The sequence below is a fragment of the Leopardus geoffroyi genome, chromosome D3 (genome assembly GCF_018350155.1).
Source record: "Leopardus geoffroyi isolate Oge1 chromosome D3, O.geoffroyi_Oge1_pat1.0, whole genome shotgun sequence".
Lineage (NCBI taxonomy): Eukaryota > Metazoa > Chordata > Mammalia > Carnivora > Felidae > Leopardus > Leopardus geoffroyi.
In genome coordinates this window covers 67,589,685-67,733,863 of record NC_059339.1, presented here as the reverse complement: position 1 = coordinate 67,733,863, position 144,179 = coordinate 67,589,685, and the positions used below count along the sequence as shown (strand labels likewise).

General features: G+C 41.9%; 2 protein-coding genes and 1 long non-coding RNA gene across 8 annotated transcripts; 1 reads left to right on the top strand and 2 right to left on the bottom strand.

Moving 5' to 3' along the window:
- Positions 1–27,235: 27,235 nt before the first annotated feature.
- LOC123587494 (protein FAM181B-like) lies at positions 27,236–32,732 on the bottom strand. The gene is made up of 4 exons (XM_045457289.1): positions 32,672–32,732; positions 29,127–29,486; positions 27,529–27,752; positions 27,236–27,296 (listed from the first exon to the last, which is right to left on the bottom strand). The coding sequence occupies exons 1-4, from the start codon at positions 32,730–32,732 to the stop codon at positions 27,285–27,287; spliced, it is 657 nt and encodes a 218-aa protein (XP_045313245.1). The 3' UTR covers positions 27,236–27,284.
- Positions 29,249–106,978, top strand: SMAD2 (SMAD family member 2). 6 transcript variants are annotated; one of them, XM_045459065.1, is made up of 12 exons: positions 29,252–29,353; positions 29,688–29,773; positions 52,954–53,242; positions 81,214–81,303; positions 82,362–82,555; positions 83,652–83,786; positions 86,584–86,658; positions 97,110–97,163; positions 98,361–98,573; positions 101,514–101,651; positions 101,863–102,007; positions 106,417–106,978. In XM_045459065.1, exons 3-12 carry the CDS (start codon positions 53,007–53,009, stop codon positions 106,538–106,540), a joined length of 1,404 nt encoding a protein of 467 aa, XP_045315021.1. In that variant the 5' UTR covers positions 29,252–29,353; positions 29,688–29,773; positions 52,954–53,006; the 3' UTR covers positions 106,541–106,978. The 6 variants fall into 6 exon arrangements, with proteins under 6 accessions (XP_045315025.1, XP_045315021.1, XP_045315027.1 ...); XM_045459066.1 differs by having other exon boundaries at positions 29,293–29,408; XM_045459069.1 differs by lacking the exon at positions 29,688–29,773 and having other exon boundaries at positions 29,249–29,353.
- Positions 106,979–109,567: 2,589 nt separating this feature from the next.
- LOC123588298 lies at positions 109,568–117,132 on the bottom strand. The gene is made up of 3 exons (XR_006707801.1): positions 117,121–117,132; positions 116,148–116,151; positions 109,568–110,147 (listed from the first exon to the last, which is right to left on the bottom strand). It is a non-coding gene; the product is annotated as an uncharacterized LOC123588298 (long non-coding RNA).
- Positions 117,133–144,179: the final 27,047 nt, after the last annotated feature.

Below are 144,179 nucleotides of genomic sequence, written 5' to 3'. Positions count from 1 at the left end.
TGAAAACAAGGTGAGCGCAACGGTATAAATAGCACACTTCCATCCACGTTTTAGATGATATATATTTGTATAGAAATATATATACTTGCGTATTCATGGAAAGATACCCAGAAATCTGACAAAAGTAGCTGTGTCCGAGGAAGGGAACTGAGTGTGAGAAAGAATTATGTTCCACTAGATTTTTTGTTTGTTTTTATGGGTTTTTTTTGTTTTTACTTCTGTGCAACGTGCTTATGTTACCTTTCAAAACAATAACAATAAATTTTTGCTGGTTAGTGGCAAGTACAGGGAAGCTCTGGAAAGGGCAGCCTCCAGGGGATCCCAGGGAGGGGAGAATGCCTGTTTGAATACAATTCAACACGGGCCACAGTTAGCAATCATTTGTGGTGTATTCCTTGTGGGATTAGATTAGTTTGAACTTGAGCTGCCCTCAAATGGATCATAAAAATGAAAAGGTTGTGTCATGACTGTTGGTAAGTAAACAAGCGATATTACCTCGGGTTGTGAGCATTTTGGTCTGATTCTTGTACTCCTGGATGAGGAGTCCAGACACCTGGGTCGGGACTTCATTCTGCCGCCAGCCAACAATGTGACCTTGGGCAAGCCTCTCGTCGCCTCTTGGCCTCCTGGAGAAGTAACAGCGCACAAATACATTATCGAACGCATTCCGTCCGAACCAGGGTGTGTGTGGAAAAACCACTGCAGAGCAATAAAAACCGAAGGCTGGTCTTGGGAAATCAGAGAGCATATCAAGGAAACCACAGCCGAGTTGGGCTAAGCCTCGAGAGAATTACCATATCCTGTTTTCTGTCAGAGTCTCACCGACTCTTGACCAGGTTCCAGTGAATCACCAAATCTCTGTCCCAGACTGCTCCAGGCACAGCTCACCGTGTAGACGGTGCTGGGAGCCGAGCGAGCCTCGGTAGATGGTACATCTCTTCTCTAGTTTTAATCCCACCCAGCATATGCTTAATTGGGAAGAGTATGTTGAATTTCCACAGTACAGATGATTGAAAATCAGTGCAGGAGATGACTCGTTTTCATCTTAAACACACACACACACACACACACACACACACACACTGAAAGATACACATGCGGGTAAAGTGTGACTAAATCAAGAAGGACAACTTTGTTAACTTTTGAATTTTTATTGTGTGCTTAACTGTATGGAAACTGATTTGAACCGAAACGCCACCCTAGATTCTCTTCTGATCTTGTTTAATATGCAAACATCTTTGAAAATATTTATAGTGTTTTTTTATTTCAAAGGTAATGTGTGCTTTTATAGAAAGGTAATTGTATTTCAAAGGCAATGCGTGTTTTTTATAGAAAAAAGTCAGAAAACACGTATATATGATTGAAGACAGTAAACCTTGTGATTGAAAAAAAAGAAGGTACCATCTTAGGGGGACGAATTGCTCAAGTTACACTTAGTTAAGAAACTGGTGTTTCATTGTGCTTTGAAAATACTCTGATATCCCTCATGAGCCCTGGATGATGGGAGCCCTGAGATTTGCTGATGAACAGTGCTCCCACATCCTCTGGTTTTAAACATGCACTTTATTTTTTTTTTAGATTATTTTTATTAATCATTTTTAATTTTTATTTAAATTCTTTTAATTTACATCCAAGTGAGTCAGCATAGAGTGCAACAAGGATTTCAGGAGTAGATTCCTTAATACCCCTTCCCCATTTAGCCCATCCCCTTCCCACACCCGCTCCAGTAACCCTCTGTTTGTTCTCCATATTTAAGGGTCTCTTATGGTTTTGTCCCCCTCCCTGCTTTTATATTGTTTTTGCTTCCCTTCCCTCGTGTTCATCTGTTTTGTGTCTTAAAGTCCTCCTGTGAGTGAAGTCACATGGTATTTGTCTTTCTCTGACAAACACGCACTTTAAATTTATAAATTCAAACTTCTCAGAGATTAGTTTCCCATAAGGTATTGGCTGCTTGGGGACTGGAGTGATCTGTTACCTGAACCTGGTTCTGCTGAAGGGCACCTGCCCCACCCCCACCCCCACCCCCACCCCCGGCCTCTTGGGATCATGTGCTAGCCGCCATTGTCCCAGCCACGAGCCAAGCAATCTAGCCCCATCTTGCTTCTGTGGTCCCCTGACCCTGTCAGTGCCATTGCATTCCCCACTAAGGCATTCGGCTTCCTACAGGTCCTTGTCTTGCCGCCAGAAGGCCATGGAGAACCAGGAGCTCCCAGTTTGTCTAACTGCCCATCTCCTGCCCATCCCACCGCAGCGTCCCTCGGTGCTTGAAGCAGCCGCAGGTAAGTTTTCTTGTACATTGTTTCTGTAGAAATGAGCTCCTAGCTCTAATGGCCTTGGGATTCTCAAGACTTGTCTGGATTTTTTTAAGTTTATTTTGAGAGAGAGAGAGAGATTGCGAGCAGGGGAGGGACGGAGAGAGAGAGGGAGTGAGAGAACCCCAAGCAGACTCTACAATGATGGCGTGGAGCTCGACGCAGGGCTCAGACTCATGAACCATGAGATCATGACCTGAGCCGAAACCAAGAGTCGGCACTTAACCGACTGAACCACCCAGGCGCCCCTGTTGGGACGTTTAAGTGCCTGCCTGGCATGTGTGGAGAGGAAAACAGTCTTTCTCCTGTGTTCGTCCCATCTGAGCAGAACAGGACTACCTTTGGACTCTCCGCTGTCTCTGTGTCATACCTTCCCTGTCCCTAGGTCAGCAGACCTCAGAGTTTAACCATCATAGGGCAGAGGCAGACGATTCTTCTACAGTGGAGGAAAGTGTGTGCTCTGAGCCTTCTTGGATTAGTCTCTAATCTGGTTAAACAGGAGCTATGGGAATTTAGAAATGCTGTTTTTCCTGACAAAATCTGTCTTTCAAGACCTTTTCCATGGTCTAAAACTCTATTTTGGGTATCAAAAGCAAATTATTAACTCTTCCTTTTTCTTTTTTGATTTTTTAAAACTGTTTATTCATATTAGAGAGAGAGACAGTGCATGAGCTGGACAGGGGCAGAGAGAGAGGGAGACACAGACTCCAAAGCAGGGTCCAGGCTCCAAGCTGTCAGCACAGAGCCCCACGTGGGGCTCAAATTCGTGAACCGTGAGATCATGACCTGAGCCAAATTTGGGCACTTAACTGAGCCACCCAGGCGCCCCCTCCTTTATCTTACAGTAAGAATTCTATGTGCCCCTTCCGCCCCCTAGACCCTCACCCCCTCTCCTGTCCCTTCACCTAACACAGTTGGATTTCGTAGGCCGATTAAAATCACATGCGGGGGCGCCTGGGTGGCGCAGTCGGTTGAGCGTCCGACTTCAGCCAGGTCACGATCTCGCGGTCCGTGAGTTCGAGCCCCGCGTCGGGCTCTGGGCTGATGGCTCAGAGCCTGGAGCCTGTTTCCGATTCTGTGTCTCCCTCTCTCTCTGCCCCTCCCCCGTTCATGCTCTGTCTCTCTCTGTCCCAAAAATAAATAAACGTTAAAAAAAAAAAATCACATGCGTAGGACCATTAAGCAAACATTCATGTTAGCATACTTAGAAATATTACTCTAGTTACAAAATTTTTAATGTGAAATTTTTTGGTGAGTAGTAAGATTGAACATTTTTTAAAAACATTATTTAATGTAACATTTTCGTATAAAATGCATTTGATCTTATAAAATGTTTTATGTAAGGACGCCTGGGTGGCTCAGTCGGTTGAACGTCTGACTTCGGCTCAGGTCACGATCTCACAGTTTGTGGGTTCAAGCCCCATGTTGGGCTCTGTGCTGACAGCTCAGAGCCTGGAGCCTGCTTCGGATTCTGTGTCTCCCTCTCTCTCTGCCCCTCCCCAACTCGCTCTCTGTCTCTCAAAAATAAATAAACATTAAAAACTTAAAATAAAATAATAAAATGTTTTATTTAGACAGATGTATCATTCTTACACTTATGTTTCTTTCACAATTGTCTGCTTAGAAAATCTGTCCCAAGACCACTTAAAATATTGACCTATATTTCTCTCACATTTTTCAATCACCAGCATTTTTATGATTTTATTTTTTCCCTTTAATATTTTGTGAATTTATCTTAAAATGTAGTATAAGGTGAAGATCTAACTTCACTGTTTCTAAGTTGCCAATTTTTCCAGAACCATTTGGTGAATATTCTAGAAACATATATCTCTATTGCTGTATTTGGTGCAGATGCATTAGTTTATGCTTTTCATCACTGAACTTCTTTCGAATGGTTAGCATACACAGCCTCTTATATCCAAATGAGCGGTTCCCCTTCTGAGTAGTTTCTTTAGAAGACTACATAATTATTTCAAGGATGCTTCCATTGCTGAAAAGTTCTTTGCTGATTTCCTTTGGAAATTGTTGTTGAAAATAGCTTTTGAGCCACAGAGAAAACCAGTCTTATAACTTAATAATACTTTTCTTTGGACTCAAAATTGCTTAACTGCAGCTTACCTTATTTGCCAGATAACATGGTTCCAAATTGGTCCCTACTCTATCAAAGGGAAAATAAACTTTTGAAGCACTTTGAAGATGGGGAAAGTTATGCTTTAAAATTAGTCTTATACTGGGGCGCCTGGGTGGCTTAGTCGGTTAAGCTTCGACTTCAGATCAGGTCATGATCTCGCGGTTCCGTGAGTTCAAGTCCTGTGTCGGGCTCTGTGCTGACAGCTCAGAGTCTGGAGCTTGCTTCGGATTCTGTGTCTCCCTCTCTCTCTCTCTCTCTGCCCCTCCCCCACTCGTGCTTGCTTACTCGCTCTCTCTCTCACAAAAATAAACATTAAAAAATTTTTAAGGGGCGCCTGGGTGGCTCAGTCGGTTAAGCCTCCGACTTCGGCTCAGGTCATGATCTCACGGTCCGTGAGTTCAAGCCCCGCGTCGGGCTCTGTGCTGCCGGCTCAGAGCCTGGAGCCTGTTTCAGATTCTGTGTCTCCCTCTCTCTGACCCTCCCCCATTCATGCTCTGTCTCTCTCTGTCTCAAAAATAAATAAACATTAAAAAAAATTTTTAATAAAAAAAAATTTTTTTAAAAAGTAAAATAAAATTAGCCTTATGACTTTATAGTTGCACTTGACCAGGTTTGTGTATGCAAGTACATAAATAAGGCTACATCTTCCTGCACTACATATTTGACTGTAACTGTAAATTAAAGTCCACTCTGACAAAGAGAAGCCTAAGAAAGGGTCATGTGCACTGAGGAAAGAAGATGGCCCAGTGGTCTTCCTCTCCTTCCAGGAAGAGCCTCTTTGGACCCCGAGCCCCCTAGAGTTAGATTCGCCAATGGGGATAACAAGTGATTCTTGGAACAGGATGAGCTCAGTAGCAAAGCCCATGGTTCCATTTAATTTTTTCTAGGGCCTTACACATTTCTAACAACACTGACTAAAGGGAAGAAATGCCAAAATTGATATCCTTCCGGATTTTATACATTTCCCAATTTTCTAATTGCTACAGCTACTGCCAACAAAACACACTGAAAGAATGCCCCATGAGGAAAGGTCTGAGAACACACCACAGGATAGGATTGCAAATTTCAGTGATTACAAACAATTAAAGTGGGCAGCCAACATGTAATTTTCTTTTTAGGCATGGACATAGAATGAGAAACTACTTACTGCGTTGGAATAGATAGAAACAGAGCTGTTTCCCTTTGTGTAAAAATCATACTCGATCAAGTTGAGATTAGAGCTAATGTGCTCTCCCCCAATTTGCTTTTAAAATTGAGGGATGTGGAAATTAGTGAAATTAAATTCACAGCTGCATTAGTTGCAAGTCACAAAAAATTCTATTTGATCTTGCATGAGCAAAAAAGAGGAATGTTTTGGCTTGTGGGGAAAAAAAAAAAAAAGAGTTTAACGACCAAACAATGAGAGAGGCAGGGACGCAGCGGAGCCTCCAGGAACAATTGGAATCATAGCCCCAAATATGACCAGAACCGTCTCCCTCTGTTCTGCATTTTGGCTTTTTTCCACACACTGACGTCATTCCGTCTCACTGCACACCAGCGTTCTCCATGTGTCAGAGTCGATGTCTGTCCTAAACCCCTGAATGTTATTATCTTTGCTACTGGAAAGACACTGCCTTGTTGTATTTAGTCTCAAGTTCAAAACTCCTGCCATAGGGAGCCACTGCACAAACCCGGAGGCACCATTCATGCCATAAACATTGTAGATTTCAACAATTTTCTCACAGATGGGCGTAAAGTATCTTGAGGAAGGGCACCTTTTCTAATTTCCACAAAGATGCCATGTGGACTGGTGGTGGCCCTGCGTAGGGTTCTGATTGGCACAACTTGGGCCAGCCAACTATGGCCGTGAGACTGAGGTCATCTAAGCATATGGAAGCCCCTATGGGATCCTTATAAGTGGAAGAGGAGCAGTTTGTGGAGAAGGGAAGTACTGTTTCATGAAGAAAGGGATATGTTGGGGAGGTGATAACATTAATTTTCCAATACAGCGCTAGAGCAGTTTTGTGAGCCTATTGTACATTTCACTCCCCCTTGAAAAAGCTCCTTGCTTCTACTTTCCTTCTTTGCTAAATTTAAACTCCGGTAGGTTAATGACTGAGACTCCATGTGTTCCCAGAGCCAGGGCAAATACTATTTGTTAAAAGGACACATCAAGTCATTTATTACATGGTTAGTCTGAGTATGGAACATTTTCATCGAATTGATTGACCTACTTTCTTTGGCCTTTGTGCCATCCATGCAAGATTTTTTTTATTGTTTCTCTTAGGAAGAGGCCTAGTTCAATGGACTTGGGCAGGCAGTTGGGTTCTAGGCCTGGCTTCGCCTTAGGATGATACCAACTTTAGGTAATTAGATAGCTACCTTAGAATGGGTCCTTCAACTCTCTTAGTCTCTACTCTTCTGAAAAATGGGGAGAATTATATGTGCCCAGATATACTTCAGAAAGGTGTTGAGAAACCCAAAGAGCAAAATTAATGAGTGGGAAAGTGTTGGTAACATAAAAAAGTGCAATTATCTGTGTTAGAAAATTAAGATTAGTCTTCAAGCATTATTTGGTAACATGACTCCCTTCATCAATCCAAGTAAGATCCCTAATTATAGATGTTTATGCTTTCATCAGTTGACTCTTGTCAGGGAACTGTCATGTAGCCATCATTATGTGGGAATTAAAAACTAAGTGGTTGAATTTGATAATCCTATATCACATCAAAGATGTTCGGCTGGGGAAGAGAAATACTTTTCTAGTACCAAATCATATTGTTTTCTGCTGTCATCGTGGACTTGGGTACATCGAGATACGTTTTCCAACGAAATCCTTTGGTCTTTTCTTCATCTTCATTTATGGTAACCCTGCATTATTTTCTACTACTTAATCTTATTAATAATATCTATGGTAATAGTTCACATTTACACGATCCTATAGGTAATATTAATAACCACTTACTGAATATTTTAGATGTGTCCAACACTCTGCTTCATGTATTATTCCAATCATTTCTCCCAATAACCCCATTTGATGAGCACTGTTACTATGTCAGTTTAACAAAGCAGAAAAAAAGGCACATAGACAGAAAATGGTAGAGCTGGGTGTGTCCGATACCAAAACATGTGCTTGTTGTCCTAGTGATGAAGCGATGAAGTGAGGGAGCAATCCTTGGTAAATTGTTGCCAGACCGTTGCTGCCATCTTGCCTCTTTAAAGATGGGTTCTTGGTCGTTGTCTTTGTAATTCTTACAACTACCATCACGCTTTGCACACAGCAGGCACTCAATATGGGTAAAGTACCCTGTAAAGTTCGTTACAGACATTAACCAACAACGTGATTTTCATAACAAAACCCAGATGTATATGTGTTACTATTATCTCTATTTTGTAGAGTTTAGGAAAATCAAAATGACTTGCCCAAAGTGGCTCAGTCAAGCCAGGAGCCTCTGTCTTGAGCTTCTACCCCTCTACTAGGTCCCTGCCCTACAGTTGGCACCTCTGGGACTCTGCCCTGGAATTCGGAATCAGTGAGGCCTGGTGTGCTGCCTGAGGATGCCCCCATGTCCCAAAGCTCAGGCCTGTGAGTGTTTGCTCTAGTATTCTCCCAACCCAGCCAGCAGGGTTCCTAAATAATCTATTGGGTCATATTTCTTAATACTATTATTTCAAGCTCCTATATTCTTTCTAACATTTTGTCTGCTCCATCTAGCAGTTTCGAAAAGAGGCAGGTTATTGTTTTACACCATGAATGCAGATTTGTCCATTTCTCCTTGTGAATGTATCAGTTTTTAAAGGCTGTGTGGTTAGGTGATCATGGTTAATATATATTCTTGTTAGGTTGTTACTTTTATCATTATGTGATGTATCCCTATATGGGCTTTATGCCTTAAAATTTATTCTGTTTGATATCATTACTGCTGTCCTCGCATTCTTTTGGATGGTATTGACATAGTATATTTTTTCTGTCCTTTTATTAACCTTTCTATATATAAAAAATATGGATTTTTTTAGGTGGACCTTATAAGCAAGGTATAGATCTATATAGATGGATTTTTAAAATTCAATATGATAATCTCTGCCTTTTAATATGTAAATTTAATCCTTTTCTATATATTAAATTGTTGATATGTTTGAACTCGTTTCTACCCTCTTCATTTGTATTTTCTATTTATGGTATTCTTCTTTGCTTTCTTTCTCCATTCCTTCTGTATGTAGATAAAATCTTCTATCTTTAAATTTTCCCCTTTTATCAAGCTCTGGGTATTATTTTTATTCTTTAAAGTGGTTATTCTAAATGTTTACTTTGTACATATTTAGCTAATTAGCCAATATTTCTATCCCTCTTTAAAGATGATACGGACATGAATACACTTTACCTATTGAACAATGTGTCCCTAAACTTCCTGTTATTGTTTAGAAGATCAATTTACTGTTTCTTTGTAAACATATATCATTAGTTACTTTTATTTTTATTACAGTCAGTTTTTTGTTAAATTTATAGAAACATACCTTCTCATTCTGTGCTCACAATTTTTTTCTTGTATCCCAGGCTTTGCTTCTCTTTCCTTCATTTCTTCTTCCTTTTTCCTTTCTCTTCTTTGTTTCTTACTTCCTTAAATTAAAAGGTGCAATTATTCTCTTTGAGTGAGGACTTGTGGGTGTTAAATGCTCAGATTATGTGTATGTGTGTACTTTGCTAGCTCCTGAATCACAGTTTAGCTGGGTATAAAATTCTAGCTTGCCAAATATATTTTCTTGCATTTTGATGATATTATTCCATTGTTTTTTGGTGTGTATTATTATCAATAAGAAGCCTCTAATTGTCATTTATTTTTAGGTGATCTATCTTTTTCTCTAATAATTCTTAAAGGTGTTTCATTTATTTTTGATGTCCTGCAGTCTTACTGTTAAGTACCTACATGTGGATTAATTACATTTTTCTTACTTGGTACTTGCAAAAAAAGGACATGTAACAACACTTAATTCTGACAAGTTTTCAACTACTGCCTTTTCAATTATAGCTTCATTTCTTCTATTCTTTCATCTGGAACCCTTTTTACATGTATTGTGTAGTTTCTCAATTTATTCTACATGTCTCTTAACTATTTTTTAACACTTTGTGTTCTGGGTGAATTTTGTGATAAGTCTTCTCACTCACTAAGTTGCTCTTTAAAAGTGCCCAGTGACCTATTAAGTTTTTGATTACAAAATCTATTTGTCTAAGTTTGTTTATTTATTTATTTTGAGAGAGAGAGCACGAGCAGGGGGGCAGGCAGAGAGAAAGGGAACGAGAGAATCCCAAGTAGGCTCTATGCTTCAGCACAGAGCCTGATGCGGGGCTCAATCCCATGAACTCATGAGGTCATGACCTGAGCCAAAATCCAGAGCTTTATGCTTAACTGACTGAGCCATCCACACTCCCCCAAAATCTAATTTTCTTTCAAAATTCTGGATCAATTTCATTGTGTAAAGCTGTTTTTATTTCTGTCTGTCTGCTTTTTTTGTCTTTTTTTTTACGAATCTAGTTTTAGCATACTAACCACACTTATGTTTAAGTCTTTTCTTAAAATAACCTCTAAAACTTATTCCTAATGGAACAATTTGTATTTTTAATTCCTGATCTTGATTGTAGTCTTTCTTTATCTTAGATTTCTTCAAATGCAGTCATTTTAATTTTGCAAACTCATTTTGAGAGGGGGATTTGTTCCTATCTCTCTTCTCTGTTTAGTTCATTTGTGAGTGCTTCTTATTAGTTTCCCCCACCTTTTCCCAGGTATCTGAGTCTAGAACTAGATCTTATGTATATGGGTGGGGGCTCCTGCCCTACGATGATACCGAGGACGTTTTAGATCCTGTCACCAGGCCAGTGGGCAGCTTGTTTTACTTTCTGCTTGTGGGATTGTTTCTGTTTCCTACCTCCCTCTGATTCCTTTCTTCCTTTATAAAAGCTGAGAGCTCACACATTTGCCAACAACAGTTGTCTTTTACAGCTTCCCATCATGGTCAGGTAGGTATTTCTGGCTTCAATACTTAATCTCATGTGGAGCACATTTGGTCCCCATTATTCTGCAGGAACTCACCTCCTAGCCATGGCTGTGCCTCTAGACCAGAAGCCTGGGAAGCCATGGCTTCAGCCCTGTTTACTTTTTGATGTTTTTATTTTTATTTTTTCTGGGTCATGGAAATTTTTATTTTCTTTTTGAACCCAGTTGTGTTATTTTAGTTTTGCCTTGTTATAGTTATCTATTACTGCTGTATTTTAGAGTAAAGGGATGTATTAGATTTGCCGCCTCCATTGGAAATTTTAACCCCATCGTTTGGCAATAAAGAGGCAAAGGGATATTTCCCAGGTTGAATACAAAGTATGCGTGCTTATTTATTTATTTATACTTTGCTCTATTCTCTAAATGATTTGAGGAAGTTTTATAGAACACTTACAGTAGTAAAATATAAGTAAGTCTTAAGGAAAATACAAGTTAAAATAGAATATTAAGATTAGTAGAAAAACATAAAACTCACATATTCACATATAGAGATTATAAGGTCCCAAAAGTTGGGCTGTATTCTTGGCTGTGAGCTTCCAGGTGACCAAAGTGAAGAAACACAATTGATTACTTAGTTCTCTCTTTCCACCAAGAGAACACTTGCCAGTTCTTTGAGAAAAGTAAAGATTTTTGCCCACAAATTCTAAAATAAACTTCACCTGTGTGCATCATAGAGAAGACACTGAGAGGTGGGGTAGACGACGCTTTCAACAGCTTTGCTACAACATAACTTAGCAAGGCTGACTCTCACAGAGCCTCCCAATGAGATGCCAAGGCCTGATGTCCACTCAGCAGGCAAATGGGTGAGTTGAGACAAACTCAGGTACGTGGTTTCCTCAGGTGTTTAAACCTCACAATACTTCCTTCTCTCTAGGCTTGAAAAGATTTCCATGTATGAACTTTGCATTAGAACCCTTTGGCCAGCGTGAGGCAAGAGGTGAACTCCCTTATCAGTTAACTTATTGTTTTTGTCGTTGTAGCAAGTGATAGGAACTCAACTCAAACTAGCTTAAGTAAAGCGAAATTAAAGTTTTTTACAAAAGTCTTACTGAAACCAAGTGAATGATTGTAGAGAGGGCAGGGTGGATCTGACTGCAGAGACAACCGACTCTAGGGAATCAAACACTGCCAGGATTCTCTCTCCAACTTCTCTCTCCTTCTGCCTTTGTGTTGCCCCAACTCCTTTGTTCTCTCTGTTGGACAGTCTGGGTAGCCATAGGCGGCTGTAGCTTCCCAACCTTACACCCAAAGAGGAAAGAGAATGCTTCTTCAATGGATTGAGTTATAACAATCCTTGGGAGGGATTGCTGGTGTGGTTTGGATCATATGCCCACTGTGGACTTCTGTTAACATTTGTTAGGCACTTACTATGTATGGAGATCTGAACTAGCACCTTTGTGTGGATTAGGTCATTTAACCTTCAGAATAATGTTCTAGGAGAGATAGAAGGCAAACGAGAAACAATCAGCCTTCTATGGGCCACTTTGCCCTCTCCGTTCCTTGTTCTCTCACCTGCAATGATCTTACCCTCCACTTCACCAGTCCTCACTCCCATGGTTATACGCTAAAGTTTACCTTCACCAATAACGGCATAATTCCAATTTCAAGTGTCCCACTCTTCAATCCCTACTTCAAGTACTCTTAACTTCAACATTCTTGGACCTCATTGGGCCTTCCAATCCTTTGATCTTATCACCTTTCACTGTCTTATCAACACTTGCTTTCCCTACCCCGCATCATATTCTTAATTCTCTCCCAACCTGGCTTAAAAACTATGGTTCATCATTGTCCTAGTTTGGTTCTCTCAGAAACAGACTCTGAGACAAGAATCTGAGTGTGAGTAGTTTATTTGGGAGGTGATCCCAGGAAGTGCTGAGGGGAGTATAGGGAAGTCCTACAGGGAAGAAAATGAAGTGAATAAAGGGCATTTATTGAACAGGCATGCGGAATAATCCTCAGAGTTATTTTCCCCTCAGGGGCAAGGAAACAGGGATATCCCATCCATCATTGGCTGTAGGTCATTGCTGGGGACACTGACTTACTGGCATTTCTGGCATGCCAACAACACAGATCAACAGGAAGTCCTCAGATAGAGAGTTGCAGGTGCTTCATGTAAAGAGACAACATATGTATTGTTATGGGGAGCACTGAGAGTGGGGAAGGCACTGATGACCATTACTGGCCATTATGCCTTTAGGATACACTCCTGCCCATAATTCCATCCATTGTACTCCCTTAGTACAATCCCAATCCTAGTGAAACCCAATTTCTTCCTGATCTGAGCAGGTGAAGTCATTGGAGAAAAGCACACAAACATGCTGATGGGTCTCACATTGAAAGGTCCACCAACACCAAGTTCATCCTTAATTAATTCCCTCTACTACCCTCCAACACATTGGTTTCAAACTTTCTCATCTCTTGCCAAACCTTGAAAGACCCCCTTCCTCATCCTCACATTTGATTCTTCTTGCTCCTTATTTCACAAAGAAAAGAGATGTTGTCAGAAGACATCTTCCATGTTGCCTACCATGTATTTAGAGAAACACCTCCTCATACACTCTACCTTCTCTTCAGTTATAATAGACAAGTATTTCACAATCATTGGTTTTCATTGCCACCCCCCCCCCTTAGGTAGTCTTTTTAGATAGAGTTTTTGCTAATTGCACAACCTCTCCCATGAGATTTTATTACCACAGATAATACTGTATATCTGTTCATCTACTGTAAGTATATGCACTTTACACCCAAAAAGAGGAAGAACCAATTTTCGCGCCTGTTGAGAATGTATGCAACACGTGAACCGTCCATGCTGCCACCATAGGCTAAAGCTTCCACTGTGCACTGGGTTCCAGCCCCTCTCACCAACTCAAGGGTATCATTCCCACCATCGTCCCCTCTCTCCTCTGCCATTATTTCCGCCATTCTACTAGATCATTCCCTTCAGCCTACAAAACTGTTGTATGTTCCATCTATGAAAATCCTCCCTTGAACCTGTGTCTCGCTTCGTCAGCATGTCCCATTTCCCCGGTACCCCTTATAAAAAACTCCGAAGACATGCCTGTCTTTGCTGCTTTTCTTCCTCTCCCTTGTTCTCCCTTCAACCCTTTCTTGTCAGACTTTCATTCCCATGGCTTTACCAAATCTGCCATTGTCACCATGTCACTGTTCTCCACCTTGCCACGTCCAAACGTCACTTCTCAGCATAGCCTTCCTGAGCTCTCATCAGCATTAGGCAGAGTGGATCATTCCCTCTTTCTTGAAACAATCGTCCTGTTCTCCTGGCTTTCCTCCTACCGTCTCGTTCTCGGCGGCTAGATTCTCTTCCTATCTCCTGCTTCTAAATGATGGCGTGTTCTTCCAGGTGTGTTCCTATGGCCTTCCTTCCTCCTTGGATGAGTTCAATTAGTCTTGTACTTAAAACATCATTCTTCTTTGACCCTTCTTCCTTCAAGGGGCGGGGTCTCTCTCCTTTCTCCTTTGAATCTGGGCTCTGCAACCACTTGATCCATAGCACATCATGACAATGGCACTGTGCCAGCTTCCAAGCCTAGGCCTTAAGATACGGGCAGCTTCCACCTTCTCTCACTTAGGACATTCACCTTGGGCGCCTTGAGTGGCCACGTGGGTTGTCTAAGGGCTCTGGGCTGTGGGGAAGCTGGACTGCAAGATGAGACCATGGCCGGGGTATCGGCTGACAGCCAGCATCACTTGCCAGAGGGAAGGTGTCTCCAGACGATGCCAGGGTGAGCTTGAGTCAGCCCACTCTCCAACCTTGAAGTTCCCTAGCTGGGACCCCAGACGTCATGGAGCAGAGACAAGCCATCCCCACTGTGTCCTGCCCCAATTCCTGACACACAGAATCCGTGACTGCTTTATGCCATTGTGTTTTGATGTGGCTCGTTACACAACAGGAATAACTGGAGTAATCCATCATTGCAATCGCTCCTCAATTTTTTGACCCCTCTTCCAATTCTTTATTTTCACGTGACAAAATCCTACCCACCTTGGCGAATCCAATTCCCCTGCCTTATTCCACACCCGCAGCTTCATAGTACAGCATGTTGGAAAAGCTTGATCTACCCAGGTCGACCTGTGCCTCTACCCAGGAGGCACAATCCTTAACACAACCCGCCCCCCCCCCCCCCCCCACACACACACCGTCTCCACTCTCTCTCCCTTACTCTGCCCCTCCTTGCTATGCCTGAACTGGCTTGCCTGGCACGCTTCTGCCACAGGACCTTTGCACTCATTATTTCCACTTCCTGAGAGCCTCCTTCCCCGGCGAGACATGGCAGGCTCCTTCACCTCCTGCAAGTCTTAGTTCCAATGTTACGTTCTCGGTATAGACTTTTCCAACCAACCTACTCAAAACCGCAGTGGCCCCCCACCCTGTTCCTCTTCCCTGTTTTATTTCTCTCTTAACACCCCTTGATGTTTACCGCTCATCTTCTGTATTTTCTATTCCCCCCCCCCCCCCGGTTGGAATGCAAGCCCTGAGAGAATGGAGATTTTTGTCTGTTTCATTTACCACTATTTGCTGATTTCCAGTATGTAGAATAGCGCCTGACACATAGTACATGCTTAGTAGGTATTTTGGAGTGAGTGACTCTCACTCAGGCCCTGCGGAAATTGTACAATAACAGCTCCCTGGCATCGGCAAGCCTGACTGTCTCACAATCTTCGGTAACTGCTTGCTGGGGACACTTCCATCCCAGCCCCTCTGGAATGCAGCCCCCTGGCCACGTGGCACCTCTCTCTGGACCCTCTGAGCGACATTCATTGCTCCTCTGTCCAGGCAAAAGCACTCTGCTCCCGGCTGCAACTCTGGTCCCTCCCCCCACCCTCCCCACTCCCCTATACCCACACCCCCATCTTGGGGATTCACACAGGTTTAGTTGGGGGCCGGAGGTGGAACCCCGGCCTGCACAGCAGCGTACCTACCCCTGTGCTTCTCCCGGGCCCAGAGGTCAAACCAAGGCCTTATAGAAACACACCCTCGTTTCCCTGGTGGCTGGCTATCCAAGCCCCAGGTTTTTCCATCGCCTTCCCCGGAACTAAAGAGTAGATATGCAAATGAGACCCCTGAAGGTCAGTTATGAGAGAGCTCAGCCCTATTCCTGCCCCGTTGAACTAGGAGTTTGCCCACATGTCTGCACTTGGTGTGGATTTCCTGGTTTTTACCTCGGTTGGAAATGTGTCCACTGTAGCCTTTGATTTTAGGCAGGTTGTTTCACCTCTATGGAGACTTGGTTGCTGGTAAGAAAATCCCTTCTTTCTGGGATCATTTGAAGGTGAGGTGAAATATGTTAGTTTTAGGAGCCTTGGACAGTGATAGAAGGAACGGTAAAGTTTCACTCTCTTTTTTCCCCGGACCTTCACACTGCCTCCCAGATTCTTAGGTGAACTGAAGTTCATTGAGAGAAGGAGCCATACCTGTCACTTCTTTATGTTCTCCATGGCCCACGGAGTAGAACGTTTAATAAATTCTTCTTTATTGTACTCCCGGTGTTCCACCCCGAATTGAACCAGAGGATACAAAAATCTCCAAAGCAAAAATTTCTAAATAACTCTTAGTTGCAGGTCTTTTGGTATAGAATTCTTTTTTTAAAAAAATCATGTGAACGGGGTCTCTTGATTTCTGCTCAGGTCATGGTCTCACAGTTCGTGAGTTCGAGCCCCAAGTGGGGATCTGCACTGACAGTGCGGAGCCTGCTTGGGATTCTGTCTCTCTGTCTCTGTCTCTGTTTCTCTCTCTCTCCCTCTCTCTCTGTGTCTCTCTCAAAATAAATAAATAAACTTAAGAAAAAAAAAAGATTCTAGGGGTGCCTGGGTGGCTCAGTCAGTTAGGCATCTGACTTCAGCTCAGGTCATGATCTCACGGCTTGTGAGTTTGAGCCCCGTGTTCGGCTCTGTGCTGACAGCTCAGAGCCTGGAGCCTGCCTCAGATTCTACCTCTCTCTCTCTCTTTCTCTCTCTCTCTCTGCCCCTTCTCCACTCACGCTCTGTCTCTCAAAAATAAATAAACGTTAAAAAAAATTAAAAGGTTCTATATGAACAGGGCGCCTGGGTGGCTCAGTCAGTTAAGTGTCCAACTCTTGGTTTTGGCTCAGGTCATGATCTCAGGGTTCGTGAGTTCGAACCCTGCTTTGGGCTCCATGCTGACAGTTGGGATTCTCTCTCTGTCTCTCTCTCTCCCCACCCCTCCGCCCAATGCTCGTGCTCACACATACACACACCCTCTCTCTCTCAAAATAAATAAAACTTAATTGAATTATAATTGTGCTAAGGAGAGAGATTAGTGCTGGTGCTCTTTGAATTATTGTGTAATGCTTGTTCCTCTAAATAAATAGTTTCTTAAATGTATCCAATATGCAAAATCTCTTTGTGGGTCTTTATCTTTTTCATGTCTCACTTGATTGACCACTTCTTGCCTGGAAGTTAAGAAACCAGCATTATGAACCATTTTACAGCCTCAGAGACCAGAGTAATAATCTCTTGCACATAAAAGGGTCTAAACACATTTCTTAAAGAATAAGACAATAATTTTAAACATCCCTATTCTTACACATTGACATGAAACCTGAAATTTTTGATTGAAAGAGAAACCTCTTTGCTTCTAATGAGATTACAAATTTGAGCAATCCGTGAGTTCTTTTTCATATTGTACCTTTTTCAATAAATTCTTGTGTTTTTTTACTTTAATTTAATTTAATTTTTTTATTTTTTATTTATTTATTTTTTTAATTTTTTTTTTTCAACGTTTATTTATTTTTGGGACAGAGAGAGACAGAGTGTGAACGGGGGAGGGGCAGAGAGAGAGGGAGACACAGAATCGGAAACAGGCTCCAGGCTCTGAGCCATCAGCCCAGAGCCTGACGCGGGGCTCGAACTCACGGACCGCGAGATCGTGACCTGGCTGAAGTCGGACGCCTAACCGACTGCGCCACCCAGGCGCCCCTAATTTAATTTTTTTAGAGGGCCAACCCTCAGTGAGTGCTTAATTTTGCCGAATTTTGAACCCTTTCGCTTCAGGCTATGGGTCTTCTCTATATTGGCATTCAAAGCCCTGAATGGTACGGCTTCACTCTCTTGTTCAGTTTAATCTCTTTCCACCCCTCCACATGCCCTCCCTTCTCCTTTCTCTTTCCTCTCTCCCATCCACACATGCTCCTCTCACCTCTGGCCCTTTACGCTCGTGTTTTCTTTTGCTTTCTGCCTTCTTCACCTGGCTAACTCCTAGCTGTATCATCTTAGTTCTAGTTGCTTCTTCTTCAGGGAAGCCTCCCCTGATCACCAGGACCAGGTGAGCTGCCTCCCCCAAGGCTCTGTCCTCTAACAGAATAGAAGATTTTGCGGGGCGAGGATCTCTCTCCCCACACACTGCACGTTCCCCAGTACGCAGCAGACTCTCCAGGAACACACAACTCTGTTGAATGAGTGGAAAACCTGGCTTCCTGGCATCCTTGAAAGGAAGTCAGAAAATGTCACTGGAGAGATGATCACTTCATCATTTCATTAAAATATTTTATATGTTGGCAGCCAACTCCAACAGCGGCCAAGTTATGTGTTTGCCAGCCCTTCAATATACATTAACGATACTTTGTAAAAAGCCTGGGAGAATCTCGTAAACTGATAGGCAGTGTATTTAGAGACAAAGCATCAGAATAGGGGAGGAGGGTTTAGAGTACAGTCATTATGATCTAGAAAGTAGTAGAGACACATGAATGTTCATGGCAGTATTAGTCCTAAGAACCAAAAAGTGGGGATAACTCAAATGGCCATGACTGATGAACGTGTTCACAGTGTGGAATGCGCACACACTGGAATATTAGTTGGCCATGAAAAGGGATGAAGTCCTGAGACACCTTTCCACATGGATGAGCCTTGATAACAACCAAAGCAAAAGAAGACAGTCACGTAAGGTCACATACTACATGAGTCCCTTCACATGAGCCGTCCGGAATAGGCAGATTTATAAAGGCAAAAAAAGGACATCAGTGGTTGCCTGGAGCTGGGGTAAGAGGGAGAGTGGGGAGTGAATGCTAATGGTAGAGGGTTTATTTCTGGGATGCTGAGAGTGTTCTAAAGTTAGATTGTGATGATAGTTACAGAGCTCTGTGAATATACTAAAAACCATTGGATTGTGCAGCCTAAATGGGTGAATTATATGGCGTGTGAATTATAGCTCAATAAAGCTGTTTTTAAAAAGTAGTAGAGAACATTTGTGGCAAAGTTATACCTCAGCAGACCGTAAAAAATTATTTTTCTAAATAATCTTTGTTTGGAGTAGTTCTACTCGATGCTTCTTGGTAAGCAAAAAAAAAAAAAAACCCCAAATCTCTAAAACTTAGGCCTTGGAGACCCTGGGCCCACAGGCCAGGCCGCCCCACTCACTGTTGACCGGGCAGTTGGTTAGAAGTCACAATTACAAGGTGCTAAAGGTGCCAGCAAAGCTGATGCTGAAATCGGTGGGGAGGGCTGGACGCGAAGAAAGTGGAAAGACTCTTCCGAGGACACAGCGTCATTAGGAAGGACACCACAAAATTACGTTTATGATGTTCAGTATAAACCCATACCTAGAATCTGACAGCTTGTAGAAAATGGGACTGTTTCAGGGTGGACTCCTTCCCGGCTCGCTGTTACATCTGGGGAGTCTTCTAACTGATCGCCAACTGATGCGATTGGCCTAGCTGGAAGGAGTGCCGATCTGGGACTCAGGACACCCACATTCTCATCCCGGCTCTGTCACTTATTCACCATTCAGTGAACAACTGTTGGAAGCCCACCGTATGCCAAGCATTGCACTTTAACCCTGGGGACCCAAAGTTCAAAGACACAGACCCCCTCAAGCATCTCACTTTTCAGAGAAAGACAATACAAAAGCGTAAGTGTAACAGGAAGGAAGGGACCCATTCCCTCTTGAGGAATGGAGAAAGAAGAGGTAAGGGGTGAGGAAGAGGCTTGCCATGAATTGAAGTCGTATTGTTTCTCCGTTAATTGCTTGCTCTCTGAGGAGCGCGTCAGCCCCTTCAGGAAAAGGGAGACTTTTTGGTCTTACTTGTTATTCAAAGACAGATTTACTGAGACATAATTCACATACCGAGCAATGTATCTGTTTTAGTATGCAATTCAATAGTTTTTAGTATACTTACTGATTTGTACAATCGTCAGCACAATCTAATTTTAGAACGTGTTTACTACCTTGGAAAGAAACCCATTACCAGTTACTCCCCATTCGCCCCCCACCCCCTCCCCGACCCGATCTCCAGACCTAGCTAACTAACCCCTGATCTACTTTTTATACATTTTCCTGTTTGGGATGTTTGACATAAATGGAATCCTTTTTTTTTTTTTTTTTTTCAAAAAAATTTTTAACGTTTATTTATTTTTGAGACAGGGAGAGACAGCATGAACGGGAGAGGGTCAGAGAGAGAGGGAGACACAGAATCTGAAACAGGCTCCAGGCTCTGAGCTGTCAGCACAGAGCCCGATGCGGGGCTGGAACTCATGGACCGTGAGATCATGACCTGAGCCGAAGTCAGATGCTTAACCGACTGAGCCACCCAGGTGCCCCTAACATAAATGGAATCTTACAGTATGTGGCCTTTTGTGCCTCCTTTCACGTTGCACAGTCTTTTCAAGATTCATCTAGGTGGCAACCTGTCTCACCACTTCATTCCCTTTTTTTAAATAAAGCTCAGGGGCGCCTGGGTGGCTCAGTCGGTTGAGCGTCCGGCTTCGGCTCAGGTCACGATCTTGCTGTCTGTGAGTTCGAGCCTCGCGTCGGGCTCTGGGCTGATGGCTCAGAGCCTGGAGCCTGCTTCCGATTCTGTGTCTCCCTCTCCCTCTGCCCCTCCCCCGTTCATACTCTGTCTCTCTCTGTCTCAAAAATAAATAAATGTTAAAAAAAAATCAAGCAAGAAGTATTAAATTTATAAAAAAAAATAAAAATAAATAAAGCTCTTATTTTTTGAGAAATCTCTATACCCAACATAAGGCTCAAACTCACAACCCCAAGGTCAAGAGTCCCATCCTCTAGCTACTGAGCCAGTCAGGCACCCCAGAACTTCATTCCTTTTCGTGGCTGACTAACATCCCATTGTATGGACGTGCCACAATTTGTCCATTTATTAGCTGATGCGTGTTTGAGTTGTTTCCACTCTTTGGCTCTTATGAATAATGTCACTGTGAACACTTGTGTACAAATGTTGGAGCGGACAAATGTTGCCATTTCTCTCTCACATGTTGTGTATCTAGGAGTCCAATTGCTGGGTCGTGCGTTTACTCTGTTTAATCTTTGCAAGAGCTACCGGCCAGTTCTCCACAGTGACTGTGCCATTTTACGTTCCTCCCATCAATTTCTCGACATCTTTGCCAAAGCATGTTTTTTGTCTTTTGGGCCATCGATGTCCTCGTGGGCATGCAGCGGTCACCTTATCCATTTTTGCATCCTGAGTGCCTTAAAGAGAACCTGGCACGGGCAGACGCACAATTTATTTGTTGAGCGCATTTGAGAACATGGTGAACATCAGCCATCTGGGGGCTCTCTAGCATCTGACCCACTTTTCTTTGTTTGGGGTCATCTCATAATTACTGGAAGGAAGCAGATCCCAATTACAATATAGAAGTAAAAAAAAAAAAAAAAAAAAAAATGTCAGCTCCTTGTTGGCCCAGCTCTGCCGGCAACTAGAGCAAGAAACTTACGCTAAGCTTAGTAAACCTGAAGGATCTGCCCCAGGCTTCGAAGAGGGAGCTCTGGTGATGCAGAGCAGGGTGGGTGCAGAATCCATTCTGATGACAGTAACAGGCACTGCAGTGACATCTGGTTTCCAGGGGCAACAGCACTGGTAACGCCCGTGGCAGGGGGTCCAGAGTCCAGCGCCATTGACCTGGAAGTGTAAGCTGAGGTATCCTGTGTTGAATGGTGGTGGCAGTGACGGTCACCTCCTCAACACGTTGTGCTGTAATCTTGGCTGTGACCCTAGCTGCTGCCCAGACTTCCTTGTTCTCGCTTATCGTCTGGCCTGCTTCTGCAGGCTTCTTAGCGATTGTCAGCCACCCCATAACCTGTCACAAGCGCCCTTTCTCCTAAGTCAGTAATGGCAGTTTCTTCTATGACTTGCAGCTGAAAAACCTGACTGTTAACCATGAATACCAGATGGGTGGGGAGGGGGGGCGGGGAGGATGGGTGGGTGGAGGCATCCACGGCTGAATGGGACTTCATGGAAATCGTTCTGAAGTATGAGGAGGGGTTCATCAGGCACAAACATATTCCAGGCAGAACCAAGAGCACAGCATAGGCACTGAGGAATGAGACGGCCCAGTGTCCTGCTGGGAATTCAGTCTGGCTGAGGTCTAAGGAGCAAGGTAGGGAGTGGGGAGGTGTAAAGAGAAAGAGACTAGCCTGGCACAGACCAGGAAGGATCTTACAGGCTATGCTAGAGAGTCTTGATTCTATCCTGAAAAGAAAAAAAAAGGGGGGGAGGGGAGGGGGGGAAACTATCAATATAGTCAAGATACTGACATTATCAGCTTTGCATTTGTAAAACATGCTCTAAGGGAAGTAAATGTTGGCAGCGGGGAGGAGAATGAGTTGGAAGGGAGCAAGGGTGGAGACAGGAGGACTGTAGTTAAGGAGCTAGAGCGATAATTCCCACGAAAGGTGATGTAGCCTGAATCAAGGCAGTGAGCGTGGAGAGGAGGCATTGGTCCGAGGTATGTTGAGGAAGTAGATAGAGCCAGGAGGAATTCTGCCCTTGCTTTGACATGTGGGAATTCAGCAAAAAGGACGATCGTGATGACGCCAAAGTTCCAGTTTAAATGAGTCAGTAGATGGTGATGCCATTTATATATGCATCCATTCATTCAACCAAAATTTAATTAGCAGTGAATAAAACAGACCTGACCCTCCTACTGTTACTGTGGTACTCCCTTTGCTCTATATCAGGCTCTGTTTACGCGTCTTAGATTGTCTGAGCCTCTTGCTGTGTCTCCGCTGCCACCACAATTGACTTAGTTAAGTCCCTTCTGGTTTGACTAAGGCCAACCAGCCACATATCCATAGTCTTCTCACACCACTCCTGGACTCCAGGGCAGGTCACCTGGCTTTCTGAGTCGCTATCAGAGAATATGGATCATACGGTGGGAAGTATGGGAAAGTGAGCTCCCTTTGGGACCAGCTTTGACCAATAGGAGACAGGCGACATGCAGATAAATGTCCTCCCTTCCTCAGATTGCTCTAAGGCATGACTTTTCCTTATTGTCCATCGGAAGATGTCCTGTATGGCCCAGTGGCTGCACCTGTCAAGAGACCGGCTGTATCTTTTCAAGGCTTAGCATGAAGCAGTGTTTAGCATAGTGATGCATCTTTCTGCATTACTCCCCATTCTTCCTTGCTTTTTCTCTTGTGGTCACTGCTCTGGGATAATACCTCCTAAATAAAGCACCGGCATCCTTGGACCAGGCTCTATGTTCCAGGGAACCGGGCTAAGGCACACTCAGAGAGGAAAACAAAAGGAGTTGATCAACTTTCAGTTGATGGTGAGTTTGAGTGAAACTCATCCAACTATTCAAAAATATCTATTGAGGGCCTCCGTGTATGGTTAAATTAGGGATAATGTGGTGAACAAGAGAGACATGCTCGAGTAGGGATACTGTGGTGAACAAAGCAGACAGGCTTCCTGCTCTTATAGGGCTCACATTTAGTGGGAAGGAGTGACAAATGATAGATCAGTACAGAAATAAGTGGACATACTTCTCAATAGAGTTTGGAAGAGAAATTTAAAAAGGTGATAGGATAGTGTGGCTGCTATGCGTGTTTTGGGTGGGTGGTATATGCTAACCTAGACTAGGTGGCCAAGGGAACAGAAGGAAAAGCCTTTTCTAGGAGGAGCAGGTTTTTCACAGGACATGGCTGGAAGGATAGATCCGGAGACAGACATAGAGTCTAATGCTAGGGGTTTAGGTGTGGACAGGAAATGTGTCCCTATTTTCACTGTGAAATAGTTGGTCAGGACATGTGCATAGAAGGTAATGGGAACAGGAGAATTGAAGAGAGCAGCAAAGGCATGGGTGAGGGTAGAGACCAGGAGCAGGGATATGAATTAGTGGGCAGTGTCAGAGCAGGAAAGGTAGATACTGTGTGTAATTTCTGGAGCTAAGTGGCCATCGGACTTTGAAGAAGCTCGGGCCTGGGTTTCTTTATCTGAAAATAAGAGCATTGATCAGGCTCCATGACTGTGTGCATACTTCAAGGCAAGCAGGAGCTGATATGAAGCTTCTATGTAGCGATATAATTTACTCCTTGAAATCCACCATTGACGTCTTTAGGACCCAACAGTAGTTGGCCCTTTCCCACCATTAATGATGTTCTGGCCACTCATCAGCTAACCCAATCGTCAGACTTCTTCAGCAAAATGTCTTTTTCATAGCTGAGGACTGTTTACAGTAAGGACAAACAACTGGGGCTCATTAATTCAATCATTAGGACACTGATTATGCATCTATTGTCTACCCTAGTCAGTTATGTTAAGTAAGCTCTTCATTCTTCATCAGAGCAATTATGCTAACATGCTTGAAATTTTCCAAGAGCGTTATACCTTCATACATTAAACCTGCCTAGCAGCAGCCTGGCTCAGTCAATATTGTCACACACAGACAATTATAATCAAGGCATAAAGCCCTATTGTTGACATATGACTACCAAGTTACCCCTCTTTACAATAGAACTTTAAATAATTTGTACATTGTTCTTTTGGCATTTAGACATGGGCCTTTGTCTAGTTTTTCCCAAACGTATAGATCTTAAATAATATTTAAATGCCTTTATGGGCATGCTCGTTGCATCAAAAAGGTTTTATAATTTACCAAGTAATATTTGAGCAGTCATTAGATTAGCTATCCAATAATCAATTGATCCAATGATTATTTACACTTTTAAATGTATAGATAAGAAATATATTAATTATCAGATGCCTGGAGAACGATGAGACATACGTTTTTAATGTTTTTCTCAACCAGTGCCAACTTCTCAAATACTTTCTCCCTTTAAATCTAAAAACCCTAAACAAATGTCTTCTTTTCTTGAGAAATGTTGGCCATAAAATGAGAATTTTCCACCATGCTTTTATGATAGGCACATAACAGACACCAGATAAATGCCAAATTTAATTCTTTTTTCTTATACATACTTTATTCTCCAGCATTTCCATCAGATGTTAAATTTTTATTATTTTTTTTAATTTTTTTTAATGTTTATTTATTTTTGAGACAGAGAGAGACACAGCATGAACGGGGGAGGGGCAGAGAGAGAGGGAGACACAGAATTGGAAGCAGGCTCCAGGCTCTGGGCCATCAGCCCAGAGCCCGACACGGGGCTCGAACTCACAGACCGCGAGATCGTGACCTGAGCTGAGGTCGGACCCTTAACCGACTGAGCTACCCAGGCGCCCCAAATTTTTATTATTTTTGATAAAAACTAGCATGTGAATAAAGACTGTGTGTACACAGTGGCAGGTACACATCTTCAACATGAATTCGTTTAAAAATTCATTTAAAAATTCATTTCAAAAAGTGCTATTTCGTCATATTGAGATAAAAATCCAGCTGGTGTCAGATTTCTTCATCGTCATTTGCAACAAAAGTAACACCATACCTCTGTTCTTTACAATTTCTACTTAGGTTGTCTCATTTAATCGGTGTCCTTTTAGTTGTAAATGACTGGATCTTTCTTTAAGAGGTAGTAAGCTTGCTGCAATTGCGTTCCACCAGGATGAGCGAGTATCCAGACTGGATGCTGATAGGATACTCAAGAGTTGTGTCAAGGGCAACTCAGTAGATTGGACAAAGCTGTGCAGAATGCCTGCAGACCTTTGACACACACAGAGCATATTCCTGCTACACAAATGCTCTATTTCACCTTTTTTCAATTACTTAGTAATTTTTTTTTTTTTTTTTTTTTTTTTTATCTCCGAGTTTGGGAAGACAACTGAGAACAAGATGCTGTCCTTGTCCTTCAGGAATTTACAATCTACACGGGGGAGACAAAACATACACATGAAAAGTTAAAAAACTGCTCAAGACTAAACTAACTGATCAAGGCATTAATCAAAGCGAACTCATGGTATGTAAATCATTTTGACTACGAGAGAAAATTCAGAGGTGAGTGATATTCTTTGGGCTGGAGTAACCAGGAAGGGTTTTATAGATTTATCAGAGGAGATGGAATAGGAGTTATATCTTTTGAAATATCAGCAAAAGGACAGATTTTTAAAAAACTCAAACTGCCTAAGAATTAATGATGGAACTTAAGTTTTCCAACTTGTGACTCCACAGATCTCTTTCCAAAAGCAACCACCATTACTATTTGTCTTCTGTGTCTTTCCAACACATTTAACTACTTTTAAATTGCTTCTGAATTGATTTTTTTTAAGTTTATTTATTTTGAGAGAGCGAGAGAGCAGGGGAGGGCCAGAGAGAGAGAGAGAGAGGGAAAGAGAACCCCACGCAGGCTCCGTGCCGTCAGCACAGAGCCCAATGTGGGGCTTGAACCCATGGACCGTGAGATCATGATGGGAGCTCAAACCAAGAGTTAGATGCTTAACCGCCTGAGCCACCTAGATGCCCCTGAATTGATTTTGCAACGTCTATCCACATAAAAATAAGACTCAATACAATTTATACAATAGGGACCTACTGTTAGGTCTGTCTTGAGGTACCCCAGTGGATTTCCAAGCTGGTTGTTGCCACGACAATCTCTGATCCATCTGCCTTTAGTTTCTTTTTTGACCCCCTTTAGTTTAGATGCATTTCTAGCAGAGGGGACAGTAGGCATGCTCACACTTTTAAGCCCTTTGGGGACATCATTGTAGTCAGGTTTTCCCTCCTCCCCTTTCCTCAATCCCAGAGGTCCTGAAAAGCTTCCTAAAGGGAAGAGTTAGGAACCCAGATTCTGACACTTCGGAGAGATGGTCTAATGTAGACCTCAAGCATATTACCCATTTACTTAATGTACCCCAAAGCACCTAACTCCCATATTGGGAGCAGATTCTTCTGGAATCCCAGCCACGCTTGCTTTTGTTTCTACTCCTACTCACTCACGTGGACACCCAAGTGCACATCCAGGTCACAAAGGAGAAAATATTTGTGTGACCCAGGGTAGCTTTTTATAAGTTATTTCATATTAAAACTGTTGGCTTGTGTTAGCAGGAAGAAGAACCAAAAATCAAAAACAGCCTTCCTACTTCTAAATGGAACAGCCTTTGCCCTAGACTATCCTCCCTGATGTCTCTGGGAAGTGGAAATAGAAATCTTAGGAGGTGGAACAGCTCCACCAATTGGCTTCCCGGGTCTCCTTCACAAGCTAATTTTTAAAAGGGGTGAATATAGCTGTCTCTAAACTGACAATGGTAGAATCCACCCTGGAGGTAAACTTGTGAAGAATTTCTGCCGAGTACGTTCATCTTAGCACAAACGCATGAAGGCAACAGAAAGGAAGAAATGATAACGACTATTGACTTTCCTTCCACTTCAAAGCCCTATGCTCTTCATGGTCATATTTATTTTATTGAATCACCACGTAACTATTTTTATTTAAAAAAATTTTTTTAACGTTTATTTATTTTTGAGACAGAGAGAGAGAGAGAGCATGAACAGGGGAGGGGCAGAGAGAGAGGGAGACACAGAATCTGAATCAGGCTCCAGGCTCTGAGCTGTCAGCACAGAGCCCTACGCGGGGCTGGAACTCACAGACTGTGAGATCATGACCTGAGCCGAAGTCGGAGGCTTAACTGACCGAGCCACCCAAGCGCCCCATCACGTAACTATTTTAAAAAAAATTTTTTTTCAACGTTTATTTATTTTTGGGACAGAGAGAGACAGAGCATGAACGGGAGAGGGGCAGAGAGAGAGGGAGACACAGAATCAGAAACAGGCTCCAGGCTCTGAGCCATCAGCCCAGAGCCCGACGCGGGGATCGAACTCACGGACCGCGAGATCGTGACCTGGCTGAAGTGGGACGCTTAACCGGCTGCGCCACCCAGGCGCCCCACGCAACTATTTTTAAAGAGCCATCATTGCAGGTGAATTCCACTTGACAAAGCTCACAGATTGGGAACACAGCAGCATTCAAAACTACAATTTGCTTAACTCCAGGGCTTCCATATTGGAGGAGGTGGTAGAAATGAACATCTTGATGGTCTGGAAACCATGCAGGACACAGAGAATGGCCAACTATCTCTCCAAGTCCATTTGAAGGCACGCTCTTCAGGGAAGCTTTCATTTCTGAAAAGAAAGAGTATGCTTCAAAACTCTTGCTGTTGGAAATGGTCACCCGGCCTGTTAGAAAACAGATGTGCACTACCAAGTGTCTCTTTCCTCGTTTGTCTTGAGCTCCCCGTTGAAGCCACAAAGTAAGGATGGAGGGGGATGAGTGCGGGCCATGGAGCCAAGAAAACCGAGTTCCGGTCTTGCTCTGGCACCAACTACCCGTGTAAGACCTGTTCCTTTTCGTCTTTGGTTCTGTGATGCTCCCCGCCAAACGTAGTAGGTGCTTAATAAATACTTGATGTGATTAGCTGGGTTCAATGTTTCAGCATAGGCTTGGGTGTCCGTAGGGTACAAGCGACAACATTACCGAAGTGCGGACACCCACCCACCAGCCTTGGACAGCCAGCAGCTTAGGGCCTTGTATCGCACATGTGCGAAGTTGGGGCCTAAGAACATCGCCTCATCAGTGGAGAATTGAAGAGGAAGGGAAGATAACCCAGCAATTAGGGAGCATCGTGCTAAGCGCTTATCTTTTAGACTTCGCAAGGATCTTTCAGAGCATGCATGACTAGCACCATTTTTAACGAAGACAGAACCAAGATTCCGGTTCTACCTAAATACCTGGCATCCCTTACCCTGGCTCCTAAAGCCCGTAAAAATCCCCTCCTTGGGCTTATTTACATCTCGGACCCCGCCCCGTTTACCACCACGAGGGCCCCGCCCACTCATTCGCCTCTGGGCGGGCCCAGGGTGGGTCGAGTCTTCGGGTTTCTGCGGACCCGTTTTCTGCCCCATCTCGTCCTGGCCCCGAGGCGAACCCCGGGGCCCCCTCAAATGAGCACGTGTCCACTCCCGGCTCGAGTACGGAAGGTGGACTAGGCGGCGGCCCCCACAGGCCCCACCCAATGGCGCTGGCAGGAGACCGGGGAGGGGCCCCGGGCCCAGGCGATGAGTGAGGGGTGGTCGGCAGCTCGGCGGGTTCCGTGCCTTCCCTTCCCCTGATCATCTCTCCCCTTCCCCTTCTCTTCCCAGAGCCTCGTGGGAGCGCGCCCTAGACGTAGTCAACCGAAACCGCGGGCGTCCCACTCCGCCTCATCCTCGGCCGCCCGGCAGCCCTCCCGCCCGGCCGCGCCTCGCCTCACGCTCTACGGGGGAGGCGGGACCAATCAGCGAGCGACGTCTCCCTTCCGATTCGAGGCCCCCGACGCGCGGCTCACACCCCGAGCACCGCGCGCGCTGATTGGCTGCGCGCGCCGCCGGTCCGGCCGGGAGGGCGGGGCGGCCAAAGGGAAAGAAGGTGGGGAGGTAGTGGCCCGCGACTCTCCGAACCCCGCTCGCGCCCCGACCCTTCCCGGGTGCTCGGCCTCCTTCCTTCCCTCCTCCGCTCACCCCGTCTTCCGTGCGCGCCGAGCGCTGCGCTCGGCCGGCGTGCCTCGCGCCCTAACGGGCGGCCGGGGGCGCCAATCAGCGGGCGGCAGGGTGCCAGCCCCGGGGCTGCGCCGGCGAATCGGCGGGGCTCGCGGCCCGGGGTGGGAGGCGGGTCTACCGCGCGGCCGCGGCGGCGGCGGAGCAGCTCCCAGCCAGCAGCCAGCGAGCGCCGAGCGAGCCGCCCGGAGGTGGGTGCGCCGCGCCGCTGCGGCCGGCGGCGGAGGGCGCAGGGCGGAAGCGGAGGTGGGCCGGCGGGAGCGGCGGGGGAGGGCCCGGCCGTCCGGGCGGCCCGAGGGGTGGGGGATGCGGGCGGGCGCGCGCCTGAGGGGAGGAGGGGCGGCGGCAGCGGCCGCGGGACGCGCGTCCCCACCCCCTCCCTCCGGCGGGCGGTGGCCGAGCCCGCGCCCCCTCCCCGCGCGCCGGGCCGCGGGCCGGGCAGTGGCTGGGGGGCGGGGCGGGCCGGGCGGCCGCGAGAGTGTTTTCAGTTCCGCCTCCAATCGCCCCTTCCCCTCTCCCCGCCAGCCCCTCATCCCATTCGGAAGAGGAAGGAACAAAAGGTCCCGGACCCCCGGCTCTGACGGGGCGGGACCCGGAGCCTCGGCGCGCAGGTAAAGCGGTGGCGCCCGGCGGGCCCTCGGGGCTAGGGGTGTGTTTGTGTCGGGCTCGGGTCGGCGAGGCTCGCCGCGTCACATGGCCGCGGGGGCTGGGGGCCGGGGTGTGGCGGGGCCGGACGGCCCGGAGGGGAAGGGGTCGGCGCCCGAGCTGTTCCTCCGGGAGCTGGGGCCGGCCGGGGCCCGTCCCCTCCGCCGCGAACGCGCTTGGTAGTTTGTGGTTCTGATTTTCAAAGCCGGAGGGACGGAGCTCTCGTTTCGGGAGTTGTTGGCAAGCCGTGTTAGGAGCGTGCGATACTTCGCTTCCACTTTCCTCCCCCCGCCCCGTAACCTTTGTTAACCATTATAGTCCCGGGGTTCTGAATTGCTTGTGTGTACTCTCACAAGCACGCACACGGCTGATACTCTGCCGAGATCCTTCTGCATTCACTTGTGAAAGTTGCTCTGCGAGCGGAGCCCATTAGTTTTTATCACACGCCTTTAGGAAAGCACGCTAATTGATTCGCGTATTTCAAACTTGGTTTACAAATTGCAACTCTGTTTTGTTTTCTCTTGGGGGATACTGTCCTTGGGTTGGGTACTTTGGGCTTTTACTTAACCTTTTTGTGGTTATGGTTTCCTTTTGATCCCAAACAAAAGGAAAACAATACCTAGGTTGGTTTTGTTGTTCCTTCCTCTTGACCCCTTAAAAGTTAAATACTACCGGTTTCTTGTCAATTAAACCTTTAATTAGAAAAGCATCTCCAGGTAAAACGAGTTTGGAAGCATTTTTCCATCAAAATCGTGTCTTGTTTGTTACAGTTTGGAGTGTCCTAAATTTTGTTGTTTTAAACTTCTGAAGTAACACATGTAAAGTAACTGTTAATGGATAAATAAGTGGTCACACAAACTTAACTTGGGAGTAATTACATCTTTCAAAAGTGCTCCTTGGAATTTGAATTAATTTATAGAATTCTTCATAATTCTGTAATCTTTGTTCCTTTTCATTTTTTTCCTGGTTTTATATGAATTGAACCTGTATCACTGATCGTAAGGATGTTTTTCCTTGAGCCACATAAAATAATTAATTTGCTATTACTCTGAAAATACATTTGCTTTTCTAGTTTTGACCCCCTTTAAAACGTTTTCTTTAGGTAGAAGTGTAAGTTAAGTAGTTAAATGAAGTTTGAGGAGTTTTAATGTAAATACATAAATATGCGAAGCAGCTATAACAGAGATGGGAGACATAATGTAAAATAGATTTCATAAATGTATACTAGTTTGAGGATTTTTCCCATTTGCTTTAAAAAAACCATACAGGATATTGGAGGAATTTTCTCAACCAGAAGTTTATTTAGCAAACATTTATATTAAATTAGAAAAGTAACACTGATTTTTGTTTTTAAAGTTCCTTAATTTTTGCCATAAAATTAGTCGTGGTAATAAATAAGAATATGTTGAGTCTAAGTGCTCACTTAGTACTCTTAATGTTAAAATTGAGTTTAAAGTAGTTCATTGGCAAGTTTTAATCAATGTGATTGGAAATATCCATTTCTGGGCTTGTTTAGTAAGAAATTGCTCTCAGAGCTTTGCTTTTATGCGTGGTAGTTATGTCTTCTAAAGTGCTTTTACATTGTAGGTGTTCAGCAAAAGTTTGCTTTTTCATGGTTGTAACTTACCTGTGACTAGCCGAAAGTGATCAAATCTACACAATCTGTAAGGTTCGTGTAATAACAGTCCTGTAAGAAACCATGAGAGGTAATTTCCTGTTGTTTGTGGCTTGTCAGGCCTGGTATGTGTTTTAACTAAGTAGGAATTTGGGGTTGGTTTTGTATATTTCAGCAGTCACTCTTTAATAGGAAAAAAGGTTATTTCTATTTCAAGATGGCAAAAGGTCCCCTTTTCATTTTCATATTGTAAATATTAGAATCATATTGTTATAATATTCATGTTGAGGGGAGATATGTGGCTGCATAGCCTGCTGATCAAAGAGCCATTTATTAAGTTTTTGTATTTAGGTGATATTTTCAGTTTTGGCTCTTATAAATGCCTGAATGCTCTCCTTATTCTATTGGTTTTGTACTTTAGGACTCCAAAGGCCTTGTTTTAGAGCAGCTTTTTTTATACAGGTGTTTTTGTAATGCTTATAAAAGCTGTATTTGGCGCAGTCCGGCAAATGGGGGCTCATTCATGTTCTTGGGATGAGAGTCATTTTTAGAGGGTGGAGAGGGGCATGTCTTTCAGATCCCTCGTCTTTTGATGGGAGGAGAGGAACCGTTGTTAAGCTTTTAGTTTTTGTGAGATGAAAGCTGTTTTCCACTAAGTGTTGCAAGGGTATGGCAGAAGTGAGAAATCCAAAGATTTCAAAACCAATTCAGGAGAGGTTATACATTTATTCAACAAATAACTTGTATTTATTGAACAAGTAGCATTTATTCAACAAGTAAAATAGGCTTTGCTGTGTGTCAGGCCCTGGACTCGGCAATAAAGTATCTAACAGGGGACAAGTATACCCCTGTTCCTTAATGGAATTAGAAAAGTAGAAACTCCTTCTATCTCCTGCCTTGTCCTCCAGTCTTCAGAGTAAGGAAATCACTTTATTGTACAAATTGAGGGAGCTTGCGATATGTTACTGAGCCAGTTTCTAAAGTATGCTTGCGTTGCATACTTTACCGTAGAGGACATTACCAGGGAAGACAAGTGTTAACTCATAGCGTCACTGGGAACAGTCTGTAGTTTGGGGAGGAGCTTGTCATCAGTTTTTCACTATCGATACTACTGAGGATGTGGCCAGTGTTTCAGAAACACATTTGTTGCTGAACAGGTGAACACTTGTAGAGCTAAACTTCCTTCGGCCTTAGTTTGACGATCCATTGCCCTTTAGTTATAGAAAGTGGCTGGAGAAAGAAAGCAAACCTGCATCAGACACATTCCAGTGAAAGAATTGGAAATAAAGTGCAAAGACAATGACCGACATCGAGAATAAGGATTGGGCTACAATCTCATGTAGTAGGACGGCCATGGGTTGTGGCATCAGAGAGACAGGCTAAGAGTTGGTTTCTCAGTTACTATGTTGGGCAAATTGCTTAACTCCTGAGCCTTGTTTTTCCGGCTGAAAATGGTTGTAAGGATACCTGCCTCTTCAGGTTATTACGAGGATTAAATGATTGTGGTTGAAGTACCTAGAACATTGCCTCAGACATAGGGTCCTCCCAGGTGATCTGTTGCTCTCTTGTAGCTTTCTTTTTTTTCTTTTTTTTTCTTGAGTTTATTTTGAGAGAGTGAGAGCGGAGTTGGGTAGGGGCAGAGAGAAAGACTTCCAAGCAGGCTCCACCCTATCAGTGCAGAGCCCGACATGGGACTTGAACTCATGAACCCGGAGATCGTGACCTTAGGGAGCCGAGATCAAGAGTTGGGCCCTTAACCAACTGAGCCACCCAGGCGCCATGTCTTCTGGTTGTAGCTTTCAGCAGTTCTTTTTAAGCTAAAGTTCTAGTGATAGGAGAGCCATCGAGACCCTTAATCGGAACCTGGTGGCATTTATTTCAGGTGTTTCTAACAAAGTTATCTAGCTTCTAAACCCACAGTAGATTAGAAACAAGTAGATTGTGAGTAATGTGGGAGGTTAAGAGGAGTGGAGGGGGGGTGGTGGGGTAGGAGGATGGGGAACTGTTTTAGCCTCTGTGTGTCTCGAAAGAAAAAAAACAGATAACAGCCTGGTGAGGATAATAGAGATAATCTACAGGACACAAAACAAATATTCAGAGCCTAACTAGCATGTCTGGGACCATTCAGTGCAGGACCAGACCTGAAAGCGTAGTAATGAATGTTCATCAATTAGCTTAAGCCATGTTTGGGAAAATCTTTTTAAGAGTGCAGTAATCTACATAATATGCTTTAGATTGTCATTTGGGATGATTAGCAAATGTTCTTAAAGGGGTAGAACATTGTGCCATATAGAATGACTTGTTTTGTGAAAGATCCACAGGACCTACTATGAGCAAGATGTTTTTCATTTGTTTCGCTATTTAGAACGCCCCTGTTCGTGACTGAGAAGCCTTTAATGCTAGGCCAGTAGTAAAGAAAGGTGATCTAAGTGCTGTAGCACCCCATGCCACCCCCTTTTTTTGGAGTAGGTCATTCCTTGTCAGTCTTCAGGGGTATCAGCTAAAACATTTCACTCAGGCTTCAAGATAGAGTGTGCTGGAGATTTCGAGGACTGAACAAGTATGGACAGACAGTTGGCTAGCCTGTCTGTTGAGGGCTTCTTGCCTCTAATGTGTGACTTTGACCCAGTATTTAGCCTTAATAATTTTTTTTTTTAGATTATTCTCCTTCCAGGAAGAGTTACTTTCTAAATCTACTCCGTTAAATGCTAATTGGTGACCTTGTAACACATCGCCTTAGCCATTTTTTTTTTTCCAGTAGTACACAAGTAATTCAATCTTAGTCATTTAAAAATGAGTTTGAGGCTTATGGCTTGTCTCTGATCAATTTTGATCATTATTCCAGATTGTTATAATTGCGATGTATTCAATTAGGGGATATTTCAGTGCTGATTCTAGCTAGTCATGTCAAGGATAGCCCTCAGCTTCAGTTTCTGTAATTTCATGTGGGGAGAATATAATTTTGCCAAGCTAGATGGATTTAGACACTGCCTTTGATTTGGCCAGATAGCCAGAAATATTAAGCTAATTCTGTGACTTACATTCTAGAGTACACAGGGTGTACATTCCTCTTAGATGTAACTGAGCCACAGTAGTAGGGCTGGTGCCTGGTAATTTAGATCTCTTTAGTTTGGGCTCTTAAGAAAACAGAGATCCTAATGAGTGACTTTAATCCCATTAAAATTTGTGAGTTTATTTCATTGTAATATGAAATGGTCACTAATTCTTCTAGGTAGTCCTGTGATTTTTCTTTTTCTTTTTTTTTTTTTTTGTCTTTTTTTTTTTTTTAGTCCTGTAATTTTTCAAAATCTGGAATTACTTTGGCCTGAGGATGAGAGCAGCGGAAAGTAAGTGTAGACTTTAGTTGCTATCTGTTCAGTACATGTGCCCAGTTTGCGTCTGAAAACCTGCATTTCCTTAAATCTGGTGTCCTCCTCCTAACTCCCTTCCATTTTGGGGGAGGGCATAGTTTCAGGCTTAATGTGTTCAGTTGGTAAGGAAGAATAATCTTGGGGGGAGCCATTGGAAGTCCATCAAGTTCGTTACCTTGATTCAAAAAAGATGCCATCTGAGCAAGTAACATGGGAAATCTGTGATCTTGTAATTTGCCTGTGTCTAAGGTAAAGTGCATTTTCATATGCTGCTTCAGCTCTTCCAAAAATTCTAGAAAGAGATAATGGTTAGGGGCGCCTGGGTGGCTCAGTCAGTTGAGCGTCCTCCTTTGGCTCAGGTCATGATCTCGCGGTTTGTGAGTTCGGGTCCCGCGTTGGGCTCTGTGCTGACAGCTCGGAGCCTGTAGCCTGCTTCAGATTCTGTGTCTCCCTCTCTCTCTGCCCGTCCTCTGCTCATACTCTGTCTCTCTCTGTCTCTCAGAAATAAATAAATGTTAAAAAAAAAGATAATGGTTAAACTTTTGTGAATATTAAGGAAATGCTCTGTTTTAATCTCATGCTTCTTTACAAAATATGGGGCGGCGAATCTGATTTGCAAAGTTCACAGAATAAACTCCTGATAAATGCTACAATGGAAGTAGGGCCGTGAGCTTTCTCCCTTGATTTGAATGACCTATGGAAACTTTTTTGTTGACTAGAGATGTTCTATCTGTGGCAGTGAATGCAAATTTTCCATGCTTAGACCAGCCTTTTACTTCACAGACAGGTGGTTAGGCAGTAGTTATGTAAACTGGCCATTTAAACTTTTATTTATAAACTGTTTTAAGTATCAGAGGGTTCAGCTTTGGTCTGAGGTTTGTACGTCATTTCTGCTCTAAGCCAGTAGTTTTCAGACTTAACACGTGCACGCTCGCGCGCGCGCACACACACACACCCACCCACCCACCCCTGTATGCGCACAACAGCACCCAGAACGTACAAAACATTATGCAGAATCTCAAAATGTAAGGGGGATGGGCGGTTGCAGAAGTCCTGCCTGCTCAGTTGTCCTCTCCTGGGGGAAACCTTTGAAGCTCCCCCTGAGGACTGATAGATCGCGGAGAAAAACCTTGGCTGTAGACCCGAACTAATATGGTAGACACTAGCCACAGGTGGCTGCTTAGCACTTGAACTGTGACTGCAGTAACTGAGGAAATAAATGTTAAATTTAATTTTAATAGAAAGTTTTGTTGAACAAGCCTACTCTAGACTTTGCTTTGATTGCACTTGCACACCCTGAGGACTGTAAGCGGCTGCTTCAGCAGGTCAGGACTCTGGGAGTTGGAAAGGCATTTGGAGTACTGAATCTTCATGCCGATTTGAGTCTGGCCCAGTGTGGTCTCCTAATAGTTGGATATATATGTGTGTGTGTGTGTGTGTGTGTGTATGTATGTGTGTGTATATATATATATATATATATGTGTGTGTGTGTGTGTGTATATATATATATATATTTTTTTTTTTTTTAATCTGGGAATGATAAACCAGCATGTAATTTTATGTTTACAAGCTGCTTATAGACATATAGATTCCATACAACTCTTTCAAAGAGAAAGGAATGGAACTCCAAGAATAGGTAGTCTCTTTACACAGCAGTCCGTATGTAATGTGGCCTTTCACTGAGCTAATGACCTGCTTTCAGGGTTAAATTCATGCTCTCACTTTAGGTTTTAACAGTCCATAAAATTGAACACATGAAAGTTTTCTATTTGCTTTCATTTAAAAGACACCCATCGTTCTCTAGTGGGGCCACCTTATGTTTCCAATGGCAGGGTCTTCCTAGCTTACAACTTTGGAAAAGAGCATAGTTACAGTGAGAATTGAGAAGTCTGTTTTTCAATGAGTTGTTGTCTATCTTTATATATATTTTTTAATACTTTTTTTATCCTCATTTCTTTGACTAAAACCATTGTCAAAATTCAGGTCATTAGTTGTTTTTTGTTTTTTGTTTTTGTTTTTTGTTTTTGTCTACCTGTGTAGCACATGTTTGAACAGGATTGCCAAAAATCTTATGGTGATTTTGTACTCTTTCTGGAAGGACCTTAGGTGTTTGAGACAGCACTATTACATTTGAAGTATTTTATGTTGAAAAATCTAGCTTTCTTTTGAAATAAAAATTCATATAGGTATTTGGGGAATATTTTGTATTTGTAATTTGAAGATATTTGAAACCTACATTTGCTTTCTATATTTAATCACTTCCTTTGTTCTACACTTGAACCTTGGAAACGTTTTTTGCCACTCTTTCATATTCGCTTCCTATCTCCCTTTCAGAAGTTACCAGTGAATTCTGAACAGCCAAGTTTAGCAGTCTTTTTTAGTTATCATGCTACTTTTTCCAGTGTTTGTCATTATTGACTAAACTCTTCTTTACTTAGATTTCTTAAAATCACACAGACATGCCAAAGCAGACACAGATTAGGCCCATTCCACCTGCTATAAATGTTGAATAAGATGTAAGAGTTTTCCTTGGGTATATATATTTTTTCTCTTATGTATATAGTTGATCTAGAGAGGGAGGGGGAAAGGAAGGGAGGAGAGGGAGAGAGATGTTTCCAGGTACCAGAAACTTGGAAATCAGTCAGTGTTCAGGAAAAGCTGACTTTGGGGAGTTTACTAACGAATCCAGTTGCTAGGGATGAAGTTGTAATGATAGGACTCTGGGAACTATGTGCTAAGTGTGTGTGTGTGTGTGTGTGTGTGTGTGTGTGTAAAAACTACTTCAGTATCATTCAAGTATCTGGCCTCTGGGAAAAACAAGCCTCAAAGCTCTCTATGAAGAAACTAGAAAAACACTAGTCTTTATAGGTGAACTTACATATCACATGAAGACCAAACATGGTAAATAAAAAGATACCAGCTAGATGTAGAATGAGGGGCTTTTAAGATAGGTAATACATTATTACCATTCAAAATTCAAAAGGTACAAAAGGATATATGGTGAAAAGTCTCTTTCCGAGCCTGTCCCTTGCCACCCAGTTGCCTTTCCAAAGGCTAGTAACGTTACTAGGTTTTTGTGTAATGTTCCAGTAATTCTGTCCATATATGAGCAACTTTGTGCATATATTACTTTTTAGGACAAAGGGTCACATATTTTATATAATCATCTTATAGATTATTCCATGTCAGTACATAATGAGTACCCATTTACTTTGGTTTCAGAGTATTATTTTGTATGGGTGCTGTAATGTATTTGACCAGTCTTCTGTTGACGGACATTTAGGTTATTTCCAGTCTCAGGGTATTAAAAACAGTGTCGCAACAAATAAACTTAGTTTATTCATCATTTTACACATACATGAGGTGGGTTTCTAGAAGCAGGTCAAAGGATATCTACGTTTATGTATTTATTCTATGGAATGGACTTTATTCATGTTTTTGAATAGGTAGTACATGAATATGTTGCAAAATTCAAAAGGAACAAAATAGTAAATAATGAAAAGTAAGTCTCCCTGAAAACTCCCACCTCCTACTCCCCAGTTCTACTTTCCAGAAAGGGAACCACTGTTACGAGCTTCTTTCTGGTGTATCATTCTAGAGCTGCTGTGTCCCAACATATGGCCACCGAGCACTTGGAATATAGCGAGTCAGAACTGAGATGGGCAGCAAGTGGAAAATACACAGGAGATTTATAACATTTAGAACAAAAAATAGAATGTAAAGTATTTTACTTTTTAGTACTGATTGTGCATTGAAATAGTAATTTTGGATATAGTGGGATTAAATTATTAAATTATTTAAATGATTAATTTTATATTTTTACTTTAGTTTTTTAATGTGGCTAGTAGAAAATTTACAATTACGTGTGGATGGCATCCTATTTCTGTTGGGCAGCCCTGGTCTAAAGAAATTGCATACAGACATGTATGAATACGTGAGAATTTCTCAGGCAGTTTTTTTCTTCTTTTGCATTGTAGTCTGTGGGAGCAGAAATCTCTTGCTAAGGTGATGGTTAAAAGAGAGCTATTGGGTGGTTCTTTACTGTATCATTTACTCTTAATCATTTACGATGACCATTGTGGGGCTCATCACAACGCTTCCATTGCCTCTTATGATGTTTGTGCACTTTGGAGAGAAGCCTGGCATTATTCTTGGCTGTATATTTTTGAACTTGCTCCAGTCCTAGGACACAGCAGTCATCCTGGGATCCCTCTTCATTCTTGGTCATCTTATGAGGTTCCTTCACCTTTTTTCTTTGTTAGATCCCTTATTCTTTTGGCTCTCCTTCCTTTTAATGAAACATGTCTGTCAAGACTTTCCTTGAGAGAGAATGCACTGGGTGAATATCTGGAGATGTTACCTGTCGAAAATACCTTTATTCTACCCTGGTTGGGTAATAGAATTCTCGGTTGGAAGTAGTCCCCCTGCCCCGAATTATGAAGGCATTGCTCTGTTGACCTCACTTACACTGTTACTCTTGAGAAAACCAAAGCTATTGTGATTCTTTTTAAAATAACTTATTGTTGGGGCGCCTGGGTGGCGCAGTCGGTTAAGCGTCCGACTTCAGCCAGGTCACGATCTCGCGGTCCGTGAGTTCGAGCCCCGCGTCGGGCTCTGGGCTGATGGCTCAGAGCCTGGAGCCTGTTTCCGATTCTGTGTCTCCCTCTCTCTCTGCCCCTCCCCCGTTCATGCTCTGTCTCTCTCTGTCCCAAAAATAAAATAAACGTTGAAAAAAAAAAAATTAAAAAAAAAAATAACTTATTGTTTCTGCCAGGAGACTTCAGACTTTTCTTTGTCATTAGCATTCTGAAGTTTCACAGCCACCAACCTGGATGTATGTGGGTGTGTTCTTTTCTATTGTCCTGAGGTCTTGATTGGCCCTTTAGGTCTTTCGGTTCAGGGAATATTTCTTGATTTCTTTGATTGACCCCTGCCCTGCTGTTATCTCTAATGTCTTTCTGAAGTCCTCTTTGGACATTGGACCTCCTGAATTAAGTCCTTCAGTCCTCTTCACTTTTTCTACTATTTTTCATCCTACTGTTGTACTTTCTGGATTTCCTCTACCTTTCCAACCCTTCTATTGATGTCTGCCCTTTCTGCTATCAAGAACTCTCAAGCTATCCAAAGCTCTCTAATTTTTTTCATGTTTCTTTTATAAAACATGCCGCACTTGCTTCAGGGTTGCTCTTGTCTTCCCTCATTTCTCTAGCTATGTTGATGATTTTTACAATGATTTCTTCTCTCTGTATGGTCTCAAATTTCTTGAGTTGCGTTTTTCAGGTTTGGGCCATTTTTTCCTCAGATAATGAGAGTCATCCTTGATTACGAAGGTAGGGGTCCAAAAAGCCGATTGAAAACTGAGCCTGTGGGTGAGGCTTGTCTCCTTTCAGTTTCAGTGTAGAGTAATCTGTGTGGGCTGTTTGTTGGTAAACTCTCAGTATTAGTATCTGTACGTCTTTTCTCTTCAGTCGAGTCAGGCACCCCAGAGTCTTGATCTGACTAAATGGTAAAGGTCTGGCTGCTAGTATTTTGGGAGCCAGAACCCAGTGGAGGAAGGGATTGGGAGTCTGCATTCAGCATGCAGTGTACTCGCATTCATTTACTCCCTCTCTTTTCCCAGTGATCCCCAGGCCATCTCCTAGTCCAGTGAGACTGTTTTACTTTCTGCTGAGAATAAACATTTAGTCTTCTAGAGAGGGAGAGGAACAGGAACAGGTACTTAGTGACATAGATAGAGTTGGAGAGCAGATCTCAGGATCTAATTGCTTCTCAGATATCTCTCACCCAATCCTGCCTTTTTCATCTCCCCTCTCAGAGCCCTCAATTTTTGCTGTGACTAGTGCTGTCTTTTACTTAACCCTTTGAGGATTCTGCCGTGAAAATCAGGATGTTTCCCCATACCTCGCTTAGAGTTAGTAGAGTAGTAGTCTCTGATCTGTTCATTCATTTTCCAGTTATCAAAATTTTACTTGCTTTCTTTTTTACCCTTCTCTGTTTGCATGAGATTGTCTTTTTCTAATTCCTTTATTATGGTTTTTTAGTAAGCTGTGTTTTCACCTGCAACCTACTGATGAAAGTTTTCCATTAAAAAAATTTTTAAGGGTATCTCCCCACCCTTCCTCCCCAAAAGAATTGGAATTGAATGTATAACTCCAAATGAGGATGAGGGAGTGGAAATGAAGAAATTTGATCATTCCAACAGAAGGCAAAAAAGGAGGAAAAAGCAAAGAAGATGCAGAAGAATTACAAAACACAAAATAAGATGATAGAAAATTGGCCCAGGTATTTTAATAAAGCTTGCTGGTTGAAGGACAGTGGCAACTTAAAAAAACAAAACAAAACAAAACAAAAAAACCTCAAATGCTTTTTATTAGTAGACACAACTAAAAGTATGATGACATAGTTTCAAAGTAAAGGAATAAAAAATATACACTAGGCGTTAGAATTTATGTCTGAATCCATTTTGGTCTGCTGTAACAATTCTATAGACTTGGGTGGCTTATAAAAACAAATTTATTTCTCACAGATCTGGAGGCTTGAAGTCCAAGTTCAGGGCACCAGCAGATTTGGTGTCTGGTGGGGACCTGCTTCCTACTTCTTAGACCGCTGTCTTTGCTGTACCCTCATCTGGTGGAAGGGAACAAGGGGATCCCTAGGGTTTTTGGTTTTTTTTCCCCCCTAGGGTTTATTTTATAAGGACACTAATCACATTCACAAGGAAATGTTTGTTACTAAAGAACTAAAGACTAATGCGTTAACTATACAATGTGATGAGTTAGGAAAAGGAAGGAAATAAAGTTGAGAAACATTAATGAAAAAAAAAAGTTATAATCGGATCGACTGAACCAAAGGTGCCAAGTTGAAAAGACTACGTTTGCCAAGATTGATAGAGGAGGAAAAAAAGGCACAAATGCATTAGAAATCAAAAGGGGATATGACTACAGACAAATTGAGATTTTAAAGCTGAGAACACGGTGAACAGCTTTTTGCCTTTAAATTTGAAAACAGAATGCACAATTTCTTGTAAAATTTGCTAAAATTGGCTTAAGAATAAGAAACTTGACTAGATTATAATTTAAAAACTTAAATTAGACAACTACCTACACCAAAATAAAATTAAATAAAAACCCAAAACCAAGAAACCAAACCCCAAGTGAAAACCCCAGATGGGCAAGTTGTATAGAACATACGAAGAATCCGTGATTTCAGTCTTACACGAAATGTTATAGGAAATAACAGAAAACATGATTTTGTTAGGCTACTGCAATCTAGATACCCCTGATGGGATGAATGTACTAGGCAAAGGGAAATGAATAGGCCACATCTCACTAATGAACATGGCAATAAAAATTTTAGGTAAAATATTAGTATTTGCTTAAAACAAAAAACCATAGCTAGTCAGGGTGTGTCACAGGAATGTAAAGATGATTAAACATAAGAAAACCCATAAATGAAATCACATCAAAGGAAAAAAGCCAAATGATAATCTTGATGGGTGAAGGGTAAAATAGCATATGATTAAATTCTGTACTGATTCTTAGAAAACTAGGAGTATAAGAGAACTTGCTTAATTTGAGCAAAGGGTGTTGGTTAAAAAAAAAAAAAAAAAAACAGAAGTGTACATATGACATGATTCCAATTATATGAGTTTCTAGAACCGGCACAATTACTTTGATGGAAATCAGATCAGTAACGGGTGAGGAGGGTAAATTGAAAAGGGACACAAGAAAACTTGATGAGATGGTGGAAATGGTTCTATATCTTGATTAGGATGCTGGTTATGTGGATGTATATATTTGTCAGAACTCCTCAAACTATACATTTAGCATCTGTGCATTTCATTGTATGCAAACTAAGCCTCAATAAAGTTGATTTTTAAAGCCAATACATAAATACCATGCATTTCTGTATACCAGCGGCAGTTTAAATTTTTAAAAGTCACCATTTAAAATGGCAACACAAACTGTAAAATACCTAGGAAAAAATAAAGCCAAAATGTGTGGGACCTTAATGGAGAAAATTTTAAGGCTCATATAATTATAGGGAGATGTATATACTTGTGTTTATGAATGGAAGACACTATTATATATGTCAGTTTTCTTTCTCGTATATTTGGTGTCATTCCAATTAAAATCCCAGGAGGTGAAAGAAGTCACTTTCTCCAGTATCAAGAAATATACTTTCACTTTAGTAGTTAAGACATGATGGTATTTGCCTTAAATATAGATTAATGGGGAAAAAAAGAAAAGGATCCAGAAACACAAGTAGCATTGTAACTGCTAAGGAAGATTCAATATATAGTACTCGTATACTTGGTTATCTTTGTTGGGGAGGGAAAGATCCCTACCTCACAACATACACCAAAATACACAAAGCAAAACTTGAGACTTTATGACTTTTAAAAGATGACAACATATGGAGGGATTTTTAAGAAGATACCCACGTAGGGGCACCTGTGTGGCTCAGTTTGTTGAGCATCCGACTTCAGCTCAGGTCATGATCTCGTGTTCCATGATTTCAAGTCCCACGTTGAGCTCTGCTCACAGACAGCTCAGAGCCTGGAGCCTGCTTCGGATTCTGTGTTTCCCTTTCTCTCTGTCCCTCCGCTGCTCGCTCGCTTTCGTGCTCTCTCTCTCTCTTTCTCTCTCTCAAACGTTAAAAAAAAAAAAAAACAAAAACCACTTCATTAAAAAAAAAGATACCCATTTATACGTAATATTTAAAAGATTGATTAAATTTGAGCACATTAAAGTGAAATCTTAGTGTAAAAAGCTACCAAAAGTCACTTGCTGGGTGAAGAGATGTGGCAAGTGTAATTAACTAAAGGTTATTATCCAGAATCTATAAATCAATCCCGTGATTTAAGAAAAAGGTGGTGAGTATGAACAAATGATTCAAAGGAATTGAATCCTGAAAAGTCAATAAACATGAAAATATCCTGAGACGACTTAGTAGTCAGGGAAGTGCAAAACATCAGCAACCCTCCGTGTCACACCCATCCTTTTGGCAAAAGTTCCAAGGGACTAAATAATGTCAAATGTTGGTGACGTGGGGCTAAAGAGGAACTCCTACTTCCCTGGTGGGAGTGACAGTTGCTAGAACCATGTTGACAGTATTCGTAGAGTCTGTGTGCATGGCCTACTCTGCAGCCTTTCTGCTCCTCGGCATATGTCCCAAGGCAGTGGCTTTCGTATGTTTTTTACAGACCCTCTTGGAAAATGTATCTTACGTGTGATAAAAACAATTAAAATTTTAAAATAATTAAGTGTACTGTTTTCTATTTTATTGTCTCTTTTTATACTTAATTTTTGTCTATTTTTTCTTTTGCTTTTTAAAAGGAATTTTTCAGAACCAACCAAATTGATTTCACGTTCACCAGTGGTTCACGACACTCAATTTAGAGAAATAGCAGAGGGTGACATACAGTAAAATGTCTGTTTTAATTGAGAGAGACTGATGTATTTCTCACTGCAGGTCTGCTCTTTTGATCAAGAAGTTTGAAAGTTTCTGCCTCTGAACAGCTCTCACATACGTGTAAGAAGGTATACAGACTACTCCTGGCAGCTTGTAAGAGTGGAGAATTGGAAACGATCTAAATAGGAATCAAAAGGAGAATGGACAGTGAGCTGTAATAGTGACACAGTGGCATGCTCTATGACAGCTGAAATGAATGAGCTAGAGTTCAGGATTATATATGTATCAATGTGGCTAGTAATAGTGCAAAAAGCAAAGTGACATGAGCGGTATTAATGTGTCATAGAAATTTATAAAATGTGCAAGAATTTAGGGGTACAGTATGTACCCAAACCATTTAAGTGACAACAGGGGAAAATCAGGATGACGATGATCTCTGAGAAGCAAGGAGGAGGGGAATGGAAGTGGAAAGGGGTAGCTAGGGGGATTTGAGCTCTATCCATCTATCATGTCTTATTTCTTCTATCTGGTCAGAATACCCCAGAATGCTAAGAGTTGACAGAGCTGGGTGGGAGGCCCAAGGGTGTTTCCCTATTTTTTTTTGGTATGACTGAAATATTTAATTTTTTAGATAAGACACCCATTCACAATGAAACCCAAGATACTTGGAAGAATAAACAAATTAAACAAGATGTGTGAGACCTTTCCGGAGAAAATTCTGCAACTTACTGATGGATCATAAGTTCAAAATAAATAGAAATATCTCATTTGCATAAATAGGGATACTCAATATTATAAACATGTTGGTTCTCCACAAAGTGATGTAATCACAATCCTGTGGGACTTTAAAGATAACTAACATACATTTGAAAAACGAGGAGAGAGGGACTCACCCTGCAGATGATCAGCTTCCTAGAGAGCGGTAGGAAGTAAAACATTGGGATTCTGGTGTAGGTGTGAACAAGTACAATAAATAGAACACAAAGCCTGCAGTCAGACGTTGGTTTCTAGGGATTTGCTTAGTGACAAGAGCCACATGGATTATTAAAGGAAAGATAAACTAACGGCCCTGATAAAGTAGGCTGTCCTACAGGAGATGTTTGGTCATTATCTCACGCCTTAACCAAAAGCAAATTCTTGGTATGTTGGAAACTTAAATGTGAAAAGCGGTACTAAAACATCCACAAGAATATCTAGGGAGGGATATCGTTACATCAGGGGCCTTCACACCTCAGATTCCTCATTCGTGAGTAATGGTAGGATGCTTAGAATTGAGTTAATGCTTAATTACCTGATTCTGAGACTAACCTGTTGTGTCATAAAGTAAGCACTAGGTGCTTGGGGGCAGGAAGGAATTTCTTTAGAAAGAAGCAAAGTGAGTCCTAAAAGAGTCTAAAGTAAAAATTTGTGTATTCTAGAAGACAGTATAGGAAAATGAGAAAACATTCTCAGGATTTGGAGGTTTTTTAAAATCTATATTAAGTGATCAGGTTTATATCGGAATAAAAACAATAAGCAAAGAGCAGCGTTGAAGGCTCAAAGAAATGAACTGTAGTTTAATAAAATACGTAGAGAGTCCTATTTGTAAAACTATGTTATACAGTGATTAATAACTTGAAGGCTTTATTTTTGAGTTCAGGATAATCAGACCTTTTACTTAACTGAAACTTTCCAGTGAGTAATCTTTGAATCCTAGTTTTACTGATCTATCACTTGATAAGGTTTCTTATTGAGCTGTACAGATAAAGCCTTCCTGTTGTAATGAATCCTGCTTTGTAAGTCTCACTTATTGCTGGAATTAGGAACAGAATTAGTATCTGAACTTGTTTTTCACTTCTTGCAGATGTTGAAAAAAAAATCTAATTTCAGTACAGAGCTTGCTGCCACACTATGGAAGGAAATCTGTATATTCCGTAAATGACTCATTTTTCAATAACTTGATCATAAATCTAGTTTTCTTATTCCATTTTGTCTTCAACTTGGAGCATATTGACATGGATACCTTGTAAAAATCTAAATTCAGTCTATTAACATTTCATTTCAAGACTGTTGGCTAAATATATCTTAGCTATTTAAGACGTGCAACCGGTTGAAATGTATTATCAGCATTCCTGAAAAATATTTTACCGAATACTTTAAAAATTCTCTGGAGATAATTAGCCAGGTGTCAGCCAGCCCTGGTTACAAAGACATGACGACTGAAGGCTGTTAACGTTCAGTGGTTACATTGTTCCAAAGTGCTCATAACTGTTTTTCTTTTTTTTTTTTTTTAATTTTTTTAAACGTTTATTTATTTTATTTATTTTTATTTTTTTTTTCAACGTTTATTTATTTTTGGGACAGAGAGAGACAGAGCATGAACGGGGGAGGGGCAGAGAGAGAGGGAGACACAGAATCGGAAACAGGCTCCAGGCTCTGAGCCATCAGCCCAGAGCCTGACGCGGGGCTCGAACTCACGGACTGCGAGATCGTGACCTGGCTGAAGTCGGACGCTTAACCGACTGCGCCACCCAGGCACCCCAAACGTTTATTTATTTTTGAGACAGAGAGAGACAGAGCATGAACGGGGGAGGGTCAGAGAGAGGGAGACACAGAATCGGAAACAGGCTTCAGGCTCTGAGCTGTCAGCACAGAGCCCGACACGGGGCTGGAACTCATGGACCGCGAGATCGTGACCTGAGCCGAAGTCGGCCGCTCAACCGACTGAGCCACCCAGGCGCCCCTCATGACTGTTTTTCTAAGACATGGGATGCTGAGATTGTGTGGTTCTACTAGGCCATGAGGTCTCACAGATGACCCAGAATAGGCTTAAACTTTTCGGGTATTTATTCCCATGAAGAAATAAAATTAGAAAGGTTTCACAGAAAACTTTTAGATTCCCAAGAATACATCTGACCTCAGAAACATTTCTCCCAGAAGAAGTGTTTCTGTTACTACCTGTTACTACCACTGAGAATCCCTTTCAGTTTTGCTGATGATACAGTTTAATTTTTATTCATTTTCTTAGGCTGAATTCTCATAAGTGGATTAACCAAGTTCAAGTGGATTAACCTTGAACCAAAGGTATAGATCCTTTCAGACAAATTCTTGTTATATTTTGTTTGTTCTATCAGTTTTTCACAAGGAACAGGGACCCCCTCGTGGAACTCAGAGTTTTGTTCTAAGGGTAAAATGGGTGTGGGGCTGGGACGGACCCGGAGAGTCTTCAGAAACCGAGCCTCGAGACTGGCTGCATCTGCTTTTTTCAGCAGGGACGGTTGTCTGCCTTGCTTGGGCACACTCTTGTCTGTGTGCCGACTACCCTCTCCTGAGCCTCTGCGGTCTTTGGTGCTGCCTTCTGGTCACGTGGGGGGCACGGTGACTTACACTAAGGCCTGTGTAGTAGTGACCCCGTAAGCCGTAGCCTTCAGACTTGCTTCTCTTTCTGGGTTCCAGACAGCAACTCGTGTGCCACTACACGCTCTTCAGTTTGGTTGGTTAGTGGCAGTTGTCTGAGTCCTCCTTTTCCGGGGAATGTCCTCATCGGGGTGGTGAATTGTCTTGGGAATAATTGAAGGAGACTCTCTTTGGCTCTGTGCTCTGGGCTGGCCTTCCCCTCCCCTGCGGCGTGCCTACCACATTGTTTCTTTCTACCCCATATTGTAGCGATACCTGCGGATTTTGTAACTCCTGGAAACTCTTTGGAAACATGCTGAACTTTCTGCCTGATGTTGTCTCTCTCCTCTTAGGCTTCTGCTCTGGTGTCCCTTTTGTGATCCCTCTCCCTTCTGAAGGTTGAATTAATCAGCATGTTCTCTGTGCTCCAAAAAGACTATGTCACGTGGTCCTGAGGTTTACACAGCTGGCTCCCCTTTAGCATGCTTTGTGGCAGAGGAGGAATTCAGCAGAAGCCACAGATAGGCAGGTATACCTTTGGCTGCCCGGTAATCCCAAACATCTGCTTCGGTGGATTATTACATGTGTTTGTTGGAATTTTGTGTGTTTGCTTTATTTTTCAAGTTGTAGTTTTGTGTGCTGGCTTGCTTATTTATGGGTAGTACATAGAGTCAACCACTGTAGACAGCTTAACCGTGCTACTCAAGTTCTCGCTGTTCTTTACTTACCTTGCAAATCCCTAGCTCTGGGCAAACCTCACCTTCTCGCCATGTCTGCTGTATTGCTACAGAAAGTCACAGAATCCTGCTTATTGGCTCCCTTCACATTTTTAGTGTCTAAACCACAGCTGGACTTTCTTTTTTTTTTTAATTTTTTTTTTTTCAACGTTTATTTATTTTTGGGACAGAGAGAGACAGAGCATGAGTGGGGGAGGGGCAGAGAGAGAGGGAGACACAGAATCGGAAACAGGCTCCAGGCTCTGAGCCATCAGCCCAGAGCCCGACACGGGGCTCGAACTCACGGACCGCGAGATCGTGACCTGGCTGAAGTCGGACGCTTAACCGACTGCGCCACCCAGGCGCCCCACACAGCTGGACTTTCAAGAGTGCCAGGGCAGCATTGTTACATGGTTCCAGGAGATGCCCCTAAAGCAATGTACCCATTGGCCGGATAAATTTATGAAATTTGGCATATGGTATTGGCTCTTCTGGGAGACCCTTGGGACAGTGTCCTGAATTGGGGCTGGGGACCTTAACCTCATTAATTGTTCTTCCCCTTTGAGGGAATGAGTAGGATTATTTATTAGGTTGTGACCGTTATTTTCTAGCAAACTGTCCCAAGGCCCAAGGTCTTCAGTTGGAAGACCATTTTGAGAATGGTCTTTTGAGAATCCAAAGTCCTTTTTTGAGAATTATATTTCTTTTTTTAGCAAATGTATACCTTTATCACAGCAACCTTACCACCATGCAGATTCCATGCAGTTTTCCATGGAGACAGTCATATCACCAGAGAATATGCTTCTTTCTTTCCAGTCTTTTATTTTATTTTATTTTATTTTATTTTATTTTATTTTATTTTTGTCTCTTGCCTTACTGGCAAGAGAACATCCAGGGCTTTATTAAATAGAAGTGGCAACAGTGGACGTCCTTGTCTTATTTCCAGTCATAAGGAAAAGGGATTTAATGTTTCATCATTACATATGTTGCTAACTCTAGGTTTTTCATGGATGTCCTTTTTCAGAATAAAGAACTTCTTCCTCTTTTCTATTTCCAGTTTGCTGAAACTTTTTAATTGCGGATGGATATTAAATTAACATACCAAATGCTTTCTTTTTTTCTGCATCAGTTAAGAGAATCGTAAAGTTTTTCTTTTTTATTACGATAAATGAGGTGCTTTATTTATTTGTTTATTATTTTACCGTTGAGCCAGTTTTGCTCCGTGCGGTAAACCCTGCATTGTAATGATGTGTTACCTTTTCTGTATGTATAACTGAATGTGACTTGCTGATATTTGTTACAGATTTCCCCATCTAGGAACAGCAGACCTTTGCTTTGTGTTAGTTCAGGATCTTGAGTCCCAGGCCAGTTTCTTGCTCCTGTGCCAGTGTCCGATAGCTTTTTCTTCTCCTTATTTCTCAGCATCGGTGTATCCTTGTCTGGGACTGGTGGTGACAGTGTTGCCTGCCTTCTTGTAGCACTGGACTGTGGTTATCGTTACAGGGGGAAAGGCTGGTGTGTGTGTAGCAGGTGGGCAAGTAGGTTCTGCCCCATCCCCCAATAGTACCGTGGCTTTTGCTCTGCTCTTCCCCTTGAGGCATGCTCTTTCCCTGGGCCCTAGGTGTGGGAGGTTTTCCTGATTCTCTCCTCCTAGTTGAAGGCTTTTGTTTCATTTGAGATGCTGCCAAGGCGGAAGAGCTCTCTCCCATCTTTCGCCCCATGCGAGTCTTTTTCAAGAGATCTCAGTTGAAGCCCTTGGAGAAGAGCTTATGAATGAGTGCAGGTTCCCCTTCTGTCTGGATCTTCAGTGAAGTTTTAGCTGTCATCCTAGCTGACACTCAGCCTTTATCTTTACTCCTGTCTTTAACATTCAGCCCATTGACTGTGACTGTTTCCTTTGCACTTGTGGGTTGATATCTGCCATCATTTCCAATAAGTTCTTGACCATTATCTCTTCATGTATTTTTTTCTGTCCCATTTTCTCTTTCATCTCCTTCTGGGACTCCAGTTAAACTCCAGTTAATAGATATTTGGTCTCAGATATTCAGGGTTTTGCTTTTTTTTTTTTTATTTATTTTATTCCCTCTTTGATTTTCAATTTGGGTACTGTTTGGCCTGTTTTCAAGTTCACTGTTCATTACTGTCTTTTATTAAATTCATTTAAAGGAATCTTTAATTTCTGTTACTGTAGTTTTCATTTCTAACATTTCCCTGTGATTGTTTCTTTTCTAGCTTTAGTTCTGTAATGAAGTTCCCTGTTTCTTTAGTGTTTTTGTCATAGCCATTTTAGTCTGTTTGATAATTCTAACATCTGGGCCCTGTCTAATCTGATTATATTAATAAATTCATCTTTTGCCTGTGGTTTGCTATTCCCTGGATCTTCTAATTTTTTTTTTTTTTAAAGTTTATTTTTGAGAGAGAGAGAGAGCTAGTGTGTGGGAGCAGGGGAGGGGCAGAGGGAGAGGGGGAGAGAGAATCCCAAGCAGACTCTGCACTGTCAGCGTGGAGCCTGATGTGGGGCTCCCTACCACAGCTGCAAGATCATGACCTGAGCTGAAGTCAAGAGCCGGACACTTAGCCACCGAGGCTAAGAGCCGACTGGGCCACCCAGGCACCCCTGTATCTTGTAATTTTTTACCGAAAGCTGAATATTTATGCAAAAACAGTACGGATTGAAGTAAATACTCTTTACTTCCAGAAAACTGCCTATTATTTCTCATGTTAGTTTAATAGACAGTGAGGTTAAATCCATAAGCTGTGTTGTCGGGCTAGTTCAGGGTTTTTTGCAACTTTGGTTTGTTAGTTCCAGTGTTTTGAGAGCAGGATTGAGACTTGACCTTCTGCAAGATTTGTTGTCTGAGTGTGATTTCAGTTATCTCTTTGTGCTTTATATATGAGCCTTCAGCTTTCTTGAACCTTGGGTGATTTCTCTGCTTTACAGCCCAATTGTCTGCCCCTTAGTCATTCTGCAGTTCTTTTTGCTCTCGTCCTGCCCCAGGCTTTTGTGCGTGGCGAGGTATCTCCGTGCTAGTAACACCATTTCTTTTAGCAGTCCTTCCCTTGGTAGTTCAGTGTCCTCTGGGTGGAAGTTTTGGTCTCTCCTGTCTCACCTCGGCCCTTGGCAGCTGAACGTCTGAAATCTCTGGAGTTGATTTCTCTCCTTTCTGTCCATTCTTTCCCCCTCCTTGTCAGAGGACAGATTACTTGCATTTGAGGGTATCTCTCAGCTTTCCAGGCCCGTCTCCCAGCCTTCAGCATAATTTGGCAAGCCTGCAGTGGGGCCCAGTGGGAGTGAGTGGCTGGGTGGTACAGGTTTGCTCTGTGAAATCCTTGGAATTTTTGTAGATCTTGTCAGCACACATGTTGCTGTTAAAATTTATGAAAGGGTAAGTTGGTTTCTCCTTACCCTCCTCTGTGGTGGGATGATTCCTCCTTAGCCACTCCACCAGGAAGGAAACCATTGGGGGGGGGGGGGGAGGGCTCTCTTTCACGGCTCAACACTTTCTGGAATTTAGTTCCACTTAGGTGGAACTTTTTTTTTTTTTTTTTTTTTTTTTTTTTTTGCATCCTGAGCTTTGACAGGTTCAGAAAAACCATGATTTTGTAGCTTTTATCTGGCTTGTTTTGCTTGTTAAGGTGAAAATGATCGTCTGTTGTCATTTCTTCATCCTGATTAGAAGTGGGGCTCCTCCGAAGGAATACTTTTTACTGTGTAGCCTGGCAAATACCTGATCAAGTGTGCCGCCATCATTCTAGCTGGTTTTCTGTAGATGTTTCTTAGAGCTACGTTTCTAAATCTTCATTCTTCTCAAGTCCCAAGTCTCCAGTTCTGTCCTCAAGTGGTAAATGATCGTGTCTCTTATTTTGAGATTAAAGTCATCCGCATTAAAATTTAATTATGGGGCTTATGAGGAGTGTGGGGAGAATTTATGGTAGGTGCAGAGAAAAACTAAGCACATGACAAACTGAGATAAGAAAGAGTTGTACAAAAAGGGAAACATGATTATATAGTAGTTTACTACCGGTCTCATCAGGTGCTAAACTCCTTTGGGAGATGATTATTAAGGCTGGAGGAAAGTGAGTGGTTGTGGTGTAAATCCTCACGTTCCGTAATCGGTAGATAATACTACCCTGGATGTTTCAGGGGATACCATCATGAGCCTATTACTTGAGATATAAATAGCAAGAATAAAGGGTAAAGATTTGAGGAATTGTACCTCAGTGTGAGAAGAGGAAATGTATTTGACTTTAGTCACGACGCATATTGTTACTTAGACAAAAATGAAAAAATATTTTTACAAAGAGGCCTAATTGAAAGTCTTCTTAAGGGATGGTAAAAGTGAACCAGACCTTGTCTTCACAGACTCTGTTTACCTTTATTTTCTAATTCTTGTTGGTTTACTTCACACTTGATGCCTTTTCCCTTCTTACAACTTTAGGTTTTACTTTATGATACTATGACGTTTTGTTTTTTAAGTTTGTTTCTACCGTTCATTTAAAGTAGTAAAGACCGTTTCGTAGGAGAAAAAGATCACTTCCGAAAGTCCCTGATCTGATTTTCTGCCTCCTTTTCACGTTCGCTTTAGATACAACATTGAAATTATTACTGGAGTTTGAAGTTAGCCTCTAAACCATCCTTTCCGTGTCTCTTCTAGGTTAGATAGAGAAGCGTCTTTTCTCAGTGTGGGTTGCGGCCTTTGGTAAGAGCATGTCGTCCATCTTGCCCTTCACTCCGCCAGTCGTGAAGAGACTGCTGGGATGGAAGAAATCAGCCGGTGGCTCTGGAGGAGCAGGTGGAGGAGAGCAGAACGGACAAGAAGAAAAGTGGTGTGAGAAAGCGGTTAAAAGTTTGGTGAAGAAGCTAAAGAAAACAGGACGATTAGATGAGCTTGAGAAAGCCATCACCACTCAAAATTGTAATACTAAATGTGTTACCATACCAAGGTAAGTGTCGTTAGAGCAGAAGTTCGATGGTCACACTGTTAAATTGCTTAGAGGAATCCGAAGGAACGTCACTGAAATTTTGTTACCTTCAAGTCCCCTGTAAATCGTGATTTTATTAAAAGATGACAGCTATCTTTAACCTGTCGTTTCAGTTTTGTGTGACTAGTTAAGACTGGTTTATTTTACAGATCCTTTTCTTGAACAATGAGGTTTGACCAAGCAAAATAAAATACTTAGTTGTAGTGTTTCAGTCTTCACTGCGTTCATTGCCTAAATGCTTCACTGTAGCTTATCCTTGTGTCTGATTGAATGACATTTGAATAAAGAGTCAGAAAGCTTTTCCTCTCACTAGCGCAGCAGTGACTGACCGTTTTCTCTCCCCTTGGTCAAAAATTTGGTCAGGAAAGAGTTAACGGAAGCTGCTAACACAGTGATGAATTTTACTTCCGTAATCTTTGCTTGAGTTGCAGCATGGCTTCTTAGAACAGTCTAGGAGGCAGCTTCTTAGATGTCTAGGGAGTCCGAACCTCACTCAGAGACCTACCTGCCTCTCGTACTGGAAGGGCCTGTTACTTAAGAGGGTGAAGTTTTATTAGCGTAAATCTAATTACTCGATAAGTACCACTGTCAGAAATACTGTTTCTTTAACAGAGAGGGTGTTTTTTAAGTGTTTCACTACACTCGTATGCCTTGCAGGGTTTGGGGAGTGGCAGCATACAGCATTTCCTAAAATGACTTGTGGCGGTGTCCTACGTGTAGGCTAGCATAAATAACGTGACCTCATTCTACTTCACAGGTTTCCCATGAGCTCTGTGTGGCAAATGCAGTCAAATGCTTGTTGATAATAGATCCCAGTAACACCAGCCTCTCTTCTTGCAGATACTAACAGTAGGATGTTTCCTGCCTTATTTAGTCGATTAATTAATTACCCGTTTCTTTTACTTTACCTGTTTCATGTATATCTTCCAAAGAGTCACTCTTCTGGTTTATGCGTCTGAGTGCCTGCTGAGTGCAGGGCACTGTTTCTAGACCCATGGGGATACGATACAGTATGACCAAAACAAAGTTCCTGCTCTTCTGAGGGATAGGTCCACGCAGAAAGCAAGTGGACAAATTGTAGAACTTGAGACGGTAACGAATGCAAAGAAGACAATGACTGAGGGATAAAAAAGCTGCTTTTGATTGGCTTGTGAGCCTCAAACCGGGCTTTGAGAAGTAGCATCTAGCTGGAGGAAGAGTCTTCTGGGAGAGGAAGGAGCCAGTGTAAAGACACCCAGCTGAGAAATAGCTGATTGTATTGGAGGATTTAAAAGGAGCCCCGTGGAAATGGAGGAATACAGAATGAGTACAAGACGTAGAAGGGGTCAGATTATAATAGGGCATTGTAAGGCACTGTGGAAGTGTGGAGTTTAGTCTAAATACAACAGAAAGCAAATGAGGACTTTGAAGCCTGGTTTTTAATTTAAAGTGTGTGTGTGTGTGTGTGTGTGTGTGTGTGTGTGTGTGTGAGTGAGTGATTGGACAGTGGGTCTGGAAGGAAGGAGATCAAGAGGCTAGTAAAGTGGTCTAAATTCGAGATGCTGGCGGCTGGACTGGCATGGTGGCTGTGCCAACACGTGAAGTGGACGGATTTGGATGGAGTAGACCTGAAGGGACTTGGTAATGAATTGGCTGAGGGTAATTAGCCAGTTAGGACAAGTCAAGCTACATTTGTTAATTTTTCATTGTATGGTGTCTGGTATTTCAGTTCAGTAAACATTTATTAAACAACCCACTACGTGTGTGATAGACTCTTCCTCACCGGAGTAAAAATTCAGTCTTTGCTTTTGAGTTGTTTCTAGAAAGGGGGATAAACTTGACAAAATAAAGAAGATAATCTCATGAGGTGTCATAGGTGTTAAGAAAGATGTTTGCTCAGGGAGTTATGTCCAGAGGGGAGGAATTTTGCCTACTCTGCAGCTTGTGGAAGTTTCCTTCTGGACTAGAATTGGTGCCAGAGTTGAATCTTGATGGGTGTAAGGGAGGGATTTAGTCAAGAGAGGCCCGGTTTGTCCAGAGTGGCGCTGTGGTCTTGAGAGGGACGGTAAGGGGGCTCTAGTTGAAGGATTTTGCGCCAGCTAGTACTGAGTGTCCTGGGAGGCTCTAGATCAGGGGTGGGATGTGGTTGGGCTGAGGCTGTGTGAGGAATAAGGAACCACAACGTGAACCTGAACCTGAACCTGAACCTGAGTGGGTGAGGGTGGAGTCGCTGAAGAGTCTTAGCACAGCATCGGGCTGCGGTGAGGAGAATGCTCGTGACACCGGCAGGAGTGGAGGCAGGGAGGCTGTTGAGTAGGTTCTCTTCCTCCTCCAAGGGAGCGTGTGTGCGGGAAGACCTGGCGCCATGGTTTTGTGTGCCATCACTGGAGGCTGAAGTGGCCCGTGCGGGGCAGTCTTGACAGGGCCAAGCCTGAGTAGAACTCGCGCAGTCCCTTCCTTTCAGGAGATACGGTGGGTGGTGAGCTGGTGATTGAAATGTGTGGAGGTCACCTTGGAATTCTTTTCCTATTTCCCATTCTTCTTTTGATAGCCTCTTTGAAAGATCCTTCTAGGGTTCTTCTAGGGTTTATCATCATTAAAAAAAACATTTATTTTACTCTTTTACCTGAATAGGGAAAGTGGAGTGGTGGTGGTTCATTGTCCTGTCTCTTTTACTGTCCAGAGTTCTTTGAAGCTCACAAATTTGACGTGTCTAATTTGGTGGCTTTTGGTTTTTGCTTTTGAAAGAGATGTAGATTTGTTAATATCAGTTGTTGTCATCAAGAAGTCTAAGTTTCTAATACTGTGGTTTGGTTTCGTGTATTTTATAGAGTTTGCCTCATTTTTTAGTAGTAGAATACTTTGGTTATATCAGATTATTAGCTATCTCTTAACGAAGTGTCCTTAAACGTTCAGGCAACTCTTTACTTATCTAGACTGTAATGTTTGAGGAATAGGAGTGGGAAAGTTCTATTATGGATAAATCCAAACCATAGTTTAGGCAGAATTACTGAAAATACGACACAAAATGGTTTTACTGTGTAAGTTGATGTACTTAAAATTGCAAGAAAATTGTTAACAAAAACACAAAGGTTTTACAAGCCTAAAAATACCAACAAGTTCCTCTGATGAACAGGAAACAAATCCCTTAATTTTTAAAAATAGCAAATGTTTTCTGTTAAGATACCTGTTTTGTTGACTGTTCATACTTTTCCCCCTCGACCCCTCTTCTTTTAATGTTAGAGTGGACCAAAGTTAGGGCGGAAACCGTCCTGGCTTCATGTCCCTCCCACCCCTCACGCAATTACTCTGTCTCCATGGCTTTGTCTCTGGAGGGATAGAAGCTGTGGTTAGGTATATATGTCACTGCCTCTTCCCTGTTGTTGAAGGTGGTGGTACAAAGTGATTCATTGGTAGAACGTCACCTTCCCAAGCTGCAAGGAGCTGAATAGTATAAAAGTAAAGTTTTGTGAGGTTTTTATATCTCAAACACTTTTGAGACCAAGGAATGGAAGACAACTCCATTGTAAAATTAGAATGGCATTTGATATTTGGGTAATGAGTCAATCAGAAGAAGAAGAAAAAAAGGCTTCCAATGCATAGTCTCTACGATAAAGCAAAATCTAAACTGCTGTAGGGTCGGGAACTCTGAAGTTGAAGGAAAGGGACTGTGAGGTCTAAAAGGGCCATTTTATAATATCCATTATATGTAAATGTGTAGGAATGAAGAATTCATTTTCACAGACGTGCATTATAAGGCTTTCCTACAGTGGTGCTTTGACCATATAATCACATTTTTGATCTGTCATCCTAAGAAAATAGGAATATGGTCAGAGTTTGCTGGTGTTCATTCCAGTTTTGTTGGTAATAGCAAAGAATTAGAAAAATCCCAATCCAGATCCTTCATTTTCTTACCTCTGATTGTGAAGGAAACTTACTAACCCATTTTTATACCAGAATTGAACATGAATAGTACAAGAAAAGTTTATTATACCAGTGTTACTTATAAAAACAGTTGCAAAAATTGTAAATAAATATCAGAAACTAGAGTTATTGGGACGCCTGCGTGGCTCAGTCGGTTAAGCGTTCAACTTTGGCTCAGGTCATGATCTTGTGGTTTGTGGGTTCCGGCCCCATATCAGGCTCTGTGGTGACAGCCCGGAGCCTGAGCCTGCTTGGGATTCTGTGTCTCTCTCCCTTTCTGTCCCCCCGCCCCCACCTCAAAAATAAGTAAACATTAAAAGAAAAAAGTAGGGTTACTAAAAACAAAATCACAAAGTCATGACTAGGAAAGGTTTATTGCAGGAAGGCAAATACGATTCAACTGCAGGAAACCTATTAATATGAGATACTCCACAGTCATATTTAAGACAACTCTGGGGCACCTGGGTGGCTCAGTTGGTTAAGTGTCCAATTCTCTGTTTTGGTTCAGGTCATGATCTCATGGTTTGTAAGATCAAGCCCTGCGTTGGGCTCTGCACTGACAGCATGGAACCTGCTTGGGATTCATTCATTCATATTCATTCTCTCTCTCTCTCTCTCTCTCTCTCTCTCTGCCTTTCCCCACTCACATGCACACTCTCTCTCTAAATAAATAAATATTAAAAAGAAAAAAAAGAATAACTCTGGTCATCTTGATGGATCTAGAAATAGATTTTTATCAAATTCTGTATTTATTCATGTTAACAAATTAGAAATAGGAATTTCCTTAACTTGATAAAGCATACTTGTAAAAGTGTTAACACTTAACCATGAATCTTTAGAGAGACTATACTAAATTATTTATGGATACTCTAAAAAAAGGAATGTCCTATAATCTTTTCCTAATATTTATATATAAAAGTGTGTTTTATTTTTATAGCCAGCACAATGAAATGTTTAAATAGGACTTTTGGGCAATACATAAACTATTTACTCTTTTTTTAACCCTTAGAAGTCAATTTTTCTGTTAAAGGGTAAGTGTATTTTTATTTTGTTAACAGTCTTTAGAAACATATACATTTATATCTGTATTTTCCTTCAAAAAGTATGTTTCTTAAAAACAAAAAGTACGTTCCTAAAAAACAAAATATAAGCTGTACATGATTCAGAATTCACCCCTGTATGATAGGGTGGGAAAGGTCTCCCCTACCCAAGTGTCCCCATCTCCTCACCCACTTTCCCTCTTCAGAAATCATTGTATTACTGGCTCTCCGGTATCCTTCCAGGATCATGTGTTTCTTTTTAATGCTGTTATTGATTTTTGGTTTTGTTTTCCATCTTCTAAAGTTGTAAACATCAGAGTACTTTAAAGTAAATGTGGATTGTCAACTTTGATTTCTAACTTCGTATTCCTACCCTTTTATTTTCTCTGTATAACCCAGGAAGAATTTTTAAAGAGAAGTCTTTTGAACCCGAGCAGTGGGTTCTTCTTAAACTAGTTCTTCAGTTCTTCTTAAACTAGTTCCTTTTAATTTTTTAGAAGAGAGTAAGAATAACCTTCTTTCCCTCGTTCATACATAAGATATATGCAGCTTGTCAGCGTGTGTGTGTGTGTGTGTGTGTGTGTGTGTGTGTGTGTGTGTGTATCAGCCATAATATGTGTGAGAGAACTCTGAATTTGCAGTCTGGTAACCCATTGAGTCGGCTTCAGTACTGGATGAATGTGGATCCTGAGGCATGTGACTTACTTTTTACTGTTTCTTCACCTGTGAAAAGGGGCGGTAGATACTAACTACCTGAGTAATTCCTCAGTACTATTTTTGGGTCCTATGAAATAACGTGAGTTTGGTTGGTGAATTGTGAAACACTGTAACCACATGAATGTGATTTATTTGTAATATTCACATATAATCCGCGTCTTCATTTTCCTTCCATTTTTTTCTAAGAGGACTTTACACTAAGTTGTAGACATTAACTTGTATTGTCTATACTTAGACGAAGTTTCTGCCAGGTGACGTTGCATTATGTATAATTTAGTTTATTCACACTATAGCATTTAGTCGTAAAATCAGTCAGTCAGAACAATGAAGCTTTTCATAGATGCGAATTAGAACTTGGAAATTATGGGGCGCCTGGGTGGCGCAGTTGGTTAAGCGTCCGACTTCAGCCAGGTCACGATCTCGCGGTCCGTGAGTTCGAGCCCCGCGTCGGGCTCTGGGCTGATGGCTCAGAGCCTGGAGCCTGTTTCCGATTCTGTGTCTCCCTCTCTCTCTGCCCCTCCCCCGTTCATGCTCTGTCTCTCTCTGTCCCAAAAATAAATAAACATTAAAAAAAAAAAATTAAAAAAAAAAAGAACTTGGAAATTATGGGTAATAGCTACCTTTTATCAGTCTCAGCATCCAATTTGTTATTTTCTGTGTGTTCTGTGTCTAAGTTGTGAAAGCACTTCTGATGAGGTGCAGGGTCCTGTGAAACACAGTTGGAAATATGCTTTGCTTAGACCCTGCGCCTTTATCCGGTACCTACGTTTACAGTTAGGATTTTTGAGGGAGCTCCTGCTGCGGGACACTGGTATTCAGAGCTCTTTTGTGTACATGATATATTCTCACATGGACATTTTTATCACTTACCTTATCAGGGAAAACAGCCACCTGCTCTGGGACTTTTGTCTCTTCATAAAATCACTGAGTTGCACCCAGACTAATTAACGTCTGTAAATATAACATTTAACACCTGATGCAATAAGCATTCTCTCCACTTGTTTTTTTGTCCCATTAATGTAATGGCTTGGCTTTAAAGAATACATTTATCAACCTGGCTAAAATAATAGGCATTTAAGAAATTACAACCACCTTTGGTTTTGCCGGCATCCTTGGTCTGTTTCCAGTTGTACCTGGAGCCATTCCAGCTTTGCTCAGACCATTTCTGTGTTACTAACCACATTCTGGGAGGATTGTAATTATTGGGGATGTTTAACCATAGTGTTTACTCCTTCTCTTTCCTGTCCTGTGGTAGAGTGTTTCCAGGCTGATGTGATCCCCACTAGTGGTACACAAGAAAACGTACGACCATCTAAGGGACCTGAAATAGAAAGCACCACACATGAACTGTGGAGATGGAAAATAATAGTAAAACGCCAGTTTAGGATATCCTGCAATCTTGTTTTAAATCCTCTCTGGTACTTGGGCTCAAACGACTGGATACCACATATTTCTTATGCTCTGTTCTTTTCGTTCTTTTTGTTTTCTTTTGTTTTCCCTTTTTCAGTTTGGATACTCTGTTGACCTAACTTTGTGTTTACTGATCCTGTTTTATGCTGTGTTTAGTCTGCTGCTAAACACATTTAATAAGTTCTTAATTTAAAATACCGTATTTTTCTGTTTTATTATATGTTCCTTTGATATTGTAAATTCCAACTCTCATTTGAAATTCTTCATCCATTTCTGTTTTCCTTAATCTTCTTTAATATTATTTATAATTTTTAATTTTTTTTTTTTTTTGAGAGAGAGAGACAGTGCAAGTGCACATGAGATCATAACCAGAGCTGAAGTCGGATGCTTAACCAACTGAGCCACCCGAGCGCCCCTGTATTATGTATAATAGTTATTTTAAAGTTTGTTTGCCAGCTCTAATATCTGGATCATCTCTCGGTCTGCTTTCATCATTGTCTGTTCATTCTTGTGATTATTACATTTTCCGGCCTTTTACGGGCCGTGTAATTTTGATCGTGTGCCATATATTGCATGTCAGGGCATTATAGGTGCTGCCAATGATGGTTTTCACAAAAAGTATTTGACCTTTCCTATGTCAGGTGGATGGAGGGGCTGATTGCTTTAATCTGATCGGGGTTGAGCAGGGTTGGGGCTCAGTTACCATTTATTTGGATTCAGTCTAGCGCTGGCTCGTACCTTTTCTTTGAATAGTGCTCTCCTGGGCTTTTCATTGAAAGCCTGGCAGGTCTCTGTCACCTACTCCCTCAAACACTGCGGGAGATTCACATCTTTCTTCCATGGTTTGAGTTTGGCTAATGAGCCTCCTATTGATTGCATCTTTAAAATCTGGCAGACATCTTTGAGGGAGGAGAATCCTGTGACTGTCCAAAGTTCTGTTATTCAGTAGAGTTTCTCTTCCCAGACCGAGCCTGACCCTTACCCTATTCCTGGAATCTGCAGATGAGCCCTGGGAAGGGAATGGCTCACAGTCCTCAGCTCACCTAGATGGGTTCCTTCTTACAACTTTAGTTCCTCCCGATCTCGTTACTTCAGTAGCTTTCCAATGTCTTTGCACAATTTTTTGTGGTGTGGTTATCTTTTTCCCCCTAGTTGTTGCAACAGTAACATTAGCCTTCTGTGACCTGCTTATATCTTAACTGGAAATAGAATTGTAATAGTATGTTCAAATGAGAATTCTTTGGTATGTTTTCAGAGACTCCCAATCTGAGATCAATAGATTGCAAGTAACCTACGTTCAAAACTGAGGTGCTATCTACCATTCAGATGTAGGACTTGTGCAAGGGGTTCCATGAGACAGGTGTTGCTGTGGTTAACCCATCACTCATCTCTAGGCGATATTCAAAAAATGCAGGAGTTTGTAAGAGGGATCCCATATGAGAACTTCTTTGGAGAGAATAGTATGTGCTGTGGCATTCCCCCTTTCTTTCATCCATATTGAGAGACTTCAGGGCAACTCACTCCTTTGACTTACTGAGGTTTGGGAAATAGACTGGTACCTGACTTCCTCCTGAAAATGGCCAACCAAGTGGGAGACCAGAGGGAGCTGCCTCTGCATCAGTAGAATGAAGAGTAGGCCTGGTGAGAACGGCCTGCATGTTCAGGGTTTGATGGATCAGAGATGCGTGAGTTTTCCCAGGGTCCAGGTAGACTTTACTAAGGTAGTGGAAGTTGTCTGGAAGTGATCAAGATGCCCAGCCTGGAGAGTCAGAGTGACCTGGGCAGATGGGCCAGGGAAGTGCCTGCACTAGGAACTAGCCGCAGGTAAGAGGCAGCCCTGGGTTTCTGACCTTCAAGGGACCCGACCACCACGTTACCATCACATCAGATTTCAGTCTGATCAGCCCCATGAGACTGTTCCCTTTTCCTCAAAAATTCCCTCTTCCTGCTGCTACGGGGCTCTTAACAACGACAGCTGGGGAGTCCTGGAGGAGGTGGAGTTAGCAAAATTGGTAGGATGAAGTTTTCACTTAGATCGGGGTAAAACGTTAGTTTATGAAAAGAGATCTGTTGTTACTCCATATATCTGGGTATGACTACAACAGCCCCGGGTTCTTTCTGAACTGTCATGCAGGAGCGGGGAGAGCAGATGGAGGATGGCTTGTTGGGGGTGAAACGATGTGAGAGAGGGCGGAGTCCACCTAGCCTGGCTTGTCAGGCAAGCGCTCTATGTTCTTGTGGTGAACACTTGGGAATACAAGTTTAGTGGTGCTGGCGATGGGTAGAATGTATGAGGAGAATGGAGGGGCATTATATGCCATTTGCACAACACATAAAACGTCTTTTCCAAACACAGAATATTTGACCATGATACCAGTCAGCTTATCCAATGAGGCTTTATTTCCAAAGAGACTGTGTTATTATGATTCAAATTTTCTTCTTTCACCATCTGCCCCCCTCCCCAAACAGTTAGTCTTTCAGAATCCAACTTTAGCTCTGCTTTTGGGTGGTTATGGGAAGCCCTGTGCAGTGGTGGTCTTCAGGCTCTTTGAAAATTGAGATCCTGAATAATGCTTACATTAGAACAGAAATATGTAAGACTTTTGACTAACCCCCTCACCCTGTGCCTTTTTCTTTTCTGAATTTGGTTTATTTGTAATGGCTTTATATGTCTGTAAGAGGATATAATTTCTCCCTGATTTGATTTACTCCCAAGTTTGCCAGGCCAGTGCCAGAGGGGGTGAAGGGAGGCTATATTTGTGTTCAGGACAATGTGAAAGTTCAGAAGTACATACCGAACAAAAATTTCTGATGCAAAATAATTTAAGTAACTAGAAAGAACTTTTTCCTCATAGTTTTTATGTGATGGCTTGTATAATTTGCATTAACACTTATAAATAATACATTTATCTTTATATATTACCTACGCATTTTAACTTCTACATGTAAAAGCATATTGTCAACTTCAAAGTGTGATACAAATGTGACTTGATTTTTATTTTGTAGAATGCTAATTTTTTTAATTGTCAAATTAAAAAAGCTTTCTTTACAACCGAATACAAGCATCACAAAAATGTATGACTTAGAAAGTTGAGTTTTTACAGAATTCTATTCTGTATTGCAATCCTTGTTTTATGCATTTAATCTTTTAAAAGATTGGAATGGTATGTACTTACATCTTCTGTTGAGATTTTTTTTGTCATTTATGATACTTTTTTAAATTGTTAAAAACAACATATATATTAAAATGAATTTAGAAAATCCATCAGCTACATTATTTAAATGAATACTTCTGAGCCCATTTTATCGTTAGTTTTTTTTTTTTAAGTGAAAAGTTTGTTTTTGGATGAACTTGAAATATGTGAGCAACTATTTTTAGAATTGATATTTAAATCATTTGTAGGGACTTCTGTGGTGGGGACTGTTTTCTTTGTGTGGGAGACGGTTTTCAGAGGCAGTTGAAACATCTGGCAGAGTCTCAAAGTAGTGTTCTAAACATAACATTTAGAGGTAAAGGTGAAGTAATTTTCCAATCCTTACCTGGTCCTTCTTCTAAGAAGAGCGCTACCAAAACCAGAGAAGAAGAAGACTATCAACTTTGATTCTAGGGATTCTTTTGTCTCCTTCTATGTTGATTTGTGAGTGGCTGTGCCAATTTACTTGTCTAAAGAATTCTTTTTTCTTGAGAAAGTAACTCTTGGAGCGAAATGTCTAGTTTTTATAATTAAGGATAATCTACGAATGTTTTCCTTCTCTGGGATACTGTACCAAAGTTGTTATTATTTTAGTTTTGTCTTGCTATGTTTTTATTACTTCTTTTTAATAACTATATAAGAAGCAGACTAGCGTCGATAATTAAGAATACAACTGGCTGTCTGACATGTTCCTTTTTCTTGGTGTTTCTGTTGCCTCCTTTGTCCAGCGGGGTTAACAGGGCCTAATTCGTGGGTTGTTGGAAGCTTAAGTGATATATGTGTCAGGTCTTCATGCTGATATGTACATTGTAAAATGACATCTCTGAAGTGCTGACGTCAAGAAGCCACAAATGTAAACATGTACCTGTCTAATAAAAAAGCTTCGTGATACATGTAGTAAAACTTGATAGAATTAATGGATCAGAATCACAAATCCGCACTTATAGTGGAGAGTTCAGTTAGGCCAAAAAAAAAAAAAAAAAAAAATCAGTAAAGACACAGAAGATCTAAGTTACACTAGTAACTACTGACTTGATATTTGTAGACTACTGAACCTAATATCGGTGTGATGCACCATCTTCTCAAGTGCTCATGGTAACCTCACCAGAAAGACTATTTGCAGGGCACAAGTCTCAGTAAATTTTGAAAGATTGAAATCGACAGAATATATTCTCTGCCAACAACAGAATGAAATTAGAAATCAATACTGATAAAACATTTATTAAAATATGGAGATTAAACACACAGTTCTTTGACCAATGGGTTATTTAGAAGAAAACCCTGAGAGAAGTTAGAATATAATTCAAATTAAGCGATAATGAAATTACAGCATATCTGTTATGTGGGATGCAGCTGAAACAGTGCTTAAAGGGAAATTTCTAGCTTTAAATAACTACTAGAAAAGTTACCTAAGACTTTATCTAAGAAAGTATAAAAAAAGGTCAAAGAACATGGAGAGTAAGTAGAAGGGAAAGAGAATAAAAATAAGAAATTGGTGACTAGAAAAGGGACAGAATTAATTATCAACACCAAAAGCTGGTTCTGTAGAAAGATCAAAAGTTGGCAACCCCCTCTTTGACTAATGACGAGAAAGATGAGAGAGGCCGTGAACATAAATGACCTGTTGGAAATGAGAGGGGTATCTTTCTGCTACGTCCTACAGACATTTTTAAAAGCACAATATGCATACACTTTAGTAAATAACTTTATGCTATTAAATTTGTATGGTCAACTTCCTTAAAAAATGTTACCCCAGCTGATGGAAGAAGAAATGGAAAATTTGGGTAGCCTTGTATCAATTAAAGAAACTGAATTCGTAATTGAAATCTTTATCACAAAGAAAACTCCTGGTATAGGTGGTTTTACTGGTAATTTCAAACACTGGAGCAAGAAATAACCTCAGTCTTACAGGAACTCAGAAAAAAAGTTATTTTATGAGGCCATCCTAACCCCGGTGCCAAAACCTGACAGATATGGTGCCGGCATAATTAAGAAAGAAGAAAATTGATAGATTAATATTTGTCAGGAACATAGATGGAAAAAAACCACAAAATACACTCCAGCAATATACAAAAAGAATACATCATGGGTGAGATGTATCCCCAAAATGCAAAGTTGATTTCTAAATTTCAAAAATTAGTGTAATTCACTGCACTAACAAAGGATCAAAAACCTATCACCTCTCTTGGTAAAAAGTAATTGACAGAATTCATCCATTCATGATAAACACCCCCACCAAACTAAAATGTAAAGAGTTTTCCTCAGTCTGATAAAGGTCATTGAAGAAAAACTGACAGCTAAGAATACACTTAATCATAAAGTAGAGTTTTTTCCCAAGATCAGAAACAGGACAAGGATGTCCACTCTTCTGTCTTCATTTCATTTCATTATTTTAGTGGAGGACCTAGCCAGTGGAATATGAAATGGAAAGGGCATAAAGATCTGAAAGATTGGGTCAAAACTCTTGCATTTTGTAGATGACATGATTATGTAAGAAACCTTTTAAAAGGAATCTGTTTAAAAAACAGCTACTGAAGCAGATGAGTAAATTTAGCAAGGCTGCACTTTACAGGTCCCATGTATAAAAATCAATCTTTTTCGTCAATATTAATAGCAAACAAATGGAAGTGATATTAAAACAATGCTATGAATAGTTGCAGACTTAAAAGTAGTATCATTAAAAATTAAAATACACTTTTTTAAAAAGACACAAGATCTCTACACTGAAATTTCGAAACCCTGAGGGAAATTAAAGACAAATTGAGAATTCTTGTATAGGCAGGTATACTTTTACCAGAATGACACTCCCTCAGATAACAATTAGAAACTGGACAAGATAAAAAGAAAAACATAAGGCACTAGAAAGTAAACAAAAATAGACATATTTTGGAGGGGATTTGACTCTTACAAGAACGGGTGAATTTTCTGTTTTTTATAAGCTTTTTTTATCCATGCAGAATGTGCAGGATAGCCAAAATGTCAATCGAAAACCCGCTGTGTTGTTTTTTTTTTTTTTTTGTCCTGAAAAACCAGAGGTCAGAGTTTGGAACAACCACAATGACTGAAGAGTAAGGGGACAGTCCTAGCAAGGAGAAAGCTACGGAACAGAGCAAGAATCCCAGATTCTGCTTGAGAACTTCACCAGAATCACTAGGCTGACCCTTAAACCCTCACATATGTGGGGTAGACTTAGTGCAGCCTAGCTAATGGTAAAAAATTGATTTGACTTATTCAAAGACATAATTTGCAGTTTGAGTGCAAACGAATTACTGCCTGCTGGAACAAAACCAGGTAAGACTTACTGGAGAAATAAAACAGAATCTAGCATCTTTATCACACCAATAACAGCGTCCAGCATACGGTCCCAAATTACTCAACATATGAAGAACAAAGAAAATGTGATGTTGTTTCAATAGGAAACCGGTGGAGACCAGCTCTGAGATGACCTACATGTTGGAATTGACAGACATATTTATGAGTTGGAACACTCAGTAACATTGTCAGTTTCTTCCAATTTAGTGTGATTCAAATTCATCTCCTAAAAAAGGTGTTTTTGTTTTTGTGGAAATGTAGAAACTTACCCTAACGTTTACATAGAAATGCACAGGGCCTAGAATATTCAAAGCAATCATGAAAAAGAAAAACCAAGTTAGAGGACTTAAATTCTCTTACTTCAAGACTTTCCATGAAGCCACAGTAATCAGTACAGGGTGGTTCTGGCATAAAAACATAGATAAATGGGATAGATAGCATAGATAACTCCAAAGAGAAACATGGTTATTTGATTTTTGCAAAATGCCACAGCATTCTATGCCAATGTATAATGCTGGAAGAACTGGATATCCATATGGAAGAATGAACTTTGACCCCACCCATACACCATTCAAAAAATCAATTCTAGATGGATCATAGTTGTCATCTAAAAGCTTCTACTGGAAAATATATTTGAGTTGGGGATAGGCAAAGGTTAGTGTGATTTTTTTTTTTTTTTTTTAAGGGTATAGAAAGCTGTGGGAGGAATTTGATAAACTAGTCTTCAGTACTAAAGGGATCTCCTCAAAAAAAAAAACACTGTTAAATGAATAAGCAAATCACAAAGTAGAACAAAATATTTGAGAAACATATTTCTGACAAGAGGATTGTATCCAGAATTTATAAAGAATTTCTGTAACTCAACAGTAAAAAAAAAAAAAAAAAAAAAAGATAAAAACCTAATTTTGAAAATGGGCAAAAGATTCAGCTACTTCACCAAAGAAGGTATACAGAGGGCCAGTAAACCAGTGGAAAGTGCAATATTGTTAGTCATCAGGAAAGTGAAAATTGAAACATTCTGAAATACCACTGCAGAAGAATGGTTGTAATTAAGTCAACTGGCCACACCAAATGTTGGTGAGGCTGTGGAACAACCAGAAACTCCTAGATTGAAGGAGGGAATATAAAATGATACTACCCACTTGGGAGGAAAGGTCTGGTAGTTTCTTCTAAAACTAAACACAAATCTACCCAGTGACCTCTAAGAATTTCACTTCTAGGTATTTACTCAAGACAAAGCACATGTCCACAAAAAGGCACATACTTAATTGAATGTTCATAGCAACTTTATTCATAATATCCCGGATCCGGCAGCAAGTCCGAACCATCGGTAAAAAATGACTTAAAAAATTGTTTATGTAATGAAAAACTCAGCACCAAAAGAGTAGACTGCTGTCACATGGGTGAATCTCAAAATCGTTAATGCTGAGTCAGAAAAGACAGATCTAAAGGAGAATACACTGTATGATTCCATATATAAAAGTTCTGGAAGAGATTAAAGCTATGGCAAAAACTATCCACAGATCCATGATTGCCTCTGAGGATGCTAAAGGGGATGGCAGGGAATGACTGATAAAAGAGCCTGAGGGATTTTCTGGATGGATGTTCTTGACAGGGTTGAGGGTTAACCCATTTATACAATTGATAAAACAAGATGGCACTCTTAAGATGAGTTTCACGTTGGGGCGCCTGGGTGGCGGTCTAGGTTAAGCGTCCGACTTCAGCCAGGTCACGATCTCGCAGTCCATGAGTTCGAGCCCCGCTTCAGGCTCTGGGCTGATGACTCAGAGCCTGGAGCCTGTTTCCGATTCTGTGTCTCCCTCTCTCTCTGCCCCTCCCCCGTTCATGCTCTGTCTCTCTCTGTCCCAAAAATAAATAAACGTTGAAAAAAAAAATTTAATAAAAAAAAAAAAATTAAAAAAAAAAAAAAAAGATGAGTTTCACTTACATAAATATTACCTCAAAAAAGCCCACAAGGGAGCAATGAATTCTAGTTAACGTATGCATGTTTAAGTGTCTAGATTTGAAATATCTGCAACTTAATTTTTAATATATCAAAAAATAAGATGGGTTGATAAATAGAGGGGCAAGGACCGAGGACAGTCCAGAACTGTTGGAGTTTTCCAGGGAAGTAATGGGCAATGCCAGGTAGGTATGCTGAGTGAGATTAGGATTGGATAGTTTGAATAGTTTTGGCAGGCTCTGGACCGTAGGGCTCATTCCTAACTGTCCAGTACCTAGCCCTAGGGTGATTTAGGGCAGGAGGAATATTGGCATGATGTGTGAGAGTTTGAAAGAACAGTTATGGGTATGGGCCCTGGAATGGTTAATTTTTATGTAAGAGAGGTGCACTCACTAAAGAGTCTCTTGTTACCTCTTAAGAGTTAGCCCTGTAATTAGCAGCTTCCCCATCAAGGCCCCCAATGCCAGGGTATTAATACTGAAAATAAGAAAATAAGAAAATACAGTCAATACATAGTCCTCTAAAAGATTGAGGTTGTTCATTTATACCATCATCGTGCAGAAATGTGTACCATGAAAAATTTAGGCTCTTAAGCCAGCCAGGGATGGATGTAAGTCCTGGTTCTTATTTCAATAGCTCTGTGACCTTTTGGCTTATTTAACTTCACAATTTTTTATTTGAAAAATAGTGGTGATGTTAACTTTATAGGGTTGATAGGAGTATAAATCAGATAGTATATGTAAAGTACTTTGAATATGCCAGGTACATAGTAAGTACTTAAAATAAGTGTTGGTAATGTTTTGAGTTTTCTGTAGCCAATGAAAATTTCTTAATTGTTTACTTGGACCTTTCGCTGATTTGTTAAGGACAAGAGTGTTCCTAATGCTCCTTTCTTGGTGATAGAAGGAAGGCAAAAGACCTATCTGGAGGTAGGCATTTTCTTTTTTTCTGTTTCTCAGCTCTTAGCTGTATAGTGATGATGACGTACACAGAGAGGTATAGCATGTGTAATTATAGACACTTTATTTAAAAAAAAATTTTTTTTAACTTTTTTAGTTTATTTTAGAGAGAGAGCATGAGTTGGGGAGGGGCAGAGAGAGGGAAACGCAGAATCCGAAGCAGGCTCCAGACTCTGAGCCGTCAGCACAAAACCCGACTCGGGGCTCGAACACACAGACTGGATGCAAGATCATGACCTGAGCTGAAGTCAGATGCTTAACTGATTGAGCCACCCAGGCGCCCCAAGACTTTATTTTTTTGTTGTTGTTGTTACAAGGATCAGTTCTTGATTCTTGAGCTATTTAAAACACACACTTTAGTCTTCGCTAGTCCTATATGAAATGAAAGGGGTGTCGTGTTGTAAGTAGAAATAATTATGGATGGGTAGTTTCAGATTTTTCCGTGGAAGTCCGTATTTCATGAGTACATCTGTAAACAAGAGCTGGAGCCTCGAGTGAAGTTTCTTTTGTTGATATCATACTCCTAATTTGTTACCCCCTTTAATGTCAGTGTGTTCAGCATGCCTTGTAGTCTTTCCACTATGACAACCTGGATTCTTCCTCTTGATTTGTAGAAGAAATACACTCTTTAGGCAAGAAGGTAATGAAAAATAATAAATTGGTAAAACAGTGAGGTTTATTGCTTTTGACAGTGGTAGTTGAGCTGCGTCAGTAAATCATGCAAATAAGGCAAGAACAGTAATACTTCATGGTATATGAATCAATAAATATACATGTCCTTAATACAGTATGTTAATTAACAAACATAATGTCTTTTGGAACCAAAGTGGTAAATTGTTAACAGAGATGTGCACCTAAAATACTTCAGCATGTATATAGTTGGTAAATTGTACACTAGATTTCAATTTTTAACTTCAGTTTTCAAAGGCTGGTTTATTCTTAGGTGAAGAAAAGCTTCAGTGTGTTAATTTTACTGATATTTACTGTAAAAGTTTACTAGGGAAATTCTGGGAATTTCTGCCGTGTTTACTAACAAGTAAACCTAGCTAATCTGGCTGTTCTGTGATCAGTGATACATTGTATGTCACACGACTTTTTTGGCACTTTAGCGTCCTGATGGTTTTAATAACTTTTCCAACCTATTTTTTTTTAATTCAATCTGTGTAAGCAGGAAGTTCACACAGGTGATAGGGGATAATCTGCCTTTAAGAAATTGTGTTGCATACAAAGGACTGCAGGACTTGCATGAGATTCTCACATGGGCACGCTTGCTCATCTGTGTATTGATGCAGGGACAGCATTGTAGATGATTTACGGTCTATTACATCCAATTTCAACATAGTTTGCAACAGTCTATGTTAATTGCTTTAGTGAACAACATCAAACTTTGGTCAGGCAGAATTTTTCTGAGATGTTCATGTTTTTAGCCACTTAGCTTGGTATTTTTTAATACTTAAGAGTTTTTAGAGGGTCTTGAAGTCAGATGGTCAAATAAATTAAGGAAATGTTGAGGGGATGTGTCTGGGATAGTGCTGTCATAATGATAATAATAAAAGTCTATACTTTTTTGGGGTATATGAGTTCAAGTCGGTTTATTAGTTTAGCATTCTCGGATCTATCCTGTATTATCATTACTCCTAAATAGTTTAATGTTGTGCCAGTAGATGCTTTTCACATTCAGGTACTGTACAGACATTTCTTGTGGCTTCCCTTAATATTGTTTAAATATATAGAAACAGAATGTAGTGTAAACTTAAGCCTATCAAAGAAGGCTTACGTATACCGAGCTCTGTAACCAAGAAAATTCTGATGTCGGTTCAATGAATGATGCTGTTTTTCTGTTGATACTGGTTTTCTGTTTCCATTGTGGTTGTGGTGCCGCACGCCACCTGTGACTAAAGTTCTCAGGAGGTCAGTGTACTGCCACGTGCCCAGTGTTGCTAAATTCTCCTACTTCTTTTCTCTACAACTGCTGTGAAACAGAATTTAAGTAGCACACACCCTGATACCATTTGGCCTTTCTGGTGTGATGTCATCATTTGCACATTAAGTTGATCTATTTACCCTTGGTGCTGAGGTGCTTGTAACAGATCCAAACCCAGACGTTGAGGTGATAAAGCAATAAAGACTGGGGCTTATCCTGGTGACCCATATCCCAGGGTATGTGGATATGGAAGTTACTATTATCTCAGAATAAAAATGTAACTTAAAAAGTTACTGTGGGAACCAGACACACCCTTGCAAGTACTGGAGTTGAGATGCCCCGGTATCCGTAGGCTTTAGTCCTAGAAATGCTGATGTAAGTTGCTATTAAAGTAAAAGCTTAGAAAGCTCTTGGTAGAGTGAGAGCGTTGTTTGGTAAGATGTGGACTAGAATCCTGGCCCTGTCTCTTGTTAGGTGTATGACCTTGTTATTTTATTTTCCCTCTGAGGCTGAGTTTTGTTTTTTTTTTAATTTAAAATGAAATGGCAATACATAGCTTGCAGGTTATTATAAGGTCCATAATATTAAAAGTCTTACCTGTACCTGACATGCAGTAGCTAACTCAGGAAGGTAATTGTTAGTCCATATTTCATGGATTCCAAGATGACCATGTTTTCACCTTGGGATGGATCTTGTAAGTAAAATTAGAAGAGTTTTTTCTTTTTCACGTAACCCAAAATAATGTATTTTAAATAGGTGACATTCTAGATTTATTGAAATAGGGAATGTGTAAAAGATCTTTTATGTAGTTGTTACCGTCAGTTCTATTTCTTTAAGATTTTTCCTGCATTTGTTTCTTTTCACATTTTTATAGGAACTGTCTATACTTGCAATTACAAGTTGCCACTCCTTATTAACAAACTGAAAATCTGAGAGAGCCATTTTTCTGCACTGTTACTTAAAATAGATGTTTTAGTATGATTAGGAGTTTGGTGATCCAGTTTTTAATTTTTTTGTTTTTTTAATGTTTTTTTATTTTTGAGAGAGAGAGCGTGAGCGGGGGAGGGACAGAGAGAGAGGGAGACACACAATCCAAAGCAGCTCCAGGCTCTGAGCTGTCAGAGCGGGGCTCAAACTCACAAACCACGAGATCATGACCTGAGCCGAAGTCTGATGCTCAGTCTGAGCCACCCAGGCACCCTTGTGATCCAGTTTTTATGCTATGAAAATACTAATTTAGTCACCAGTACCTTGTTACTAGCTGGTAGGTATGCAGAGATCTTTGGGAGCTCAGGGTCTTATGGGCAAAAATAACATGTGGTTATAAAGAACCAATGTTTAAGGAAGAGGGGGTGATTAAAACTTGCCTGACTTAAATCCCCTAGACTCCGGTTGGTCTTAAAAATTGACCTGGTTTGGTAGGCAAACCGAAAGAATTAATAGTGAAGTCAAAAGGAGGTTAGGAAGGGGCTGTTGATATAAATGCATGTAGAAGAAAATGGGTTCCAAAGGTCCATGTTAGAGAGAGAAGACATTGTGCCAGAAGAGAATCAACAGGGCTCCAGCTGGCACTTTATCGTCTCCTGCAGCGATGCCCAAAGTGAGCTGAAATGACACAGAATAGGAAATAACAATCTGTACTTACGCTTAGTTAACTAAGGTTAGAAGCAGATCTTTTTATAGAAATGTCAAGATGACTTGACTTGCATTTAATTCTGTGGCAGTATTTTCTTTTGTTTCATTTGTTTCATCATAAAAGGCAATATATTCAGTGGTTTAAAAATTCATATACATTTATACATACACATACATGCATGCATACCTACAAACAGCAAACATTGAATAGCCTTCCTTCTCACCTCAGATAACCTCTGTTCGTGTGTGTGTGTGTGTGTGTGTGTTTCCTGTATGTGTACACAAATACTTATAGATATTTCTATTTGTCCTTTTCTTTTTTTTTTTAACAGATACCTTACTATACATACTGTATTTGCTTTTTTGCACTTAATATGTATGATATTTTAGAGAGTTTTCCCTGTCAGTTCATAGGGAGCTTTATCATATACTAAATTACTGTATGAATATTTGTGTGTTGCTACTTTCCATTTTGAGTTTCATTGAGTTCTTTTGGGATTTTTCTTTGGTTTGTTGTTGTTTTGTTAGTTTTTTTTTTTTTTTTTTTTTTTTGGTTCAGTTTTCGAATGGCAAAGTACATAAATCATAAGTGCTAAATAAGATTAGATTTGACAAATGCATGTACAGGGTATCAAGATAAAGAATATTTTCATCACCCAGAACATTCTTTCATACTCTTTCCCAGTGGTTTTTCTGAGGCAACCACTATTTGAATTTTTTTTTTTTTTACTTCCAGTTTGGTTTTTTCCCACATTCTAGAACTTCATGTGAATGGAATCATTCAGTGTCTAGTCCTTTATGTTCATCTTCTTTCAGCCAACTAAGTCTTCCCGAGATAAATATATCTCATCCATGTTGTATCAGTAATTCTTTTTCAGGATTGTTTTGCTATTCGAGATCCTTTGCACTTCTGATCAGCTTGTCAATTGTTATAAAAGTATCTTGCTGAAATCGTGATTGGGATGGATTTGAAAAAACATAGACCAATATTATCAGGGAATTAAGGAAAATAGACATCTTAATATTGGGTCATTTGATCTTTAGATACAGGGTAGGTCTTTGTATACTTAGGTTTCTTTAAAGTTTTTAGATGTTAGTGTACAGGCCTTATATATCTTGCATTAAATCTTTTGTCTAAATATTTTGGTTTTTGACGCTATCATAAATGGAATTAAATTTTTTAATTTTCAAATTGTTTATTGCTAGCATATAGAAATATAATGGATTTTTATAAGTTGCCCTTATATTCTGTAGCATTGCTAAATTTACTAATGAGTTCTAGAAGTTGCTTCAGAGATTTTCTATATAAATAATTATATTATTGTCCACAAAAGCAGGGTTTCTGTTCCAACTTTCTTGAGATTATTGCCGTATAACATGTAAGTTTAAGGTTTACAGTGTGATAGTTTGATGCACATTTACTGCAAAATGATTACCTCAATAAAGTTAGTTAACACTTCCATCCCCTCACATTACCTTTTTTTGTGGAGGGAGAGAGAACTTTGTAACATCTGTTCTCTTAACAGTTTTCCAATATATAGTACAGTATTGTTAAGTATAGTCACCATGCTGTACATTAGATCCGCAGAATTTATTCATCTTAAAGCTGAAAGTTTGTATCCTTTGATCAGCATATCCCCATTTTTCCCCACTCTCCAGCCCCTGGTAACCAACATTCTACTCTCTGTTTCTTTGAATTTGGCTTTAAAAAAAGTGGTTTTATTTCTTCCCTTCCAGTATTTTGTTTTTACTTTTTCTTGCTGTGTTGCACTGGCTAAGACCTCCAGTACAGTGTTGATTAGAACTATATCATTGTTGATTACGTCATTAAAGTATTTCTTCCTTCTAACATAGTTTTTAAGCAGTAAGTTTCCCTTTACTTTAGATTTAGCACCCCCTCTCCAATTTCTTATACTGTAGATTCATTGTCATGTATTTTCTAATTTATTTTGTGATTTCTTCTTTGACCCATGGGTTATTTAGAAGTGTGTTGTTAATTTCCAAATTAATTGACCCTTCAAAAATTTTTTTGAAAGAGCAAGTGTGCAGCAAGCAGGGGAGGGGCGGAGGGAGAGAAGGGAGAGAATTTTACACAGGCTCCACCCCCAGCATGGAGCCCAACTTGGGACTCAATCTCATGACTGTGAGATCACCACCTGAGCCAAAGTCAAGAGTCAGATGCTTAACCGACTGAGCCACCTCCGTGCCCCTAATTGACCTTTTTTTTTTATGGCCCTAGCATACAATCTCTTTTTCTTATTGTTCCCTGTACACTTGAAAAGGATTCTGTACATGTGACTTAGATCAAATGGTTGGTTGATAGGATTGTGCAGCTCTTCTGTGATATATGGCTTTTTTTTTTTTTTTTTTCTTTTTGGTAGACTATCCAAAGAGCTACTGAAATTTCTGATTGTTGATGTGTTCATTTCTTCCTTTAGGTCTGTTAGTTTTTGCCTCATGCATTTTAAAACTGTATTTATATTTGTATTTGTATTTATATTTATTTAGAGAGGGCACAAGTGGGGGAAGGGCAGAGAGAGAGGAGAGAGAGAGAGAATACCAAGCAGGCTCCACTCTGCCAGTGTAGAGCCCAGTCTGGGGCTCAAACCCATGAAGCCATGAGATCATGACCTGAGCCAAAACCAAGTCGGACACTTAACTGACTGAGCCACCCAGGCGCCCCTAACACTGTATTCTTAGATGCACATAGGATTGTTAATGTCTTCTTATGAATTGACCTTATTATGAAATATGTTGTGATCTCTGATAATATTCTTAGTGTTAAAGTCTTATATTTCTGATATTATGTTTTATTAAGCTTATTGCTTGCATGAATTGTGTATTTCCATTCTGATATTTTCAGCTTATCGGTATACATCTTTTTTGTAGATGTTTTATATCTTGTATTCATTCTGACAAGTGTCTGCTGCTTATTGGAATGTGTGGTGTATTTATGTATTGTTACTGATGTGGTTGGATTTAACCCTTTTACCCATTACACTTTATTCTTTGTTTTCTATTATCATCTGGTCATCTTTTCTTCCTTCCTTCCTTTGAGGTTAATTATTTTTTAGTGTTTCATTTTAATTTTCTATATGCATTTTTTCTCTGTCTCTTCCCCTTTTCAGGGGCAAGGGTTGCTTTCCCAATGACAGTATGAATCCTTAGCTTTGTGACAGTATAGCTGTTTTTAACACGTCCTTTTGTTTCTGTTGCTGTTGTCCTACAAATTGCATCCACATACTTTTAGAGTTACAATTTTTGCTGTAACCAGTCATCTCCTTTTTGTAGAAATTAAGAGAAAAATAATCGTCTTTTACATTTTCCTGCATACTTAATACTTTCTAGTTCTCTTAATTTTTCTCAGTGGTTGAGAGTTTTCATCTGTTGCTGTTTCTCTTTATCCTGAAGAACTTTCCTTTAGCATTTCTTTGGGCAAAGTCTGCTACAAATGAGTTCTCAATTTTTGTTTACCTGAACATATTTTTGTTTTGGCTTACTATATGAAGGATATTTTTGTGGGGTATAGATTTTAGGTTGAGTTTGTTTTTCCGTTCAGCTCTTTAAAGATGTCCCATTGTCTTTTGGCTTCTGTTTCTGATGAGAAATTGTTACTCATGTGCTCATGGCTCTGTGTATGTGGATTGTTCTACTCCAGCTGCTGTCAGAGTTAAAGCCAGATACTGTTTCAAGGTGGTAAAAACAGATTTTATTCAGTAATCACAATGGTAGGAGAAGAGCTGAGCTCAGTTTTGATTTGCACAGAGGTGACTGGGAGAATAGGAGAGTAGGCAGCGGGAATGAATAGAGGCTTGAACGGAGTTAGGGAACTGAAAAGTTACCAAAAAAAAAAAAAAAAAAGGGTTAGTGGGTTGGTTGGTCAGTGTCAGTGTGGCCGTCTGTGTCTGCTAAATGGCATTTCTCAAGTTAGGCTTCTACCCTCTCTCTGAGGGTAGCCTGGGATACAGAGGCCTTGTCCTTTCTGGTGACTGATTACATTTCAAAGGAATGGATTTCAGGTCCTTGAGAAAGACACTCCTGAGTTGTAGGAGACACATAATACATCTCAAAGAGACAGGAAAAGGATTGACAAGTGCAAGTTTTTAAAATAAATGCTCTAAGGAAAGGAAGTCAGGGGCCTATGGACAAGTGTTGGTTGGAACAAATGGTAACTTCTTTTGGCTGCCTTGACCTTTTCCAAACAGGAGCTCAAAAGGGTCTGGGTCCTATGAGGGACTTGGCCTTAGGCTCCTAAAAGCCATGCTAGAGCTTAGTTAAGTGTCTTAGCGCAGGAGTTTAGATGGAGTCCTTGTGCCAAGAGTTTTGTAATTCTTACCACTTTGAAGATTTTCTTTTTATCTTTTAAGTATTTCGACAGTGATGTGCCCAAGTGTGATTTTCTTTGTAGTTAAACTGCTTGTTATTCACTGAATTTCTTAGAAGTATCAGTTTAATTTTTCACTGAAGTTGAAGATGTTTTAGGCTTTATCATTTCAGGTATTTTTTTCCGGTTTTTCTTGTTTCCTCTCAGAACTGCACATGTTATTGAGACTATCCTTTTTGTTATTCAGTCTTTTTTATTTTGGTTCTTCTGCTTTGACAATTTCTATTGACTCATCTTCAAATTGACTGACTGTTGTGTCTTCTCCAACCATCAGGTTCATTTTTTATTTTTGATTTTGTAGTTTTCAGTTCTAGAATTGCCTTTTGATTCATTTTGATAGTTTTCATCACCAAGCGAGATTCCTGTCTGTTCATTAAGTCTGTGAACGTGTTCACAGTAGTTACTTTAAAATCCTGGTCTTTTAGGATTTTGAGGATCTATTTCTATTGGCTATTCTTTCTCTTGACTAGGGGTAACATTTTCCTATTTCTTCATATGTTTAGTAATTTGTGCTTTTTATACTGGATATTTGGGATGAAATACTGTAGAGACTAAATTCTGTTATCTTCCTCTGAAGAGTTTTGATTTTTGTTCTAGCAGATACTTTTGGTCGGCCTCATAGTCCAAACTGTCTGCCTCTGATGTAAAAGCAACAGTTGAGATTTTAGCACTTGGTGTTTCCGGACTTCCAAATGTAGGTTTTTGGCAGGCCACATAGTCTCCCCCATGTATATAGTTGACAAATCAGTCGAGGATTTGGGCAGAGTTCACATTCATATTTTGATCCCCCCCCCGCCCCCCCCCGCATGACTCCTTCTTTATAGGATTTTTCCTCTTCTTTTTTCAGCCTCTCTGGCAGCCCCAGATCCATTCTCTGATTATTTGTGCAAGTCAGTAAAACTGTGGTTTTCTGCTTAAGGTCTAGTTGCCCTGCCTAGCTTAGACTGTGGGGCTATCCTTGGATACAGGGCCACATAAATGCATCTCATTCACTTTCCCCTCTCGCAAAGGTTTGACTTCCCTTTGATGTTGTCCTTTTGGTCCCTCTCTACCATTTTCAAATGGTTGATTTTATTATATTTTGTTCAGAGGCTGTCATTATTGTCTGAAGGAGGGTTTGCCTAATTAAGGCTACTCTACAGACAGAACCTCTATTTTGTTTTATTCGTGTACTCTTTTGCTAATTGTGTACAGTTTCCATTGAGAATTTATATTGTGTTTCAGAGTTCTCTACTCTTCTTTGTTAAAGGTTTCCTGATCATTCTTACTTATTTTGGTATGTTATATTTGGAGTAATTTTGTCTGAGCTTTTTAGTGAGATTGTATCAAATAATAAATTCAGCAGAATTGATGTCACTATGATGTTGTCTTCCTGAATAGGAAGATAATGCGTTTTTCTCTTTGCTTAGTTTCCTTTGTGTTCTTCAGTAATAATGAAAATGTTTCTTTGTATAGTTTTGCCACATTTGTACTTACATTTATTCCAAGTGCTTTTGTGTTTTGTTATAAATTGATGCTTTTAAAAAATACTTTTCTTATATAAACAAGCAAAAATTTTGCTAGCTAGAAGGAGATTTATTATTTTTAAGTAAACCTTCCAATTGTGGAGAGAGATGTTACCATAAACAGTAGAACTGAGGCTTAAATATACCTTAATATGCAAGTTGGAAAGTGGCAGAGTTAGGCTTGGGATCTAGGTTGGCCTGCCTGTTGGATGGATTGCATGTTCTGAACATAATGTTGATTATTTTCTGATTTATTTCAAGGCTTGAATAAAAGCACAACTTAAGCTTTTCTCTCTTTTAGATTCTGGTTCTGTGTCAGTGTCAGAATTACTTTAGTGAAATCTTCATTCTACTCTCATAGGAGCAGAGTTGCCTCTGAATCTAATCTCTTGTTAATAATTTTCCTTGGATTATTTTCAAAGGCTGAAGAGTAAGCTGTATACCTTTCCTTCTGAGGTTTAAATTCAGATTCGTAACACTCTAGAATGTAGGTGATTTTGTTCGTGATTTAAGCTACATGGTGCTATATGTTCTCAGTAGACACTTGGTAAATATCTTAGAAGAACCATGTGTGGTCATGGGTTTTATTTATAGTCAGTACGTCTTTGGGGGAAAAAGATTAAATTATTTTCCAGTTTCTTGGCTTTTTCTGACTTTTGTCTTTTGGAAAATGAAAGATCGATTTCTGAAGCCTGAAAAGCAAGAGAATCTGTTAAGTATCTTAAAAGGGTGCTGGGGAGTATCAAAAAATGCATTTGTAAAAGCCAACCAGTATAGTTGCTGTGGCCCCCAAGGCATGGCCTGAAAAGTGTCTGGAGGCCCTGGGAGAGGCCCTGGAGCCCTGGAGCCCAGCAGCCGGGATGTGTGTTTTCGGGCCACAGGAAGACGGCACTTCTCACCATTGTCCTTTGAAATGTTGATTCAGTTAGCACTTTAGCAGTGTGTGCACCTGGAGTTTAATCAGTTGTTTGATTTTATTTTCAAATATTGTTTTGAAACGATTCTTCCTCCTCTTTGAAATTTTGATGATTTTGTAATATGAGAGAAATGGAGTTTGAGTTTGTTTCAGAAATTACCTTTTGACTCTGATTGTTAAGTACAGCTTCTGACCTGAGACACGTTGACAGGCACAAGTTCCCATTCCAGACTGCCTTTGAAGGTCTCCTTCCCTCCTCCCACAGATAAGAAGTTACTTTGAAATTGTGGCAGGGAAAATAGGGAGAATTATCTCTGGGCATGCCGATGTTCTGGAAGGAGATGTGGAAGAAAAAGTTTGAGACCTTTCTGGTCTGTGTCTTTCAGGTGCATTGATTTTTGAAAACGAGACACAGCACATCTTTTATATTCATCCTGCCATTTTAGAATTTGGTACTTTGACATATCCTCACAGCAGTTTCTCACAACTTTTAAGGTGGTTACGCTCTGTTAGAATGACTTCAAAATGCACTTCCTTCTCCATCGTAGCAATAAGAGAGCAGTAATAACTTCCAGTAGAACTGAACGTGTGAGTTTCTCAAACAAATAATGTGAAAATATTAACTTTGGGTATGTATCTAATTTAAGTGAAATTTTTCCTGTATTAAAAAGACCAGTCGACATCCATTTTTAGCTAAGTTTTTAAACTAGATTATAAAACGACGCACTGTTAGTAAGGCTGATGGCATAGGTATTAGATCTTTTGCTGTGAGTAGTGGAAATTGGAAGGGGCATTATAGGTATGATTTCATTAAGCTAGAGAGCATTGGTGTTCACATTTTTAAAACATAATCATAACTTATCTGGAGTCACATGTTCCATTTTATTGGCTTCCTTCATATAGAAAATATAGAAACCAGCACTAAAAGCCCGTGAAAAAGTGAAGCAATGTATATATATTTTCTGGGTGAAGGAAGTATTCTGTACATTTTCCATGTTTTACATCATGGTATTTTGAATAACCATGCTTCCATGTTCACATCAATTTTTTGTTTTTCAATTTATGCACAGCACTTGCTCTGAAATTTGGGGACTGAGTACACCAAATACGATAGATCAGTGGGATACAGCAGGCCTTTACAGCTTCTCTGAACAAACCAGGTGAATATTCTGCCCTCTATGGAATCCTAGCAGTCTTGGGGCGGGGGGGCTGTTTTGGAAGACCTGTAAGGGGTTGCTCAGTATCATTTTGCCTAGGATGTTTCCTTAATGTAAATAAGGCATGGCATTTAAAATACCTGCTTGCCAGTATTAATGATATATTAAATGTGTCAGCTGCTGTTTTGATCAATGAAATTCTACTTTTGAATCTTCTTTAAATTACTGCATCCCCTAAGGAATAGGAACTTCGATAATAACTCTATTCTCATTTGATTTTGAGACTAGATTATAATCTGTTGTTGGCCTAATTTTTAAGTAGATACCTAACCAGTTTTTGCTAAATTTCTTGCTATCATCTAAACTCATCTTCTTTATACTAATAAGTACGTAGTTATTTACCAAGCCCCTCCTATCACAATTCACGCTAGGCTAACTCATTTTTATGTTCTCTTTTTTTTAAAGTCACCTTATTCTCTTTTTGAGTATTTTGGTGTATGTCCATTTCATCTCATCATACTCATCACCATCTGCATTTATGTGTGAGCTGTAGGTATATTATACCTCGGTCCTCAAAACAGTCACAACTGGGTAATGAGTTACATTAGATTGAGTAAGTTACTTTACATCATTGTTGGTACTTCCCATTCCTCACACTAGTTCCTTTTTTTGATAACTCAGTCACCTACATATCAATGCCCTTCAAAGCATCCCTAAATAAGAGTTTGATTTACTCAAGATAGAAGTTGACAAAAAGTTTTTCGAGCAGACTCTATGATCCTTTTTTTAAAAAACTCAATTTCTTCCCAAGTGGTTAGCCATTCATTGACATCTGAGTCATTTACGTAGCCTATTTATGAGAAACATCTGTAGCGTGGTGCTGCTTGCTTTTATATCCGACCCATTAAATAGTACATTTTTCTTCCTTGTACTCACTAAAACTAACTAAATGTCTGTCATTCCTTTCCTTATGCTCGTACTGTATTAATTTAGCCCAGTCAGCTGCGCCTGTTTTTTTTTTTTTAAAGTTCCCACGTTTCTTTCCCCTTGCTTCTCGACAGGTCTCTGGATGGCCGTCTGCAAGTGTCTCATCGAAAAGGACTGCCACATGTGATATATTGCCGATTGTGGCGTTGGCCTGACCTTCACAGTCACCATGAACTCAAAGCCATTGAAAACTGCGAATATGCTTTCAATCTTAAAAAGGATGAAGTATGTGTAAACCCTTACCACTACCAGAGAGTTGAAACACCAGGTAGAAAAATTAGATTTGTTTCCTTGTTTTAAATTAAATGCTTGAACTTAAGTAAATGAGGCACTGCTATGTAATTGCCCCTGGGAAGTTTTGGTGTAAAATTGCAATAAATTACCTGAAATTTAGTGTATTATTTGGTAATAATTAAAACTACTTTTAAAACGTTTTAAATATGGGAAAATAAACTTGAGAGGATAAGAGATGTCAGTTTCTTGAGATAGCATACTATTTGACCTCAAAATTACATATCCAGAAAATTCTTTTTTTTTTTTTTTTTGTAATGTTTATTTTTTTTTTTGAGAGAGAGAGTGCACATGCATGGGATTATGAGAGAGGGAGGGGCAGAGAGAGAGAGGGAGACACAGAATCTGAAGCAGGCTCCAGGCTCTGAGCTGTCAGCACAGAGCCTGACGCAGGGCTCGAACCCACGAACTGTGAGATCATGACCTGAGCTGAAGTCTGATGTTTAACCGACTGAGCCACCCAGGAGCCCCTATTCAGGAAATTCTAATCTCCGGATTCACAGTCTGGTTGGAACTAAACTGATACACCTCTCTACCTGTCTGCTGCCTGAGCTGTTTTCAGTCATTTTATTCTTTAGTATTTTCTTTGAAGCACTTTAATGGTATCATCTGTATCTAAGCAGATTGTGAAATGCACAGCAAGACTTTTAGTTTACTTAGTTAGCTGCATACTTGAAAATTTTAAAATTTTCAATTTCAGTACAGCTATGTTTCTAGAAATGGCCTAAATCTGACTGCACAGATCTTCCTGCAACTTTTCCAATGGGGATATATGAACTCTTACGGTAACATTATAGTATTACCAGAATGTCCTTGTTCCTCAAAGTACAGGATAAATTGAAACTTGGAAATTTAGATTCTGGACTCCATGGCAAATTAAAACCAATCAGATTTGTCAATTTCTTAGGAACTAATATAAGGCCAAATGGATGGGCCCTAAATTTTAAAAATGAAGCAGGCTACTTCCTTTTTTGTGTGTGTGAGTTTTTTTAATAAAGGTCTGGTCTGTCCCCCTTGCCTGGTGCCCATCCTCTGCTCTTTGCCATTAACCTGGGTTCCGTTTACTCTTTCAGTTTTGCCTCCGGTATTGGTGCCACGGCACACCGAGATCCTGACCGAACTGCCTCCCCTGGATGATTATACCCACTCCATTCCAGAAAACACTAATTTCCCAGCGGGAATTGAGCCACAGAGTAATTACATCCCAGGTATTTTCACCTTCTGAATCTCCTGAAAATAGATAAACAGATTTTGTTCATAAACATTCACATACTAGTAAATTGTGATTTGACTTAAAAAAAAAAAAAAAAGCTTCTGGATTTTGAATAGAAAAATCTGCTTTGTTGGTTGATTATTTTGTGAAATGTATAAGCCTCGTACTTTAAACACTTTTGTCTGGAGAAAAGTTTTACTTTATATTTCATTTTCTTTTGCAGTGGCTTTAATCAAAGTACTGTGAGAAGCAGAAAAGAAAAGATCTTAGTAAGTTTGTCTTAGTTGTTGAAGCTAAGAGAGATGCAGAATGTGAGCAAAATAACTTGTTCAGGAAAAAGGTATTCCTGAAGCAGGTGTAACTAAAAACCACCCAAATAATCATTTTCATAGATAGCTTGATAATGTTAAAGAGAAAAGTACTATGCCTATAGAAGGTAAAATATTTGAGTTCCTACAGATGTAGCAACACTGCTGTACTGAAAATCATAAATCCTCTAATTTGGTTCTTTTTCATCTGGGCCCCAGTCACCTCTGCTGGGAAGTGAATGAATTTAACTACGTGGTTCTCAAATCCTGCTCAGATTATTGTAGTACGTGATCTAGTAATACACCACAACACACTTTTAGTTTTCACTGTTCTTTTAGGAGAACAACTAATATTTTCTTACTTTCTTACTTTGTGTTTCCCTTTTTTTGTTTTTTGGGGTTCCCCCCCCAGCAGAAATTAAAGGTACCATATTCAAATGGGGATGAAGCTATCCATTGGATATTTTAGTGTCTCATTTTTTTTCTCCTTTTGTAACAGCGTCTCCATTCCACTCTTATTTTCAGTATACAACAAAAAATACATAAGGAAGTTAGTTTCCAGTACATTTAAAAAAAGATCTCTTTAATATGTCTCATGGAAGAAATACTTGTTCGTTGACAATTTAAAGACATAAAAAGGATTTTTAAAAATAGCTAAATTTAAGGTAGAAAGTGTTTCCTGATTGTTTTAATGTGCATAATTTTTTTTTTTTTTACAATTATTTTGTTCCAAAAGAGGGCTTAAGACTGCTTTTTAGGTTGCTGGGAAACACACTTTTTGAGAAGTTAAGAGGGCAGGGCCTAGAGCCGGGTGGAATGCGAGGACCAGCAGGGGAGGGCAGGACTGAAACAGGTCACTCACCAGGGAAGACTTGGCCGGACATGGTTGTGTGTGGTGTGGGGGGCACATTTTAAGTCTTTGATGTGGGAATTTGTATTATTCAACAATACTAGGAAACCGAGACGTAAGCATACAGTCTTGTAAGACACCTACCCGGTAATTATTTGGAAGGCTGTTAATCAAAACGGTTAGTGGTTTTTCCTTGTGGAGATGCTTGGGTTTATTTTCCTTTCTTTCTTTGTTTAGATTTGGTTTATTTTACAAAGTAGCAAATCAAAAGTGGATCACACCTATTTGCCTTTCTGAACAATGGGGCTTTACCCAGCTCCAGCTGACAGTGAAAGTTAAGGGTTCACTTTTTGTTCCACTTCAAAGGAAATTTTAGTATTTTCTCCAAAATGATAATAGCTTTATTATTTATTATTTTATACATAATAATGGAGAAAAGCAAAACAGGATAAAGTATTTAAAAGTTCTGTATTTCTTCCTGTTTAGACCTTTGAGACATGGATGGTTAAACTGGCAAAGCGTAGCTCTGTTTAATTTTATTAGCTTTAACCTTTAAGGTAGTGCATATTGATGTGCATTAGTCTTATTTTTGTGTTCTTTATTGCTTGAGCATTTGAAGGTATTTTATTCTGAGAATTTCATCAGTAACACTTTTAAGGTATTGACACTTAATGAAGAGTTTGAAACTTCAGATTTGCAGTTAGCATGTTGAAGGGAGAGTGTAAAGGGTTAAACAAAGAAGCCCTTTAACTCACATTTTCTCCCTCTCCCTTTTGATAATTACATTATCTTGAATTGCTTAAAACTATCCAGCCATCTAAATGTTAAACTGTTGATAATCCCTTAAACTTAGTTTTCCTCCTTGAAATTATAATTGGTAAAATTATAGAAATGTATTTATCTTACACGAAGCCTATTCAGCTCTTCAGATGCCTCCTGAATGTAAACATCTTGTTCATAAAGCATCTTGGAAATGGCACATTAGAATCTTACTTTTCTTACCTTCAGGGAGTATTTTACCTCAGGTTTGTGCAGTAGTCTGTTTGGATTTAAATTTCTGCTTCAAACACTCAGGATTTACTGGTTAGAAATCCCTGGAGAAGTATACTTTGTAGGTGAAACTCAAGCGAGACCAGGCCTGAACCATATTACCCTATTTTACCCATAGAACCTAATGTGAGCCCGTAGTACTTTGTAATCTGAAATTTCATACGTGTGGTGTGTCCTTTAATCACCTCTTAGGTGTAACCCATCGATGATGGCCATTAGTTTAAAAAAAAAAAAAAAATTGTAGGTACTAATGTCTTTGAAGCATACTGATTCAGTACTGAGGCATCTTTGAAGTTCTATTTTTGGCTCTTGCCCCAGAAAATATACATATGGGAATGAGCCAGATATGTAAATAATAGCTAAGAAAATATGCCTAGAGAGCTTGATCATATTACAAGTAGGCTTTAAGGATTCACCTATAAGATTTGGATCAAAACCTGAATTTTAAGCCCTTAGTCCCAAATATTGCTTTTTATAATAATGTTATATAATATTCAGAGTGATTCTTTGGTTATCTTTGGTAGTAGGACAAAGGTGGTGAGATGAAATTGCAACTGTGCTTGATTTGTTCTGAACTTTTGTAGAAACGCCACCTCCTGGATATATCAGTGAGGATGGAGAAACGAGTGATCAACAGTTGAACCAAAGTATGGATACAGGTAAAACTTACCTTTCAAAATTCCTCAACAATGAGATAATATGTTTTTGTCCTGTTTGGAATCCACAAGAATTATTTACAGCTCTTTTTTTTTTTTTTTTTTAATGTTTATTTTTGAGAGAGAAATGGAGCACAGGTGGGGGAGGGGCAGAGAAAAAGGGAGACACAGAATTTGAAGCAGGCTTCAGGCTCTGAGCCATCAGCACAGAGCCCGATGAGGGGCTTGAACTCATGAATAGTGAGATCCCAACCTGAGCCGAAGTTGGATGCTTCACCAACTGAGCCACCCAGGTGCCCCTTATTTATAACTCTTAAATTTAGAGAAGTTGGGATATGCATCAAAAAAAAGAACCTTCTAGGGGCGCCTGGGTGGCGCAGTCGGTTGAGCGTCCGACTTCAGCCAGGTCACGATCTCGCGGTCCGGGAGTTCGAGCCCCGCGTCGGGCTCTGGGCTGATGGCTCAGAGCCTGGAGCCTGTTTCCGATTCTGTGTCTCCCTCTCTCTCTGCCCCTCCCCTGTTCATGCTCTGTCTCTCTCTGTCCCAAAGATAAATAAACGTTGAAAAAAAAAAAATTTAAAAAAAAAAAAAAAAAGAACCTTCTATGTTGATACAATCATATTTGAACCATTGAAGGGAGGGCCCTCTTGTCAATGAATAATTAACACATGCTGCTGTGCAGAATAATTGTTACCGGTTTCTCTCCTTAGATTAAATGAAAATTTAGAAACCCTCAAATACTTTTCTTTTTAAGTATTCTGTACTTCTGTTTAAAGTTTTAGTTACCCGATGAAAAAACGTGTTTGTGATGAAAAACCATAATGAACCCAGTAACAGATTTTCTGAGGAATTTGCAAATGGGGGATGAGGATCAGCTTTTCAGTACTCCATTTTTTTTTTTAAGTTTTTAAAATGTTTTTTTTTTTTTTTTTTTTTCAACGTTCATCTATCTTTGGGACAGAGAGAGACAGACAGAGCATGAACGGGGGAGGGGCAGAGAGAGAGGGAGACACAGAATCGGAAACAGGCTCCAGGCTCTGAGCCATCAGCCCAGAGCCCGACGCGGGGCTCGAACTCACGGACCGCGAGATCGTGACCTGGCTGAAGTCGGACGCCCAACCGACTGCGCCACCCAGGCGCCCCTAAAATGTTTATTTTTGAGAGCGAGTGAGCATGAGTGGGGGAGGGGCAGAGCGAGGGAGAGAGAATCCGAAGCAGGCTCCAAGGTCTGAGCTGTCAGCACAGAGCCCGAAGTGGGACTCAAACTCATGAACTGTGAGACTGTGACCTGAGCCGAAGTTGGACACTTACCGGACTGTTCCACCCAGGTGCCCCATTGTGCTCCTTTAACTTAATAGTGAGTTCTGAATGATAGTAGGTTGTTTACACAAAACACCTTGTACCTGACCAGATTCAGTTAATTCTTAATTTTTAGCTCTCCGCTCCAGATGCAGTGGAGAAAAAGTTTCAGCATGTAATAAATATTACATGTCAAAGCCTTAAAACAGTTCTTCTGCAATAGAATGTATAATCCATCAGAACTAATTAGGTTGCCAGTGAGGTAGTTGTGGTGACATGGTAATTGTCTGATTTCCTCTGTTTCTCCCTGTCTGCAGTCTTAAGGATTGGATACTTTAGTATCACAGCCTGTCAAATTACACCATCAGTTTTTCTACACAGTTTATACTAAAGCATTCTGTAGTTATGATAATCTAAGTTATTTTTACATGAATTAGCATTGACGGGAGTGGGGGGCTGGGGACTGGCTTTCACAATGATTCTGTTGTTCACATCTTTCCATTATTTAGACTCCCAGATGAAGAAGCTTCTCCTGTAGCAGATCATACTTGTAACTGTTCAGAGTAGTAGATAACCAAGAAATGTAGATAATCTAATGACCACTGGAAATAACAGTGCATCTTCATGCACACTGTCTTACTGCACACGTTATTTGGCTTTCCAAATACATCTTCCTGTTAGGCCTGTATGCCAAAGATCTGTATTCTTGAACCGGTCGTGTTCCTTTTTGCCCCATGATGGACAACTGCCACTGTGACATTTAAAAGTGAATGCCAGGAAAAGATGCTCAACATCATTAGTCATCAGGGACATGCAAATCAACAGCACGGTACCATACCACTTCACACCATTACATTGGCTAAATCAGAAAGAGACGATAACAAGTGTTGGTGAGGATTCGGACAAGTCGGGAGTCTTCATTTGTTGCTGGTGAGAATGTAAAGTGGTTTGGTTGCTTGGGAAAAGTTTGTTGTTCTTTAAAAAGTTAAATATAGAATAACAATATGACCCAGCAATTTCACTCCTAGGTATATACCCAAGAAAATTGAAAACACGTCCACGCTAAACTTCTGCACAAATGTTCACTTAGGTATTACCCATAGTAGTGCAAAAGTGGAGGCCACCCAATTGTCCATCAAATGATGAATGGGGGGCGCCTGGGTGGCGCAGTCGGTTAAGCGTCCGACTTCAGCCATGTCACGATCTCGCGGTCCGTGAGTTTGAGCCCCGCGTCAGGCTCTGGGCTGATGGCTCAGAGCCTGGAGCCTGTTTCCGATTCTGTGTCTCCCTCTCTCTCTGCCCCTCCCCCGTTCATGCTCTGTCTCTCTCTGTCCCCCAAAAAATAAATAAACGTTGAAATGATGAATGGATAAATGAAATGAGGTGTGTCTGTATGGTGAAATATTATTCAACCGTATAAAAGAATGATGTACTGATCCATGGTACAACAAAGATGAACCTTGGAAGCGTTATATTAAGTGAAAGAAGCCAGACACAGAAGGTCACAAGGATTCCAGTGAGTGCATGAATCCCTATTTGATCATAGGGCTGACACGGGAGGAGCGATGAGGTGCAGATAATCATTGGTTATGATAAAGGTCCAGTTTGAGAAGGAGAGAAGAAGTGAAATCAACTACAACGGATTCAGTGTTTCGGGGTCTTGCTTTGAACCGAGGCTAATATTTCTAATTCCGTTACAGTGGGGAGATGGTACTTTTTCCAAATGATACATGTAAGTTATTTCTCGTAATGACAGTGTACATACTTGATTCATGAGGTGTCAAAAGTTGGTTCAACCTCCAGGCTTCTACCCACTATCTACTCCTCTCTCAGCACTGTAGTGAGTTCTGACTGATGCAGGACCCCAATTTAGAGCAAAATTGAACTCTCCTTAAACTCTGGTTTTTTAGAATTGTGGGAGTTTTCTGGATACTTCCTAGATTTCTAACTTAATTCTATTACAGCCCAAAAGAACATGCACGATTTCAGTCTTTGGAAATTTACTAAAATTGTTTTATGCCACAGCGTGGCTTATTTGTAGAGATAAGAGTTTCATGTATAATTGAAAAGAAGGTCTGTTCTGCACATGTGATGTTCTCGACGTCATTTCGGGCATGCTCAGTGGTGGTGTTTAGATCTTCCTAATCCCCTCTCATTTTTCTCTACTTGTACTGTCAGTAATGGAGAGGAGTGTTAATGTCTCCAACTCAGATATTGGATTTGCCCTTCTCTTCCTGTAGGCCTGTCAGTTTTTGCTTCATGTATTTTGAATCTCAGTCATTAACAGGTGCACATTTAAAATTATTATGTCCTTCTGATGAATTTGACCCTCATTATAAAATGTGTCTCCTGTTAACATCACCATTTCTTATTTATTTCATTGGTTGTATGGTAGATTTTTCATCCTTTGAGTTTGTTTGTATCGTTGTGTTTAAAATGTGTCCCTTGTGGACAGCATTGTATGTCCTACTCTGTCAGTCTTCGTCTTTTAATTGGAATATTTAGTCTCTTTTTATTTCATGTAATTATTGCTATCATTGGGTTTGGGTTACCAGTTTGCTGTTTCTTTTCTATTTGTCCCATCTGTTTTTTGTTCCTCTGTTTATAATTTGCCTGCCTTCTTTCAAATTCATCAAATATATTTATGTTTGAATCCATTCTATTCACTCTCTTGACTTGTTAACAGTAGCACTTAGTAGTATTCTCTCAGTGTTGTAGTGATTACAGTGCCAATTTGGTCACCTTCTCCTTAGCTTGTTAAGTTGTAATATTTTACAGCTTCCTGTGCAGTGTAAGCATTTTACAACACTAATTCCATTCACCTACCTCTGTTATTTGTGCTTCTGTCGTCCTTTATTTTACTTACACGTGTGTATAATCCCTGAAGGGTGTTATTTTTGCTTTAGACTTTGAGGTGGTGGTTTCTTTAAAGGGTTAAAAAGTAACTTTTTGTGTTTACCTACATATTTACCATCTCTGCCCACCCTTCCACTTCCCTGGACACTTGTCCAGTCATTCTGGTGCCATTTGTTGAAGAGACATTTCTTTCTCCTGTTGATTCACCTTGGCACCTTTCTTGGGAGTCAAGTGGTGTATAAGAGGGTCTAACTTTTGGTCTGCTGTTAAGCCAATTCAGTGAATTCATTTCAGATCATCTATTTTTCAGTTTTACAGTTTCCAGTTTAAAGTCTTCATCTGGTAATTCCAGTATCTGCTTCACATGTAGGTCTGCTTCTGTTGTCTTTTATCTTTTCATTAAGGGTCAGTCTTTCCTGCTACCTTGTATGTCTCATGTGTTCTTTTAATTGGATGCCGAAATAGTACTAGAGAGTCCCGTAGATCACATTCTCCCTTGGAAAGCATTCCCCTTTTCTCTCTCTGGTTGCTAAGTTGAGGAGCTGATCTCTTCCACACGATGAGGAGTTGAGTTGGATGCATGATGATTTAATGTTTTAATCAAATCAGATCACCACAGGCTTGAAAGTAGGGGCAGCCTCCTCCCTCGGCAGGTTTTCAGATAGGAGTGTGGCAAGACTGCAGGACCTCTCACTACTTTCCAGCCCCGCCCACAACTCCCCCTGCTACCCTGTCCTCAGCTAAAGACCTGTGGGTTAACACTGACTGGCGAAGAGGACTACGTCCGTGCTTGGTCTTTCAGATTCCATTTGCCTGTGCGTGGCCATTAAAATGTTACTTGGTTTTTCCTTTGGCAAGCCCAGTCCTGTGTGTGTGTGTGTGTGTCCCGACTTGGCGGATGCTCTCAGTGATGAAAATGGTTCCTACTCTCTGCTTACATAGGAAGACTTCATCCGCCTCTGTAAACTAGTTCACTTAGGCTTCATAAATAGATCTCCAGCTTTTTGGTAGCTCTAAAGAAAAATATAATTTTTTGTGTGTTTCCGGTATTTTCTTCTGGTTAATTTAGGATCCAGGGTTTTTCTCCATCTTCTACATTCTAATTATAAGGGAAACCCTGTAGAAGTTATTAATAAAACAAAAGAAAAGCACCTTTGTTCTCATCATAAACAGAATTCATTCTCATTGAAAACTTGAAAATGCATATAACATAATAAAGAAGCACATTTTTGAGCTGGAATTGACATATTACAAGTGTCTTTTTTCTTTTTTTGCCTTATCTAATGTCTCTACCATTTTGTGTCAAATACAGGAGAATATTTTACAGATGAACTTATGCTGCAACATTTTGAATTCTGCAAGTGGGTGTTCATTATAAAAAATTAAAGATAGGTTAAAAAAAGAAAATACAGACATTCCATGTAATTTACATCATCCAGCAATAATTATTCTCTTAATTTTAAAAGGTTCAGTGTTTACAAAGAATAAAAATAAAACAACATTGCAGTGAACGTCATAGAAAAAGAGCTAAAAAGTGAGAGAAATATGCACCTAGGATGTCAGATTCTAGACCCCTCATTCTTGACTGCTGCACTAGACTTCTCTGGGCTGGTTTCATGACATAGGGAGAAATGAGATTAATGGCTGAGGTACGACTTGCTTGGTAATGAGGTGTAGAGCTAAGGTTGAAGGAGTTACCCCGACATGATTCCCAGTTTCCTGAAAGGTTTGTGAAAGTGATTGGTCTGTATTCAGTAAATTAGTTCCTTTTAAAGCTTGCTTTTCAGCAAGTGTGGTATAAAAACAAAAGAGTAGATCATTTTAGTTCTTCAGGGTTTTCACTGTAATATAAAAGCAAAGACATTCAGGTGATTAGTTCTTCAGGGTTTTCACTGTAATATAAAAGCAAAGACATTCAGGTGAAATGGCCTTAAGACCTTTAACTGTCCTTTTGTATATGCCTTTTGAAAGAATAATTCTGTTTTTGTTGTTTCATTTGAGATCTGTTCATTTATGGTTGACTAATACACTTGAACTTACTAATATATCTTCAGCCATTAATTTTGCTTAAGAAATCCAAACTAATACTCCTCAAAAGAAATTGCAAGATAACCCTGAACATGTAATTCATCTCATACCAAATGAATTCCATTTGGAGCAAACACTTAAATGTTAAAGATGAAACCCTCTAAGTTTTAGTACATGACACTGAGGAATTTCCTAAATAATCTGAACGAGAAATACACAAGATTTAAAACCATCAGAGACAATATCGACAAGTTTAAATTAATAAAATTTAAAATGTTACTACCACACACCTATGAGAATGGCCAGAATCCAGACACTGGTGACGCCAAAATTGTACTTTCATTGTACTCACTTTTGCTGTGAACCTACTGCTCTAAACCTACTGCTAGTGACAATGTGGAGCACCAGGAACTCTCATGCATGGCTGGTGGGAATGCAAAATGGGACAACCCCTTTGGAAGACACATTTTGGCAGCTTCTTACAAAGCTAAACATACTCTTATCTTATGATCCAGCAGTCCCACTCCATGGTGTTTCCCAAAAGAGTTCAAAATGTATGGACACACAGAAACATGCATATGGATGTGTATAGCAGCTTTATTCACAATTGCCAGAACTTGGAAACAACTAAGAGGTTCTTCAGTAGGTGAATGGATAAACAGACTGTGGTACATCCAGAGAAAGGAGTATTACACAGCGCTAAAAAGTAATGGGCTACCAAGTCATGAAAAGACGTAGAGGAACCTTAAATTCGCAATGCAAGTGAAAGAATCCAAAGTGTAAAGGCTACATACTTTATGATTGCAACTCCATGACGTTCTGGAAAAGGGAGAACTGTAGAGACAAGAAAAAGATAGGTGATATCTAAAGGGCTCGTGGGGAAGAAGAGATGAATAGACCGAGCACAGGGGATTTTTATTTTTTAGGATAATACATGGTGAATATATGTTATATTCTTGTTAAAACCCATAGAATGTACAACTCCAACAATGAAACCCTAGTGTAAACTGTGGGCTTTGGGTGATAACGGTGTGTCGGCGTCATTTCCTTGATGGCAACGAATGAGCCATTGTGCGAGGTGCTCGTTGCAGAGGAGTTTGTCCGTGTGTGTGTGTACATGGGTATATGGGAGTTCTTTGTACTTTCATTGTACTCACTTTTGCTGTGAACCTACTGCTCTAAAAAAGTAATGTCTGATTTAAAAAATTAATGTTACCTTGCAAGCTATGTCAAAAGAAACCAGAAATGCGGGGAAATAGTTGCAAATGAATGACCAGTCTTAATAACTGATTTCAAAATTCATTTATTTTTTTCTAAAGTTTATTTACTTAGAGCGCACGCACGTGGGGGCCGGGGGAGTACAGAGAGAGAGGGGGAGAGAGAATCCCAAGCAGGCTCCTCTCTGTGCAGAGCCCGACGCAGGGCTTGATGGCACAAATTGGGAAATTATGATCTGAACCCAAATCAAGAGTCGGATGCTTAAGCCGACTGAGCCACCCAGGTGCCCCTGATTTTGAAATTTAAAACCACTTATAAATCAAGAAGAAAAGGATGGTAGGTAATAGGAAAATGGACAAAAGTACACGAACGTGCTATTTCTAACAAAAATGAAAATGAAAAGAAACTAGAGTAGCCTCTTTAACCCTATCAAATAGGCAGGCGTCAGAAGGTAGAGGCGCAGAATGAAGATACGCTAGCTCGTAACTTGTGGGACCAATCATTTGGGGAGGTACTTTGGCACTTGTAAAAATGTAATACGTGTTCTTTTTGATCTAAAATTTCCTCATTGAAAAATGTGTCCTACAACTACAGGCAAACTTGTATGCAAAGATACACAAGTATTCCTCTAGATGCTTCGGCTTCCAGTACTACTAGAAACCACTGCCTGAATACTGAAGATACTTACTCTCATTACTGGAAGTCGCAGACTTTAGTGGCAGTGTGAATATATGAGTAGCTAATTGGTTAATTATCCGTTAATCTGCATCTTTAAAAAAAGTTTCTGATAAATCGTTAGCTTATGTTAACATTTACACATTTTACGAGTGATTACAGTGAGCCATTCTTTCTAGATCTGGTCACTTTTGCTAAGTGACAAGTACTTAATAGAGGAATCAATAGCTGAAAGATAAGAATACTTGGGCAGTTTCTTCCATTTCTCATGGTAGCTTTGTTTATTTTATACCAGCTTCAGGAAACGGTGAGTTTTAGTTCATTGTTCTAAATATATTTTGACCTTTCTTAGTTGGACCTGTTGTGACTTGCCAGCAGATTTTTCAAACTGAAGAACAAAAAAAGAACTCAAGAACTTAATTTTTTGTTTGGGAAGACGGTTCTGTCTTCAGAAAAATAATTGTCACCTGTTCTCTATTTTTGGTTCATCAGTTTCTTTGGGGGTTGCCATCTCACCTGTTGCCGCCTGGTATTTTGTCCTGGTTATAATGGCGTGGGGGAGGGGAGACCTGCGCGAGGCTGGGGTCTCACCTGTCTTATTCTGCATCTGCACTGTTGCTGTGTTGTTTGAAGTGTGGGGGCTGTCCCCAAACGTGAAGAGAAGATGACCAGAAAACACAACATATTCTGTAATTATAAGATTGCTTAACAGCGTTTACGACAAATGCGCTTTAAAATGTAATTGCATGGAATTGGGTGAAGCAGTCTCTGAAAGATTCTGGTTTTTTTCTTCTGTGTTTGTGTATTTTATGTATCTGTGCCCCCTCTCCTTATTGTCTTGATTAGGTTTAACCTGTTTGCCTAAAACAGGAAGAAATGGATAATTTTCTAAGAAAATGTAATTTATCAAAACTGACTCGAGAAAATAGAGCTGTCTTAACAGTGAACTTTCATGGAAGGAAAAGAGAAATGTCTTAGGGTAAACCCTAGAAAATTGTTAGCTACAGACAATTTTACACAGGCATTCTATCAAACTATTAAAAATGCTTTATTACAATGCTATGTAAACTGTTACAGAGCTTAAAAAAGACATAAAGCTTCTAGATTGTCTCCATGAGGCAGTATAACATTGCAGTTAGAATGTAAATCCACAGACCAGTATTGTTTGAGATTATTGATGCAAAAATGCTAAATAAGGAATTTTATCTCTCATCCCCAAATCAGCGTCCTACTTAATGGGAAAATATTAGAAGTATCCCCTGAAGGTTAAGAGTAAGTCAGGAATATCCAACTGTCACAACTGTTTTATCGAAGTGTGACATATCCCAAAATGATTCACGAATTAAAACACATGATCGTTTTTAAAAATTCTGCTTAATCAAAATTAGGAAGAGTCAGTCTTAGGACAGATGACCAAATATTTACAACCCATATCATAAAAGGACTAATACCCTAGTACATAAAGACCCTTGTATAAATCAGTGAGGGTGATCAACACCACTGTAGAAACATGAGCAAAAGAAGAGAGTGTTCACAGAAAGGAAATGCAATATGAAAAAATTTAATAAAGCTGTTCCATGTCACTTATAAGAGAAAAACAAATTAGAACTCTACTTGTTAAAACCATGTTTTCACCTGTCAGTGATAACACATCAGCATCCTGTCACCATTTATGTTGCCACCGGGAATGTAAACTGGTACCACCTCTATAGATGACAGTTTTGGCAAAATCTATCAAAATTATGGATGTATAACCCTTTGACCTGGCGGTTTCTCTTAAGAGAATGATATGATTGGAAGTATGCAAGATGTACAAGATTAGTCATTGCAATCTTGGTTCATAAATCAGAAGATCGAAAATAGTCTGAGTATCCATCAATATGGGATCATAATACACCATAATGTAAGATTATGCAGCTTATGTTGAGAGAGAGAGAAGGAGGAAGGGAGAGGAAGGGAGATAAATAAGGAAACATCAACATCCTTGATAAAGTTCGGTAGTGAAAAAGCAAAGTTCAGAATGGTTACCATTTGTGTATAAAAATCAGGGTGGAAGGGCACAAAACAGTATATATTTGCTTGTGTGGCTCATAGACTTTGTGGAAAGGTACACAAAGAACTGGCAACACTGGATGCCTTTGGGAAGGAGAACTGGGCGGCTAGAAGCTACGGCTGCTCATACGCTCGTACCTTTTATATATTGAAGCCTCCAAAATTAAATTCACATATCACAGTTGCCTATTTTGAATTGTTAGGATGTAAACTATCTGTATTATTTGTGATAGTTACAACCAGATGCAACCAGTTTTACAATTATTTGGTCAGAAGTTCTGGAAGTACTTGCAGATCTGTTACAAAATTGACTCCTTTTGTTTCAGGATCTCCAGCAGAACTGTCTCCTACTACTCTTTCCCCTGTTAATCATAGTTTGGGTAAGTGGCAAATACTTCCTCTTCCCCACACTCCCCCCCCCCCATTTTATAATATATCTGTTAATCAAATGTCTTCTCTGAAAATTATTTTTCATATACATGAGAAACAGATCTCAATGAATAATCAAATGATTGTTCAAATTAGTGCTTTTTAAAAATGATAATTTGCCTTAATACTATTAAAACTCAATACTATTAAAACCTCAATACTATTAAAACTGTTAATACTGTTAAAACAGTATCAAACCGAATAAATCTTTCTATCCATGGAAATCATATTCTTTATGGAAAGTTTTATGATATATTATGGCTAGATTATATGGGTATGTTTATTTTATGATATTTTGTAATAGCAATTACTAATATAAAAAGGTGTGTGTCTGTATATATACACAGACACACAGTCACAATATGCATGGGGTATGGAAGATCGCGTGTGTGTGTACATTGTGTAGTTTATCCTTGGCCTTCGTTTTACCTCAGTATTTCCCAATTTCTCTGCAGTTTCTACACATGAGGAGTTTATTCTACAAAATGTTCATGATACTCCTTGGGTCTTTTAATCAAAATTACAGAAGTTAAATTCATGTGGTCCATGAAATATGTAGATTCTTTTGCTTCCATATTCTGTTTCTACTTACATGCCTTTTGTGTTTTATTACTTTCTGTTTCTTGTATATGCATGGGTTTTCTATTTGTGTAACTAGGGTAACTCACCGAGAATCTCATGTTAAAATAGACAATGTCAAAAATACGTCGTATTTTGTGTTCTGTGATTATGATAGAATTTTTCTTCTTGTGGCGTTTGACTCAGTCCTTGCTCCGGCTTTATTCCACTTTATCCTACGAAAAATTAGTTTTATTATGTAGGTTGATTTACTTTACCCGTGATGGTTTTATATTTGAGCAGGAACTAGGATTAAACTACTAGTAGAACATGACCCCCCAGAAAGTCTAAAAAAGATGTTTGAAGATTAGATGACCGAATGAGAGGGGGGAAATTTGAAACATTGAAAATCTGGTATGATCTAATGGAGACTGGAGTCTGTGGTGTAGATGTTAAGTCTGCTTCCTGAGCTGCAGCCAGTTTAGGCTGGCATAGAGCACGTACAGATATCTGATGATATTCAATCTTTTCTTGGCTTGAACTGTTCACACAACATTTCTTGCTTTTATGGGTTTGGTTTTTTTCCCCAGATTTGCAGCCAGTTACTTACTCAGAACCTGCATTTTGGTGTTCAATAGCATATTATGAATTAAACCAGAGGGTTGGAGAGACCTTCCACGCATCACAGCCCTCACTCACTGTAGACGGTTTCACAGATCCATCCAATTCAGAGAGGTTCTGCCTAGGGTTGCTCTCCAACGTCAACCGAAATGCCACCGTAGAAATGACAAGAAGACATATAGGTATGTGTTTTTACCTTGTGTCAAGAACCAGTGCCGTATACTCATAATGTGAGCATCGTGCAGTTTGCCACATCAGAAGACTGTGTGCAGAAACGCCTGCCTTGTCTCTTGTCAGTGTGAGTGCACAGCTTCGCTGCTTTAATAGATCCGCTGCTTTAAGAGATCTGCAGACTCTGACCTTCGGCTTCTCTTTATTTGGCACCCTTGGTTCCGGGAAGTCCTTCGATAAATGCATGTTAAAATTACTTTGCTGCACCTCTACCAGCCATAAAAGTGTCCTGTTCAGATTTTTGAATTATAATTTTAACAAACCATGACTTTTTTCCAGTCCCCTAGTATTTCCCCCTTCAGGGAATTAATATACTAAATAATTAAATCTGCTCACCCTTAATCTAAAGCAAGATACTTTATTTTATTATTAAAAAATTTTTTTAGTGTTTATTTTTGAAAGAGAGACAGAGTGCGAGTGGGGGTGGGGGAGGGAAGAGAGAGAAGGAGACACAGAAACCAAAGCAGGTTCCAGGCTCTGAGCTGTCAGCACAGAGCCCGGTGCGGGGCTCGAACCCATGAACCTTGAAATCATGACCTGAGCTGAAGTTGGACGCTCAACCAGCTGAGCCACCCAGGTGCCCCCGAAGCAGGATATTATAAATAAGAACTACTATTTAGTACATAGGTCAAAAAATAGTTCAGAGGCTCTCAAAATGTGGTAGTCCCAGACACCCTTTCAGCAAGTTCGTGAGGTCAGAACTTCTTTCATAATGGTACTAAGATGCTATTTGCCTTTTTTTCACTCTCATTCACTCATGAATGTACAGTGAAATATTCCAGAAGCTACAAGGCATGCGATTTTGCAAGAGATTACATGTAGAATCTGATAAGAATCCAACTTTCTTCTCTTAAGCTAGACATTAGAGAGATTTGCAAAAATGTAAAACATTGCTGTTCTCACTAATTTGGGGGGGGGGGAGGGGAAATAGTTATTTTTCATAAACATGTTATTTATATTAGTATTTAATAGATGTATTATTTAGAACTTTAAATGAATTATAAATTTTTTTGAATCTCAGTTTTAATATCTAATGTGCTAAGTTTCCATAGATGCAGTCCACATAAACAGCAACTCTTTGAGTCTCCAGTATTTTTTTTGGCAATGAGGTAGAAAAAGTTTGACTAATATAACTGAACATAGTTCTCATTTCCTTAAAGTAACCTCTTTTAACAATAGTTTGCTTCAGTTTCTAATGAATTAACCCTCACCTCTTGTGAGAAATAATGCTGGTCACTAAAGAGCGAGTATCATTCCGCAAACGTGCTGTAACTTAAAGAGGTCTGTTAATGTTGCTTTGTGTGGAATTTCTCAAATCTTGCTTGATGTATAAATTTTGTGTAATCTTAGGTGTCTTGTGGGTAAGGAAGGCTTCTGAGTACCCACCCTACGTTAACTAAAATAATTCTGGTTTTGCCTGTGTTTTAATTGGGGTTCTGCATAAAAATTCAAGGTTTCCTCTACCGTATTTACTTCTCTACATAATTTTAGGTTGCCGTAATTATTGGATCTTTTTACTTTCAATTTCTAACTTATTGGGTGGTTTTGATGAGAGACTATAGCTTGGAAAATCTCTGCTTTTTGGATTTAATCTTTTCCTGATGGTCAAGTGTATGTTTGGTTGTTTTACAAATATTCTGTGGTCACAAGAGCAGGACATCAGATTCTGTGTTTATGTATTAAATGTTTTCTTAGTTTTCATTTGCTGTGTAACATGTTACCACACGCTTGCCAGCCTGAAACAACACGGATTTATGATGTCACAGCGTCTGCAGGTCAGGAGTCCAGGCGTGGGTTAGGAGTCTCCTCAGGATCTTACGAGGGGAAATGATGGCATTGACTTTGTCGTGTCCTCCTCTGGAGCTTGGAGGGCCTCTTCCAAGCTCACATGATTGTCACAGGGTTCACTTCCTTCAAGTTACAGCGGCGAGGTCTTCATTTCCTGCAGACTGACAGCTAGAAGCTGTTCTCAGCAAGTGGGTGTCCCCTCCATTCCTTGCCTCACAGGCCCTTTGTCTTCACGGTCAGCAGCCGAGAATCTCTGGTGTTGAACCCTCTCACTCACACTTTGAATCACTTTCACCAGGGACAGCCCCGTCCTTTTTAAGGGCTGGCACCTGATTAAGTCAGGCCTGCCAAAAGAGGACCTCCCTTTCTTGAGGTCAGCAGATTTGAGACCTTAATTACATCCGAAAAATTCCTTAACGGCAGCACCTAGATTCGTGTTTGACTGAATAATAGAAAAGATGTCTGCACACCAGGAGTGAGAACCTTAGGTGCTGTCTGAGATCTCTACCTTTCACAGTTGGTTTTTTAAATCCTTCTATCTCTAATATTTTGTGTGTATTTGTCCGATACTGAAAAAAGTATATTAAAATCTTCCAGCATAATTTTTTCTCCCCTAGTTCTGCTTATCTACCTAGGGATTTGGTGGTCACCTTAATATAATTGTAAAAATGGCAAATGACACTAACTTCTTGATGATTTTATTCACTTTTTTCTTAACCTTAGTGGCATCTTTAAGGAAATACAGTCTATTATAACGAAGGCATATTTATCCAAACAGTTAATTCCTTTAGACTTAACTCCATTTATTTTGCGTGTTTTAAAATAATATATAATTTGTATGGAATTCTTTACGTGTACTTTTGTACATCGTTTACGTACTTTTGACAAGCGTGTAATTTTTCAAATCAATAAAATCATTGTTAAAAAATCCTTGGAAAAATACAGAGTGGTATGTTTCAATGTTAGACCTCAGAAAAGCATTGCTATGGAAAAGGTTATCGAAATACCTTCTATCATTTTAATCCTCCTCCAAGAAGACTCTCCCAAAGTCATACTGAAACAGGAGATGTTATGAAACTAATCCCATATGTATTTTGTTTTAGGAAGAGGAGTACGCTTATATTACATAGGTGGAGAAGTTTTTGCAGAGTGCCTAAGCGATAGTGCAATCTTTGTGCAGAGCCCCAACTGTAATCAGAGATACGGCTGGCACCCGGCAACAGTGTGTAAAATCCCACCAGGTATGGATGCATCTGTGTCGGCAGACCTGTTGTGTCAGCGCGCTGAGCTTCTCTAGTTGCTATTAATTTTAGGAATCAGGAGATGATTGGCGTCCTTGCATTTTAAGATCTGTAGCCCCTTTAAAATTATTTTCTTGATCATGATATTCTTTTCACACAATTTTTTTTTCTTTTTTTTCTTTTTTTTTTTTTTTACTTTTTTCAATCGTAGGCTGTAATCTGAAGATCTTCAACAACCAGGAATTTGCTGCTCTTCTGGCTCAGTCTGTCAATCAGGGTTTTGAAGCCGTGTATCAACTAACTAGAATGTGCACCATAAGAATGAGTTTTGTGAAAGGGTGGGGAGCAGAATACCGGTATGAAATACATATTCAGTTCTTCAGTTTCCACAATGTTTGATTCTTTTCTCCCGCATTCTTTGTATCTTCTGGAGTTCATACGGATCTATTTTCCTTAAGGTTATGGAGTCAGCAGAGCATATGCAAAATCACAAAAGGGAGTTGGAGGTCTCTACATTCAAAACTACTGCCAGTTCCTATGCTGGCAGTGTAGAAGACAGAATTAGAACCTGTGCAGACATGCTCTGTAACGTAATGCAGGGTGTTAAATACCATAAAAGGGGTATATTTGAAGGCTATGTCAGTTCATGGAAGGAGAGGCGCTTTCACTGAGGCTCTGGGAAGGCTTCTTCTGATAGAGATGCCACATGGTCTGGATTCTGAAAGATGCGTAGGATTTCAGTTAGGGGTTGAAGGGTTGGGCCACAGTGATCCTGGCAACAGAATCCAGTTCCGTGTCGCTGGAGTATGGAAGGTAAAGGAGAAGGCGGCTGGACAGACAAGTTGACCAGTTGAATATAAGGTTAGGAGGTAGAACTTTATTCAGTAATAGAAGGGGGTACTTGTTAGGGGCCAGGCACTGTGCTGTGTTTTTTGCTTTTGTTTTTGTTTTTTAATTTTATTTATTTGTTTGTTTGTTTATTATATAATTTATTGTCAGGTTAGCTAACACCTAGTGTATATGGTGTGCTCTTAGCTTCAGAAGTAGATTCCCGTGATTCATCACTTACTTTATAAAACACCCAGTGCTCATCCCAACAAATGCCCTCCTCGATGCCCATCTCCACACACACCCGCTCCCCGACCCCTGCCACTCCCTTGATCCTCAGTTTGTTCTCTGTATTTAAACGTCTCTTATGGTTTGGCTCCCTCCCTGTTTGTAACTGTATATTTATATTTATATTTATATTTATATTTATATTTATATTTATATTTATATTTATATTTATATTTTTCCCCTTCCCCATGGTCTTGTCCTCTGTTTTAAATGCAATATCTCACTCATTTCAGCATAGCTAAGAATTAACTGTTTCTGTTCCCTTTTTTTTTTTTTTTTAAATAAGGTTGCAAAAAGTGGTTCAAACGAATGCTTATTTGGAAATAGGCTTAGAAAAGATTTGATAATTTGCCCAGGGATGCGCTGTAAGTGGCGGAGACGGGGGACCTGACGAAAGCTCTCCTTGACTTTTAGCCCCCTCTCCGAAGGTAGTAGTAACAGTCACGTAATTAGGTTTGACAAAGGCTAATGTGTCAGCAGGGGATAAGATAGATTAAGTTATTACCAAATTAAACAGTGGATTGAATTCCACATCAGAGAAAGCAAAGACTTCCTCAGCATAGTTAAGGCTAGAATTTTAAGTAAAATACTTAGCCTTTCTGCTGCTCATACTCCTCACTCTCTGAACGCCTGCGTATGAAAATACTCATATAGTGTAGTAATAGTATTCCTGTTTCGTCCAGTAGTTTGGGCCCTTCTTCAGAATGTATTTCATTTCATTTGGACCTGATTCTGTATCTTGAACAAATTTTGGGAGGTGTGTGCCTCTTGGGATCATGAGACTTGAGGTCGGCTGGTCAAATGCTTTTATAAGAAATATATAGTGTGTTATATGTTTATATCCTAGAATGAAGACTTGTCATTATTTTGTCCAAGTTCTGTTGGTAGAATAATTAATTTTGTGACTTTTCTCTTTTGTTTTAATCATTTCCCTTTTGACATATGATGCCTTTAAAGAATGCCGAGTTCCTTTTTGCCTTGGACTTAAATTGACCTGAGTTGATATTAAAATTTAAATTTAAATGTTTACTATCTGATACCAGGCTTTTAGGTCACACATTTTTTTTCTTCAAAAGATTAGAATATTACAGAACATGGGAGCAGAAATTTAGCGGAATTCAATGTGAACTGTAGAGCTCAGGGAGAATTCCACATATGTCCGTAGGTCTCCTGCTAACCACAGCTTTAATTGGTGGAGAGAGGTACTGCCCTTCATGCGTGGCGGACTCTGCCGTTCATTAACTCAGAGAGAATTTAAAATCTGTAATTATGAGAAGCAGTAACACACAGTATGTTTTTATTTGTATAAAGTCCGATAGATTTACCTTGGGTAATAAAGTAGTTTTCTTTAACATTTCCTTTAACAATAATGTCAAATACTCCTATCTGTGAACTATTGGCAGTTACCAGGAACCTTTTATCCTTATTGACAGTGGAGCTGAGGAGGTAGAGCTAATGGTTACATTTCTAAAACTACTTTTCAGTTTCTTAAAATGCCAACATGTTTGCCAACATTTAAAAAAAAAAAAACAAATCAGGAAGTATCATGAACAGGAAATACAGATGTGCAAAGAATTGATACTTAATTGAGAAATATACCTGAGCTCAGTGGATTGATACTGAAGTGAGTAAATAGGGGGATAAAGAAGTTTTTGGGTGCATTTCTGTGCCCAAATACGTATAGTAACAACCTTCTTAAACCTACTTACTTCCCATTCAGTGACCCGGATTAAGAATTATTTCCTAAGGTTAAACTAATCTAGTAATGAACGATCTAATTCAAAACAAACTGAGAAATACCCAGAAGTCCACAAATGATGGGATCAGAATTAAAAGGGATCCTGGCAAAATCCTGCAGAATGCCTGATCTGAGGGAGAGATAGAAGGCAGGGGAAACTTTATGTGAAGAACAACAGAGAACAGAGGGGAAAATGAAGAAGGGTCAGTCTTGCCTCTGCCTCATGGATAATGTGAGTGAGCTTGTGAAATGTGCCAGTGCAGTTTTAGGCTGCATCGACCAAAATGTAGTATCTAAGTCAAAAGAAGACACTGAGTCTGTGCAGATCAGATTTGAGACTGTTGTATTGTGTTCCGTGTGTCATGTTTTAGGAATGATCACATATCAACATGTCTTAGTGTACGTCTCAGACCCTGAGACAAGGATTCAAATGCAAGGAGTTTGTTCAGGAAATAGAGGAAACACTGGTAAGGAAGGAGGAAGTAGGGAAGTGAGGTAGGGGAGGGAAGGCGGCCAATACCATTATTAAGCCATCTACTATGTTGGGTGGGTCATTAGAGCTTTTTCCGCCAGAGAAACTTGGGAAATAGTAACGAATGTACAGAATTATCTGACCCAGAAGGAAAGGAAACTGGACATTTAAATGCCAACCCCCCTGTCATTGGTTGAGGGCTGCTCCAGGGAGGTTAGTTTCCTAGCACTTGCGGTCTGATACACGTGTGGCCAGAGCAGAGAAGTTCTCAGGCACCGAAATTCAGATACATGCAATTGGAAGTTGGCTAGAGAACACTGAAAAATCCAAAGGTGCTAGTGGGGCACTGACACCATCTGCTACAGAAAACCACATCCTTTGAAATACAGTTTTAAATTCATTGAGCATGTGTCGCCTGGAGATGAAGAGTTGATAATGGCCTTTTCCCATGTTTGAAGGGCTGTCCTGCTAAGAAGCAAGCAGACTCACCAACTTACTGTATATAATAAATAAGAACTAAAATCAGTATGTGCAAGTGACAGGATGTCATTGAACAATTTGTAATTCCCAGAGTCTCCCATTATGTCGAAGTACTAGAGGTGTTTCTTATTAAAAGCCTACATGATGTTTCTAACAGGGATGTTTTTCTTTGGCTTTGTCAGGGAAAAGCTGAACTCCAACTCTTAACATTCTGTGATAAGCTTAGGTCAGAATTCTGTTTTGTTTTGGTATACTTGAAATTTGAGCCCTGTTCCATTTAGACTTTCTTTGGTATTTGAATATCCTCTGTTCTATGGTTGAATAGTAAGTAAGGTATATTCTGGTTTGCTTGGGGGCACTCTGGTTGGAGTCTCTTGTCCTAGCATGGTTATTAATAGTGACTACATTCACTCTTTTTTTTTTTTAATATTTATTTATTTTTTAGAGTTAGAGAGAGAGAGAGTGCACGTGCGCGCAAGCGGGGGAGGGGCAGAGAGAGAGAGGGAAACAGAATCTGAAGCAGGCTCCAGGCTCTGAGCTGTCAGCGCAGAGCCCGACGCGGGGCTCGAACCCACTGTGAGATCATGACCTGAGCAGAAGTTGGATGCTTGACCAACTGAGCCACCCAAGCACCCCTGATTTCCTCTTAAAGGTGTCTCATTTTGGATGGTAAATAGTCAGGTCACCCTCCTAATTTTAATCTGAGGAGAAAAGGATGTTTTTGTTGATCTCTTTAAAAGCAAAAATAAAATAAAAAGTCATTAGAAGTATTTTGTTCGACTTTGAGGATTAAATCGTTTTCAAAGTAATCGCTGTCCAGACTGAATGCTTGTTCAAAAGGATGTAGGTTTTAGTATATACAGCTTTTTAATTTATCTGAATTCCTAATGCATGTAGCTAACTAAACATAGCCATGTTCTTTTCATTTCATAATTATTTTCTTGTATTCTCTTAAATAGAAGGCAGACGGTAACAAGCACTCCTTGCTGGATCGAACTTCATCTGAATGGGCCTCTGCAGTGGTTGGACAAAGTGTTAACTCAGATGGGATCCCCTTCAGTGCGTTGTTCAAGCATGTCCTAAAGCTTCGGCACCAGTCAAGCGCCATCAAAAGACTTAATGTAACAACTCTTCTGTCATAGTATTTGTGTGTGGTCCCCACGGACTGTTTACTGTCCAAAAATTCCAGAGAGAAAACAGCACTTGAGGCCTCGTCAATTAAAGCACCTTGTGGAATCGGTTTCCTATATTCGAATATTAGATGGGAAAATTAGTGTCTAGAAATACCCTCCCAAAAAGGAGAAAGAGAAGATTTTAAAGACTTGACTGATGTCTTGTTGGGCATAAAACTGAGTGTCCCAAAGGTTTATTAATAACAGTAGTAGTTATGTGTACAGGTAATGTATCATGATCCAGTATCACAGTATTGTGCTGTTTATATACATTTTTAGTTTGCAGAAATTAGGTGTGTGTGTGCTGCTTCTTGATTTAGGCAAGCCTTTATAAAGTTACAGTACCTAATCTGTTATTCCCACTTCTCCGTTATTTTTGTGTGTCTTTTTTAATATATAATATATATCAAGATTTTCAAATTATCATTTAGAAGCAGATTTCCCTTGTAGAAAAACTAATTTTTCTGCCTTTTACCAAAAATAAACTCTTGGGGGAAGAAAAGTGGATTAACTTTTGAAATCCTTGACCTTAATGTGTTCAGTGGGTCTTAAACAGTCATCCTTTTTGTGTTACTGCTAAATCTCACTGTAACGAAACTTTGCAGAAAATCTTTCCAGACCTCTTCTCCGTTCCCGCTTTTGCCCTGATACCAAAACTGTGTAGCATGACATCCATCACTAAAATGGTGGCACTGATACTGCCAGCACCAGTTAATTCTGGGGCACAGTGCGAATTCATACGGAATAAACCCCTCCGTCTTGCAGCGAATTTCAACGGATAGTAATTGACTTGCGTAACCAAGCAGTCTGGTGATTTATCCTTGCACCTCATAAAAACGCAAATGGCAGTATAATTGTTTTCAGGGATATGTTACAATTATTTCACTATATTTATCCTTTTTTTTTTTTTTTTTTTTTTTTAAAGCCAGTCTCTAGATACAAACACTTTTTTTTAAAAGCTATTTTAAAATCCTTCAATAGCGGACCTAGGGCTCTTTGAGTTTCGTGTGATTTAGTTACCAGGTTGTATTATGAACTGGACCTTTTTGTAAATGTAATTGCTTCTGCACAATACCCACAAAAGTGATGCTGAGGTATGATCAGCAGATAAGGGCCATTTGTTTTTAAAGTATGTTGTATTAAATTTATAAAGTGTTATTTTACCTAATTGTGAATTGAGAATTTTAAAAATTGGGGGAGAAGCAGTTTAGCAAGCTTTTTTAGCTTATAATTACCTACAGTCGGAGGTGTTCTTAACTAATCCTGAAAATGTGGTTGACTATTATACCCGCTGACGTTTTATGCTCTGCCATGAGAGGAGGTTCCAGACGCTCTGTTTGTAGTCCATGCAGCAGCAGATAATCCTTATGTCTAATGTTAAGTCTGCAGTTTAAACAGTTCTTGTTTGCATCTCTTTAGAAGTGGGAAACAGCCACTCCTGACCCCCTTCTAGTAAATTTTCATATTTTTGAAGATAGACACCTTTGGTACTTGTTCTTTGAAAGCATATTTAGCTGTCTCTGTAGGTATCCTTTTCAGGGCTCTCAGTATTTGATTGTTTTCTATTAGATATTCCCCCATTTTCCTGTATTTGTGCGTACATGTATGTGTTCATGTAAACCTGGTATGGTAATTTTTTATTCTTTCAACGAATACTTACTGTTCACCTGTTACCTGTGCCAGGAACTTTCTTTGCCTTGGGTAAAGGTGAACAAGACAAATCTGGTCCCTGCCTTGGCTGAGACATCAGTTACTGTGACCCTTAATGAGCTTATGTGTCTATGAAGGAGATAAACAGGGTACTGTGGTAGAGCATGGCAGGGAAGGCTTCTCTAAGGAAGTGATGCTCGAGCTGACATTTGATGTGAGAAGGGAGTAAGTCATGGCGGGGAGCCAGGGAGATCGGCCTTCCTGGCCAAGAGAACGACGTCAAATGCAAAGGCTCATTTTGAAGGAAACTCACTAGTAAGTATTAATGCTTATGTAGAAGTCTCTGCACAGATCCAAACTCGAGGATCAGAAGGGTTCTATAATTTCTAAGAGTGGAGGGTGGCCTTACTTTGTGATAGATGGCTTCGTGTGTTCAGGTATGACCACTGTCAGGCCGGCTGGAGATAACCCAGACCAGCCTCTGCCCCTTTGGAAGAGTTGAGCTTACTTGAGAACTTGGGGTGATGTTGGGGAGCAGTTCCAGGGACACAGAACAACCTTGAAAGTGGTAGAAGGTCCTGGTAATCAGCTACTCTTGCGCCGACGTGTCAAATGGAGCAGTGCCAGCTCTAGCGTCTCAGGAGTGATGACATCTCTACAACCGTGTTGGGATTCTTCTCTGCAACATTAAACTGAGACTCAGCTCTTTGGAAATACCTGTAGTACTGGGACCTTGCACCTGTCGGGCAGTTGACTCTGTTGGTGTTCGATGACTTTACGTGCTTTTTAAGGAGATGCTGTGTTTACATTCTGTTTTGTCTGCTGCGGCCTAATTTTTGTTGGTTCCCTGCCCCCCCCCTCCCCTCATTGGGGTTGTTTTCATTCTTCTGAGTGATAAGTTCTCCTGTCTGTTGAATTTTGTCTTTATTTAAGTTAGCAACATTATTTAGAATTCCCCCTCCACAGCGCCGGTAATTTTCTCTGTTTCACATGAGAACTGAGTGAACATATTTTCTGTCACATTTCTAAGATGAATGGTGGTTTGCACAGCAGAGTCCATAGAGAGACGTCGTAGGGAATCAGAGGCTGGTGACGTTCCCACTGACTTTGGTTTAACCAGTGGCAGCTTCATTTTTATCCTATAATGGAGTTCTATTATAGATTTCTTTTTAAAAAAGAGTTTTACCGCTTTAAAAAAAAAGTTGAAAAGTCTGTGTAAGCACTGTTGAGGATTAGAACACATGACTGGACTTCGGCCCACTTTTTTGGAACAACCCTACCTGTGTTCTTTTCTCCTGCTTCAGGGAACCTTCCTGATTTGGTTTGAGCTACGCCAGTTATACTAATTATACAGTATGCTATCCATTCATTCCGTAAACATTTACTGATGTCTGCTCTTTATCCAGCCACGGTGGAAGGTGCTCAGTAATGAAAAGATGACTGGGATTTAGTCCTGGCCCTCAAGCTGTGGAGTTATTCCTTCTCTCAGGACCTGCCACTTTGCCAGAAGGAAAACTGCCTGATTTTTCTCAAAAGCTAAATATTCGTATTCTGTACTCTTAATTCTGTATCCCAAGTATATAATTGCAAATTGTTTAATACCTAGTTTGTTTGTTTAACTTTAAACCATATCCAACTTTGCTTGATTCTTCTGCCTTTAAATGTGTCCGATTTTCTCCTTTGTTAAAATTACTTTAATTTCAGTTTATTTGTGCCTTTTAGGTCAGTTTTAATGAAGACTAAGACACTGAAGGTGAAGAACAATCAGTCTGGTCTCTTGCTAATTGAAATCAAGGAAAGAATTATATATACCCAGTGGGTTTCTCTACCTCTTCCAAAAGATGTCCAAATACACCTTTAAGATCTGTCTTCCCGCCCCCCCCCCCCCCCGCCACCCCGCAAAAATGCTTTTGAGCATTTATTCAGTAATCAGCACCTTCCCCAGTCTGGTTGATGGTGAGTTATAAAGTAACACAAGAGAATGTTCACTTTGCTTAAAATTTGCCTTTATGTCCACTTGCTTTCATGGCTATACATGATAATTTCACAGACTGCCCCCTTCCACACCATCTCCTCTGTCTCTGTAGATAACTAGGTAGTCTGTGGACGTAAGCAACATGTGATCTTTTCTCTTACTCTGATCCAACTCACCAGTGTTTAGACGTGACAAATTTTTGGCCAGTTTCTTTCCTTCATGAGCTTTACTCTGCTAAATTCTTGATAATTCATCAACTGAATTGTATCCTTCCTCCCTTTCTCATGACAGAACGTATCCCTAGTGGTCTTGCTGGCTGCCCTCTTGCCAACCATGTTTTATCTGCAGACATCAGAATGTTTCTCTCCATTGGCCTTTACTAAAGACCAAAAACGATGGTGCTTTTCATACCCAGGGTCCTAATTCACCATGAGGGTTGATGTTGTTCCAGTTGGTCAATCACTTAAATCTTAACAGATGGCTGAGAAATTCTCTCCAGTTAAATGTCTTTGTGACTAGTAAATAGCATGAATTACAGATTCTATTTTAAATTATGTTTAGGATTAGGAACTTTTCCAGCAGTTGCAGCCAATGATTTTCCTCTAATACCAGCCCATTTCCACCTTGGAGCGTATTGGGTTGTTGTTAGTATGATCAAGAGTAATGACGATAGTGAGTGGTCTCTAGAGGTGGTCAGAATCCTACTGTTGAGTTCCTTTTATGTCTTTTCAAGCTTTCATGAATATTTTATGTGTTCAGACTACCTTTTATGTGTGGGGATTGAGGGACAAATCATCTCTTGGAGTGGAATTCCTGTGTTTGGAGCCTCAACCAGGAAACGTCAGCTATACTAGATATAGACAGCCTCATGATAGCCTTTATGGTAAGAACTTGTCTAATTTCTTGAATAATTTCTTGTAATTTTTTGAATAGGAACGGTTTTATCTTGGATATTATAGCTAACTTTATATATAGCATAACTGCCTTAAATCTTTTTAGTAGGAAATAAATTGTGTGTGTGTATGGATTTATAGATACATACACACTCCTAGGAAAACCTTAACAGTAGGGGTCATTTATCTGCTTACATTTTAGCATCACGGAGTAATTCTGTTGTTTAAATCTCAGATCTCACTGAGAGTTCCTTAATTTGCTTGCAGACATTTTCTTTTCAGACCTTCGGAGTAGTTTATTTATTCTGCCAGAGTCCTGATTGGCGGTTCGGTTAGTATGCCATTTTTAGGCAGCTTGATAATGAAGAATCATAACTGGAATTCTTTAACATCAAGTAAAACTACGATAGACACCCATTGATTAAATTATTATACGTCCAGTGGTCTCTGGAAGGTACTAGAGTAGGGTTAACTTTTTTTTTTAAGTGTCAGATTGCCATCCCCTGTTTTCATCTCAGCTTAAGATTGCTGAGCTGCTTAAGATACCTGGGAGGTAGCACTACCAGGTTAAGTTCTCCTGTAGTTAAGGGCAGCCTGAAGGTGGTTCAGACCTGACTTTCTTAGCTGTGCTCAACAGAAATGGATTTTCCAAAGTTCTTTGGGTCATCTCTGATTCACAGACTCCTGACCAGAGTGTGTTAGCCTAAGTTAACGTCAATGTCCATTGGTTTGCTGCCGTGAGATCTGTAATAGACCACACATTTCAAGCACTGGTGGAGACAGAAGGGCCCTTGGAAGAATAATGCTGCTGTTGATGGGAGTGAGAAGGATTCGTTGGCACCACACAAAGGACGTATAGATTTTTCTCCAAAAGAAATCCTGCAACATCATCTTCTCCTACCCTTCAAAAAAAAAAAAAAAAAAGAAAGAAAGAAAGCTCTTTGTTTCTCCAGAATGTTCAGTGAGAAGTTAAGGATTTACTTCCTATTTCTAATTAAAGATGATCATTTATTGAACCATGAAATCCATAATATACTGATATAAGAACAAAAGTGAAGTCTTAGACCTCGAAAAATACTTCATTATGTATTTTGCGTTTCACACTCCACTTTTCTTCTGTCTCTCTGTGGCTTTAAAGCTTTTGGCTATTTTACACTGTTAGTCACTAGATAACTTGCCATATTTCCCGTTCTATATTAAGTTCTACCCTTTACAATGCCGTAGCAGAAAGTTGATTCTCAGCATCTGTCTGTAGGGATAGAAGTCTTACTAAAAGTCTCTTCCAAAGAGATTTTCATTTTCCTTTTTTCAGTAAGTCCCTTAAGAAATATGTCGGTCTCGTTATTCACGTTCTTGGATTGTTCAAACAAAAGAGTACATTGGTGAGGCTAGGGTGCTTTTCTGGTGAATGTATGTACCTGCTTTAAGAATGTAGTCATCTGTTGGTTTGTGTAACTACCATACACACAGATTAATTTAAATTGGGGGAAATCATCACATGTAGCAAGGAGGTAATCTGCATAGATTTAATTTTAAAAATCCTGTTTCTTGGCAAGACGCAGAACCCAAATTGGTCACTTTTTAGACCAACTTTACCTCAGGCTTCATTGTTGCTTCTCTGACCCTGACATTTAAGGCATAAATATTTATATCTTTTTATTAGCGATAGTGAAGCTGTGACACGAACCATTTTTACACAAGAGGGCAAAACAAGAAAAACTAGAGATTACGCCGAAAGCAGATGTGCAGTTGTTGAACTAGATCACAGCGTTGTAGGCAAAATAAAAATGTTCATATCTGAGAATGCTCTTTGCCATCACTTCCCAAGGCCAGACCTTCTGGCAGAACGCTGTAAAAAGTAACAATTCCGGGCCTTTGTAATCTGAGGGGAGTATCTCCAGTTGGCAGTCTTTTCAATATATGAAGCAAGAATGTGGGAAATAGTTGGCAAAGAGTGTTTTCACCTAAAAAAAGAAAATGAAAAGACATATAAAACTGAATTATTCATTTAGCTCTGAAAATCTCAGAAAGATTCCGTGAAATACTATATAACTGGACCAAACGAGAAGACGCTTTAGAGGATTTGTCTGAAAACAGGTTTCAAGAATGAACTTTTGTACACTGACCACTAATTTGCTTAGGTACCACCAACTGTTCTTATAATGGACACCAGTAAATAAAGAATCCATGGACTTCTAGGAGCTTGCCATTAGCAATGCCCTCAAAGTGTTTTTTGAGCTGATGTCCTCATAGGTAGCTTTATGATCTTGAAAATTCTTACCTTTTACCTAGGGATACAAGGGGAAGAGTGAGTGGTGTTCTCAGTGTGACCGACGGCCCTGGGACACTTGGGACTGAGGTGTTCCCTGCATGCAGGACTTCCCGTTCCAAACCTGGGAAAGTCCTGGGTGCGCCGGGAAGAACTGTCACCCTAGGTGTTCTTAACGACTAACCCTCACTCCCTAAAACATTGTGACGGTTACAGTTAAGTTCAGCTGCCTTAGGGCTTGTCAACATTGCTGATACTTGGATGTGTGTCCTCCAGTCACTTACTACTGTGGACGGAATGTGAGATTCATAACAAAGAACAGCAAATGGCACCAACATGGTGGTGACACTTAACACTTAGTAATCCAGGGAAGGTAACCAGGGGGCTAATGAAACAGAAGAGGCAACTAGATAGCTAAGTTCCTCAGAACCTGTGTGTATATGGAAGTACAAATCATGTCTTTATGGGGTTAAAGCGAATCTGAAATTTACATGGTTCACAGTAAGCGAAAACTGAGTGGTATTGTGGATTTCTTCTCACTTGAGAGAAAATACGGCCTTGGATGCTCTAGCCTCTGCTACATTCTGCAGGCTGTCCTGCTCAAGAGGCCAGGATGTAGTGTTGATTCTCAGTGACTGTTGTGTTGAGATTACTAAATGCATCGGCCAATGGCAGGGGAAGAAAGTGGGTGTCCGGATCCAGACTGAGCGGTGCCCTCAGTTTTGGTAGCCCCCTACCCCTCAGGTGTTTACCAGCTAGAACGCCAAGCACGGGAGGTGAGATTTTTCTAATACAGCATTAATTTTGTAATGCAATATATGAGGGATGCAGTCTGTCGTCGTTTCCCTGTGGTAGTCCTCGGAGCCTGCGTCCCCTGTGCACTGTGATGTAGATGGTAGGTGTGTTCTTTGTAAGCTTTAATCCTATGGTTGTCAACAGTATGATGTGGTTCCAATTTTTTTCTTTTTTAAACGATGAGCTGAGGCTTTATTGCAGCTGGTTTTCAAGTTAAAATTGTGAAATACTGATTTCCTTCCCCTCGCCCACACCAAATATTTTAGTCTATTTAAAGTACAAAAAAAAAAAAAAATAGTTCTACTTAAGAAAACATTGCTTAAATGTCCTGTGATTTCTGGTCGATTTTTATATATATTTGTGTGTGTCTGTATGTGCTCTCACTTTTTACCTTGTTTGCTCTCTACCTGTGTTAACAGTACTTTCACCATTGAAAGGTGAACATTTTTCCTAGCATTAAAGAAAAAAAGCCATTTGAGTTGTTTACCATGTTATTATGGGACTAATTCTTAATTGTTTTAATTGATTTTAACTTAAACTGATCTTTCTTAGAGGGGATTATATTTTGCTGTCCATGCCCTAAATTATATGGAAACAAAAAAAAATTGTGTGTGTTTCACATAATGGCAGTATGATACGAAGAGTTCATCTTTTTCTTTAAGTTTTGTGCTGTATAAAAAGTTTATTCGACTCCCCTGGCAGACAGATACACACTGCTTGATATTATACCCCACAGCACACCCATAACACATACCCCCCAGTGCCGGTAAGTTTCATGGTTTGGTTTCTTTCAGAGCCTGCTTGTGCCAAATTAATGATCTCCAATAGTATCAACTGCTGTAAACAAAACAGACTAGAAGGGGAAATTCACATTTACTCTCAAAATGTACTCCTAGCAAAAACAACAACAACAAAAACCTTTTAAGCAAGATTCCATTGAAAAAAGAGTAAGCCACAGCTTACTCATAATTAGCTATCATGTCACAAAACAATTGAAAACGCTAAAAACTTTTTAGATGAGCCAATTCCTCTGTGCCTTGCAAGAGCTCAGCTCCTAGGATGAGTCAATACTTCTGGTTAGCAGACTGCTTTCTTCAAATCATTTGACAGACGCGCTTTAGGATGTAACAAAAGGGACTTCACAAGCGGAAGTGCGTGCTACTCTGCTTGCATTGAACAGTCTAGGAACTAGCATGGTTGCATCAACAATCTTGAATTGGTAGAAACATATTTAAACAAATCCTACTTAAATTGCTACTCCATGGCACTTTATAAACCATGTGAAAGGAATCTTCCAGCATTAACTACATCACTGCACTAGACAGGCGGCAGGAGAAGATCGTTTTCCATTGTCACCTCACCCTGGGAACGTTCCTGGCTCATTAAGCTGTTAGTGACACTGGTTGTCTGCACTGGGAGATTTCCATAATTACCCTAGTCTCCATAATTGCACATGCTCACCAAAGGGCTAAAGAGTAGGGGAGGAGTATGTTGTATGTTTGGGCTTTATCACCATTTGGCAAATCCTTTCCTCTCCCCTCCCACCCTTGCTTCAAAATAGATTGAAAGCCCCTTAGTTTGGGAAGCAGATCTTTTACTATCAAAATGATGTATTCCAGTGCTGTCATTTTAAGCACCTGATACATCCGAGGGTGAAGACCGTGTTCATCTGCTACTCAAGAACATACTTGTCCCGTGCAGTTGTCCAGCTTCCTTTCCTCCTCCTCATCACAATGTAAAGATGAGCCCGACCTGAAAATGAATAGTTCACCAATGTAGGAATCCCAAAGAACAAAGGCATATATAAAAGCTACTTTCTGCTATGATAAATAGGTATGGAAACGTGTAGAATCAGTTTAGCTGATGGTTATTTTGTGTAAAAGCGAATGCCATGTTGGTTTGCACATAGGAAGACAACATTTCCAAAATCAACCACATTACTAGAAGGCAAGAACATTGAATCCGACTTAATGGGTAACAAGTTCAGTGATAACCAACAACAGATTAAGCCTGCCTTTAGGAAGCTGCAAACAAACCATGTGTTTCTGTGCTCCAGTGCAAGCTACGTGACCTTACGGTTGGTTATGGGATAAATGGAGTTTGAGATAGGGATTGGCCACCGCTTCTGTGTTCTGTCTTCGATAGTTTTGTTGGCTGCCTCTGCACCTACCTTAATGCTATCCAGTAATAAGATTGCTTAAAAAGTTTTGAAAGTAATTTAGGAAAGATGATCCCGGAGGAGGAAGAAGGTGCTTCTGAATGATATGCGGTAAGAGAATGGACAAAATACCGTCTAAACACAATATTCAAGGATGCGCTGAATGTGGACGGATGGAGAGGACTTGAGAAGCTGTTCGAAATGAGGTCTTGGAGCCAAACTCTTGCTTGTGACTTTGTGCACGAAAGCGGGACGTCGCGAAGGATAGGAGAATACCCAACATAACCCTGGCCAAGTATGGGCTGCTTGTTTGGGCATGGGGAGTTGAAACACATTCGTGTGTGTGTGTGTCTGTGTGTCAACCGAAACAACTTTTTGCTCAATGTACAGCTGGAGATTATTAATCTAGAGAACCCTCTGGGATTTTATGCAGAATGTTGTGTGTATGTAGGTTTTTCTGACAAATAGTAGCAATCATCAGAGAGGCCTTAACCACTGCCCAACAGGAATTCTCCATTAATGGAGATCCCCTGTCTTGAACTTAAGCTAGAGTTTACTCTGATTTTAAGTCTTGTTCAGGTTTTATTCATGAGCTACCTTATCTCTAGACTATATTTGATCACACTTTCAAATATACATGCCATGTAAATAAGATTTTAATGCTAATGATGACCTTCTAAGTGATTGCAGTTTTTAAGTATGTTTGGGCTGCGGTGGCTAAAAACAAAGATTTAAACAAGCCTAGCTTAACATCTGGAATAAAAGTATTCTAGGTTGCCTTTTTATATTGAGACTACTTTCATAGTGAAAAAACAGATGAGGTGTCTTCGTTTTACCCAAGAACCACAAACTACATCGTTGCAACTTTTAAATCAAAATCTTGAATAATAGCATGTGGTAGCACCACATTTTGAAAACATACTTAGTTGATCACAAACACATTTTCTAAGGAATTGAGTTTTATAGAGATAATTGAATGCTTTCATCTGTAACGGAATTAGCGGCCTGCAAACCACTGTGGTTTCTTCCTATGCTCTGAAGTTGTCAAAGGGGACTTTTCCGCTGCAAGATTCTTGTATAAAGGAAGTACGCAGCAGAGGAAATTCAGTCTTTAAACTCAAATGACAACCACTGACAAAATGTTACACTCTAAAAGCTTAACTACCTTTAAACTAAAGCATCTCTTACCATTTCAGTATCCATACATATGAAATCAAATATGTTAATAAAGTCAAGCTAGATTTGGCAAACTAAATTCGGAGTTTCTAGCAACGTCTGTACAATTTCCCTCGTGGTGCCGTCCTCATCTGCCAATGTCAGCTTCTTTCTCCTCTGTGTCCCGTCCCCCCCCCCTTTTCCCGTTCTGCCCCTAAAACCTCCTGCACATAAGCCCCCAGAAAACTGCCTTATCTTACAATATGTAATGGATTTGTTTGTATATTTTGTAAGGCCTGAGATCACAAACAGGGGTGATGTCCTAGGATCTGGCCTGTTACTACATTCTTTAAGAGACTGCCTTTGAAAATTGGTGCATATGTTATGTTTCCGCTATTCCCTAATTTATATTTACGCGGGGTATTTAATTAGTATTCCCACCAAGCAACAGCTGATCTTGATATATACAATTTACATATTTAGTGATTGGCTGAAGAAGAGGGAGGTTGAACGTAAAATCCTTTAAGATAAAACTGGGAAATAGGGGATCTATATGATTTAGTCTCAGGTCGTCTGGGTGTTTCTCAGCTGGGGATAGCATTATCCTAAGGGCCATTGAGGCAACAAGAATGCTGAGTAAGGGTGAAATGCTGTCATGGTCAAATACTTCAGTTACCTTGGATGATGGAATAAAAACTCACTTGGGTTCTTTAAACAAACTTTTTCTGTCTTTGATGACTTTGGACAGAGTACCATTCTGCTAGTCTGAAGCCTTGGTGATCATTTCTGATGTAATGGGAAATGGCACTAGGTCTTGGGTTTGGGCCCTGACTCTGCCAATTTATGGTGACGTTAGATAAATCATGTCATCAGACTGCCTCGCGTTCCTCGTTTCCTCAGATTCCCTGAAGTGAGGAAATGACTTTTCAGAGTGCCTATGGGGATTAGCCCAAAGTGGGTGCTCGGTGATAGATGACTGAATCTTCATGGTGTGCAGGAGAGGGGAGGGTAACTGTGAGGTCTCTACTCCCGGATCCTTCTTCTCTCGGAAAAGTTGGGAGACATGTCACACTCCGAGATGTCAAGCGAGGGAATTCTCTCTTGCCACCCAAGTGATGCGTAACACCCCCAAAAGTCCAGTGACGTGCAACAGTAAACATTTATTTAGTTTAGGAGTTTGATCAGTGATTCGGGGCCGGGCATCTGGGCACTTCTGGTCTTGCCTGGCTCACCTCAAGGCAAGTCGGCCCTGCCTGGGGCCACTCAGCCCTTCTATGTTCCTGTCCTCCTCCATCAGCCGGCCCAGGCATGTTTGTGTGGAGGTGGCCGAGGGCAGCACCAGCACCCAAGGCCACAAAGCCCCTTTCAGGTCTGCCTCCTTTATGCTGACCAGCATTCCCCAGAAGCAAGCCACAGGGCTGAGCTCAGAGCAGAAAGTCACCACGGAGTGAAATGGCAAGGGGTTGCGCGCGGGGGCGGTGGGGACAAGGAAGGATGAAGAACTGGGGCCCTAAATGCACACTCCACCACACCCATGCTTCGTGTTGTCGGACGGGTCTGCTTGTTTGCCAGTGAGGACTGGAACACGTGGAGAAGCTGAAGAGATCCCAAGCCGGGGTCTGTTTGGTTCAAGGGTGTTTTCATTCCCAGAGCATGCAGTAGACGCCTGTTCTCGCGTACACCATGAAGGGGAGTTAAAACCAAAGGAATGTGTTCTCTGTCCGCTCTTGTAGGTTCATCGTCGCCGCTGCTCCCGCCGTTATCACGTGACTGGAATTCACACCCGCTCAACTCTGAGCCTTGCTTGTGCAGAGCTAGAAGAATCCACCTCACAAATGAGGTAACAGGAAGCATTCAGTTCAGAAGAAATGTTAATGATAAACATTTACGTTCATTAGTGCCACTTCCAAGACCTTTGTGGGACTTAAATGTGGTGATGCAGTCTGCACCCCTGCTGTACGTACTGCACGGTGGCCGTTTTGGAAGCATGGAGTGCTTCCGGGGAGCTTCACCAAGACTAATGCTTTAGCAAAGATCTGCTTGACTGATTGCGGTATGTTGTAACCGACACAAATCTTTAAAAAGGAAACACTGCAATCATCTGTGGCCTGTTTCTATATTGCAAGTATCAAACGTTGTCTGGGGAGGCTGAGTCCCTGCGATGCAGGAAGTTAGGAAGTGAGCTTCTCTTTGGTGGGACAGCTGTGCTGGGTAGCCCTCGAAAGTAAAGTTGACCTCAGCCTTCAGCTTTTGTGTGTCCAGCATTTATTTACCACGGTTTCTCAGAGCACTGAGTACATTTCTCCTTGAGTATATATTTAAATGGGCGCCCCTTCCCCACACTCATTTAATGGTCACACAACTCCCTTTGATTACCACGTTCATGTAAATACACCAAAGTTTTTTGTAGTCTTACTGGCAACCCGGTGAATGGGACTTTTTAACATCTTTGTTGTCTCTAATATACCCATTTTTATGAAATACAGAACTGCCTAACAAAAACCTCACTCAGGTCATAACAATCCGAGAAAAACACTGGTGTATATTTTTTCCATTCTTTACTTTGGATGTGTATATATATTTAACAGGAAATGTTTGGAGCTTCTCTAACAGCATAGTTAGAGCTATTGAAAGTCGTTGAGAAAAATCTTAAAATACATCAACCCATTCAGCAAGCCATAGTGGACGTTTAATATAATTTCATTTTACTTGCTTTGAGGAACACAAAAGATCTGTGTTGGTTTACTTAAAACTTGGGCTTTGAAATTAAATACAAACATTTTGGACATCCTTTTCATGCATGATTTTTTTTTTTTTTATGTATCTAAATTGAGCTTCTACTTTGATTAGTGGATTTTTGGCAGCAAATATCCCTTTATCTTAAATATCCTAAAATTGCGTAGTGGAACCAAAGAATTTTAGTGATCAGCTATCATTAAGCGTTCAATTATAATGAGTATAGAAAGTGTATTGGACATACAGATTATTCAAGATGTCAAGTGAATCAGTAACGTTACATGAAAACATTTGCGATTACTTGTTAATGTTTTGATAAATTGCTTAGGCAATTATTAAGTCAAGATCTGTCTTTTTTCCAACTTATAAGTGTGTTCAGAAATACTATAATTTCACATATAATCTGAAAAGATGGTGAGATGCTTTGGGTATTTTTTTTTAAGCTACATGGTTATATAAGAACATTTTTTTTCATAAAAAAAAAAAAAAACCACAACTGCTGAACAATACATAGGTACAGTTGAAAAAAATTAGATTTCCTTCCATTCCAGCCCATCTCTACTGCCTTCCCTGAAGAATTTTTGGTATTTTGGTATTTTGGGTCTTTACTAAATGTGGAATGGAAGCTAAAATTTTCAAAGGAAGCTGAACTTGTCTCCAGGTTCTGAGAAGCCCCACCGTGTCTTTACCATCTCTTAGGTGACCCCCTGTGATTCCCACCATGACTCTCCAAAGCCTTTCTCCTCACCACCGCGTCCTGCTCAGAGGAAAAGGTGTCTTATGGCAGGGCTCAGCCCTGTGCTCTGAGACCTAGTTAGTTCTGCACAGCTTGTCTAGAGTGCTCCCAATCAGACATTCCTTCTCAGATTTTCATTCCAGGTGCCCCTTTGCCCACAGCCTCCGCTTTAAAAGACAACAGGAAAATGAAGACAAGGTTCCCTTGCAACCTGCAGGACTACTTCCTGTCTCATCTGTGTGTAGTCAAGTGGATTGAGACTAGCGGATCCCAGCCAGCTCCGGTTCCTGTCCCAGCTCCCCACTGCACTCACCTGCACTTGCCGTGGTTGCCCTCGGGCACTGCCCTGGTCTTTTCCCTCAGACCCAGAGGAAGGGATATCTTGTCCCGGGCTGATGCTCGCATCAGTGCTTGTGCTTCCCATATTGGAGTCACAAGGAAAGCTGTTAAAATGCAGCTTCCTTGCCCCGCACCCCTCCCCTCTCCCCAAGGATTCTGACTGTGTAGGCCTGGAATTGAAACACTGGGATCTGCATTTTTAGAAAGCCCGAAGCGATTGTCAGCCGGCAAACCACTGCGTTAGACCACGTTCCCTGTGGGCTTTCAGACCTTGCTCCTTTCCCACCTCCCACACGTTCAGACTCAGACTGTGCAAACAAAGCTGTAGTTTCTTCATTGCATACCACTAATTTAAAATCTCTCAGGAGCCCCATCAAGCCTTGGGAGGGGGTGGGAAGAGGTGGATGGCCTTAAACTTGCAAATCAGAGATAACTCCTTCTCTGAGTCTGTCTCCGGCTTCAGACTGCCTCCTTAGAATAAACGCTCAGCTTCGCCGAGCCTCCCTTCTCTTTTCCTCCCCGAGACGGCATCTAACAGACGGGAGAGGAGAGGTTATGAAAGTGGGTCCTCCAAGGCTTGCGCGCAGGTCCTTGGACAGTCTTGCTGCGGTCTCTGTCATTGGCCTCTGTCAGTGCTGAATCTGCTGGGTGATGGAAGTGACTCCCTGGCGTTTGCTCACATACGTGTTGGCGTTGTCCTGCTGTTGACCACAGCTCTGCCATCACCTCTGGTCTCACGGTCTTCACCTTCAACGGCCTCCATTTTCCAACACTAAGACTGTTTATCGGCGTGACCTTTGGGGGTGGGGGATGGGGGAGGAGGTGGGAACTTGGGGATATCCTGAACATCCTGCTTAAGCTTTGGGAAGCCGGCAGCATTTTCTCCGACTAGCTAGACAGCTTCCTCTACCATTGGTGAGCCAGTGCCTCTGTGCTGCTTGGATGTGTCTCAGGCACAAGGAGCGCTTCTCTTGAGTGCTGGCCGCCTTGCCCAGGCTGTGCCTGGAAGAGCAGCCCATGAGCCCACCATGTAGCTTCCGTCTCCCCTCCATCCCTACCGCTCTGCCCCCCACGCACATGGGGTTTGACCCCAGGAATGAAGACACAGTCACACGTGTTCTTAACTTCCTTGCAACCTACCCTTCCTTTCTGAATCTCTCTCCCTGCCTTAGGAGTTATTCTACTTTCTCCCTAACAAAGGGGCTCTCCTTAGATCTCATAGGGGCTAAGTTCCTCCTGTCTGTGGCTTAGAGTAAAATTGCCCGTAGAGTCGTCCAAACTTTACCTTTAGTATGGGAATGGGGCCCTTAGAATTTGACACTCCCCTTTCATCCTCCATAAACCCTGACTTTCAAGACTCCTTATCATCTTTCTAGAGATGCCAGAGAAGAACAAAACCATCCAAGACCCTAAGGGTCACAGCTAAATAGTAACTGTTAACTGCCCGAGTACACATCCTTTCCTTTCCTGCCATTGTTAACCTTCATGGCCTAGCTTTAGTGGAAAGACTACAGATGGGGGAGACATCCACAAGGAAAACGGGGTCTGTAAGGTTCTCAAAGTATTGGCCCCACAGAGACATGCTCGCCCTGGACCTGCTCTTTCGAACGTCAGTGCTTGCCTGTTCTGTTCTTCCTTAGAGCCTTGAACATCCTTCTGTTGACGGCTGGCTGTAACCCTAGTCGTCGTGCAAAGCCTGCTTCAGATACCACCCCCACCACAGACCTTTCCCCTTTCTTCCCTCACTCTGTTGCCCCTTGTGAGCACTCTCTTCAGAATTTGTTTATACCAGTGAGAGAGCCTTCATCATATTCTAAGTAGGCCTGTACGTGCCTGACATTTAACTAAATCGTGAGCTCCTTTCTGCCTTGGAAAGCTCTCTGGCCTTCCAAATTTATCCGTTCTTCAAGACCCAGCTGGGGGTCCTGGGGGACACGGTCAGGGGCACCTAAGAAAGGAAACTTGGCGGTGAGTATGCATGTACAGGGGGCCTTTAGGAAGAGTGGTTTAGATTCCATTGTACCTCTTACGTTAAAGCTCCGTAAGAGCAGAGGCTAAAATCGGTTTTCCCCAAACGTTTCTTTTTTTATATATGCTACATCTTCGCGTCCATTCCAGCATTTCCAGCAGTGCCTTATGCATAACAGGCAGGCAGTGAATATTTTTGATCAACTGACAGGTGCTCAGAAAACCTAGCCCAATTGATTTTCTTGTGATGCCTTCCTTTCCTGAGAGCCCATTAATTTTTAAGTTGTTTTCCTCGAAATGTTGGTATGCTTCCCCCAACCCCACTTTTTTTTTTTTTTTTTTTTTTTTTTGCCTTCCGCAGGATCCCATCCTGATGAGCTGCTCTCGTTTTCTCTTTTGTGATCACAGGTTTTGGCAAGCCTTAAAATGTGCATTTGGGGTGGGAGCGGTGTAGAGAGACAGGATTGGAGACCAACCCATTTTAGCTCGTACAAGTGAAGTGGTCCCTGAAGGGCGCAGAAGCGTGTCTGTGAATTTCAGAGATAGTTTCTTTCACAGCCGTGTAGGCTGCCTGATGGGGGAGGCCATAAGCTCTGTGGTTGTCACCCTGTCCCCAAAAGCCAGATAGACAGCAAGTAGTTCTTACCTTCTTTATCGTACATTTGGGCCTGGGGACTAGAGGTTAGACAGGTCTCAGCTGAAGCTGTGGGTACTGCCGAGGGACCCTGACGAACAGCCCTCGGTGCTCCAATCCTTGGGGGATGGTAGTGCTCATTCCGAAGGAAAAACCTCTGAGTCAGTAATTACTGTCTTCAGAGAACGAGGCAGGCGCAGAAGTTGTTTGGGCATGAGAAAGCCGTGATTCGCATCCCCCGACTCACGTGCAAGGAAGACAGTGCTGAGCGCGGATGATGGTGCGAGAGTCTCACGGTTCAGCCATGGCTGCTATTCCTGATACATGGGGTTATTTTTTGTACATTTTGAAATCAAATATATTGGTGGGTCAACTTGTCTTTTCAAAATACTGATTTTGTGCCCAGCACTCTGGGTCCTCTGGGAGAAAGGCACTACCTGCTTGGGAGGGTCTTGATATGCCGTCGTGGATGTAGCCAGTACAGGTTATAAAGCAGTGTGGAATCAGAAGATTGAAAGCACAGGCTGGGGCACAAAGTGCCATAGGGTCTCAGCAGGAGTAATGAAGGTGGACTGCCGTAGGCAGAGAGGGTGTAGCATTTGACCTTGAGAACACAGCAGAGGCACGGTGGGGATGTGAGCCATGGAGGAAGGTGGGTGCAGGGGTGAGTGGGAGAGAAGAGGGAGGAGTGGAAAAGAAGAAAGCCCAAGAGGTTCTGGAATGAACAGGGACATGGCTTGAATGGTGGCCACTTTGTTTCTTTTTATGTATATGCACTTTGGAATTTTCTTGGTTCCTCGTATTCCTGGGTCAGGCACCTTCTTTCTAGGATAAGAAGCCATCCCACACACCCTGATTACCTGACTATAGTATTTTCCAGTGGCTCCTCTGTGACTTTGCTCAGATGAACTGGTCTGGGTGGCCGGGATGGCAGGAGCCCTCTGACTTCATGTCTGCAAGGGTATGTGTTTCCACCATATAATTAGCAGCACTTAACAGACTGTATCAGCCCTCTTTAGGATGGCTTTTGGCAAATGGGATAGAACTCTATTACACATTTAAATTACACTCAGTCTTCTCTTTGAAAGGTTTTCTGCAGCAAGGCCACTCCTCTCCATGTTCAAGTGTATCTCAGACCTTGAGTCAAAAGGAAGTAGGTAGCTTGTTCTCTTGGGTTGAAGAATTAAGAAGAAATCTCCACCCAAATAACAGGTATGTGGCGGGGAAAAAATAACATCCCTCTCAATGTTTAATCATCAGGCCAGGAGAGGGCCAGGGAAGTGCTTGGTAATGGGGAAACCTCAGAAGATTTAAAGAGAATTACAGCCCAGACAAGGCTGAACATTGGATGCCATCCAACAAAGCTCTTAAAACATGGGAGTCACTGCCCTGTTCTTGAGCTCTGACCTGGAGGGAAGAGGAGTCTGGGAGACCTGGCACAGACACAAGAGTGCTTCATTATCTTTCTGCTTCTGGGTCGTCTTTAGCTCCCTGGGAAGGGGGGCCAGGGGTGGGCTGTTCTTCATGAGGGCACATATCTATACCTGCTAGTCTCATGTGCAATCCCCTGCGGGTTTCCTCAACCTCTGCCCAGTTCAGTTTCCAGACTGGAGGGATGATACAACGCCACTCCCACCCCCACTGATCCTGCCAGCCTCTGACTTGGAAAGCTGTGACATCCCTTTATGACCAACTGACATCTACCATATGCTTTAGGGAACTGGATAAAGGCAAAGGTGGGGATCTGGGGCCAACTAGGGAGAGTAGACTGCCTATGTTCATAGTCGTGCAGAACTTCACCCCACAGACCGCCTCCCACAGAGGTGCCAGAAGCATTACCGAGACTCTTCCATGAGCACTGCCTTTGACTCCTTTCATCATGTGGGTCAGTGGGCAGACTGTTGGAAATGGCTATAAATCACTGGGTTGATTCCCATAGAAGGTGCTGTTTACTGTTAGCAGTAAAAGTGGCACTGAAACAATGAAACTGGTTTTCCTTGTGGTTTGCCAATTGATTCTGATATCAATTCTTAGAAGTCCAGAAATATTTCAAACAAATCAAGGTTCACTGAGATATGGAGATAGCCTTGGGTGTAATCAGTGTTCCAGGCACTATACTATACTACTAAGCACTATACTATACTAAGGGCTTTACATACATCATTTCCCTGAATCCCTACAACACTCCTAGCAATGTTCCCATTTCACTGATGGGGAAACTGAGTCACACACAGATCAAGTGTCTTGCCCAGGGCCACTCAGCTGGTAAGTGCTAGAGTAGGGATTTGAGTCCAGGATTTTTTGAAGGCAGAGCTTAAGCCCTCAATCCTGACACCGCATTGCCTTTCTCTACGTTGAAGGGCATCTCTCATTGGAAAATAATAGAATAGATCCGTTAATTTAAGAACTTTTACTCAAGTCACATTTCCTATGTGCCATGAGGTCAGAGGCGGTCTTCTCTTTTGTGCCCCTGTGGAGCTGTGCAGAAATAGAGGCTCAACCAGGTTGAGCAACTCCCCCAAAGTCAGCTGGTTTTAAGTGGCAGACCAGGGATTTGAGCTAGAAGCTTCCTGGCTCTGCTCAGCCCCTTTACCACCATCTGGGGGGATGTGGCTCCTGTTTTCATGGGAAGGAAGGAGGATCAGCTGAGTTTTCCTCCTGTCACCACCCCTTCCCTGTCTCCTTAGTCTTGCCCACTGTTCCACCAGCCTTCCCTGCTCTGTAGGGTCATCTCCCTTGGGGAGATGGGGCTGGTTGGTGATCAGAACAGCCTCAAGTTTAGGGTGGAGGATGGGCACGGCTTTGTACAGAGAAGGAAGAAGCAACACCTACGTGTTTTCTACACTTTCTGGACAGAGCCCCCCTTTGGGCTGTTGTATTTGGGGCACTCTCTATGGTGACTCTTAGGTTCTCTTCCCAGGCTATAGCTGATAGAAGAAGAACACCAGGACTAACAGGTAACAATTGTAAAAGTGCTTCACAAACTAGAAAGGGGCCGTAAAGTTTAAAAATGTAGATAATGCTATTTATTCATTTGTTCCTTCATGTATTCATTTTTCCAGATTGAGCCCTCTTGAGATTACCTCTTTTGGGGTATGCTACTGCCACAGATTTATTCAGGGAATATCAGATACAAATTATCTGAGGCAATATATCACAAACACATTGTGAAGGATGGGTGAAAATGTTGCATTAGAGCACTGTGTTGGTTGTGATTTTGCACAGCACATTGAGCTATGCATTGCTAATGGGAGCTATGCATTGCTCATATGCCCATGAGTATATGCACATGAGCTATGCATTGCTAAACATGTCATGGGAGGTCACTGAACGTATCGTGGTGCATTATCAATAAAGCCTTTAGTTATGTATATTCGCCTGTGTTACTTGGTGACCCACCCTGTACAAAGCACTGAACAAAGGAAGGGGGCGGTAGAGCCCAGAGCCCAAGCTGCTGTGAGTACACAGGGAGTTATTTCCACCTTGAGGTCTGTGGCTTCTTACTTGCCTGCCCCCAGGTCTATCCATGCAACTTTTCTTCATGGTGTCAATGAGGTCAAAGTACACGGTGTCATGGGATCAAAGGGTTGTCCATGCATGAACAAGATAGAGTCTATCCAAGAAGGCTCCCAGAGTACAAAAGCTTAGCTAAATCCCAAGACCCCTCTAGCCAGCAACACCCCAGGAAGGGTGGAGAGATATTTGATATCCTTGGAGTTAGGTGAAAGCCTGTCCCAGAAAAAAACCTTCCTGTCTGCCTGCCAAGTGACTGTCATTTCCATAATTAGTCATTCTTGTTAGTGGCTCCCAAAGTCTCTGGTTCACACGCTCATATTTATGGGCTGGGGCAGGGTTAATCCACTGATTTCTTAGTTTATTATTAGGATAAGAATGAATAGAATGGGGAGCATAAAACTAGCATAGGTCTAGAGACCTGTGTCCTATTCTGGGAGCCTTGGAGGACAGTGGTGGTATAGTAGGGAGTGCTCTAGCACCTGTGCTCAGTGGATCTGAAAGGAAACAGCTTGAAAAGCCTGCCCCATATGCTTTTCACCCAGAGCAATGATTGTAAAGCAAACATCCCATTACCAGTGCAAGGTGGAGTTGTTACTCATTATATCAGTTAGCAAAAAGGACTCAAAGTAATGGGGACATGGGATGGGCAAATTTTGAGCCTGATGGGTGGAAGAGGATGTTGGTGGGTATATGAGAGAGAGGCTAGGGGTCTAAAGGGTCACCCTGAAAGGTCATTTGGGTGGAGACACTGCGATAGTAGTCCTTGAAAGAGTTTAGTGCTGTGTGTGTGTGCATGCACACATGCGTGGAGGGAGGATCTCCGAGAAGGAGTGATGGCATAATTGGCTTTCAAGGCAGGAGTGGGAAGCAGGAAAGAAAGGAAGACTAAGGAGAAAAGACCCTAGAGTTCACAGAACCCGTGCTGCTTTCCGTAGGTTAACAGGTAGGGCCAGTAGAAAGGTGGAGCCCTGGAGAGTGGGACAGGAGGCAAGTGGGATTTGGTTTCAAGACTATAATAACTAGAAATGACTCGGTACTGGGTGGGAACCCAGGAGATCTAAGGTCTCATACCCACTTGTCACTAATATCTATTTGGTCTTACAAGACCTTTCTCCTCTCTGGGCCTGACACAGGCATTTTACTGGTATGGTTTCTTCTTAGACATTTAAAAAAAAATTAATTTATTTATTGTGAGGCAGAGAGCTTGAGCCAGTGTGGAGGGGCTGAGAGAGAGAGGGAGAGAGAGAATCCCAAGCTGTCAGTGCAGAACAGGCGGGACTTGAACTCACAGCTGTGAGATCATGACCTGAGCCAAAGTCAACGCTTAACCGACTCAGCCACCCAGGCACCCCCTTCAGACATATTCTTGAGAGAAAGCAGCACACAGACGTTCTGGAGCAGAAAGGGTTCAGATGGCCATGGAGGACACACTACTTTTCACATGGCCACCCAGGCTCAGTTACCAACAGCTTTCTGCCAAAATACACAACCTGAATCTAATCATGGTAAACAGTTGAAAAACTCCAGTTTGGAGACATTCTAGGAAATAATTATTAGCAAGAAGGTAGAAGACTAAGTAAGATAAAGACAGAGAGGTAAAAATGAGTCTTGAAGACTATTTTAAAGGTCTTTGTGGGGTTTTAGGCAAATAAGCCTGAAAGCCAGTGATGGGTTTTGAGCTGAGAGTGGCATATCGGTATAGAGGCAAGGATAGAAGCCATGTGAAATAACCCAGGCAGGAGACATTGAGGACTTGGACCAGGGTGATCATGATAGAGGTGGTGAGAAGTGATTTTATTATATGGTATTTCAAACATTTATAAACACAGAATAGAATAACAGATAACCATATACCCATCACCTAGATGCAACAGTTACCATCTCATGGCTGATTTTGTTTCATTTATATTCCTCCCCACTTTCCCTTTCCATTTTCTTTGTATGCAATTATCAGATGTTTTATTTCATTCTGGATATGCATTCCAGAATTTACTGACAAATTGGATGTGGAATGTGAGGGGAAAAGAGCATGGACGTCTCCAAAGTTTGCTGTGAAGGATGGAGGTACCATTTGCTGAGATGGGAAGACTGTACATAGAGGAATTTTGTGAAGGAAATGATCAAGAGATTCTGTTCATGTATAGTTTGAAATTCCTATTTGACATTACAGAAGCTGTTGGATATACAAGTCTGGATATCAAGGAGAGATTGGAGTGTAGATATAAATTTGAGAGTTGTCAGATGATAGCTAGTATCTAAAGCCAAAAGATTGAACCTCCGGCCTCTGGTAATCACAGAGTAGCTTCTCTCAGACCAACTCTTGTGCTGATGATAATAACAACTCTGGAGGCATGGGAGAGCGACCTAAAGCAAACAGCTACTGGAGGAGATTCAACCCTTTAGAGAAGTGAGACACATTAAATGAGACCCACGTTTATACAACTGTTTTCCTAAGGGTGTTCACTGGCCCACACAATACACAGTGGAAGAACTCAAGCAGAGTTCTTGCTGGCTGAGGCTTCTAGAGAAGCTGGAAATTGAGGACGAAAGGAGGAGTTATAGGGCAGGGAGCCCTGTAATATGTATATAAACTTTTCTCAAGTCCTTTCCTGACTTCTTAACTGTGCATGCGGGGCTCAGAGCTCCAGGTGCCTCAAGGAAAGCAACAGCTGGAAAGGTGATAGAGCAGAACTGAGCGGAAATTTCAGCTTCTCATTGCACTCAAGTTAGTGGGGGCCTTGGTTTCAGACTTTCCATGGAAACTCCAGAAAGCCCATGATTTAGGAGTAAAGATATATCCTGGGACTGAGATTCATTCTACAACTAAGGACAAAAGTGAAATAAACCCACTCTTTATTTCTGTGCTGTAATAGGTACCAAAACTAGGCCATCTCAGGTTTAAGATGATCTGCTAGTAATTTAACAGCTTGTTAGAATAACATACAATATTCTTCAGAGGAAGATAACAGAATCTAGAGCCTTATAATAAATTTATCATGATGTCTAATATACAATCCAGAAGTACAAGAAATTTTTAAAAATAGGAAGATGTAACCCATAGTCGAAGAAAAAGTCAACAGAAGCAGACACAGATATAACACAGATATTGGAATCAGCAGATAAGGTCTCTAAAATAAATGTGATAAGTCTTTTAAAGTAATGGATTAATCAGTAACAAGATAAGAAATTTAAGGATTAATAGGAAAACTCTCAAAAGGAACCAGATGGAAACCCTAGAACTGGATTATATAATATATGCGATAAAAAATTCAGAAGATTGGAGGTGCCTGGGTGGCCCAGGTGGTTAAGTGTCTGGCTCTTGATTTTGGCTCAGGTCATGATCTTGAGGTTGGTGGGATTGAGCCCAGTATCGGGCTCTGCCCTGGCAGCATGGAGCCTGCTTGGGATTTTCTGTCTCCCTCTCTCTCTACCCCTCCCCTGCTCACTCTCTCTTTCTCTCTCTCTAAATAAATAAATAAGCATTTTTTAAAATTAAAAAGTTGGATACAACTGTGTACTTGAAGACAAGCCAATATCCAAATGAAGCACCCAGAGAAAAAGATACTGAAAAAAAAAAATGAAGATAGTCTCAATGACTTGTATCAAAAAGTGTGACTTTCATGTAGTTGGAATTGCACAAGGAGAAAAGAGAGAATAGGACAGAAAACCATTTGAAGAAATGGTAGCCAACACTTTCCAAGTTTTCTCAAAAATAGCAACCCACAAATCCAAGAATATCCGTGAATCCAAAGCAAGCTTTGGAAAAAAAAAATACTAAATACACATACTTAAACTGCTAAACCAACATACCAAATATGGGGGAGGAGGGGCAGATCTTAAAAATAGCAAGAGAAAAAAACATTCATCGCATACAGGGGCACGACATTAGGAATGATGACTGACTCCTCATCAGAAAAATAAGTTACTAGACAATGAATGGATCTTTAGGGTGCTGAAAGAAAAAGCCCTTGTCAACCTAGAATTCTATATCCTGCAAAAGTATGTCTCCAAAAAGGATACGAAATAAAGACATTTTCTGATAAACAAAAGCTGAATCTGTTGCCAGCAGACCCACACAAGAAAAGAGACTCAAGGAAGTTCTTCAGGCTGAGAAGAAATGATACCAGAATGGAAATGGTACTAGGTAGAAAGGGATGAAGAATTCTGGATGGGCAAGTATGAGGGTGTCTTCTTGGTCTGCCATAACGGAATACCCACAGACTGGGTGGCTTAAACAATAGAAATTTATTTCTCACGTTTCTGGAGGCTGAGAAGTCCAACATCAAGGTGCCAGCAGGGTCAGGTTCTGGTGAGCGTTCTCTTCGTGGCTTGCAGATGGCCACCTTCTTGTCGTATCCTCACATGGCAGAAAGAGAGGGCTGTGGCCTTTTCTTCTTCTCATAAGGTCACTAATCCCATCATGAAGGTTCTATACTCATTACCTAATCACCTCCCAAGGCTCCCCCCCCCCCTCCAGACACCACCACGCTGGGGATTACAGCTTCAACATATGAATTTGGATGGTGGGGAGGGATACATGCATTCAGTCCACAGCAGTGGATAAATATAAAGTCATGGGACGGATGATATCTCCAAGGAAGTGGTATGAATAGAGAGAGAAGAGGTAAAAGGACCCAGCTTCTGGGTATTCCTTTCTCAAGAGGTTGGAGAAATGAGGAGGAACCAGCAAAGGACACTGATGGGGAGCTGCCTGAAAGGAAACAGGAAAACTAAGTGAATATGGTGGTGGGGGGAGTGAATGGTCAACCCGTCAATTGTTGTGCTGATGTGAGGTCAAGTTAGGTGAGGACGGAGAAGTCATCACTGGGTTTAGCATCCTGGAGGCCAGTGATGTGTATGACAGGAGTTTATTTGGTGTAGTGATGGGAATGAAGGCCTGATCAGAATGAGTTTAAAACAGAGAAGTTTAACGATGGAAAAAAGAAGAATAGTGTCAGTAGTAGCCCACACTCTATGCTCCCTTCCAGGTGAGGATTAAATGGTAAAATACATGTAACATGCCTGGCCCACAGCAACGGCCTACGATTACCTGGTTCTTTCTCTACCTGTCTCCAGAAGGAGGCCAACACTGACCTGTCCCTGCAATAGAACGGACCGCTTCTGTGGTGTTGAGGGGGAAAGTACCAGAGTTCTATTGTGACCGTTCCTCTCTCTAAGCCCCTTACCCAAGGACCCCGAGCTCTGGCTGGTTGTGGGGTCTTGTGGTGCACTGCTAGAACACTGCTGAAATCTGGGACACTGTCCCACCATATTAGATGTGAACCTGGGAGAGAGGTCCATAAAACCATATCCAAAGTGCCAGCTCCCCAACCCCATGTTACCATGGATGGACTTCTACTCAGCTTGGCTGCTGGCAGGATTCTCCTGCCTGGGTCCTCTTTCTCCCTGCCCAGTGGCCTAGATGGCAGTGATTCAATTAGAATGCTGTTGGCTGAAAAGAACAGACACTCCATTCAAAATAGCCTCGGTAGTAAAGAAGCTTAATGTCTCACAAAATAGAAGTCTCAAAACATCCTAGGCCCTGTGTTGCACGAGAGTGAGTTATTTCCTGTCTCTGCTATCTCCCCCATGGGTTCATTCACACATTCCTTTATCCAACAAATATTTGTTGGGGGCCTACTGTATGCCGAGCACCGCTCTAGGGGCTGGGACTACATCAATGTACAGATGTGCATACAATGTACATCAATGAACGGAACAAATAAGATGTCTGCTTGTGGCATTTACATTCTCTTTTGGGGAGAGAGATGAGAGGAAAAAAGGGGGGCACATATGATACACAATATGGAAATATATCAAGTCAGGCAGGGGTCTATAAAGTGACAGCAGTTGTCAGAAGTCTATTTTATATAGAATGGTGAGGGAAGACCTCTCTGATACAGGGACTACCTCGCAGAGACTTGTGGAAGCAAGCCATGTGGGTCTCTGGGGGAAGAACATTCCAGGCTGAGGGGAAAGCAAGTACAAAGTGGTCCTGTGGGAGTTGCTTAGTGAGTTTGGGGGCATCGGGATGGCTGAGGTAAAACCTGGAGGGACGGAGAGGCAGTAGCAATGGACCAGATCACACAGGCCTCTGTAGGTTATGGAGGATGCACTGTGTTTTACTCTGCGACGGAAGCCTTGGAGGATTGGGGGAAGAAAATAACTTGATTTAACTTGGCCTTGAAGAATCACTCCATCCTGGAGGAGGACAACGACAGAAGCAAGGAGCCCGGTTACGGGATGTGGAGTCAAGGAACACTCCTAGTTTTTGACCTCAATGACTCGAGGAATGGAGCCACCAACAACTGAGGCAACAGCGAACACAACCACGGAGGTAGGAGCAGTGGGTTTGGGTGTTAAAAATCAAGACTTTGGTTTGGGACATGTTTAATTTTGTCCAAATGGAGCTGTTGGTCGCGTAGCTGCCGCATACGTGAATCTGAAGTTCAGGGGTGATGATGGGCCCAGAGAGGTCAGTGTAGAGATTATCAGGATGCAGGCGGTGCTCAATGCCGAGTGTCTGTGAGCCCACCGAGGAAGTGAGTATGGATGGAAAGGAGGTATGAGGATCAAGTCTTGGATTCTCTGACATTTAAGAGTCGGATTAACCGTGTGGGGTGGGGTGGGTGCGGTGGAGGGGGGCCAAGGGAGAAGGGCGGTTGAGGAATTGGAGACAGAGCAGAGCAACAGTTTGTAGGAATTTTGCATATACAGGAGCAGGTGCGAGGTGGGAGCTGGAGAGGGGGTAGGGTCAAGGGAGTGTTTCAGGATGAAGATGAAGCCTCATGTTTGACTCTAAGGAGAATGGTCCAGCAGAGAGGGGAAAATGGGGGGGTGGTGTCAGGGAGACAGAGAGGTATTCAGGAGTCGGGGACATCTAGGTCACAAGCAGAAGAGTCTCTGGATGGAAACACAGAAGGCTCAGATCTGGGGAGAGGAGAGAAGGCAGAGTTGGTCGCTTTGGTGCTGGAAGTATTGAGAGGTTTCTTCTGGTTGCTTCTGTCTCTTCTGTGAATTAAGGACAGTCATTGGCTAGAGTGGAATTGTGTGTAGCGGGGAGCTTGGGCATTTGAGAAGGGTGGGAAAGGCATCAAATAGAGGTAGGGGTGGGGGGGGGACCGAATGGACGGGCCAGATGGAGCCCATTCTAGGTGAATGGCATGCCCTACAAGAGAGGCTGTGTGCCCACCTGTTTGGTAGACTGCATTATTTTGCGAAAATATTCACGAGCACTCCGGGGGCCGGGGGGGAGAACTCTATTTTCCTGCCCTAAGGACACTGGGCTTGGCCAGAAGACTTGCACAGATCAGTGAATTAGGAAGGGAGGTGATGTGTGTCCCTTCGAAGCAGAAGCTCTGTGACATCAGGCGTATTCACCATGTTCTCTTTTCTCTCGACCCCGAGGCTGGCCCTATCCCAGACAGAGGCTGCTCCATCAACCTGGACTGGAGACAGGACCATGGGCGAGAGCCACCTGCGGCTCACCTGTCCTCTCTGAGTGGAAAGTGAGCCTCTGCCATGGCGGGGCCCTGAGGCCTGGGGGATGTTTGTGACAGTAGCGTGACCGGGGCTGACTGACACAGCCTGTTTGTGTGCTTCTCTCCAGCTCTGTTCCCTGCCCGAGTGCAGGAGCGGAGACGATAGACTCTTGATTTCCCCAGCACTGGGATTTTGCTAGAGAGGCATGACAGAGGGGGCAAGGGACGAGGAGACCGAGGGAGTGTTTAATGAGGCTGAGGCTGGGCGGGAAGGGAAGGAAGAGAGACGCCAGATTCATCCTGAGGTTCTTTACTATACTTATAGCTTCAGGAAGGCTGCCAGAGACAATTGGGAGGAAATCTTTCCTTCTCATGTCCCCGAGGAGAATTGTCCCTGTGCCCAGTTGGAACTTCTGGCAACACGGAGAGTCATCAAGCTTTCTCTTTGCAAGGGCTCATTTTAATTTTCTTTCCAGCAGAGCCCCTGCTGCAGCCATTCCTGGTATCCACTTTTGTTTTGTCCTTTTGAGCTTGAGATTGGAGACTGAGAGAGAGAGAGAGAGAGAGAGAGAGAGACAGAGAGAGAGAGAACACATGCTCCTCCCTGTCCAGTCAGACATTTTGGAAGCTGGGCAGGCGGGAACCCGGCCTGCCCAACTCCAAGTTGATGTTTTCCTTATACATGGTAGCAGCAAGGGGCTCGAAGGCTCCCATCCTCGTGACCCGCCCCCGCCCCCCTTCTCCTTATTAGAGAAGCCAGATGAGCCTACAGCCACGGGCCCTGCCCACAGACACGATCTGCAAGTTCTGGCACCAGCCTTCAGGCCCTCTGCCCAGCCAGCTCTGGGGAACAGCGGCAGTCCTGCCTGGATGACTCTCCCAGCCACCCACCCTTCTGGCCAAAGACACTGGACAAGAGCCCACATGTTTCACGCTCCTCCTCAGCCTCCATTTGGGCACCAGCATTTAAAAGAGGCTACAGGACGGAAGATAGGAATGTCCAGACAGGCCCCACTTCCCAGGATCGTAGGGGTACGTGCCTCAGCTGGGCCAAGCCACCCCCCCCCCCCCCCCCCCGGCCAGGCATTTCTTCCACAGGAATCCGGTCTCACTCCAGACAGACGCTGTGGGCCTGCCCGGCACCCTCATCCGCCCTTGGCAAAACTCCCCCTGAAGGCAGGGGCACGGCAGGGACGACCCCACAGCCAGGGGTAGGGAGGGGCAGGCTCGAAGAGCGAGGGTGTGTTTTACAGAGGGAAAGCTGGCCCTCAGCGAGGGGAAGTGGCCTCATGCCACGGGGTCCGGGGCTCTTTCCACCATGTCTCAGCCCCGGGGAGAGGGCCCTGTGCGCCCAGTGTCGTGTTAGCTCACGGCCTCAGCCAAGCTGCGCTGCCTCCTCAGGCCTTTTCCCTGTGATACCTGCCTCAGCTGACTGGTAGGCCTTGCCCAGGGCTCCAGGCTGGGCTCTCTCAGGGCATGCTGGGACACCGGGGGGGGGGGGGGGGCAGGGGAGGCTGCTGCATAGAGCAGGCCAGTGGGGGTGGGGGGCCACCCCTGCCAGCCTTCTGCGCGGTTTCCCAGGCTCTCGTAAAGGAGGGAGGCTCCTTTGGTATTTTATAAAAAGCAAGCGTGCCATTTGCTCAGTGACCCCAAACATCACCTCAGGTGCCTTTGAGCAAACTCTGTGTGCGCTCGGGTGAGTCGCTTCCCTTCGCCTCAGTCTCCTCATGGGTTTTTGCCTTCAGCGGTCAACCGCGGTGACTCCGAGAGGGCAGGACACCGGGCCTGGCTCAGAGGGGCCCCACTCTGCCACACGGGGGGAGTGCCAAGTGGGGTGTCTGGCGGTCGGAGAGGGTCAGTGGGCAGAACTGATACCCGTGCCTGCCAGAGACAGTGACTCACCACCCTGGGGCTCTGGGCAAGTCGGGCAAGCCAGCCTCAGTTTTCCCAGGTGTAGAATGGGTGGCAGGCCATTTTCTCCCGTGGGAGGGCCCGGAGGGCTATAATTACAGCAGGGCGTGTAAAGTCCTGGGAGCCCATGACAGGCGTCCCGAGGAAACCGGTGGGATGGCCATGGGCCTCAACTGGTGAGGGGAATTGAGAAATCCCTTTAGAAGAAAGCACGCTGAGTGGGGGGAGGGACGGTGAATGGCAAGCCAGGGAGAAGGCTCTGGTGCCCTTGGGAAGCCATCTTAGCACACACCCAAACCCTCTCTCAGAATGCAATCAAGTTGTTGCTTCTGTTCATACCAAAAGGGCCTTTTTAAAATACAATTAGGCTCTGTTTTATTATGTGTGACAGACGAGGCCATTAACCATTCCGACTATTAAATCAGACTTCATTAAAAAAAATGGAAGTAACTGTAAATTGCCTTGGGTCACGATCGTTTGGAGCGGAGACATTGCAAAGAAAACCATTAGGGAGCTGTCTACCATCAAGAAGTTAATCAATCTGACACCTCTCGGTGGGGCGTGTGCACCCGAGGAAGGGCTGCTCGCTCGCCTCTCCCCAGAGCCGGGCTCCTGGGGCCGGGAGCGGGGGCCCGACTTCTCTGCTCTCCAGAGGAGAGCCAGGACCCAGGCACTGAAAAGAACCTGAAAATGTGGGGGAAAGGGAATTTCTTTTTCCCAGAGAGGTTTTGTTGGTTTCCTTTGCTGAAAAATTATCTAAATATATCAAATGTGATATCGAGTCATACATAATACATTTTTTTTTTTTAATGTGTTTGCACCAAAAAGTGACTTTAGAGCTATAAGGAGCAGTGCTATATATAAGATAATGTGTCTCCCCTACATCCCAAAGTTGGGTGGGGTGACGTCTATGGACTTGCTGATTGTCAGAGTTTATGTCTCTCCACAAGGCCTCCAGAGCCTGGTGTTGGCTGTGGGTGGGTCCTGAGGGGAAGGCGCCTGTGTTGGGGTGAATCTTGGCCCCCTCTCCTGTGTGGGGGTGGGAAGGAAGGGGGCTGCAAGAGACCAGAGGAGACCCAGCCCCTGTGCCTCCTCTGCCCGCCCAGGCTCTGCTTAGCCTGGAGAGACCCAAACCCGAGTGCCCACCAAAGGGGAGCAGGGCCTGGCCTGGGACAGAGGGCGCCCAAAGAGGGCCCCCGGGCAGGGTGGGGGGCAGAGTTGTGTCTGGGGCAAGTGGCCAGCCTTGAGATGGCACCAGGCAAGGGGTGGGCCCAGGATACTCAAGGCCGGCCCAGGCAGAGGGGAGGGGTAGGCTTGCCGGGGACGTGGGCCTGTCTACACAGGGGTTTCCCGGCTGGATATTTAGTCCAAGTCCGTCTTGGTCGTGTCGGGGGAGTGTGCCCATCCGGGAAGCTGTCAGCTGCTGAGAGCTTGCTCTGGTGCCTTCCTTCCGGCTCTTTCCTCCTTCCCGTCACCCTGCTGAACAAGAGGCCTGGGACCCACTGGGCAGGAGCTCTCCTTCCTTCTGGTGTGGTCTGGGGGCCTTCAGAGGCCTGCACAGAGCATGTCTCCTCCATGAAGCCTCCCAGGCTCTACCTGGGCTGTACCTCTGTGCTTGGGACCCTCTGGCCCCCTGAATTTCCTCCTGCCCTGCTGGCACTGACAGCTGTTAAATCAAGTAGTTCTTTGCCAATACGTCTCCCTCCCAGGCTCCGTCTCTCTGTTCCAGCACACCCCGCCCTTCCTAGTCTTCCGCTGAACTGCTCTAGACACTTCCCTACAGCCCAGGGACAGGGCTCGGACCCTCAGGACCCTTCAGGACCCGTCCCACATACTTCTCTGGCCTTCTTGGCCGCAGCTCTGCTCCAAGCTCTTAGCACTTGGGCTATGGCTCCTTCCAGTCTCCCTAACTCTGTAGCAGCCATTCCCTATGTCTGACTGTCCTCTCTTCCCCCACCCGGGGAAATCCTACTCCTGCTGTAAGGCCCAGCCGTAGGCCACCTCCACCTGGAAGCCCTTCTCAGATCTGCCAGAGTTGATGAGTCACGCTGCCCTCCCCACCTCCCCGCCTCCCTGCCTCCCTCCCTCCCTTCCTTCTTTCAACAAAGAGGCACCGAGCAGCTTCTGTGCCAAGCCCTGTAGTGGGAGCTGAGAACTCCAAGGTGAGGCAGGACAAGGTCTCTTCCTTCACGGAACTGGCATTCTGGGTGAGATAATCAATCAGTGTAAGCCTAGGAGGTGGGAATAAATACCTTGAAGAAACATAAGGCAGGGTCAGGGGACAGGACAGGGGGCGATGGGGCGTGGTCAGGGAAGGCCTCCGGCACCGAGGAGTTTGGGCAGCACCTGAAGGCAGTGGGGGAGCAGATATCCATCCGCTCAGAGTGGGACATGCTCTGTGTTCCCACAGCACAGCCCCGGGCCCGGGGCGGCTCTGGGGCCTGCTTTGTATCGTGCTGCCGCAAGCCAGAGTCATTCAAGCTTCTGCTTCCTCTGGCCTTGGGAGCCACTCGTGGGCAAGGACTGTCTCCTCGCTCCCTGGATCTACGCCGGAGCCCAGCCCGGCATCGGGCACAAGAGGGCAATTGCCACGTGCCCGCAGAGTGGTGGGACGAATGGCTGTATGACACAGGAGGAGTTGAATGAATTTCTGGCCTCGTGTGGGGCCCCGCAGGGTCTGTCTCCAGGCATCCACTAATGCTCCCGCGCCCCAGGACAAGATGACAGGGTGCTCCCTTCCCAGGAGCTCCATCCTGGGACTTCCTTCTCTTGCATGAGAGGCTGACCACCCAGAACGTCTCAGGAGCCCCACGCGGCTCTTTCCTCCTGCTGCTCGCCGGGGGCCCACACACCCTGGAGATCGGCACTGTTGCCAACCGTGGTGATTTCAGTCCTTCTGTTTTTCCTTCCTGGAGACCAGGACCTTCCTGAGGTCCGTCCGTGCAGAGCTCCTCCCAGGCGCTCCTCGGGCCGGGCCGTTTCCTCCACAGGCTGCTCCCTGGGGAGGAGTGAGTCACCAGACCTGTCTCTGTCCGTCTGCAGAGGGGTAGAGGCTGCGGTGAGGCTCTGGGGGCAGGGGCCTGGCTTCCAGGGGGGTGGGGGTCCCCACTCGTGTTGCCTTTGGCCCTTTGCTCATGGCTCAATAAAAAGCAGAGTTCTGTTCTAACTTGGAGCACGTCTAAGTGATGGCCCAAGCCTGGCAGGCCTCTGGTTTTCTCTGGCAGGGAAGGACCTTGTCACAGCTTTCTGCCCGGGGAGGGCCTCTGTCTTTGGAGGAAAAAGACTTCCTGCTCATACCTGCTGTGGCTGGTTAACAATGAGACACCAGGAGAGGGCGCCCGAGGACCGGTCAGAGCTCTCATCCTGGGGTCCCTCCTGCCACTCAGCCCCCAGCCCCAGCCTTTGGGTCCCCTGTCCCGCGGACCCAAACCCGCAACTCCCAGAGCCCTGACGAGCGAGCGGGGGCCGGATGATGGGCTCCTGGGGCAACGGCCTTTAACAAGCCAAGTCGTCTTTGCAATCATGTCTCCCCCTGGACGCCTGTGTTCTTCACCTGGTAAGTGGGGATTAAAAAGAAGAATGAAAAGAACCACCACCCCGTCTGGCCAACGTCATGGAGCATGAGGCTGTGTGAAGCTCGAGGCAGCTGAGGCTGGAAGGCCTGGCTTAGAAAACGCAGGGTACTATGCACATACAGGCTGGTGGCTATTTTTTCTTTTCCCCGATAAATACAATGCCAGCCTGGGGAGAGACAGCCAGTTAAGGGAACTACATAAGCCCTTACAAGGGGAGATAATGAAAGATATTTACGTCAAGGTGAATTTTCTTTAGCAATAACGAAAAGTCAAGAGCTCAGTCTTAGCAGTTAACCAAAAACTGTCACCCAACTTTTTTTCCTCCGCCGTATTACAGAAACACACAGTTTACGGAAAAAGAGAATAGGGAGAATGTTTACTTGTGAAATAAACGGAAGACGGCAAATTACTGAAATACTGCATCAAGCCTACCATTAGCGGCCACTTTGTTCTTCGATTTCTCCAGTTTGGAATTACGGCGTTTTCACACAGCCACTGCCAAGCGCGGGAACATCCGTGACTCCAGGGGCCTCGTCCTGACTCAGTTCTAACCCTGTCTCTGGTTCAGAGGTGGCCTCCAGCTCTGAGGACACGGGTCCTCTTTGGTGTCACCGTGACTTTCACCTTGAGTGCAGTGATGCGTTACTTCGCATCTCCCAGGTCCTGCAACATCAGCGAGCGGCCGTGACTTCAGAGTTTGAAACAAGAATTAAAATCCGCATCCGGGAAGTGGTAACTGAGGAAGGGACCATCCTGCGGGGTTTCTTTAACACGTCCAGCCCTCATTCCCTGCAACCCTTGCGAGCAGACTTCACTCTCCTCAACTGTCCTTTTGTGCCCTTCCATCGTGAGCGTCCGATGGTCTAGTGTCCTGCCCCCAGAAGAGGCAGGAGCAGCCATCAGCTGGGCCCTGGCCTGTGAGCCTTCCAACCTGCAACCCCCACCCCACCCCCCGCCCCACCAGACTCCCCCCTTCCCTCCTGTAACAGTAGACGATGGGTCCCTTGGAGGCTCACTCCGCTGGTGCCCTGGCCGCACCCTGCGTCTTGATGTCTCCTTCTCTCTCGGATCAAAATGCTCCAGTCTTTCCCATCCCCTCAACTGCCTGCCTTCTGCTCTCATTCCCAGTCGGGGGTGTCCACACATCTTCCTGCCCTCTCTCACCTTTCCTGCTCCTCGGTTCACTCCGGGGAGATTCCTGACACTGAACCTGCTCTTTTGGCACTGTCTTTGCAGGGGTCACCAACGGCCTCCATGTTGTTAAACCCATCCGGCCCAACTGAACACCTATCCAACTCGCCCTCTGAGTCCCTAACAGGCCAGTTTCCATCTTGATCCTTCTTGCGTCCCTCCCTCTGGTGAACGTCAGGGACCCCTTTCTACTGGTTGCCTTTCTTCCTTCTGTTTCCTTTGCAGGATTTTCCACACTCTCCCATCTGACTGCTTTAAATGCTGGAGGTCTTCAAGGCTCTGTGTTGCATCCTTGTTTTCCTTTGAATCTTTTTAGTCTAGAAAATTTCAAACATAGACGAAAATCGAAAGAACAGGGTAATGAACCCTTGGGTACGCACCGCCCATCGTCAACAATTGCCAAGTTAAGGCGTAAATATTCAAAATATTCATCCTTGCCCTGGTTTACTTGTAGGTAAACCCCATGCTACGCATTATCTTACATGTAAACATTTTGGTATGTTTGTCTAAAAGATAAGGACTCTCCAAACATAGCCTTGATATCGCTAACGCACTTCATGTTTATTTAACAATAACTAGTTAGGTTGTTGGGTTCTCTCTCCTTCGGAATCTCATTTACGTCCATGGTCTTAAGCAACCTGCATAGGCCGCTGACTCCCAGGCTTAAATCTTCAATCCAGACCTTCCTTTCGGCTCCAACACCCTATTTCTAATTCTCTATTTGACATTTCCACAGGCCGGGCTTGGAGGCACCTCAGGCTTAACGTGTCCCGAATAGAGTTCATGATTTTCACCCTAACTCTGTTCCTCCTCTGGGCAACCCTGTCTTGGTATACAGCCTTGGTCTCCAACCAGGCGCCCACACCGGGAGCCTAGGCGTTGTCCTTCACACCTCCTTCACCCTCACCCCCTCGCCCAACCCATCACCAGGTCCTGTGAATTCTTCCAGCAAAATATACTGACAATCCATTCACTTCTCTCCGCATAGCTGTGCGCCGAGCCCCCACCGCTCGCCCCCACCTGCAGGGCACAAACCTCTTCTTGGTGGCTTTGCCTCTCTCACTTGTGCCCTCTGCTGAGTCTCCGTTACTTACACAGCAAGTGCATGCTGGGTAGGAAAATGTCAGAATAACTAACAGTCCAGCCAGTTAGTAAATGATCACTGCCCTGAGCCACTCCCCACCTCAGGGCTGCACCCCCATCCCAGCCACCAACCTCCTTCCATGGCCAAGCAAGGGACCTCAGTGACCTTGCTGCGATCGGAGGCTATGTGCTCAAATACTTAAAAAGTTCACATGGTATTAGGATGACATAAGACTTCAGGTAACTTCTCTAGTGAGATTCAAGGGAAAATCCAGAAACTTCTGTGCCTCTACTCTCCAACAGCCAGAATTATATATTGACAATATGTACGTAGCCCTATCTTGGAGGGGAGAGGTGGTAGTGATGGGAGGGGAGGGGAGAGGAACTTTTGGGGTGCTGGTGACTTTCTACTCTAGATCTGGGTGGTGATTACACCAAGGCATTCACTTGATGAAAATTCATTGGTCTGAGCACTTACGACTGTATACTTTTCTACCAGTCTGTTCAATTTCAATAGAGTTCACTTAAAAAATAGCACCCAGAATTTCCCTGTGGTTGCTGCTCAAGAGGGGAGCAGTCTCTTGATCTTACTGTTTCTCTTGTTCACATTCTCTCCAGAAGGTTCCTGCACCGTCACGGGCTCCCGTGCCATCACTGAGGAGCTTTGTCTGTCTTCCCACCCCATGGGTCACCACCAGGGGTGCTGAGCTGATGATCGGTGAATGATGGGGTGGAACACAGACCTCTTGTCTCTTACGTTTGCCCTTCAGCCTCCACAAGATCAACAACTCCAGGCTATTCAAGCAATGGGGAATATCTTTCCCAGGGGCTAGGAGAGTTTCTGGAGTTACTGAGAGCCAGGCCAAAGATTTAAGTTCAGGCCCTTCTGCACTGCCCCTTGAACCTCACCGGGAGAGTTACCTAAAGATTCAGGCCATTAAAATAAAACCATGAAAAGATTCTTGATCTCACAGCTAGTAAGTGGAAATTCACATTCAAATCCCAGGGAGTCACCATTTCATACCCATTAGCTTGGTAAAAATTCCGAAGTCTGATAATACTAAGTGTAGGCAAGGATGCGGTGAGTTCAAACGTTTACAAGCGGGAGTATAAATTGGAGAGACACTTTCAAGAGAAGTTTGGCAATACCCAAAAGAGCCAAAGATGCCCCTGCCTCCCTGACCCAGGCATCTCCACTTGTAGGTCTATACCACGGGGGAGCATGGGAGCCTCATCACTAGGAGAATCTTCTTTTTTTTTTTAACGTTTATTTTATTTTTGAGAGACAGAGAGAGCACCGGCAGAGGAGGGGCCAACACACACACACACACACACACACACACACACACACACACAGAATCCGAAGCAAGCTCCAGACTCTGAGCTGCCAGCACAGAGCCCAACGTGGGGCTCGAACTCGTGACCCGTGAGATCCTGACCTGAGCTGAAGTCACACGCTTAGCCAACTGAGCCACTCAGGTGCCC

Coding starts and splice junctions, on each gene's coding strand:
- LOC123587494 (XM_045457289.1), bottom strand. CDS start 32,732: ATGTCGGTCATTGTCTTTGCACTTTATTTCCAATTCTTTCACTGGAAT. Junction 29,487..32,671: donor CTGGAATGTGTCTGATGCAG/GTTTGCTTTCTT, acceptor TCCTCCCCTCAG/GCGCGCGCCCGCCCGCATCC. Junction 27,753..29,126: donor CGGCGCGCACGGAAGACGGG/GTGAGCGGAGGA, acceptor CTTTCTTTTCAG/AAATGAAAGCTTCCCTGAAG.
- SMAD2 (XM_045459069.1), top strand. CDS start 53,007: ATGTCGTCCATCTTGCCCTTCACTCCGCCAGTCGTGAAGAGACTGCTG. Junction 82,556..83,651: donor CCAGAGAGTTGAAACACCAG/GTAGAAAAATTA, acceptor TTACTCTTTCAG/TTTTGCCTCCGGTATTGGTG. Junction 101,652..101,862: donor AGTGTGTAAAATCCCACCAG/GTATGGATGCAT, acceptor TTTCAATCGTAG/GCTGTAATCTGAAGATCTTC.